This window comes from Anser brachyrhynchus, assembly GCF_964034855.1.
Source record: "Anser brachyrhynchus genome assembly, chromosome: 5".
NCBI lineage: Eukaryota > Metazoa > Chordata > Aves > Anseriformes > Anatidae > Anser > Anser brachyrhynchus.
The window spans coordinates 61,707,511-61,851,215 of NC_137699.1; the positions used below are offsets into that span (position 1 = coordinate 61,707,511).

General features: G+C 45.3%; 1 protein-coding gene and 4 long non-coding RNA genes across 14 annotated transcripts in view; 3 read left to right on the forward strand and 2 right to left on the reverse strand.

Annotated features, from left to right (window-relative positions):
- The first annotated feature begins 5,593 nt into the window (after positions 1-5,593).
- LOC308195273 lies at positions 5,594-17,582 on the forward strand. 2 transcript variants are annotated; one of them, XR_013951383.1, is made up of 4 exons: positions 5,594-7,271; positions 7,391-7,433; positions 7,588-7,730; positions 16,024-17,582. It is a non-coding gene; the product is annotated as an uncharacterized lncRNA (long non-coding RNA). The 2 variants fall into 2 exon arrangements; XR_013951384.1 differs by lacking the exon at positions 16,024-17,582 and having other exon boundaries at positions 7,588-11,406.
- A 14,980-nt stretch (positions 17,583-32,562) lies between these two features.
- LOC308195274 lies at positions 32,563-94,185 on the reverse strand. Its single transcript, XR_013951385.1, has 3 exons — positions 93,117-94,185; positions 39,434-39,677; positions 32,563-36,412 (listed from the first exon to the last, which is right to left on the reverse strand). It is a non-coding gene; the product is annotated as an uncharacterized lncRNA (long non-coding RNA).
- On the forward strand, positions 44,162-49,383 carry LOC308196555. Its single transcript, XR_013952277.1, has 3 exons — positions 44,162-44,325; positions 44,614-44,765; positions 45,621-49,383. It is a non-coding gene; the product is annotated as an uncharacterized lncRNA (long non-coding RNA).
- Positions 94,186-95,757: 1,572 nt separating the features above from the next.
- OTX2 (orthodenticle homeobox 2) lies at positions 95,758-103,361 on the forward strand. 8 transcript variants are annotated; one of them, XM_080593513.1, is made up of 5 exons: positions 95,758-96,071; positions 96,265-96,344; positions 99,485-99,702; positions 100,079-100,251; positions 101,450-103,361. In XM_080593513.1, the coding sequence occupies exons 3-5, from the start codon at positions 99,606-99,608 to the stop codon at positions 102,068-102,070; spliced, it is 891 nt and encodes a 296-aa protein (XP_080449639.1). In that variant the 5' UTR covers positions 95,758-96,071; positions 96,265-96,344; positions 99,485-99,605; the 3' UTR covers positions 102,071-103,361. The 8 variants fall into 8 exon arrangements, with proteins under 8 accessions (XP_080449639.1, XP_080449643.1, XP_080449644.1 ...); XM_080593517.1 differs by lacking the exons at positions 95,758-96,071; positions 96,265-96,344 and adding an exon at positions 96,383-97,881; XM_080593518.1 differs by lacking the exons at positions 95,758-96,071; positions 96,265-96,344 and adding an exon at positions 97,905-97,913.
- A 38,719-nt stretch (positions 103,362-142,080) lies between these two features.
- LOC308196024 overlaps positions 142,081-143,705 on the reverse strand; it is an 11,561-nt gene continuing 9,936 nt past the window's right edge. The window contains exons 5-6 of one of the 2 annotated variants that reach the window (XR_013952031.1): positions 142,826-142,994; positions 142,081-142,624 (exon numbers count right to left, since the gene is read on the reverse strand). This is a non-coding gene — a long non-coding RNA (uncharacterized lncRNA). Of the gene's footprint in view, positions 142,995-143,705 lie in introns of both variants that reach the window. The other variant, XR_013952032.1, reaches the window with a different exon arrangement.

Consider the following 143,705-nt stretch of genomic DNA (forward strand, 5'->3'; position numbering starts at 1 on the left):
GCAGAAAAAAGGATTAGCATATCACTAGGATCATCTTACACTGAACCAAATTCTTTTCAGGATGTATAATTAGTGAATACAGTCTCTCCCCCCCCCCGCCTTTTTTTTTTTTTTTTTTTGAGGGGGTGGGGGGAGCCTATGGATAGGGAAAAATAGCTCAGATCTCTGGGTAGGAAATGAGAAGAAAGGAAAAGAAAAAGTTCCCCAGTTTCAGGCAGGATTTTATGCAGGCTTTTTGCTGAAGTGAGACTCGTGTGTCAGGTTTAAGAAGCATTTTGCACAAACATGTGGGAGTTGATGTTTAAGAAAACTACTTTTTTTTTGTACATGAGTGTTCACAGTCACCTTCCCAAGGGGACCAGGAGCAGGGCAATTGTTCACGGACCTGGCCCCAAATGGGAGCAGCCGGGGGCGGGCAGGGGTTCTGTGCCCATGCTCTGTGACAAGGGCTTGGTATAAGACATGATGCCGAGGATGTATTACATTTTTCTCCCCGTGTGTGTTCACAGCTCCCTTCTGCCATCTGGGAACCGCATTTCTCCATGCACTACAACAAAAAACTGCTGCTTCTCCTAATGCTCGGACTTGGATTGCTCATAAAGCTGGGGTTGCTACTGAGCTGTAACTTATAGTGGTATGTGAATTTTTATAATAGGAGGGAGCTGGACAGTGGGATTAATAGTCATTTTTTTGAAAGGGAATAGGCCATTTTCGGTGATGGCAGAAATAGGTGTGAACCGTGCAGCAGGACCATGTGCGGTGTGCTCCTTGTCTGCACAGAAATGGAAGAGCTCCCGGGTGCTCCTGATACCAATGGAAAAGGCATGGCTTTTGGCTGTTGTCTTGACAGTTCAACCCCCAGATGCTTGGCCCCAAAACTCACCAATTCACATCACATTTGCAGCACCGTGTGCTTACAAAATGTGCCTCTGGGTTGCGCTGCCAGGGGTAGAAGTGTGGCTCTGCATGAGGGTCAGGGTGAAGAGGTTGCATTCAGCTCTCTGCACCCATATCAAAGCTCCCGTGCAAGTCCCGGTCCATGCTGCCTCCAAAGCTCAGCTACACCTTTGCAGTGAGCAATTTGGGGGTGCAGGAGGAGGCCACCTGAGGATGTTGTTTCCTGCTCCAGCCAGAGCAAAATTTGAAAGCAGCGTTGCCCTGGGGAGGGAACAGAGCTTCTCTTTCAGCTACAACGGCTGGTAATTTCACTGTGTTTAATCACGCCGCACGTTTGACATCATTGCCTTTTCAAACTGTTCAAACCAATTGTTCCACCAAAGTAGCAATTGGGCGTGAATATTCAGAAGCTGCTCTGGGGTGCTCGGTCATAATTGGTCACATCACTCACATGGTCTCCTTCTCATTCTGATTAGAAGAGGCTAGGAATTTGCTTCATGCGGATACTTAAACACCCACACATAAAAATCTCATTAAGCACCACTTTTTTTTTTCCTGGGGGTTACTACAGCCACTTGAACATTTGCAGTCGGAGGGCACCAAAGGGGAACAAATGAAAGGAGAAGTCAATTAAAATGGTGAACACAGGAAAAATGGTTTCTTTCTTCACCCGGTTCAGTCCCTGCTGTTGGCCCCGCTGAAACGGGGGATCGTGCACAGGTTTTGTGTTGGATGGAGGCAATGCAGTTCGCTGGAGCCAGGTGAAAGGGAGCAGTTTTAGGCTATAACCCCAGCTGCAGCTGTACCAATGTTTTCAGGGGTCCAGAGGTCCTCCTGGGAGATGGTCGTGGCAGCCCAGCTGGAGACGTGAAGTTCAAGAGAGGGAGCATGATGAATACCAAGTATCCCTCAGTGGCTGTGTAACTCCAGCACCGTGGAGCTAAAAAAAATGTGATTAAGATCCAAAAAATATTTAGGAGAAATCATCAGTGGGTGGGTATCATCATTTATCATTTATATAAAATAATCATCATTTTATGACTGGTGAGTAACATAAATAGTGGGCATCCATTGCTCATCTCTGTGGACCTTCTCTTGACTTCAAAGGGAGGATTTTTGGTGAGGGATGTCTGCGGAGCAGACCGTCATGTCAAGCAGCCTTGTCACGTGCTGTGGCTTATGATCTTAATTATGATCTGCTACATGTGAAATTATGAACATGAGCAACTTAAAATTAACCATTCATTTAGAGTACAAAATAAAAAGCCCAGTGTGATGTTCCTAGACCAGAAAACATTACTCCTGGTGGCCACTTCATTTAGGAAGTGGGAAATAACCCAAGATATTCAGGCGAATCCAAGAGTCTTGTTTTGAAAGACTGATGAACATTTTTGGGTAGCTCCTCACTGAAAAGTCAGGAGTGGCTCTTTGTACTGAACTCCGTGAGCTCCTTCCTGCTCCTTGCCTTCCAGCAAAACCTAACTGAAGGAGAAAAAAAAAAAGTAAAGAAAAATCAGATAAAACTAAGGACAGAAACTGCAGAAATATTGGGATGATTGTAATCTACCTCCTGTAATTTTGCAGCCCTGCTAAAAATGCAGTCAGCTGGCAAATGACCTAATTTACCAACACCCAGGCTTAGCTCCGTGGTAGCACCTAATAAAAGCCAGGCTGCAGCAGTCACCTTGGAGAGGCTTGGTTGGGGCTTGGAGCTGTGCGTCCCTAAGCTTGCCTGTGAGCTGGAGCAGCCCGCGGGGCTGCCTCTGAAGCCTGCGGGATATATTTTCTGTAAATAAATGCTGTTTAATAAGTATTCTATGTGCATTTTTTTATTAGCTTGGTGCTATAGAGCCACGCAGACCCAACCTTGATTTATAAAGCTGTTAAAATGTTTGACCTTGTTTAAATAAAAGCCTCAAGGTTAATTACAACAAGCATTCTATAGACTCCCTCCCTTTTTCAGTTGCCCTAACGATTTGTGGGAGGAAAGGGTAATAAATTCTCGTCTTTTAAAAGTGGCTGCAGTGCAAAAGTGTAAGAGTTTGCTTTTCTGCCATTTTCATGTTTTACCACACTTTGATATGTGATATATTGAGCGATGAGCTGTCTCTTCCTAGGCAGCACTAGAAATGTGATATTTTTACCTAGAGTGTAACAAGAAGCAAGTGAGAAAGGAGAAAAAAAAAAGCAATTGTTGGGAATAAAGAGTTGGAGCTTTGCTCCTGGATAGGATGTATTCATAATGAGGTAAACAAAGGGAATCTTGGTTTGTTTTTCTTTTTTTCTTTTTTTTCCTTATTGCACTGGAAACAAATTTCACAAAATAAAAACCAATTTAAGTTTCTTTTAAAAGAACTAGGAAATATTCAGGAAAGTTAATTGAAGCACATTCAAATTACAATAAACACATACAGGCACAATTATCTTCTTTTGACTAGTGTGTGGCTTAGAGATGTTTTTATCTTTTGTTTATTGCACTATTAAAAATATGGAGAGGCACCAAGAAAGGGTAGATAGCCACCATATGGAATTACATATTTCCCCTATTTATATTTAAATAACTATCCATGAGAAATTATGCACAAATCATGCAATAATTCCCAACCAAAATGACTGTTTAGAAAATAAAAATTCTGAGGCACAATATTCTTTTCATATTAAATTGCCCATTTTCTGTACATCATATACTTTTATACAATACCAAAAAAAATGCTGCCTTACAGCCCAATACAATTTGTTCTCAATGCTAATGAAGATGGATAGAGGACATTGTAATACACTGTAGTAATTCATAAGCAGTGTGGGAAAACAAGACAGGCTCAGAAAGCTGGAGCATAATTTTTTGTTCCCATTTTCAGAGTGAATAGTGGTAATTTTAATAACCTGCTGGTTTGACAGATTTAATGATGTCGATTAACTTTTATTGCTCGATTCATGCCACGCTCACATTTGGGGTGAATATTTGCACTTGCAAAGTTTGAGTGGCTGTTTTGAGGCAGCAAAAGAGAAGCTCCTAACACCCTGTGGAGAACTTGGCAAGCCTGAAAGCCTTGTGCTTGGGATGCCACCCTCTCCCCAAAGAGGCGCATTTCGAGCCCACGTCTCACTTTGCCACAGCATCGTCCCCCCTCGTTTGGGGACACAGGGGCCAGCTGCACACCAAAAGGCTCCTGGACCTCACAGGAATATTAACTGAATATTCAGTTAGTAGGCTGAAACATGACTTGATTTCTCCAGGTGCAACTTCTGATGAACTGGGCCTAAGCTGTGAATGCCCAGAGCACTTTCACTTGTGAAAAAGCCCCCCCAGAAGGAAATATTTTATCAGCAAAATATCCACCTGTAGTTTATGCCTCCTTCAAAAAGGAAAACTATGAAATCTCTGGACTTTCTATAACAGGAGTGAAAACTTGCAAGTCAGTTAATGTGTCAGGTTGCTTACGTGCTCAAGACGCGTCAAATTGTGCTTGTCTGTCTGTCTGTCTGGTAATTCTTTTAATTTTTATAATTCATTCACATCTCCTACCCAAGTCCTTAAATTAATCAGGCTTCCCCAAGACCTGAAAATCAAAGGGAGGAGGAGGACAGGGAGCACCACTCCAAGGGACTCTGGCAGCTGCTGTGCACCCTGAAAAAATAACTCAAAATACCTGCAGGGTCTGCTCCTTTCCCCATAGCCACTGCACATACCTGATGATGGCCACAAGCATGAACCCGATCTGGAGGACAGCAGTGGTCACAGTAAAAATTTCTTTTAATTTCAGAGGATTTTAGGTTTTCTCTAAAAATTAATATAGTTTCAACTGTACATTAAGGCCCAAAGGGAACCTTGCATCAGAGCTGATTTACTGCAAGCATTTTATTTGTGTATATATGTACATACAGGTGTGTTTGTGTATCTTTTTATTTTTTCCTGCTGTGGTGCTGAGGCAGTGGTTTAATTTAGAGGAAACTCTTCCAAGAAATTTTTGGGTCTGTCAGGAATAGGCAAGAAATTTCAGAGAGTTCAATATGAGTTTTACGCCTCATTTTCTTTTTAAAAATTAGTTATATCTCCTCTTTGATACTGTCTCGTAGATCAAAAGGCTCATCTGCTGGGAAAACTCTACTTGTTTTCCAAGGGGTGCTTCTGGCTGGTATATGGGGAATCATAAGGAGTCCTTAGTATATTAGCACTAAGGAAAAGAGTTGTCAGTCCAGTAAAAAGTGGCTTTCATGGCTTGCTGCTGTCTGTCTTGTTCTTCTGGCAAAATACATCACTGTGCTCTGAAAAGAATGGCTGATAAAGGCTTCTGCTCCATGTTAAACTCTTAGTTTTCATCTTTTCCTTGTGCTTTAAGCTCTCGTTCATTTAATTCATGTTCTGCCTCTCCATTCATTCCCATCAGCTCAAACGTGAAGTCAGGCAGAAGCTAGGATCATCATTAAATGCTCGTATGAGGTGCTGCAAGGAGGTCCTCCCCGGGGCACAACTGTGCTGCGTGCCACCTTTGGGAACAGGGCACAGCACGGATGTGTTACGTGGAAGGGTGCACAGAAAAATGAATTTCTGAACTCACCCCAATAGCTTGCCTTTGGCCTCACCAGAGTTGTTCTCTACGTCCATCTGTAAAAACACCACAGCCCTCTTTCCTCCCACATTTAATTAGCAATTATCAAGAGTGTCATTATGACCATGGTGGTATAAAGAGGTAAATGGAACAAGGTTGTCACAAAGGAATAACACCATTTAGAGAGCAACTGATAACAGTTTTCAGTTTTAAAAGTTGCCATGAAACACTAGGAATTATTTTAAGAGATGACACCACAAAATGCGCAAAAAAAAAAAAAAAAAAAAATTGCCACAAGCTTTTAGACTTTATTTAGGGTATTTTCTATTTTGTTTTGGTTTATTACCTGTATTATTTAATTTGTATTTCAATAAAATCCAGAATCTTGTCTGCTGCAAAACTAATTTACTAGGGAAAGCATGTTTGGGTTGAAAAATTTGAACCAGCCTATACCAAATCTTGGGAAAAGTACAGTCAGTGTATTGCAGAATAAAACTATGCTTATGTTTTCATCTGCCTTTAATATCAATGAATGTCATGGGTGGAGAATTTCAGAGCTGCACAATGACAGTCCTGCCATGCAGCTGGATTCAGGCTGCATCTCTTCTCCTTCCTTCTCTCACATTGCCCACTAATGCTGATGATCCCATTACTGGTGGATGCAACGTAGTTTGGATGCAGCCTGAGCAAGTCTGAGTTCATTGCTTCACCTCTGTGTTCTTTGGTTTCTCCTGGGACCAACCAGGAGAACAATCTTACAGCACACCAGAAGCTCAGTGTAGCATCCACGGCTCATTTGGGAATGGCCCAGTGTGATGCTTTTGGTGACCTTCGGGTCACCTTTGGGTGTGAAAAAAGCTTGGTCTGAGCAACAGTCCTGGCCTTTTGGTTCTGGTTTCTGCACTGCCTTCTGGCTAGAGAGCAGGCAAGGACAATTTGAGTGGGAGATGGTGATGGGGAACCTTCTCCTTCCCTCCACCATGGCAAGGACACAACAGCAGCATCTATAACACACTGCTCTTAACGTCTTTGCTAGGCACACCTTATAGCTCAGCTTGGGAAAACACACGGGAGACAAATGCTGTTGGCATGGCATTGGCATCGGAAGGGCATTGGCATCACTTCCAGAGTGGTAGTTTCCAAAGAACTCCATGTGAAAAGTTGTCCTCACCCTCTTTTGGACTGTGGTCCCCTGCCACACGAGAAGGGGCTACGCCTGGTGCCATTCAGGCAGCGAAGGGACCAGGGCTGTCCTTTGGCACTGCCCACCAAACCTCCAACTGGGAAATGTGGCGGGACGAGCAGCCAGCATCCCTGCCATCCCCTTTCCATCCCAGCCCTGCAGGCGAGATACAACCTTCACGGGGTTTATTTAGCAGTTTATTCTATTTAGCATTTACCTTTTTATTTTTCTTCCCCGGGTTGAATTTTCTCTGTTCATCCACAGCTCTGTTAGGGAAGGACCTGTGTGCGGTAATTTTTAATGTTTCCCTGAACAAAATTAAATCCAAGAATCTGCCCTGCAGGGCACAGAGCATCTCGTTGTCCTGTGTTTGGGCAATGCAGAGCACAGGGGGGCCCTGGCCTCCAGGCTGGTCAATACAAATAAATAATATGAAGCCCTGGAATGACTCATTTGTCGGGAGCACACCTGCATAACCCATCCCACAGCTGTGGGGCTGGAAAGGCAAATAAAACAGCTGTAACCCAAGCCTGGAGGGTGCTGGGGACTCAGGGGAGGGAAGCTGTTCTTTCAAACTGTTTGTAACCCAAGGAAGAAAATCATCAGCCTATATGCCTTTCACAGCATTTGATGACAAAATGGTTTGTGGCTTAGCCATTGTTTGAGGGCCATTCCTCAAATTCCTTGTTTACTGTCAGCAGGGTGAGTTGTGGACTCTGTGACTTTAGCTGTTAATGGGCCTAAACACTTCTGCCAACAGATTAAGCTTTGCTGAAACATTAAGAAAATTGGCCCAAACAGAGGTAGGGAGGATTCTTGTTTAGCTGTTGTTTCATTTGCATGAGAATCATTGTCTCCAAACAATAGCATTTCCATATTGCCCAAAGAGCAGGCAATTGGGTGAAACTCATTCAATTTCTGTTAAATGACATAAATTGTTTGTTTGTTTGTTTCTAGAGAGAAGGAAAAAATGCTCATTTTCAGCTGCAAGGACGAGTAGATCAGAAGTGAAATCCAACCCCCAAATACCTCCAGCTCCTGAAGGACTGGGAGCTAGCAGGCTGGGATGATGCTGAAAGAAAACATGAAAATCAACAGTCGTAAGTGTGCTTAAACCAACTGCTGGCTGTGGGAAAAAATAATAAGCAAAATTTGTTCATTTGTCTTTTTTTCACTTCTTCATTGAAGAACAAGAACAAAAAAAAAAGAGAGAGAGAGAGAGATGTGCTTTTGCTATGACTCACGCTGATGAATTTCCCAGGTGATCCATTTCCTCCTGTTGTTTCCATAAATGCTGCCCTACCAGGTACTGCCACTGCCTGAATTTCTCCTGCGTTCACTGTTCAGGAGAGGGTCAGTTTGGTGCTCAGGCAGCATGTTTTCTTTCTCTCTGTTGTTAAAAATAATAGCCTGGATTCTACAACTATTATTTGAATTATAGCAGCACCTGGAGTCATCAGCCAAGATTGCAGCCCCCTTGCAGGAGGCAACGGCCAAAAAAATAGCAAGGTGGCTCCCCAGCAAGCTCCCTGTCCCCATGGGCATGGCCAGCAGAGAAGGAGCACCGTGGGGACAGAGAGGGGTGGCTCCAGGCCTCCACCAAGCCCAGGGCAGGGGGAAGAAAGGCTGGAAGCTGCCCCAAGGCCAGGCAAATCTTTGCCCCAGGTGAATGTTTGTGGTCAAACTGCATGCTCCAGGCCAACACCTACCATGTGTTGCTGTAAGGAAGGGTAGATCAGCTCGATGCCTTGGACCCAATTTTATCACTGATTAGCACCATGAGATTTACTTAAATCACCATCTGGCATTTCCTTGCTTTGGGAGATCCTGCTGTTTTCTTTATTTTCTTTTTCTTCTAGACCTAATGCTTTTGGCCATCGCTGCTGTTATTGGCAGTTACCTGTGGCTGCTTTAAATGCCACCGGATGCGAGGGGATGTTTACATTTCCCCAATTACATTGTCTTTGAACGGTTCTAAACTTGACTTTGATTAAACATGCTAATAACAAGAGAGGTTCCTTTTTTTTTTTATGAATGTCACTTGCTTGAGTTGAAAAGACATGCTCTTAATACTTGCTTTTCATCTAAATCAAGAAAGCAACACTAAGCAAAAAAGTATTTAACTGTAGCATATAGGATTGTAAAGATGGTAATCAGGGACACTGGTAATTGAAGCTTTTGGGGGAGAACCTTTTTTCTGAATCCTTCAGTCTGTTTAATAGGATAAAATTAGCTTGAGTGGCTTGGTGTTTGAAGAGGTTATGATATAATTGGAGCTGCCTCCTGGGTTTGCTGCTGGACAAGGCGATCAGGTGGAGACATGGGAGGGCATGGGAACCTCTGAAGTACAAGACTCAGCTTCTGCCATACTAATTAGCCTAAATTAGCTATGCCAGTTTTCTGCTTGCTTTTGAATTTCCCTGATAATGCTTTTATCAGGAGTGTAAGAAAAGGAATATGAAAACGCGCACAAAGTTCACTGCGGAATGGCAAAAGCGGTGGCGACTGCCGACATAAGTCGCAGGCTTATTGCTGCAAGCTTCAAAAAAAAAAAAAACGGGGAAAAAAAAGATTGAATAGCATTAGGAAATAACAAATGGATATCAAGTACAACCCCTAGGGATTTAGAAAGTACTATGGCTTGCGCTCTTGAACACGAAAGTTTACAAAGCATCTGTAAGAAATTGATTATCTTGAGGATTATATACATATTACTTTGAGGCCAAGCCCGCCCCCCAACACCCAGCTTTGCTCTTGAGTGTCTAACCCAAGGTGAAGGAGGCAGGTCCTCCTCGAGGCAGAACCAGCTCAGGCATCCCGTTTTGTGCTCCATCATCTGCAAGGCCTGGGAGAAGCTATTTGTATTTTGTTAGCTGTTGCCATTTTTAAATTTTCACTTCTGACCCCAATTAATCAACTTTAACCATGCAAAAAGATTTGCGGCGCGTTCAGTATAGCTTGCACAAATCTATTTTAATTGAAAATGTGCGAGGGTGAAAGAAAATAAGGAGGGCTTGTTGGTTTTCTTTCTATCCTGGAAGGGGTGGTTCTGTTGCCAGTGGACAAAGCAAGTCAGGAGAGCACTTCACCTTTGAAAGGTATCTTAGGATGCACTTTTACAGGCAAAGAGATCTCTATCCCTTGGGAAATCTTGAGGTTCTCGTGAGCTACAGATTTTTCCTTCACAAAAAGCACCAGCCTTGTTTTGGAAAGTTGTATGGGGCCAGCATTGCCCACGCCTCTAATTGCACTTCTAGATATTAGACACACATAAAGCTCAATCATCAATGACTCATTGCAGGAGCAAGCCTCATATCAGCAGTCTGCTCTGCTAATAACCACTGGGGTCGATGGGCTCTCAGAAGCCTCCAGTAGCTGGATGAGAGGGTGAAGAGAGGTCCCAGAAGGTCTTCTGGACTAGCTCTGAGGGCCTTCTGGTTCAAGAGCTCTCAGGCAGGAGTTATTTTATGTTTTCTATCAGCCCTTCTTCCATCCAGTGCCATTGACTTCTCCCCATAAGGATGTCCTAGGAAAGTTTTACAAAGAGCTGTGTGAATTTAGAATTGGATTCTGACCTCATTTGAAGAACAGAATTTGCAGGGCTCACCCATCTTTGGCTTGGTCACAGCTTTCCACCAGATCTCTTGGATTATCTCAGAGACCATTAAACAGATCTGCAACAACTTCATACTTCAAGATACAATGGGTAAGCTAGCAGAGTAGTGAGCTGGTCTGAGGGACGATTTGTATAGGGGTGACTTGTGCTCTAGAGCACAATTTCTAGAAAAACTAAATTTATTTAGATACAGTTTGCATCTCGGTACTAGAAAACCAACCTGAGGGCATTGCAATGTTACTGTTCATCACTGTCTGCCTTCCATGGAAAATCAATAGGGATATCAGGGTTTTAAAAGTCTGCTAAGCCATTTTATTGTATTTTACCTTATTCTTTCTGGGGAGGGAAGTGGTTGAGCTTGCATTTCCAGCCTCTGCTTGAAAGCAAATTTGAAGGACCTAAGAAAATAAGTTTGCTTCACTGTCCCCTTCATTCCCATGTACAGGATACTTGCAAGTGGGTCCCCCTCTTAGCTGGGGGATCTGATCAGTGCAAAATACTGTTCAGATTCTGCTTTTTTTGGTGGGCAATGAATCATTCAGGGAAAGAGATTGAATCTTGTCTTCTCCTCTTCAGACTCCCGCACTCTCACAGCACTTCTCCTGGCTTTTTATCAGGTGCAAACACCTGGGTCCTGTAAGCCCTTCAGCTCTGGCACACACACTTTATATATTCATTTGAGTGCCTGCACACAGACAAGTGTTCGAACAGCTTCATCTCCATCCCTGCAGGCCCCAAGGCACAACGCTGGGTATTGCCTGTTCAGCTCCTCCACGTGCTGTACTGAGGTCTGGATCTTGCAAATGCCTCTTCACAGGAATAACATTACTCCTGTGACCAAGTCATCTCAACACAGATCTTGCAGTAGTGGATTTATATCAGTCCACTCAGTATCTTTACATTCACAGGGTTTTCTTGGCTTATTGGCTACTCCAACTGCAGAATAAATACAGTGAAATTGTTTTTAAAATCACCTCATTCCAAAATACAGGTTCTTAAGCTTGCTGCTCTAAACTCTACAAGGAAAGTATTCTGCTCTTGCAAAGTATTATGCTTAGATTAGAGCTTTGAGAGTTGAGAGGACTTGTTTTTAATTAGAGAAATCAGAACCAGGAGCTCTTCTGCCAGACTCTCCTCTTTGGAGCACTACCCTGGTCTGATAGAAATATTTAATAGGTAGGAACCATGAGGCAAACTCCCAAATGAAAGCTGAAGAAGGGACCTCAAGATGTCCTTGAAACCAGTGAAGAATTTCTCCCTGACTTCATGGGGCACAGAATCGAGCGTAGCCCGAGTCCAGACATTGTTTTTCTGCAGCTAGCCACAGTTCCTGTTCAGAAAGGACATCCTGTCCCACAGAGATGTGCAGCATGGAAAAAACATTCTACTGGTTAAAGGAATGGACCAAACACCCATCAGAGACAGCACAGAGCCTTTCAGCAGTCCCAATGGAAGAGGAGTCAGTGCCCAGACCCCTGACCACACTAATTTCTGCTGCAGATCTAGCAAAAATGTGGCTGAGCATGATGCAGAGCTGACCCAGTCTCACACCTATTTGAACACAGGGGGTTTTTGCTCTCTCCATGGCACAAAAGGGTTTGGCTCTTCAGCACTTTACTCTTGCACTTGCCCAGGAGAGACATGAGCTGCAGCACAAACCAGCTCTTCTGGTGAGCTCCCCTTCTGTGTTGGCAGTGCCTCCAGCTCCTCTGACAAGAGAAAAACATTTTTGCTGTGATTTGAGGACCTCTTCTTGCTTGTCCTTGCAATGACTTCTGCAAGGCAGATCTGCTTCTGTTCAGACAATGTGATACACAACCAAGTAATAGTCACTTCAGCAGTTTTTATCTACCTGTAACCTGAAGGCAAATCAAAATCACCCCCCAAACCTGGCAGCTGGGTCACCTGCATGAGGTCTGATCTGCAAAGAACATGCCTTTGCCTGGGATGTCCCAGGAGCATGATGATGTCAAGTAAGGATTTTTCTGGAAAACAGGAGAAAAAAAAAAAAAAAGGGAAAAAAAAGTCAACACATTTCAGGCTAATAACACCCACACTCTTTGAAACCAGTCCTGAAGACCAGACTGTAGCTGCAGAAGGGCAGGAGATAGGGCTCTGCCTGGCAGCCACAGCAGCTTCCCTTCCTCCTGGAGGAGATGTCCCAGACCTCGCCTTCTCTCAACCACCCACAAGAAACAGCCAGATGAAGCTAGTTTCCATTTTACACAAGGTGTCTGCTGGCTCATGCCCCTGGCTGCTCAATATCATTCCACCCAAGGCCTTTGAGAGACAGAGGTGATGCATCACCCTGCTGCAAAATGCTCCCTGCTCCTTCCAGGAGCAAGGGGTTTCATTCACAGTGCACCAAACCTACTGGGTTGGGGGGAGAAAAACCCCTTCTGCTTAAAGCAATTCCCCCAGGTCTCTGAGAAGTCAGCCACAGCAGTCCCAAAGTGTCTGCTGTACCCCAGAAGCTTTCAGCTGAGCATAGCAGAGGGAGGGCTGTCTCAGGGAGCGCTGGCGACGAGAGTCTCTCTTTGGCTCCATCAGGCAATCCTGCAAACAAGTCATGTCTCACAGAAGAGGAAAAATCTATTTTAGAGCTCTCTCTTTTTCTGTGTGGGTGCTTATCTCTGGTCACTGCTGTTCACCACGTAGAGAAGTCTCTGTGGCACGCATTTCTAAGAGTGCAAACTGTCTAAAATTAGCTGTTAGTTTAAAATAAGAGACTGTATAGTTCTCCAGGGAGGGGCATTCATCCTCCAAAGGAAACTGTCAAGGATTGTTCAGGATTACTCTCCAGCTGTTCAGAACTGCTGCATCCTTTTAAATTATAATGTCAACATGTCGCAAATAATATGGAATGACAATGTCTAATTTCTGTCCTATGAGAAATGAAAAGGAAGGAAAATTGCTAGCATACTAGATACATAGCAGATTTCAGAGATCATGTAACCTTTCTAGGTGGCTGTAGGAGAATAATTAGTCAAAATATTAATGGAAATGTAATTTTCTAGCTAGCCTCTGCAATCTAGAGGCTTTACATTATGAATTCCAGGCAAACACTCTCCAGAATGGATTGTGTCATCTCTGGGGCCAAGGGATGCAGGAACTTCTCCACTGACTGGACTCTTCATGTCAAGTAGCTGTGGGGTTTTTTTTTCCCAGAAATGTTTGTTCTGGTTCCACCAGCGCTGCTGGCTTTGAGGAAGGAATTTCAATGCCAAATTGCATGGGCATGTAAGGGGCCAGGCCAACGTCATAGTTATTCCTGTCTTAACACTCATGAGCAGCCTGCAGTGAACTTGTTCCAAAAAAACCGGATTGAAATAGCCAAATGATGGAAATAGCCAGCCTGACTACGTGGGTATACAACTGAAAGCCACAAGGTTATAGCAGTTCATGTGCAACTTTCACCATGCACATGCATATACGCTATCCAAATTTTAAAGTAGATCATCAAAAGGAGATAGATTTTTAACAGACACATTTTTTACCTATTTGAGGTAATTTTAGCTCTGAGGACTGTAGAAGGCACCTATTTGGGTTATATTTGGGTAGCAGTGACTTTCTAATGCGTGGTAAATCATGAAGCTGTGGTAAAGTGATTGCTTCAATCAGATGCCTACATCCAAAATTTAAATATTCTCATAAGCTTTCAGGGTGGCTGGCTATAAAATACAAACTATGCAATATAAACAAGAAGTGTCCCAAGGTATACATTTTAATGCTCAGATTCCATATGGCACTGTATATTTTTCATGTTAAGTTAAAAAAGTACATGAAACAGAAAGAATCCAACATTTTACATTCCCTTGCAACAGGAAGCTATTTTGATAAAACCTACAAATGATCTATATTGATATTATTCTTTCCTTTCTTTTTTTTTTTGTTTTGTTTTGTAAACTTAATTTGAATTTAGAAAGTCTCTAAATGATAATTGAATCACAAGTCTGGATTAGGATTCTAGCAGCAACACTTGACTTGGTCAAAATCACTGTTATGAAGAGATGCAATTTTTACACAGTACTTCACATTGATTAAGTAATGTGTGAAAATGGAAAAAAAGTGTTCGAATCTTAATCATAGTAATTTGCATGAAATAAAAGTCTCTGTCAAGGGAATGCACATTATAATAACTCCTGGGTGTTTTGGTTGCATCAGTGAGCAAAGAAGTTGTATGCTTTTTTTTTGTCCTAATACACAAGAATTTCCTCTATTTTTAGTGTACCTTTGATTATTCTAGAATTTAGCAATGTGTCATTGTAGTTAGTGAGGGACTCTGAGACAAACAGGTGTTTTAAGAAAAGCCAAAGTTCACAGATGACTGATAATGTATATACCCGAATTAATACAGAAACATAAAGCAGTATGTTGTAAACATGGGAACTCTGTTTGAAGCTAATTAAGGCTCATTTGGTTTTGACCTGCATCAAACAATAGCACTAAATCAGAAAAGCAGATGCATTTTGGAAGCTACTGAACTGAAGAACCTTATCTGGAGCCCAGTGGAGTCAGCAGAGACCTTCTCGCTGACTTCAGTCAATCAAACCTCAGAAATGTTTGAGTCTGTTTGCACAAATTGGTCTGAAGTAGAAAGGGGTTTTAGATGTGGTCCCCGGCCCATTGCATGCGCACATCAATACTGCTAAATGCCGTGATGGTGTCACTGTTATCTGTTATTGAAGCAGACCCGAGATCTCAGGAGCATTTCTCTGGGCCAGTGTGACCATTGTGCAATCTGTTCTTATTTTAAAGAGCTGCTATTTCAAAAATCAATGAGCATCAGCTACTAATTACAGAAAATCTATGTCTTGTCCCTTCAGCAGGTTTTGCATTTTTCCCATTTGTCATAGTAGCTTTGCTATGGATTGACAGCATGGTTTCATAGCAATAACCCATAGCCACCGCCACCCCCCAGGCTCCTTCTGCATTCACCCCAGGGTAGACTTTGCCATGCAGAGTTTCTGGTAATGATCTTTACCGTACCAGATCTCAGCCCCCACACTGACCTTGCAATCAAATTGGTGCTGTGTTTTCTGAGAATGTTTTTTTCTTTAAAAAACAAAAACAGAGGCAAGCTTTCATTCATTATTGAAGACACTTCTCATGTTGAAGCTCATTTTCTCCAGAAGCATGGTTTGGGGTATGGGATACATCTGTTCTGAATGAGCATTTGAGATCTGAGACTCCTTCTCCACCTACCAATGATCACAGAATGGGACAGGGACTCCTAGACATTTATGAACGCTCAGGATAACACCTTCCTTACAACTTAACAGAGAACATAACAACTGGTTCAGATGCTCCTGGTCAAGGAACTGAGTTTTCTAGGCATGAGTTTTTGCTATTCCCTCTCTTTCATTTCATCAAGTTTTGCTTACAATGGGGGACAGACTCAAAGACCCCTTGAGGGCCTTTTTTTTTTTTTTTTTTTTTTTTTGAGGCACATTGTATCCATTGAGACCCACCCACAGAAGTTGGTGTGATATCTCTGCATCATATCAAGAGGGATATTCAGTTATCCCCAGCCACAACGTCATTTGGATAATTGCTTCTTGCAGGAGATCGAGTCAGGTAAGGGGGAAGAAAGTGCTGAACAACTAAGCTTGGAGACGAAATGTAGGCAGAAGTTTATCTCTCATTGCTGAAGCTGCCAGTAAAGCTAGGCCCAGGAGGGGGGTTTGTTTAGGATTTATTCTGGGGGAGAAAGGCCCTGCTGTCTTCAGAGTGAGATGAGATCAAGTTCTGTTTTCAATACCTCTTACATGTTACAGATGCCGGCCAGGAGATTTTTTACATCAAAATAAAGGCATGGATGGGTCTGCACTTATAAGAGAGTTGGCATTCCTACAACAAGCATGTAGGTTGATAAGGATTTTCTTTATTCTTTTCAAAAATAACCTTTCCTGTGAAATGCATGCTAAATAACATTATTGGTTACACAGAGAAATCACATGAAAGGCTGTATTACAATAATGAAGAAAAAAGATTCTGAGACCAGAGCAACAGCAAAGGTACTCAGCGCCTCCTTGGCTTGAGGTGCTACTTCTCTGCACAACTGATGTTTTAAAACCTTGTGGGTTTTTTTTTTTGCAAAATCCTATTTGCAGGGAAACTTTGTGCACAAAAAAGCACACACTGGGTGCGACACTGGGATCATTTGTTGCTTTCACCAGGAACATCCAATGCTTGGGGGCCTTCTTGATGTGTGGGAGGTGTGTTGTAGTGATGGGGCCATCTCAATTTATGGGATAAGGAGAATGGTAACACACCATCCTCTATCTCTCCTCATTTGAGAACATGCCCCATATTGTATGCTATTAATGGGGAGGTGGTAGCTGTTGTCATATCCCTAGCCCTACAAGCACACCACTGGCGTTTTACCGAAGGGAAGCCAAACCTACCGCTCTCTTAAAACATCCTAAGGAAAAGAGAAGAAGGAATTCATAAGAAATAATCCTATTAATTACGGCCCATATCCTGGTCCCTGTGCACAGCCTGGAGAAACACTGTGTGTGTGAGGGAGTGGAGGCAGCAGACGGGAGGGGAACACAGCCCCTCCTTGGCTCCAACCTCCCCAGCTCCGCTCTTCCCACCATGTTCGTGGCAGCTCCCACCAAGTGTCACCCACCCTCACAGCCAGCCCTGGGTTGTCCCCGTGGAAACGTGGCCATGAGCACGTGAGGAATCACAGTGACAAAATATTGGTTCTTCTTCCCAAGGCAGTGATGAACGTGTCCTTAGGGAGACGGGCTGATACAATCTGTGCTTTCCTACTCTTATATTCTGTGTTTTGTTAACACTACTGAATTAACAGGAGCCCTGAACAGTGTCCAAGGACCTTGTGGGTGGATTTTAAGGTCAGTTTGGAGAAATATATATCAGGAACGGTTAGCTAGCACTAACCCTGCCCTAAGGCAGGGGATGAAAGAGGTGGCCTAATGAAATCCCCCTGGTCCTGCATCTTGGTCTCCCTGGTTTTGAGCATTAAGATACTTCCCCTATAAACAGAGGGAGATACCACCAAGAGCCTGTGATTATTGTTGTGATGACCTCTGGGCTGGCTGCCCTCTTGGAGTTATGGCTTTGCTTCTTCCTGTACATTGTCAGGAACTGTGGACCACAAAATGCTTGTGCACCAGAGATGCTCTTAGATAAAATAGGTGTTAAAATGTTTTAAAACTGGCTAGGACTCACTCTACAACTGCGCCCCAAAGCCTAAAGAGGGGGAAAGACTTTCTCAGCAGAGAGTCCTCTGCTGTGGAAATGAAACCTCCTAGCAGCCCATCAAAACTCATGCCGGTACAAGATGCCTCAGTTTCGCTGTGTTTGCAAAAACAATGCTGACCTGTGCCTTCTCCATCCACTATTTTTTAATCTGTGGTCCAGTTTTAACCAAATTGATGGATGTGCACTAGATCTTAGGCATACTCAGTCCTTACAAAGATTGTGTAATTTGCCAATTAGGACTGTCCATGGGGAATGCAAACGGGAGCCTCAGTGGAAAAGTGACCAAATGGGAAAGGGACCAAGGACATGGGGGACCAATCTGCAGGAATCCCAACTTCATTCCCTAGATCCCAGGCTGAGGGAAGAGCTTCTTTAAATGGCTTTCCTTTAATTGCATGGAATTTCCATGAATCCTGATTTGTTGGCAGCTGGATTTAGCTCAGAGAGTGATCTTTAACCATTTTGAACCATTTCCATGCAAGGAAATCATGGTCTTTAGATTCCCAGATCTGCAGTGCTGCCCTGCTATGGTTGCGTGTATTGCAGGAAGAGCACAAGAGCAATCTCTGTAATAAATAAATTACCCAGAGAATTTAAAGTCAGAGTGGCTATAGAAAAGGAGAAATACATCTTCCCTGTGCATAAATACAGACATGCTGTGAGAGCAGCCACACCTGCGTGGACATATATATGAGCAGCAATACATGCCCATGGCATAAAGAACAGCAGACAGAGTGCTGGTGATACTTGGCTTTTCGGTTTATATTTAGGAGAGCTGCATGTCTCATTCATAGCATCCATCTTTCTTTTCATACTCAATTTTTTCTTCTTTATACTAATCCACAGATTCCTCCCTTTGCTAAACCAGGAATCTGAGGCACATCCCTGGAGAATTGCTTGAGTCTTGGATCCTCAAGCAAATTCAAGCTGTAGTTTGCCGCAAGGGCAATGTTATCCCTACAGAGCTTTTAGCAGCATGCCTTCTAACCCTGTTTAAGCAGCTTCATTTTTAAGTGATGCAGCTAGTGGTATTAAGATATTCCGAACCATCATTAGTTCTATTTACTGAGCCTTTAGATGTGTGAATCACTGCAAACATCTGGAATGAACAGGTGGAATTCAACCGCACTTACTGTACATTTCTGTTTTAATGGTGTTTGGCTTCTCTTTTAATTGAACACCGATTCTTCCTAGAGACCCAAATGTTACTACAGGCATATATGAATTTAATTTAATTGGCAATGAGTTAAAAATGATTATTTCAGAGGAATTTTTGATGTTAACTAATGAGGCATCATATTCAATACATATTCTTGCCATTTTAGCCTGCCTCCCAGAGGAAGCAGAGGCAATGCAATTGCATTGTCTGTCTGTCAGGTTGCCCTAGAAGCTTTTGACCTTGTAGGTGAGCAAGTTGGGGCCAGGGTGCAGTGAATCCTCTTCTTGCATGTGGGCACAGGGTGCAGCTGAGCTGGGGTGCAACCCATGCCGGGTCAGCCTTCCCTCCGACCAGCCCCGCTCTCTCCCAGGCAGCTCCCCTAAAAATCTCTGCCTCCTGCCTGCCCTCCCAACTCTCCTCCTTTCAGCTGCCCACAGGGCAGTCTCAAGGCTGTTTCACAAACTGATGCTGCCATTTTGCTGCAGGCACCATGCTGCTGAGCACCACTGAGGGGGCTGAGGCACTGAGGAGGTCTGTGCCATTCTCCAGGCAGCCCATGCCCCCAGGGAACCAAGTCTGCATCTTTGCAGAGACCACAGGGGTTGGGAAAACCTGGTTCCTGAATTACAGGTCTCAAATGAGTGGCTAAAACTAGCGGGGCTGGCCCCATCCTAATCCACAACAGCATTTTCTGGTCTCAGAACATCTTTTCTTCCACAACTGTTTCAGTTGTTTGAAGCCTTTTGGCAGAGACTTGAGCCTAATGTTTCTTCCAAGGTGAAAGCCCTGATCCCGTGTCCATTGGTCCCACCAGGCTGAACTCAGAATAAATAATCCAAAACAGAGATGACCCGGTCTTCAAAATGTCATCTCAGATTCATTCATTTTTACCAGTTGTAATAATTTTGATTCCTACAGAAATAAGTTATGATATAAGTATAATAACTAGCAAATTATGAGAAGAACTTCAGGCTCAAGTCCCTGCCAAAGTCCCTCCACTGCCTCTTCCCCTGCACAACAGCAATGTTGGGCTACTCAGCACAGCCTGATAGATGTATATGATGACCAAAAGCCTACTTTTGAAGGCAGGATTTGGAGGGGAAGGGGAAGGATGAGAAATGCAGCCATTACACCAGCATTTTATAACATCCATCCTGTAAAATTATCATTAGATGGGTAGCGCATGTGATGAAGCAGCCAGGAGGGTGCTGTCTGTCCTGCTGATGGGATGTTAGACACAACCTATGGGAATCTTCCTCCCGTTTGCAGTGTGCCTATTAATATCAAGCCCTCGGAAGTGCCGTGACACCTGATTAATTCATCGTACTAAGTTACCTTCAGATCTTCAGCTGAACAGTGCATGAGATGCAAAATATGAATCGCCGATGTGATAACAAGTTCAGATGCAAGGGGAAAAACATGAATCTCTGGCCTCTTTGCTTGGCTGGATTTTCACTGTTCAGTGAAAATCACCCATATGTGCTGAAGAACATACAAGTTTTCTCCCTGAAGATCACTCGCTTGAGTCATTTTTGGCATTCAGAGGAAACAATTATTTTTTCATGAATATTTCTTATCCTTATCATTGATTTTTATTTTTATTTATTTATTTATTTTTGAATTAAATTGCCAGGTTTGCCGCTTAGAATCATTGGGAATTCTGATTCTAAAAAGGATTTTTTTTTCACCCCTGCATACATAGTTCAGTTACTACTTCATGTATTGAGTTAATAACAGCCCCAGTTCACAGCTCCCGTTTGTTCCCTCACTTTGGCCAAAGGATTAAACTGCGGTGTCTCACACTGAGCACAGAAATAACTCACCAGTGGTCTTCAGAATTGGGCCCATCTTAGTTTCTCCTTGACATCTGCAGACTCAATCGTTTATTTGAAATAAATGACACTTCTAGGCTGGGTTGGGAGACCTCTAGCTCCAAGCCAATAGTTTGGCAGTCAGCACACTCAGCAGGCTGGGGAGACCCCAGTTTGTGTCTTTCTGCTGCCTAAATCAAGCTGAGGATTTGAGCCTGCAGGTTTCATGAGAAACTTCTGAAGGTGAAATCAAGAAAATCATCACATTCCCCAAGCTGGCTGCCAGGCAGATGTGAGCAGTCCCCCAGCACCCACACCTGCTCCCACACACGTCGGTGCTCCCCCAGCAGCCTGGCCGGGGAGGTATTTTTGTGTTTGCACAAAAAAAGGCGAGCAATTACCAGGCCACACCTCCGCACACAACTTCTCATGCCTCTAAAGTTTCTAAAACTCCCGAGAGTATCAAGTATCAGGTTCCCCAAATCCTTGCTGCTCAGGAGGGAGGCATTGCATGAGCTGCAGGGATTTTGGTCCCAGGTTGACAGAGCTGGGCTGCTGTGGGCTATACACTACTTCTGTACCATCATGACATTCATGCCTCTCTTTTTGCCCTTTTGCCTTGCTTTTCAAGACCATCTATATGTTTAAGGCCATTAATTATGGTGCCTTTTTCCCGAATTTTCAGTGTAATGCCGTGTCAGGGCTCAATTCCTATATTTATATATTTATTTATTCATTTTTACCCATGTTTTAACACAAATGGTGTCCTTTCCTAGTAATAGCGATTGGCATCTGGTTTTCCATCTCCCTGAACCCAGCAGTGTTGCTGCTCCAAGACTCATCTGGTTGGAAACATATAGATGGCAAACATTTACATTCAGCACATCTAACATCATCAGGGACTTAAACCCACAACAGTGGCGATGCAGACAGATAGATATTTAGTCACATCAAAGCTTTTTGCTAATTGCAGACACTTCATTCTTGTTTAATGTTTCGTGTGCAAGATTAGTTGGTTGATTTAATTGGTTCAGCAAAACTTATGTTTTAAGGCAAAACATTAGTTAAAACATAATGTATTCCCTCATGGAAAATTCCCATAAAACTGAACACATCAGAAGTCAGTTTGTGCTTTGTAATTCTGTATTCAGTTCTGTAGTCAGTCTGTCTTCAGAATTGGATAGAAAACTCCACTTTCCTACTGAATCATTTGCCATTTAATAGTAATCCAGCAAGGTATTAGATCTTGCAGGATTTTTATACATGCAAAAAAACATAGGGTACGGTTATAATTGTCCTTTACAGTCTGTTTTAGTTGGGTTTGTAATATATGAATGGGTTTGTAATAGAAGAGGAACAAAAGGAGCAAAAAGTAATTGCAGGTTGAAATTTTTATAATTCTTATTTGTGTACAACCAGACCTCCATATCGACATGAATATATTGAATTTATGCACAATGTTCATGTGTGTCTGTGTGATGTGGCATGTGTAGCATAAACATTTACACATGTGTATATGTCTCTTCATATATTTATGCCCATGAACAAGCTAAGGCCTGTTAGTGCAGGAAGTTAAGTTAGAGTTACGCAGACACCTCTCAGTGAGTTACTATTTCACCAGAAAATACCCCAAATCCTTCCCCAGCCCTTGGGCAGCAGCCCAGCAGCGGTGCTGCCCAACTTGCCACCAATTCAAGGATCTGAATTTCAGGCCTGGCTCCCACACAAAAGGGGATGAGCAATTCAACCCCAGCACAGGAGCTAATCACAAGCACTGAAACCACGGCATAGATGCCAAAAAACATTTAAAGATCTCCGATACGATTATTTTTACTGAAAAGCTCCAAGAGGTTTAGAACTCAGTTTGCTGCTAAGGGAACATTTTTGACGCCCAAACCCTCTGTATGTTTGCATGTATATATATGAATATTAAAATGTTATGCACAAGGACCACCAAAAGTTTGTTTAGCTTGAAATTAGAGATTTGTTTTGCTGAGAATTTAGTCTCTTGATACTTGGCTGATCTCTTTGTACTGGCTTTTATCTTAATTGCTTTCTAAACTATAATTATGGTGCCACATCCACACTGCTATAACACCACTGTAGTATAAGTTGAGTGTGTTTCTATTATAACTTCCATTTCTTTTTTTTTTTCTTTTCAGTGCAGATCTAAAATTTATGTACTTCAGCCATGAAAATTAGCAAACAATCCTAAGTCGGGAAGAAAATCCTTTTTTACAGTATTTGATAAAATAAAATAGTTCGCTGAATATTAAATTAGAGGCAAAAATAATTAATGTAGTTCTCTCAAATGCTGCTGGAGTAAAAGAGGAAAAACGTACCATTTAAATATCCAGCTGAAATTTTGTATGCTATTACCCCATAAATAGAGATTCATGCATAGGAGCATTTTAATGTGTATATACCAAAGCCATATTGACACTGCAGACTATCATCACTCCTTAAGGAAATGTCATGGGCTTTCCTTTCTTATTTGAACGAGCGGTGAATTTATAATTCTTTCAACCGGTTGGTTTTAATAATGTATCGCTCTGTTATTCGCGCTTTATCCTTTCTCTAAATACCTATTTGAAGACTAAACCATATCAATCCACTAGGCCAGTAACACAGCCCAGCTTTTAAAAAGTCCACGCAGGGCTGCTAACGCGGTGTCCTATCAGCGCTAATCCCCCTCTCGGCAGAAACATTTGTTCTTTTTCTTTCATTGGAGGCTAACTTTTGAGGGAAAGAAAAACACGAGCTGCTGTTTTGTGGCATCCCTTTCTCCACGCAAACATGCACAAATAACATTAGGACTGTGACCGGCGTGGATGAAAGCGGCAGGCAGCACATTTCACCTGCCCTGCTTCATCCTCGGTTATTAATCCCGCGGGTGCGTGCACCATACGATTGCTGCCGAAGTCTCGGGGTAAACTGAGGTTTATCCAGCTATGGAGCTGGGCAGGGGGCTTCTGGCCACCGTAGCGTGGTCTGAAGAGCTGTGTGTAATGTTCTGTGCAACACTCCGTGCAGTGTGGGACCTGGTGCCGAGCAGATCCTCTACGTGCAAGCCCACTTAATATCGCATTTCCACGGTGAATGTGCTCCTGCCACAATTTTACTGAAAAAAGGAGATCTGTTGGGCTCGTGTCCACTTAGGGGCCAGATCAGTTCTGAGTGAACAAAAGCTATTATTATTTTTTTTATTATCGCACTAATTTAACGTTGTCCTAAGAGGTCCCAAGGTTATAGGCAAGCTCCCTGTTAGAGTTTTTTTTGCAAAAAACATGTTAAAAAGGAACGACAATAAATATTACAGGCCACACAAGTGAATGGGAAATCTCTTGTTGCACATGGTCTGTTCAGAGTGAAATGAGAACAAATACATCACCCCCGTGTTTTCCTTCCAGCAGAAAATTACTCTGAGCAGCTTCTAACTCTCCCAGCCATTATTTTCTGTTCCTTATAAAAACAATTTGATTTTCGGAAAAAAAGGGAAAGGTGCCTTCCCTGCAAACACGGGTCTCAGCAGAGCGAAAACAAAACCCTGGCCCCCCATGGCTGGAGCCACTTGCCCCAACTCCTCGCGGTACCGCGCTGGCAGATGACGGAGATCTGAAACCTTTACAACAACATATTTCTTGAAAGCGCCGTCGCTCCATAACTCTCCCAGCCATTTCCAGCCCCGCGATATTTCCCCCCGCCGCCACCTCCTTTGTGCTCCATTCAAGGTTTTCTGAAGTGAGACAATCTTTCCCATTTTTTTTGTCTTCTGTCTGCATCAAAGTTAGGACTTTGTTAGGGATTCTTGCTATCGGCATCTGTTACCTCTTTTTCTCAGGGGCTAAGGAGGAGGCTGCTGTATGGCTGAAAAAGGCTCTCATTCAGCCTGCAATTGCTTCTCTTTGCTTCCCTGTCACACTGTCAACCTCAATCAGAACGCAATGAAAGTGATACAGAAGCAAAGCTTTGCTGCCTCCTCCTAGAACAAAGAGCGTCCCATAGCCTAGTACAGATTTCACATCCAATTTAACTCTTTGGAAAAGGATTTCAGGAAATACATAGTCAAGAGTTGAAAAAATGGAGTTGGGTCTACTATAAAGGCTAAAAGTATTATCCTGGCTTAGATAAGCTACAAAGATAGGTTGATACTATTTTCTAGCATAAACCACATTAGCTGGCATTACACATTGAGCTTTCTTTACTCGTTAAGTTGCAAGGAGATTTGAGAGGAATTTAGCAGCTACATAAAATGACTCTTTCATGATTCTAGCTTTAACAGTCATTTTAGTTGTACAAGGTGCATGAATAGCAAGGACCTAAATCATGTTGTTTAACAAATCTGGTATTAGAGGGTTAGTCTCAGTTTACTTATTAAGAATTTAGTTGAGTAAAGGATTTTAGGACTCAGTTCTTTGTGTGGATGACAATGAAACAGGCCAGGACTTGTATTTTTGGGAACCTAAATCAGCTACACATGTTTGAACTATGCTTTCGGGCCTAGAGTTGCTGTTCTGCATCAAGAATATTTTTCTGTTTGGATTCGCACTTCTGAAAATAAGCCTCATTGGGTAGGTCATAGAGTAAAGAGGTATTTCACCAGGTTATCTCAAGGCACTATTTCTCAAATTTACAATAAGCTTGGGGTCGGTCCATCAACTCCCCTTTGCCTTCAAACACAGTCTCAAGAGCAAAGATAAACTTTTTTTTTTCTTTTTTTCCACTGGTCCTACTGGGAAAAAAAAAAAAAAAAAGGATGAATTGTTACTTCAATGCATTTTTCATCCTTAAAAATGGGCTTTCTTTACAGAGGCAAAGTCCACACTAAACATGTATTACCAATTTCTGCCAGGCAGTTCTTTCTAGCAGACAACCTTGATCAGCGTGCTTCAGCATAATAACCCAGCTGCTAATAACACAGTCCAGAGCAACTTTTAATGAACTCACAGAAAAAGAAAAAAAAAAAAAAGAAAAGAAGAAGAAAAAAAAGGAAAAAAAAACTTTCCTAGCTAATGAAACATTTTGCTGCACAAAGGTAGGAAGGGGAAGCTGCCTTTTTAGATTTCTGTATACAAACAGCCCAGTGTGTTCTCTGATTCAGCAGCTCTGCAATCAGTAAAATGTTTAAGGAATGCTGACATCTCTTCTCTGAATAACTGAGACAGGTTTCATACATTATGATTTTGATGGAAATGCCTCTCAAACAGCTTCTAAAAGTCATCTTGCTAGGAGAGAACACATCTCTTTAGAAATTCCCCATGAACAAGAGATGATTACAAGGAAGCAGTATGACAGACACCAACATTTCATCTCTGCATACAATTATGGTACAAATTAGAAATGCTATTATGTTAGTGCTCCATAATTAAGTAAGCAATTAAAAACAAAAACAGTTCATTAACAAATTGTCATAGCTGTGCAGACAAGTGCCCAGCAAGGTCATGATAGGCAATTGCCTGAGACAACTAAATGCTGGGAGTGAGCAGCAGAAATCTGAGCACAATGACATTTGTGGGGTAGAACTCGCATATTTTGCAAATTACTTTCACTTAGGCAGCATGAGATATATGAGAATATTTGTCATTATTCCTTGAGAGAGCTCAGTAAAAATCCAAATAGAGATTGTTTCAGAAAGTTACAAGAGCAACTGGTAATAAACCTTTTTCCCTACTAATTGTACACTATCTGGGGAGGAAGACCCTCAGGAAGCTGAAATGAATATGAGCCTGTTTTTCACCATACCTCATTGTTATCTTATGATTATCTGATAATTTAATAGATTTATCTGCTTTGCTCTATTAAAAAAAAATGTTCCTCTGGATATTAAATTCATTAGCTCGTTGAATAAATGTAGTCGATAGGGTTGTAGGGTCTGATTTTTTAACCTTCTGCAACATCAGCATAATATTTTCTCTCATCTACATCAGATTTATTCTCCAATTCCTTTTAAAAATATTTTTAGCTATGTCAACAAAGGGACTTAAAAAAAGCCCTATCACTGCTAAGTAGATTTGGTAAAGAAGGACAATAAAACAGCGAAACAGTTAATCGCCGTGCTAATTATTTGTCCTATTTTTCTTAATACAAATTAAATGTTTCACTTGGTTAATGACAAGTTTGATCAAACAGTTTCATAAACTGATGGATTGACTTTGAAATGAATTCAGGGGGAAAAAAATGACATGATGCAGATTTGGCAGAGGGCCGTCTCTAGTGGGAACAGATGCCCAACAAATTTGGCGACTAGTTTTGTTCTCTTCTATCTGTTGCAGTTCACAATCCTAATGAATGTTATGTTTAAATAACATGAATAAAGATAAAGTGAAAATGAATTCAACTCCAGTTTGAGCAGCAGAATAGAAATGAGCAAACTGTATTATCTTCTGCCACCTAATCTGGGTTGAATTTCCTCTGTATCTTTTTTTGTTTGTTGAAGAATCCTTTTCTTGAGTCTCCTTGGCCATTGACAAGGTCTTTTGAGATGAATATGAAAAGATAGATTTAAAGGTTAAGGCCAGGGTCAGATGGTTGCAGATGTTTTGTGAGAGATTGTTCGGTTCAGTTGTGGTACTTCTCCTGACTAAGGTATTTCAAACAGGCAGAGTCATGGCCAGCAACTGTCAGTGAATTCTGTTTGTTTCACAAATGATCCGTGCAAACACAAACACAGATGAGATGAAGTGTTTGGAGGTTTGGCGTTGTATTTTTTTTTTTTCCTGAAGGCAGGCAATGGTTTGGGTGTATTTTTTTCCCCAAAGAGTCGCCTGCGTCCAGAGCCCTTGCTGGTGTTTTGTTTCTGGGGAGAAAGGGAGGGGCGATGCCCAGCTACCCATTCGCACATCTGTGAAGATGCATTTAGAAATGTGCTGCCTGCTTCTGAAATTAGTTCAGCAGAGATGCTGGGCTGCCCCAGCCGAGGTAGGAAGAGGAGGTACAGAAAAGATGCACAGAGGCTAAACCCTCCCAAACTTCACTCAGGTGAGAAAATGCTGATTGCCCACAATTGCACCATCAGAGAAAAAATACTGCACTAAGGGATGCTGATTTGTAACTGTCACAAAGGAAAAAAATAATAATAATTAAAAGAAAAGCTCTATAATGATTTATTTTGATCAGCGGTGCTGAGCTATATTCCTGTGAGACCACGGCTCTTACTCAGCAGAGCTCCCAGTGAAGGCGGGGGGATCTGTGCTAGGATCCTGAGCCACCCATCCGACACTTGGATGCTACACAAATAGCTGGGTTTTGCCTGCTCTGAAAGTGAAGGCCTACCTGTTTGCTACAGGGTTTAAAATGAATTCTTCAAGAAAGCATAAAGGCTTCTGTAATACTCGAGGACTAAAATTCTCCCTCCATATCATCGAGTTCTCGTCGCTTCAACAGCAGCCGTGTAATAATAAAGATTATTTTGAAACAAAACCAATTGATTACCTCCTTGAATTTCTTCTGGAGGCTGATCTTTCCTGCCCTTAAAAAAAAAAAATCAGTTCTATTTCTATTTCAGCTGCCTGATGCAGAAGAGAAAGGGAAGTTAGAGTATCAAAAGGTTCTGTTTTCTCAACACCTTCTTATAATATACTGTATGTTGCAACAGGTTTTAAGCCCAGCCCTGCCAGCCCTGCTTGTCTGCACAACACAGGCAGTGGGTCCTGGGACAAACCTGTGCCACACTGGGCAGCTGCTCTCCTTTTCTCCAAGATGCTAAGATGGATTGAATATCCACGTGGTTTCAGTATATGTTCCTAGCATGTCCATGGCCAGTGCCTATTTCCAGTAAAGTAAATATACTGAGGATATGCCTCCCTTTAACAGGGTATCCCCTGGCTTGCCAGATTGGAAATTAAAATTCTGCCTGTCTTATGTAACGTTCCCCTTTTCCTTTGGGCACAAACCCACCTGGGATGTGAAATACAAATTTTTGTGCTTCTACTTGATTAAATACTGTTGCACAGCCTCTGTGTAGAAGTGGAACATCATTTGAAGTAGGGTTGATTTCTTTTTTTTCTGCTGTGCTAGATTCATAAAATGTATGTTTTTTAATCTGTAGCTCAAGTAGTCAACCGCTTGAAAAAAAACGTCACTGACAGTTGTGGGTTTTATGCAAGTGCCAGCATTAAATAGCATTATTTAAATTTGCTTCTAAATACTTGTTTGATAAGTAGGGATATGGATGATTTATTCATATCATAATTTACTAAAGCATGTTAGCTGGTGGATATTTTTTTTCCTAATTTCTACCCCACTGTCACTCTGTTTTTATATATGTTAGTTTAAAAAGATTTGCCCAACATAAATAAGAACAATTACAGAATTACAGAGCAGGATTACTTCTGAGGGGGAAAAAAAAAAAAAACACACAACTTGTATTCTCAGTGGCTATTCTATTTGACTTCATCATTAAGAAAAGTATTCAGAGTGTCTAAGGGGTGAAGAGTGGAGGAGTGTGTTTTCTTTTCGATATGATAGCTGCATTCAAGTTATTCTTTCCTTTACAATAGATTTTACCTAGCTTTATCTTCATAGGAAGCTGCTTTCAGTTGAAAAGCAGAAGTGAATAGGAGTGTCATGACATAGGATTAACAGTACAACCGGATAGTAAATCAAATGTTTGAGATGAAAAAATGTAGAATGTGACATGCATCAGGAGAATGAACCGGCAGCGTTTTCGGAGACGAGTGAAAAGATAATATATAATTATCTGTGGAGGTTCTTGAGACCTGTACTTTAATTCAACTTCCAGAAACACACAGCCCATTTTAACCAGTCAATCTCTGTAATGAATCTAATCACAATGTAAAACATTCCCAGGAACCGTGGGCCTTGCAGAGTGCTAATTACAGACGAAACTAGTCTAAGCCTTTAAAAAAAAAAAAAAAAAAAAAAGGGATATAAAGAAGGAAATCCACAGTGTTTAACTGGACCTCCAATTCCAATTCAGGGTGAGTAATGCAATTAAAAGAGATCCAACAAGTGCCAGAATTAAAAAATGAGCAAAATTAAGATTTCAAGTTTTATATATTATATTATTAGACAACTGCTTAACACCCTTGCAGAAACCAGAAATGATGACCTCTTGCTTTGATCAACAATATCTACCAGAAAATATATATTGCCAACAGATCCTTCTGCTACATGGTGCTGCTCTCTCAGTAATGAACCTCCACCAAAGATAAATACATTTGGACGTGTATTTGATCTTGCTATATGATTTGAATGCATTTGCAATTCTGTACTTATGGTTTAAATTCACTGTAGAGAGCAACTTGCAATACTTTTAACAGGCTCTAATCTCTCTGGTTTCAGTTTGAGACCAAGAGGCATTTCATATCATCAGCAGTGGATTTATATTGTATGCTTAGAAAATAGAAATGGATTTCCAGGGGGGTTTATTTATCAATATCTAGTCTTTATAGGAAACATTAGTTTGCATAGGAAAAGGGGTTAAAAGGAGGTTTAAATTATGTCTCTAATATTTCCTGAAAACTTTGTACAAAAATATTCTATGCCACAAAAGCCCATTAAATATTCAAACTTTAATATACATTCCTCAGTAACAAATGTACAGTTAGATAACACATAAAGAATTGTGAATGACTAATTATATTTTGCATATTTACAGCAAAGACAATTAGCAAATAGCTTTTATATGCAAAATAAATGAAAAAGTAATTAAGATGCACTAACTAGAGCAGCAATATCAAGTCTGTTGTCTTGTGATTCATTCCTAACAAACATAATAATTATGCATTCATTGTCATATAATTAAAACAGCTCTGTCCTTTAGAAAACTGGTTATTTACTGTATAATAACCTGAAGAGTGGCAGAAGTTCCTCATAATGGTGAGAAGGATAATTAAATATTTCTTCCCGGTGTCTGCTCACTCAGTAGAGTTTATTATCTTAAACTTGTGGGAGAAAACAGTTCCCCGGTGGTTCCAAGCCCTCTCCCAAGCTCACCTACTGACCGCTTGGGAAAGTTGTGCCTTTGCCATTCCCTGATCCCAAACCAACTGGTCCAAACCTCCACGAGTGCTGCCGAAGTGGGCACGGTATTACAACCCACCCCGGGATGAGAAAGCTCAAGGGTCCAACCCCAGGAGGATGGGGATGCTCTGGTTGGCATCTCCAGGCTGTGACCTTGGTTGAACTTCTCTGGTGTCACTGCCGGAGGTGGCCACGTGTTCCTTTTTGTGCACGTGAACATCCCCTGGCCTGATCATGCCGTGCTCTGTGCCTGGAGGCACCAGCAGACCTCCGTCCTCGCAGGGCCGGGGCCGCATTCACACCCCTCAGCTCCCAGCGTTGGGGCACCCCTGCTCTCCCTGTCTCTTCCTAACTCCTTTCATTCCCCAGCTCCTATTAGATCTGAGTAAAATATAATAAATCGTCCAGCCTCAACTGGAACCGTTAATCACTACACAACACAGCAATAATATCCAGTACTGTAAGCTGTCTTTATAATACTAAAATCATCAACCACTCTTTTTTTTTTTTTTTTTTTGTCTGAAAATTCCTTTTTTTCCTGTAAACCTCAACTGCAGAACCCGCCGAGCTGCAGTGGAGGGAGAGCAAAGTAATTGCTTGGCTGCACGTACAGCTGGCCTGGGTCAGTAATCGGATTTCAAGGGACTTGGTAGGTAAGGAGCAGGGCAAAGGGAGCCAGTCACCAACAGGAGCTGGGACGGACGGACGTGCTGCCAGACAGACTCCATCCTCCTCTCAGAGCCCTTGATGCTGGGCTCTTGCTCTTGTCCCAGCCACTTTCCCCCATTCCTCGCAATGTTTCTCTAACAGACAGCCTTTTCTCTTCTTGCTTGGGCAAATCCAGGTGTTTCGCTGGTGGAGGGGCACGGCAGGAGCAGGAGGGTCCCCACCAGCCTCCTGTGGCCCCACACAGAGGAAGCCAGGGTGGGTTTCACTGCCTGCAGTCCCCCCTCACCTCAGCCCATTGCTAGGAGTATTTGGGGAAACCTGATACTCGCCCCGAAGGGACGACTGAGATGCAAAATGCACAGAAAGAAAGGAAGAAAAGGACCACAGCTCCTGGACACACACTGGAGATAACACCGAGCTTTTCGCCTCTGCCAAGAGGGTGACTTTTGCACATAATTCCCAATACTCCAGTGGAAAAATGTTAAAGTCCTTACAGGCTTTGTTACTCAATCCATTTACTCAGACATCCCCACCTGCTCGTTTCCACGTCGGGAAGCCGTGGGACTTCACCTGTCTTGAATAGAGGGACCCCGCGCTGCACTCCTGCAGCACGAGGGATTTCTTTTAAGGGAATTACACATCCTTCTAAGCTCCAGTCCCAAGGAGGCCCCCGTTGCACCCTGTTTATAATTCAGCCCTTAGAACACAGAAGGGGGATGGGGCGTATTCTGTATTAATTCCTACAGAGCAAATCTTTGCTGGGCAGAGATTTCAGCACGTTTGGGCCATGCTTACACTCCCTAAGGCTGACCTGGTGCTTAGGTGCATTCCTCAGTGGTTCTGTCTTTCTCCTTTACCCCCTTCCTGCTGATGCTGAGCACCCAAGGTTTCCTCTCCTCTTGCACAGCCAATGCCTAGCCCACTGCCTGAGTCTGAGCAAGGATGGAGGGGAAATACATGTTAGTATGGGCAACACAGTTGAGTCCCCCTCGAGATATGACCCATTTTCCCCCCTTAACCCTTGCCATAGGCAGTGCTGTAAACCATCTCTACCATGTGTGGAGGAACAGGGACCATTAGCCACCCTCTAAGGAGCATTAGCCATCCTATAGGGAGCAACAGCCACCCTATAGGGAGTATTAGCCATCCTATAGGGAGTATTAACTATCCTACAAGGAGCGTGAGCTCCAAGAGCCTGCAAGGTGTCAGGGCAGAGCAGCTCTGTGCCCAGCTCTGTGCAGAGCTGTCAGGAAAAGAGATTTAACCTCCCTCTGTCCCTGTTTACCCAAAGTAAGAAGATTGCAAGGCTTAGCTAATGTTTGTAAGTGCCTGAGGGTTCTTATATGCTAGGCGCTATGTACATGCAAGTGTATTATAATGCATGTCATAAGTAGAATTAATAAGCCATAATGTATTAATTTATAGGTAGCACGCACTCCTGCATGATGGCCTTTCTAGCTGCTTCTTTACATCTAGCTGCTTTTGTATACAGAAAATGACTCCTGAGTTAAAATCCGGTTAAGAAAAAAGAATATAGTCCATCACTCCTGAATAGTGAGTCAGTAAATATCACTTATATAAGATGAGTCACCAGTAAGAGCTTTGATAAAAACAGGTGTTAGGGAAAGGAGAGACAGATGTGACACACGCACTCATTGCAGAAGCTGTACTTCTCTTTCTGGAAATCTGGCCTTGATTTGGGGCACTTCTATTTTCTGCATGCCCATCTGAAATTCTGGGGATCCCAGCAGCAGCTGGACACAGAACCCGAAGGGGGGACTTTTTACCTCAAAGCTTTGATGAAGAGCAACCTGAGCCCCCAGGAAAGAGCGAGGAGGTCCTCTGCGGCCTTATGTGAAGTCAGGGCACAAGCCCAAAACCTTTTAAGCATTCCTGACCATAGAGGCATCAATGTGTTTTAAATACCTGGAGAAGGGGAAATATGGGCAAAGCAGGCTTGTAATGCAGTAGTGGCTGCACCTGGACCCCTTAAGTGAGGGGTGGCACTGGAGGAAGCCTGTTGCAGCCTGTTACCTGCTGCAGGAAGCAGGCTGGATGCCCTAGGATTTGCCAGTGGCCCAGATTCAGGCAGGTGGTGACGTCCAAGCACGACTTCAAGTGCTGGAGGAGCCTGTGGAGAGCCTGGGGACCTCGCTGGTGCTGACAAAGACAAGTGCACGTGCTTGAAGACCTTCTCCAAGAGAAGCCAAGAGGCCAAGCCGCCAAGACATGAGTGCTCACCCTTGCACTGATGTGTTTTGCATGTGCAATTCACTCCCAAATGCAGAGCTCCTGAGGCTGACCTGCTACCTCTACCCCAGCAATGAGCAAAGAGGATGCAGCAAGGCCAGCTCCAGCTTTTTCTTCGATCTCGGCTTGAAGGCAGGAAAGGGGAATGGTTTCTTTTACCTTTCCAAGGTGCCGCACCTCCGGCACCTCGCCTTCTGCTGCAGAAGCCACCCCAGCCACGTCCCCCCCAGGCATGATCTCAGCAGGGCAATGGGCCAGCAGCTGGGTTTGAACAGAGCAGCCTCGCAAGGGGAGAGGAAAGGTGTGCTTACGTGGAAGGGAATGAATGTTCTCGGGCAGGGGTGGGAGGCAAAGGAATAAAACGCTCTCTTTCTCTCGCTCTGCGTCAAAGAAAGAGAGTAAATAAAATTCCAGCAGCTACAAGCTGGCTACATTATGCTGTCATAATCCAGAAATGAACATTGATTCTGAAGAAGTCGCTTCTTCAAACTTTAACGCAACAATTAAGTATTCCATTGTCATGGCTCAATTAAATGGTATGGCCTGAGAAAATTGGGGATTGTAAAGTGAGGATGGAATGTGCTTTGATCCTCTTTCCAGGGTTATTGTTTCATTAATAAATGAACATGTCATTTGTCTCACCAGAGGGAGCTCCTGCCCTCCAGGCTTTTTCCCTTTTTTGTTCAGGTTTTATAAAGATGAATTTCCAGTGCTCTGAAATACCATGGATTAGTAGTTAAGCCTGACAGCACTTCGGGGAGTAGTGGGCTTAAAGTGCCTCACACAGGTCTCCAAAGCACTTGTTTACTAATAGAGGAAATCAGCGACCGTCTGCAGCTGCTGATATCGCATTACCATTTGGAAAGACAGTAGCTGAGATAACAAATCACACAGTTTTAATAATTACTCCTGCATTCCAGTTTTTTGTTTCCTGCGTAACTGCAAAGGCTGGATTTCTTCCAAATAAACAGATAAAAACAGTATGGAACTTTTATCTTTTAATGATAATGACAACACATCATGTTTCACTAAAAGTTTCCTGCTGAATTTTTTTCTGATTTCTAGAGTTTCAATAAAATGTAATTATACTTTATAATTCCACTCTTTTAATCTTCACTTCAAAAACTATTCACGGTTAGCAAGTTTGCTAGGCATGGAGAGTGGGTGAGAAGCGGGAGTGGACGTCCCCCACATCGGGCTGCTCAGAAATTCTGTCTTGGGGTAAACCTGTCAGGAAACAGCGCAAACCAAGCTGCTTTGCATTCAGATTAATACCTAGTTTAATTTGAATAGAAAATAGCTCCATTTATGTGGTTATTAAGGAAAAGTAGCAAAACCATTTGGCAATGAATGGATGTTTAAGCTAGGATACACTTGCAACCTATGCCTTTATAATTCTTGTTTCTTTTTTCTTCTTCTTTTTTAATCCTGAAGGGGATATACTTTGGTATCAGGATGCTTTCCTATCAAGGCATTAAAACAAAGCAATACCTATAAAATCCAACTGGTTAATATGTAGGGAGTCAGAAAGTTCCCATTACCCCAACACCAAATTAGATTTCAGGGGTTTTGTTCAAGTAAATCTTCACATCTTGTCCTTTGCTCTGTTCAGAGAAATGCCAGCAATTTCATTAAGAACTTCTGCTGCTAAATGATTTCATGGAGTTGTTTAGGAGGGCAGAGAAGAGGAGGAGGAAAGGAATGCCACAATTGTACCTTCCTCTTCCAGCTCAGAAGGGCCAGACTTAAAGGTAAGGTAAACTTTTCTCACAGCTTTTAGTTTGCTTACCATCAGCCCATGTTCCACTGGGTGATTAAAGAAAGCTTTTTTAAAGCATTACTTCAGAATGATCTTAATTGGTGCAAGGTTGAGCCCTTTCTAGGAGGGGAGGGAAAAGGTTGAATAGCCTTTTCAAGTCACATGAAAGTTTCTAGGATGAATGTACGATAATTAGATTAATAAGTAGCTTAATTTATCACAGCTAAGGATTTCAACAGCCACACATTAGAGCAAGAAAAAAAAGATTAGTGTGGTTCCAGTTTGTAAAAAATTGTACTGAAACTTGATTAACCTTAAATACAAAGTGCCTTTCTTTTTGTGTGTAAATTCAGTAGTTAAGGGGGGGGAAAAAACACTAAAATAATCAGAAAAGTCTTGTTCCATTCCTTTGTGTTTGCTGGCTAATGAGAGATATTGGGGCTGTACAAAACAACTTTTCCCTGCGAGGTTATTCTTCCCAGAATGTGGATTTAAATGAAATCTGCAATCCCTGTGCCCGTTGTGGACCCTGAGGATCTGCGAGAGGTGTGAGACAGTACGTACAGGGGTGGAAAATACCTCTAGCATCAGCCTTTTTAATTTTAAAATAAAAGGAAATGAAGCAGCAAGAAAACAGGTGAAATAGATATTCTGTCTGAATGCGAAGTTATATTCACCTTGGTGCTGGCAATGAAAAGGCAACGGCACGGAGCTATGGAAAACAACTGTAGCCAAAGCTAAGGCTGAGTACGCAATTACCAACGCCAATTAGCCGTGCAGGATTCACCCACGCCTCCGAAAGAAGGCATCGCTTGGGTCATGCTCGCTGTTACCAGCCCAAAACCACACGTGGCAGAGGCAGGAGCGAGTCCACCCTGCTCTCCCTGCCACCGTCGCTGCTCCCGATGGGGCCATCTCCTGACGGGCAGCGAGCCCCGCTGTGCTTTTCGCCGTCCCCATCCGCGCCGAGGTCGCTTTTGGCGCTGTCGTTATTTAGCAGAGCTCACGTCAGGTTGCATTAACCCACCCCCCCGGCGGACAAAACTTCCCCCCTGTTTTTTTGGGAAGGCACCGGCAGCGCAGCCAGCAGCACCCGCCGACGGGCCTGGAGGTCAGGGTATGGCTCCTGTCACCGCTCACAGCCGTCGTCACTCGGAGGAGGCCCTGATGCAAGCCCAGCGGTAGCGAGCTGCCTTGCCTCTGTGCTCGTGACTCCCCGCGCTGAATCCCTCTTTGAAACAGGATGATAAGGGGAAGGTTTGTTCCTCCTCTAGGAAACCGCGAATGAAACGACTCGGAGCCTAAAAAAAATAATAAGGCTGTAATGAAACGAGAAAGGAGGACGGCTTCTTTTAATTTTATCTCGCACTTAAGAGATGCCTGTGAGTGCTAATGAAAGGGAGGGAGCGGCGAGTGTAATTACAGCCCAGATAGCGCGTATTGCACGCGCTGTAATGTCTGAAAGGTTAGCTCCAGCAAAGAGAGATCATCCAAATCAAAGTGGCTGAGGGCACTCGTGCATCAGCCTGTTTGATAAGATTGATAACTGCAACCAGTAGCTTAGGAGAATCGATTTCCACCGCCGGAGATCTCCCCGGATGCTCTCATGCTTTCTTCTGTTTATATGAAAGTGAAGCTTTAAAGATGCTTTATCATCTAATGGCAAATATGACACAGAGTTACAAACAGCATCTTTTTTTTTAATCTCAGAATGGAAAATTTAATCGGGGCAGTGATTTGCTTTAATTATGTATATTGAACAAATCTGAAGAGATGAGAAGAAACTTCTTTTGCAGCCCACTGAATCCAAGTGCTTGCCTGTAATCTAAAATGGATATCTAATTATTGTTTAACATTATTTATTTAGGAGGAGTTACGACCTCTAATTTGCCTTTAAATGATTAATTTAGTGTTTAAATAAAGCTCCTTTTATTTAATAATGTTTTCTTTAACCAATCTTCACTAATGTCAATAAACTCTTTGTTTAACCTTCTTAAAGGAAACATTTTCTCAGCTCTGAGACAATTACAAATTGCCAAAACCCATATAGAAGAAAGAGCTAAGTAATTATCTAACACTACTGCGGTGTGCTTAAGAAGAGAATATTCCACACCAGCAACATAAAGCAGGAGAGGGGAAACAAGCTCGTCTGAGCACCGAGCTCCCCACCCATGGGAGCAGAGCACCCTGCTGCTCCCTCACCGTGCAGGACCATGGTGGCGAGCTCAGACAAAGGGCAAGGGACAATCGGTCACTGCCCCGAAGCTCGGCTCCATTGCTCTCAATACAATGTGTCTGCAGAGCTGGGAAGATCACAGGTAGTGCAAATGAAGGAAAGTGGGTGTCCAGGAGGCCAGGCAGTGGCAGGAGGCAAGGAATGGGGGAGAGGAAGGAGACACGGGGCTTCTAGCAGGAGCCAGACGAAACAAAAAAGCCAAGAGTGGGAGAAAGTGGTGAGAAGCCACAAGGAGCAAGGTTACAGAGGGTGCAGAGATTGGAATAAAAGACTAAAATCCAGGGTGTGTGAGAGGTTCTTGGGACCGCAAAAGCATTGAGGTTGTTAGAGGCATCCAGGAGCAGCCTTTCCCACCTCCTGCTCGGGTAGGGAGGCTACAGCAGGCTGCCCAGGACTGCCTCCAGTCTGGTTTTGAAGATCTCCACGGATGGAAACTCCACAACCTCTCTGGGCAGCACGATCCAGTGGTCAACCACCCACATGGCAAATAACTGTTTTCTTACTGATTTTTCTGTGCTCGTGGATGGGATAAGTTCCCAGTCTTTGACTTGTTAGATTACTGACCCAAAAGCTCACTGTGGGACCAAGGAATGTCCCCTGCAAGTGAATGCATGGCAGGCTCACTGTTATAGTGGGAGCACTGCCTGAAGCTGCTCAGGAGCTGTGGGCAGCACTGGGGTGGAAAGCCCTGTCTCTTCCAGGTGTGCTCTGGAGAAATGCCCTGTGTGGGAAAAGAAAGGATGGACAGATGGGCCACAAATTGGGAAGAGGAAAAAAATGCAGAAAACTCTCAAAAGAGAGCAATAAATACTAGGAGAAGCTGTGAGTCCTAGCCAAGCATCAGGAGCAGAGCTACAGGAGGGACTGGAAGAAATGTAGGGCCTTTCCTTAACCACACTGATAATCACCTGGAGCTCAAATGAAGGAGGTCTGAACAAGAGCTATGATAATTTCTAACTTGGGAAACATTCTGCCTAGATTAAAAGGGTCTTCCCATTCAAAGCTGTACTCTTCCTACAGCAAAAGCAGCAGCAAAGCACGGATTTTTCTGTGCAATTACTCCTTCCAGGTCCTGTGAAGATCCCAGGTAGAAGAAGGGGAAGAAGTGCCCAGATCTGAATGGTGAGGGCTGAGCAACAGAGCTGAGGGCAGCATGAAAGCCCCAGCATTGCAGATGTACGTGGAAGAGGGAAAGGAAAATGGCTGTGTAATAAGCATCAGTAGGAGCTCCTGGGATAGAGAAAGGAGAAAGAAAGATTGGGAGGGGAGTCTGGTGATCAAAAGACTGTATCTAAATGGTCCAAGAAGGGAGTTGAGAACAAGATTATCTGTACAATTCTTACTTCAGGGCTCCTGCAAGGTGTACTGGGGCAGGCCCCAGGTCAGGCAGGCCCCAGGCCCCAGGGGTGAGCTCATGGCTCCATACTGGTGGTAATGTGCCCAGAGATGTGTGCTGACACTACTCTGGAGTCCAGGAGGAGCAAAGCTACCTTGGTGGGGCTTGAAGCTCAGCAAGCATTAGGTGTCCATGGCTTCTTGTCCTTTTTCTGCTTTGGGAGAGGGTGGGAGCCTGGGAGCAGTATGATGGCACTGGTTCTCTGCCTGCCAGAGACAAAGGAGTCCCCCGGGGCTGTCAGCACTGCTGCTCCCAGCACCTGAACACACCCTGCAGGTCCCTTCTCTTGCTCAGTTTCTCCCTTCTCTGCTGTAAAATATTCCCCTTTGGTTTCTTCTTTTCTTAACACTGGCAGAAATCTTCTGATTATTTTCTGAAGTTTTAAAGTAAGAGTTTCAAATTGTTTCCCAACAGTATGACCAAGACCTCATCCAAGTTGTAGATGGCTAAAACACATGAAATCTCTAACCCCTGATCCTTAGCTCGTTACAGTACAAACCTAGGTTGATTCACTGGGATTGCAAATTTGCCAGGGATTAGGTAAGAGGAATATCTGTGCTCAGCTTCTTCCTTCTCTTGTCCTGACACTTCTTGTACCCCACCCCTGGAAACTCAGAGCATCTGAGGCCACACAACAACAGAGTCCAGCTGAAGCCATCAACACAACCAGGAATCTCTTTCAACACTCACCCGCACGCTGACCTCCATGTAAGTGATGAGACTGGGGACCCCCGAGCTCCCTCCCAAAGCCAGCAGAGTTGGGTGAGCCGCTGCCTTAGCATCCCCTCGACATTGGGCCAACACATCTGGGACAAAGAAGAGTTGACTCTTGCCTTCAGCTTCGCGCCTGGTTCTCCATGTGGGCTTCTTTTCCCAGTGAATGCTGCTGCACACCAGTCCCGATGTTCAAAGAGGGACAAGGCTCCCACAGCCCCTGTGTGAAAGATGAATGAAAGGACAGTGAGAAACTATGACTCTTAAAATCTTCAGACTATGACCCACCATGAAGTGTTGGCCCTGCCACATAGCAGGAAAGAAAGCATAATCTCAGCTGGGTTAGAGGTAAATGAGCAGATGTGGTTGCCCTCAGGCAGCTTGAGGACACACCATCTCCTTCTGGACATGGTGTGTTAAAGACAGACCTTCTTTAAAATAACTATTTACCTTCAGGCCGCTAACTCTGTGAACAGCCAGCTGCTCAAGAAATGCCTGGTTGAATGGAGGTCAAGAAGTGCCTGGTTAAAAGGTCCTGCCCCAACTTCCATGCAGCACGGCCAAATCCCTTGGGACTTCCTTGGTAGCACGACATACAGAGCTGACCTGCAGTACTCATTCCTCCACTTGAGTCCTCCTGGTTTTAGAGACAGCATGGCTTGCCCCAATTGACATGGGAGGAATTTTCCCAAGAAACACCCAAAAACGTCTGCTGTGATGTAAAGAAAGCAAGTCATCTCTGCCAGCCTATGTACAGTCATCAAATAGAGATGGGATGCATCCAACCTTTTATTATTATTATTTAAAAACCAAGGCATTGTGCCTTCTTTTTTAATTTCAAAGAGTTTAGAATAAAGCAAAAGATTCCCTGCACCAACCACCTCTTTGCACAGCACTTTCAGCTGCTGGAGAGCATCACTAACCTGAACTAAGTGAAAACTTACAAATGAAAATAAATTATAAACTGCCGGTTAGCAAAGAACTTACTTTGCTTTTTCCCTGCTGCTTGCTTTTCATCAGCCCTGCAGAATTCCCCCGGTTTGCAGCGCAGGCCAGTATTACCCCCCTACAGGAATGGGTGATATTGTTTGATGAATGAATAAAATATCAGGTCAAAAGTGTCTTGTTTTTCTGTATCTTCATTATCTCCTACATCCTCCTGAACTAGTGTGTAGCTTGTGTCTGGGATGGTGTTTTTCCTTACTGGTTATTCACTGTTTGGCTTGTACGAGCAGCTACTACCTGGGAGCCCTGGCCATAGGTTAAGGTTGAAGTTGTTTGACCTTGTGCAAACATCAAATAGAAAAAAATACTCCAGCATGAGTTCAGAGTTTTGCCACATTTTGTTTTTCCCTGAGCATCTTTCCTTGCTGGACCTTTCATACAAATGTTAAATCTGAAGCAGGGAATGGTTCAGTTGAGAAAACATATTTTTTCCCTTTTTTCCTTTCATCTTACATCATTATTTAAAGTAACAACATTATGATTTTTGCTGTGGGGCTGCAAATTGATGTAGATTATGGTAGTCAACTTCTACAGTAAAACGCAGAACCTGTAGCTTTTTTTTGGGGGGGAGCCAATTCTGGCAATGGGAGAGGAAGATTTGGTAGAATATTTTTTAATAGATGGCCCTTCTAAAGATGAGCAAGATGCCTTAAGAATTGTAACCACTCTCACTAGAAGAGGTGTACAAGCATCCTTTGTTTCAAACCCCGATTTATTCTCTCCTTTTCCTGTGGAGGCAGGTAATCTCAGATTATTTACCAGCATCTCATTTCCACCTCACAAAAACAACCCTCAGAGACAGAAAAAAATACTCTCCGTGATGCTGTTTTTGTTTTGCATGTGTTTATTTTCATCTTAACATTAATTGCCCCATAACGTCTGCTTGGTTTTATCAATTAGCTTTTGCAGTGGGAAAATATTTTAGCGCCTAATACATCGTAATGATTTTTTTCCCTATTTGCCGAGGGGGTTATTAATAAATGTCCCCACTGGGGTTAGAACTCTGGTGCTCTGGTGTTTGCTTTAGGGGAAATGAGGGATTGGAGGAAAATCCTAACCAAACGGAGCTGTAATTAGAGGGAAAGCAGCTGCAATTAGAACTATATGTTAGACTACACCCACTGCACGTGGGGACAAACCTCCCCTTGACTCAGGCAGGGGTGGCAGCAGAAGCTCTGCCGTGGCAGAAAGGGGAAGGCTGTGGGTTTTCCTTCACTCCCAGATGTTTCACCGAAGACTCAAACCGTGCACTCAGCATATTCTCTCCAAGGAAGGCTTTTTCAGTGGAGGAAATCTGGCCTGGCAAAAACCAACGGCAGACTCCTCCGGGCTGGGATTTCACCCTGATCCCTCGCTCCTCGCTATTTATTTAGCCTGAACCGCTGCCACCAGCGCTGCTGGACTCTCTGGTGAGCTGCCAGCGGAGCAGGTCCTTCAAACGCCGCAGCTCGGTGCCCATCAGACACTCGCGTGATTCCCTGCCGAGCCCTCTCCTGCGGCTGCAGGTACTCCGGGGCTGGATGGGGAAGCCTGGAAGACCTCATTCTCCTCCCTGCTGCCTCAACGGGCTTTGTTCACCGAAACGAGGACCAGACGCCGCTGTCCCTTTGGCTTTTCTGGCTGTTACGAATCTACATTCATCATCGCCGGGAAATGAAGCAGCTAACAGGCTGTCCTAGCAAAATCCAATCTTGTCATAAGATACGGGTTTCTGGAAAGCCAAACTGGAAGAAGTTGTGCAGCCTGAGGGGAATTCAGGCTGAGCTAAAATATCCGCGCTTGATTTTATCAATTAGCCAAACAACACTTTTAACATTAACCACTTTCATATACCAAGGACACATACGGAATAAAAAAATGCAACAGATGTGCAATGTTGCTTAATATGGCTTTTAGCCTAATTCATCTCATTGCAGAAATCTGTAATTCTCATGGTTTGGTTTCTGAACACCAGCTACTGTTGTAACCTGTTGTCCTTCCCTGATTTTTTTTTTGTAAAAAAAAAAACCACCAAAACAATTACTATTATAGCACTATTAGCTTTAAGGATTTACAGCTTTACTTCTTTCACAGCAGAGCTCAGAAATAATATAATTTGCTCTGGGAAAACCTGGCCACGTCCTTACAAACCTCTATAGGGCACCTTGTTTTGGGGCTCTCTATAGGTGCTCCAGATAGCTATTTGTAGGAAAAGGGTTGCTGCCAGCATCAGCTGGCTGGCTATGGAGAACCATGTTTGAGTGAAGCCTCCATCCCATCACACCCTCAGAAATTAGCAGTGAGGTGCAAGGACTTGCCACTCTCCCTTCTTCCACCACCTACATGGGATAGAGGAGGATTTTAGTCCATCAGCAAGCTGCATCTACAAGAAAGAAGATCTTGCCAAGCCCCCAAAAGATGCAAGCTCATCCCTGCAGCTGTTTGAGCACCCGAAAAGTCACCTAGGAGAGGATGGGGCAGGTTGTTCCCTCTGAACAGGGACAGCAGCTCCTCCAGACCCTGAATCTCTGTGTTTTGACCAGAAGGAGAGCTCTGGTGGACCTTGGGACTACCAGTTTTCCAGCGTGGTAGAACAGAATGAGTAATCTAGAGATTCTTTGTGTTGCAAAACTCTCTGAGAACCTCAGTGTGACTCCGCAAGGGACAGCCCTTCCTGGCCAAACATCTTCTCTAGACAGTCCCTGAGACTGTGAGGGAGAAGTTGGCATCACCACCAGCATTTCTGAAGCAAGGAGAGCTGACCCTTTACAAATGTGTGTCGTTCATGCCCTACTGCTCTTCCTAGCAAAAGCATCTAGGCTTTGCACAGAGGAGGTGGGAACAAAACCACAGGAACAGCTCAGCGCCTTTTGCTATAAAGCAAAATTTTCTGTCCTCACAAAAGCAAAGACGATGTTTCTACCGATTTCACAAGGGCTCGGGCTCTGCTTGTATCTACTCTGATCCTTGGCCAGGCATTCACCACAACTAAGTATTTATTCAAAAGCAGAACCTTTCTGAATTACTGTGAAACTGCTCATTCTTAAGACATCTGACCATTTGGTTTCTTTTATTCCCTCCTTAACCTTTATGTGCATATGCAATCACATCTCCCCACGTATACCTCAATCACACACACATTATGTGCACCCTCTGTACGAGTATTACAGATCTTTAACACTCAGAAAAAAGCTTATTATTTATTTGAAATGTTGTTTTAAAGGAATATGCATTATACTAGGGAAGTAATGGCATATGTCTATGCATACACACCAACAGAAACACGTGTATTAGCAGATCTATCTATAGCATATAGACACACACACAAGACAAACTTGAGATGCTCGTTAGCTAAACACAGAGGTCAGTGCTGCACCCTTTCCTCCCTGTGCTTAGGGGTGTAAAATACAGCCCTGGCTTTTAGAGCCACTTGTATTATCCCAACAGCACCCGAAACAGCACTACCTTGTGTGCCTCTGCTTTGACACAGACGTTAATTTTCACTTGCAGCTGTGGCAATTAGAAAGTGTACTTAATAGAGTGTCATGTTAATTGTTGCAGAGTTAACCAATTTCTCCATTTAATTGTCAATTGATTAACCTATTGAAATGGTAAGTGACTCAGTTTCCTTCCAGAACAAACAGCAGCCACATATTGTAGCTTCATCCAGCTGGAGGGGGTACTCTGTGATTTGCTCAGACTCAATGTGCTGGTATTTTTCTACACCTCCCTGAGCTTTTAATTAGATGAACCAATTTTACATGTATTTGTCTGCTGGAAAGGTTATCTGTGCTGGAGCTGACCTGCAGAGACAAGGTTGAGCCTAGCGGTCTTAATAGAAAAGGTTTTCAGCTATGACTGCTGTACTTGATTGCATTGTAATGGTAATTAACTTGAGACTTTGCCTCCCTCAATGTTTTTTTGTAGCTTTAACTATGCAATGAGATGTTTCCTCTGTCATATATATGCACTTATTAAGCTCTCATTGGATTCTAATATGCATGCAAATAGTCAAGAGTTTCTTAAGGCTAACACTACGCTATGTAGATTGTAGTGCCATTAAGTCACTACAAAGATGTAGCCTGCAGCAAACTTATAAGACTTTTTTTTTTTCCTGTGAGTATATGCGAGGGCTTGATTTTTCATTTTTTTTGCTTTCCTTAAACCTAAAGGAGGAAGAATTCCCTCTACGTACTTCTGTTCCTTTTTATCTGGAGGATACTCCATGCAAGAGCACATTTTAATGCTGTTTCCTTCCAGAACGAGCCTAAAACTGTGCTCTAAAAGGAAGATTGCGACATTCTTAATTCAGTTTTTCAAGTCGGTTTGTAATCCATCCCCACCCCTACTCCTTTCTCCGCGCGGCTCGTTTGAAAGCCCTCGGTATCTCCTGTGTTTCTGCATGTTCTTTTACAGTACGGCACTGTCATTTAATTACGAGACAATCCACCACAACTGAGCAAGCATTTTCATCATTGATAATGTTGGTAGCAGGCAACTGAGACAAAATGATTACAAACCTATGTTGCGCTCAATAGTCCTTTAGAGGATTTCTCTCTTAATAGCACTGGCTCATTCATGTTTGGTTCAGTACATTTGTTCTTTAAAAAAGGCATAGATTAGAAGAGTTTCAGGGTAGGTTAATAACTCAACTGAAAATGGCTGCTTGCATTGTCAAAGTCTGTTCCTGCAGTTGCCTGGTGCTTTCTTCAGTTCTTCCACACTGCAGCTTTGGCCCAGTTGGTAAACAGCTTAAGTCCAGACATCTTTTCATTCTCTGCGCAGAGGATTGAAATAAAAATGCATATAAGTGGCGACTGACTGGCGCTGGCCTGACAATAGCCTGTAACATTATGCAAGGGTATTTACATAGGAATAAGGCCTTGGTAAAGAAGACAGGGGCAATTAATGACTAGGGCCACACATATAAGGAAAGTTTGTCCAATCCTTTCTTCAATAAAGATCTTTTGTAAAGTGCTATGGAAACTCATGGAGGCCCCCAAACAGATTAGGAGAGGGACTTTTGTGGTGTGGGTGTTTTTCCTTTTTTTTTTTTTTTTTTTAAACCTGAAGTTAAAAGGGCCAAATTTTGTAAAGGTAAAACGTAATTCTTCTGCAGTTTAGAATTTTTTCCATTGTAATCCCCTCACACTTCCCCCCCCCCTTTTTTTTTCCACAGGAATTGGTTTCGTGCGGTTACATTCATAGGAAAAAGCGTGGAAAAAAAAAGAAAGAAAGGGAACGGTGTGCCTCGGCTGGGGAGCGTGGTGGAGGCAGACGGCTCGGAAGAGACCTGTCGCAACGCTTGACTCCTTCTGCTCGTGCAGGTTTGGCACTTAAGCTAATTTGTAAGCATTTAGGGCCGGACTCTGATCTCCCTCCTGCCACAGCCGCTCCACAGAGGCTGGCGAGCGCTTCCCGGCAGACGTGAGGTGGGGAACCCTGCCGGCTGGATTTGGCCCCGTCTCCGCTGTTTTGTGCTGCTGGGTGTGGGTGTAATTCTGACAAAGCGAGGTGCCGAAGGTGGAGCATCTTCAGCAGTGGCACTGCACAGCCACAGGGATTAACCCCAAGGCCTCATCCTGCCAGACGGGATGCTCTCCCCGAGGCTGGCAGGCAGGGGAGGGCTTTCAGTACTTTCCTGTGCCTCCTGCAGGGCTCAGCTTGAGGCTTGCAGACACCAACAATGAGCCCATTTCCCTGGAGACACCAGCCCATGTCCCTCCAGGGCAAAGCTGGCACAAAAGCCGCAGCTGATGGTGCCTCGCCAGGGACATGAGTGGCTGTGTTGGCACATTGTGGAGCATTGTGGACACCCATTGTTGGGTCTGAAGCCGTCGTGGCAGGCCAGCTGATGGGGCAGAGCTCCTGGGAACCTCTTCATCGATGCTGTGCCATCCTTTGGGGTCTCCTTTCCTTCTCAAGAACTCCAAGCTGCTGCCCTCTACATCTCACCTGCCCCCCTGTAGACCTTCTTTTCCTTGGTGGTCATGGCACATCTGTTGATGGCAGTTTGAGTACGCCCACACCGGTTGAGCAGTTTCACTTCCAGGATCACACATTGGTGTTCAAAGACTTTACCCTTATTGTGATGACTGATGGAGGACCCCCTGGTTGGGCTGATGCTGAAACATTTTAAACGTGTTCTCCAGAAAGCTGTAGGTTTCTATCATGAAAGTAGAGCAGGGATCCTGCTCTTAAACCCATCGCATATGTTCAAGAAATCAAACATTTGGTGGACATCAGTGAGGAAAGCCCCAGTGATGACTCTGCCAAGTTTTAAGCTGTCTATTGATCTACTCACTGAATGCTTTTCCTCTTAGAGATTTTTTATAGCAGAATATAACTCAAAGAAGAGAAAAGTGCACTTCCTGGGAGCCCGTCATGTCGCTTTCTTAAATCAAAATGATTTATAAGATCAACTCTTCCATGGGAATTAATTCCTATAACACTTGCTGGACATTGAAGAGGGGGGAACAAATGTTAATAACACAAGTGTGTGATTCCTATGAGAGAAGTGTGCATGAAACAGAGGATGTGAATCTGCTTCAGCCCCAGAAAGCTACAGAAATCAATGCTTCATTCAAGGCTATTGATCAGTACTAAATTAATTAGACTTCAAGGCTTATGGCAGTTGATAAGACAACTTGTTAATTTAGTCAATGATAGTGTTTTCCCTAAAGCAGCAAATACCCTCTTTCTCAGAAAAGACATTTCTAGCACTTGCTACCCGACTTTCCCCCCTCCCCCTTTTATTAAAAAAAAAAAAATCACTTTACATTTAAATTAAGATAAGAATTGGACGGGGGAGATACTTCCATTTACCCCTATTTGCCTTCTTTTGCTCTAACGTAGGAGCAGGGTGTTGATAACATCTGATGTAATTTAATAGGACGGCAGCATAACATTTAGCTTCTTCGACCCCGGCCCATTGACAGCGATGTTCATTTGGGAAAGCTGCTGGGGGGAGGAGGAGGAGGAGGGAGCAGACCCACTTTTTTCTAACCGCGTTTTTAAAATGGCAAGCCCAGGGCTTCTGCTTCCCAGGCAAGAAGGATGCTTGTTGCTGCTGACAAAGGCACGGGCACTGCCGGTGCTGCAAGCCGTGAATGCGACGAAGGTATCCCAGAATACCCCGGACACCGGGCCGTACTTCCTGCTGGCTGGGAAGGACAAAAGGACAAAGCCGAAGGAGTGCCGGGGTCCCACCACCAGCTCTTGGAGGCACCAGTCTGCCACCAGCAGCACTCCAACCCTCGGAGAATGCTAATAAGCCACTGAAGAGCTCGGCTTTCCTGCCATAATTCTATAGCGCCGTCGAGGACCCCATAGTGTTCACTAAATAAAGACAACTAATTGAGAATTTTTTGCACATTTTGCTCAGTGGACTTGTTGTTCAGGCAGTTTGTTGGGGAGAATGTCCCCCTACTGACAACAGGGGCCGATTGTTTTGGCAGCCGCCGGGTTAGCGCGAGTTCCTGGCTCTGAGGCTGACTTTCCAAGTATGACAAAAATGTTTAATTTTGCATTTTTTTTTTTTTAATTATGTGGCTGGGAATTATTTTGGCTTCATGGAGAATAGGCTGTCCGGTGTTCATGTTTATAAAAAAAAATTGCTGGCAGAATTTCTCAGAATGAAACCTTTGGTCTTTCTTTCTCTTTTCCCCCCTCACTCTCTCTTTTTTCCCCCCTCTCTCTCTCCTTTTTTTTTTTTTTTAAACTGTATTTTCTGTGGTGAGGCCTACATTTTTGTGTCTGCAGGTGACACTTTGATTGAAACTAAAATTAATAAATCAGCTGAAAAGCTCACACCTACAGCTCACAGCAGGGCCTTGAAAACACGGTTATAAAGGGAGCTTTATGCCCTTGTGTAAAGAAGGAATAAATTACAGAAGCACTTGTTGCCCTTGGACTCAATTTTGCTTTGCAGCCTGGTATCTTATTTTTGGAGCTTATTGTTAATCAACAGGTTCCTTGTAGGTTTAGCAGGTGACTTTGCTATTAATCTCCTATTTGACCGCTATAGCATATTAATGAGGTAGGCTTCTGGATGTGGCTATGTCTCCAGCACGAGGAATTAGTTTAAAAGGTGCACTCTTTACTCAATTGCCCACAGTTAACGATGCTGCAGCCCAAATGCAAAGTAGCATTTTCTACAGCTTGTGTAGCATTAAGAGTGTTTTACTAACATTATGTTCCTCACTGTGCTTTTCTTCTGTTGTATACTTATTTCTTCTCCATGGAGGGCTATTATCAGGCTTACTGGTCCTTCCTTCTCTTTATGTTTTTGGGGGCTTTCTTCATTTTGTATTCCCCTAACAAAATAAAGAAATTATATATAAATGACAAAATGATATCCTTCCTTATTAATGTGCACCTTGGTTTTAATTAAACAATTTTGGAGTGCTTTGGAGGTAACGCTGGATTTAAATGAAATACTCAGCTCAACATTTCTCTTCAAAACTAGCTTAATAAATATCATTATAAAGTGCAGGAATTCAACCAGCCCCATTTCACCTTGTATTTTGGGTCTGATTTAAGCTTGGAGTGAGGATACCTATAGGGGTAGTTTAAGAACATAAAGAAAAGCCGAGGATTTAAGTCTTAAATTTGTAATTACAAGGATCTGCCGAAATACATAATATTATGAGTCGGGCTACAAAACACCCTGGTGGAAACAACAGCTTTGTTGTAATACAGTAATTTCCACATTCCAAGGAACGTGCTCTGCCACAGACGGTTATTACCGGTGTTCCCTTTCATAACTTTCAGACGTGTGGTCTACCTCCCAAACAGACACATTTTCCTATTTAAATCAGCACTGCCAGGCTTATGCATGCAGATTCCCAGCATTTTTTTTTTAACAAGGACTCTTACACGCAACTGCATATTTGTGTCAGGTTAGATGTCAGCCTGGAGTTTTAGCCTGAACCGTAAATCTGTCTTTTATAGATTAAAGTCAAAGTTATCCAGTTACTTTAGCTTGGTATTTCGGTATTCCTTTTCTTTCTTCTTTTTTAATTGGGGTGTATATGTTTAAAAATAATGGGAGGAGAAACAAAATCTGCCAGTGAGTGTATTTAAGAGCAAGCAGTGCAGGTATTGCTTACACCTTTACCACAGCAGCAGGGGCAGGGTGCTGCTCCCCTCTGCCTCTCACAAAAGCACCTGTGGAAGGAGATATGCAGCCCACACTCCAAGTCACATTAAAATTCATATTTAATTTTTCAGTAATTAATGTCAATTTACACGGAAGCCTTTGCAGTGGGGTCTATGCCTCCCTGAAATGCTGCACTGGATTGAAGCATCCCAGGGGCAGCCAGACATCACTAGAGGCTTTGGGGAAAAGTCTGGGGGGACAAATTATGGGGGGACCATGAAGTTCATCTGCAGACCTTGCCTTGGAGCAGGTAGGATGACCGATCAGGGTGCAATAGCCAGAAACATGCTCACCAGCCTGGATGTGCCCCAGAGGCACTCCCAAGGCAGGGCGCATCCAGCTCCAGCCATCCTTCCATGTGTCCCCAGGCAGAGTGACGCTGCGGGACATCCATAACCCAACCGCCTCACTCCTTAAAGCCAGCGTGGGATCTTCCCTACCTCAGGCCAACTATTTCACAAACCTCGCTTGGAAGGAAAAAAAAAAATGTTTTTCATCTCTAAAAATTTACACAAAAACAGCCACTGACTTTAGTTTTCTTCACACTTTTTTTTTTTTTTTTTAAGGGATGGATCACCATTAAAACTATTTTTTGGAGGTTTTTTAGAGATTTTGCAATGCAGTCCTGTTTACCAGGGTTCAAGGAAGAGTGATTTTTTTTTACTGCTCAGGCACAGACCCTATAAATCAGAATTTTTCATTAAAACACTGGCAAGCCCTTCACTGAAGTGGTGTGAGCAGGGGCTGCTCTAATGCCTATTTCTAAGCAGGAACAGTTAATGTAACACTGTTTGGGAGCCCTTCCCCTCCCCAGCCCCCATCTCCCCCAACTACTTACAGCACAAGGAGGTTTGAGCTTATTTTGTCTTTTCACAACTTAGCAAGATCAGACACATTTCTGCAATGCATATGCAGATTTTACCTCTTGTTACTTTCTCTAATGAGCTTTCACTTAATCAATTTGACAGTAGCCTTTCTTCCTTTTTGCTTCGCATCCACTAGGAAAGTATTCAGGAAAAAGTGTTAACAGTTTCAAGGGGTATTAGCAAAATGAAATGGTGGCACAGCCAAATTTAGGAAGATCGCAAGAGTGTTTTACGGAAGGAAAAAAAAAAAGTTAAAACCAGGGATGTGGATTTAACAAGAATGTTTGTCTAGGAAATGAGCAGGACTGCAGACATCGCTCTTATTTCCCTGCAAATAATTTTAAAAGATGGTAGTAATGAAGAGGAAAATCCTGATTTTATGTAATTGTGTGGTTATAGAAATGAGCACTTTCTCTGATAATAGGTAACCCTCATGAAAATAAAAATACCCTCTGTAATGAGCCATTGGGTGGTGGCCCTAGCTACAGCCAGCCATCAGGACAGGGATGCTGGAGGTCCCTGTGACCTGCAAAGCCCTGGAAGGGATCTGGGGAGCCCCATGCATCATACACAGACGGGTTATCAAAGCCAGTTGGGTATTTGATCCCATGTGGGCCGGGCTGGAGGGCAATTTGGGGCAGAAACCCCTCTGAGGGGTGTCGGGGTGGGATGGGAGGGAGGCAGCAGGGGTGCCTGGGGACCAGCGCTGCCTGGGATGGCAGGGGGATGCTGCACCCTGGTGTCAGCAGGGGGTGAGAAGCGAAACCAAGCTGGGGAATCGCCCCCAGGGTGGAAATGTTGGAGCTGGGTGAGTCAGTGCTTACACACTCAATGTCAGCACTAAGCTGTGTCATCGCTGAGGACATCTCTTAGGCATTAAATTCATAATAGCGGGGTGACCAAGGACTGCTGACACATCCTTACGCATCCTCGCTAACAAGGAGTGTGAAGCTTTAGCCAGGGCTTTCAGAGTCACAGCTTGCATGGGCAGAAGGAAAGGTTCATGGGCAAGTGGTTTGGAGCTCCCTGCCATTAATGAGCCCCCTGCAGCCTGCTGGCCAGGTCTGGTTGTCCAAGGAATGTCCAGAGCCCAGTTCCTGCTAACCAGTCCCTTCATGTGGCACCACCAAGTCACTGGAGAAATGCCAGCCCGAGGGATCGCAGCCCAGCTCGTGGGATCAGGCCACATGCAGGGAGTGGGACTGCACCTAAGGAAAAGGTTTTCCTTTGTTTTCATGGGAGATTGGTGTCCTATGTGATGGAAGGTGCAGCCTTCATTCATGGGCTTCCATCCCTGGGTACTGACAACACTGGTGCTCCTCGGCTGAAAAACTCACCCCAAATCATCACTGAGATGGACAAAGAAATATAAAATAGTATTGCCGTGTGGAAAATCTCATTTGAACTGAAAATAAAATCTACATTAGATTTGAATTAATCTTAGCAGGGAATTAAACCTCATGGGAAGTCCTTTGCTGAACAGAGCCACGGTTATGTGATATAACTTCCCAGGTGTGAGCTATGGTCGTGGCTGGGGGACATGTCTAAGGACATGAGGGACCTGATCCTGCTTCTCATGGTGGCACAGGTCTCCTGAACAACCTCAGATGAGTCTCTTAGCATCCCTTCCTCACCTGAAAATAAAGACAACGGGGTTTTCCTGCCCTGCTGAGATGCACAATCAAATGTGGAAACAGTGATATGGTCTGGTTCTACAAAAATGGGAGCTGCAGAGGTGCCTGAGACATTGTCTGGAAATACCAAAAGGGAGCTTGTGTTGGGTGTGATGTCTGAAACCAGTGAGATATGAAAGGACAGCGCCTACATTTGTTCTCTGCAAGCAGCCCTCTCCCTCTAGCTGATGTTCTGGTTCTGTTCTCAGATGGACTCCTCCCTGCACTCCCAAGGCACAAAAAGACCTCTTTTCCACCCAACAGCAACCAGCTCCACCATGAGACAAGTGACTACCAAATCCAGAAAAATGTGAATTTCCCACCCCGTGAGACAAAGCTGCTATCACCACTTTGAGAGGAAACCATCACAAAAATGTGGCTGCCATCAGCTGACACTGAATCTACTTTTCAACATCATTGCATGCAAACTGTTGAATTATGGCCCAATAAATGCTCCAAGTGCCTGCTTCAGTAAGCAGAGTGCTAATGGCACTGCTCTTCCATATTTTGATGTTGTTTTGCCTGGTTATAAGCTACGGGTGGTGTTCAGACGTGTCCTTATGGGAAGGAACAACACAGCCTCGTGGAGCTCAACCTTGCTCGACCACAGAGCCAAGGGAGACACACGGAGCCCAGAGAGGCTTTAGCTGGGCTTTGCTTCCCTGGCACTGCTTCCATCCTGAAACAGGGCTCCTCGCTGCTGTGGAGTCAGAGTATCTGCTCCAACATGACTTTTCCAAAATCACCTCTTTCGCATTTTTTATTATTTTCTTATTTTTAGGCCAGGGTCCAAAACCTTTAAATCAGAGGCAATTTTGTTTTCCTAGCTGTCAGCAATATTTTGGCTATTTTAAGAATGTAGGACAGGGTTAAGGATTAGTACCAGCATTTCTTTTCTGTGTATCAGAGCTGCTTAGCAGTAATTAATTAGGACATTGGGTTTTGTACTCTTGGTTCAGGTCATTTGCCTATGAGCAGCTCAAGCCTTTTACAAAGGCACGCTGCATATGTTTCTGGGTACCTTTTTGAGAGAAGATTTAAATTGGCCAGATGAATAATACTTTGCTACAAGTGTTTTGCCCTAGGCAAAAAAGGTTTTCTTCATATTATCATTGCCCGGAGCTGGAATCCTCAAGCTTGATGTGACTGGTGTTATACTGTCACATGGCAATGATGTAAGAACAGGAGCTCTCTGTGTCAGACAAATCTGGATTTAGGGGAATTATAGCAGATGTTGCAAAATGGCAACAGTTTAGCAAGTTCCTTTCATCCCACAGTTGGGAGGCAGGTCCACAAAGTACCCCCAGACAGCGAAGAATGTTATCTTTGATCCCTTTCACTCCAGGGCAAGGAGGCTCCACCCATCAAGGGATGCAGCGGGGCTGGAAATGAAAATAAATTTACAGTAGCTGTTTGTTTTGCAATATGGAAATCGGCCATTATTTATTCATGCTGTTTGCCCAGACATGTATAAAAGATTTTATCGGGGGTACCGTGTATTGTGCGCTATAAACAGATTAGGGCATTCAATATTAAGATTAATGGCACGGAAAAACACTTGGAAATTCATGCACGGTTAGATTATGAGACTTACAGATCCTCTCCGCCACATGTACATGCACAGCATCACAGTCATATCTTCGTGCCAAGGAAATGATTTTATAAAAGCAAAAGTTCTGTATTACATTATCCAACAATTAGGATTTTTTAGTATAGATTAATGGAAGAAACTGGAGATGCCTCTATTTATCTGCTCCTCCTTCGTTGTGTAAACAACTCATTTACACCTATGCACAAACCCCAACACATGATGACGGCGTGACAGACCCAGTTGATGACCCTGTTGAGTAAGCACCGCCTGAAGTGAACAAAATGTGCCAGTGGAGGATGAATGGTAATTCTTTTCAGGAGTTTAAATCTGATTGGAATTTGGTCTGAATTTGCAAGATTTTTCCTAAATCGGCCAGCTCATTAAAAAAAAAAAAAAAATCTATTTGGTGACAGGTACAAAACCACCCCAGCTTTTGATTAGGTTTTAAATAAAAAAATTAAAATAAAAAATCCTTCTTACCACTTGACAGCAGCAAAGGCTCAGCCATGTATGGCACGGACGCTGCTCATACCCCTCCGATGGAGCACAGCCTCCTGCCCAACATGCTCATGGCCACAGGATGCTACCCAAAGCCACCTCACCCCCACATCTTCAAGCAGTCCTTTCCCGTTCCTACCTCCATTCAGGAGCTGAAATGGTGGGTTTCCAGCACATGCGTGGCAGCAAGTGTTTTGTACTGAGGTTTCCCTTGCCTGAACATGTAATAATCGTTTTTAAAGAGTAGGATTCCAGGTGGACTCATTCAGGAAGGTATTTGAGGGCATGCTTTGAGTATTGGAGTTCCGTCACTGTGCATCAGGTCACATACAAGTTTAAAATGTGCCTATCCTTTCATTTCTGCATGAACTCTTGTCTAGCCCTGCTTATGGAGCACTCTGCCTCACCCACACAGGAGGAACAGTGGAGAAGACAGTGTCAGTCTTCTGATGAACCATTTCCATGAGTGCCTGCGGTTCTGTGGCTCCCCAACATGTGAGATGTGAGTAGGACCAAGCTGACAGGCAGCCGTGGTGTCCACCAACCACATTGGTGGCCTTTTGGTACCATCTTGGGGAAAGCATCCCCAGGAAGTTCTGCCCATAGGAGAACAAAAAGGTTCTTTTCCACCTTCAGCCCAGTTTGTATGCCCCAAAACAGAGACCTGCAGCAGCCATGCCAGGGTAATACCAACACCCTCTTGTCTCTTTTGCCCTGTTGGCCTGCACCCAGGGGTGTCTCCTACCCTGGTCCTCCAAGCCAAAGCAGTGTTTGCAAGGACAGGTCCTGACTTTTGTCACTCCAGGGGAATACTTGCCCATGTCTGTCCTCCAAACTGCTCACGTAGGCACATCTTCCCACAGGGAGCACTAAAGCCCATTCCTGCAGCTCCTAATCCATGCACTTAGCGAACCCCATTTGGCTGGAGGCCCTCAGGGTGACCTTGCAACAACGTATTGCCCCCCTGCCTCTTCTACATCTCCCAGACCTTCCCCCTGTAGAACCAAAACCCTACAAGAGAAAGGCTGCAGTGAACACTTGGCCAAGCACAACAGAGCTTGGATTAGCCGAAGCCTGTAATTGTTGCCGCCGTGCCAATATCACTTGCAGCAGCTCAACACCGCAGTCATGGAACAGCCAAAATTCACTCCAGCACGCCACAGTCATAGCACAAAAATGGTTGCACCACCTATGACCCCGGTCTCACATGTTGGGAAGCATGGTACATGAGGAAAGCACAGGATCAGCAGACATTCCCATTCAGGATGCCTAATCTTGTCTACACTCAAAATGGTACTGGCTAAAATTGGTTTTCAATTGATTTAAGTTCACTGGCACAAAGCCCCATGTAGACATTCTTAAATGGGTTTAAAAATGGCTTATCAATTTAGCTTAAGACACTTAGTAGCTAAACTAAGCTAAATCGGCATAAGCCAGGTTTAAATTGATTTATGATGTCCACAAAGAGTTTTGCACTGGTTTAACTAAATTGCTTTAAAAACACACCACCACTTTAGCCATCAAAAGTGAGTGCCTATGAGTGTAAGGATTTAGGGTAAATGTCTTTAAAAGTGAGGAGCTTATGCCCCTTTTCCCTAAACAGACTTAGTCTTTTAGAAATCAGAAACAGTCCTTTGTCAATGCTACTCCCAAGTGCCAAAAAAAGGGAAAGGGTCAGATCCTCCGTGGAGTAAATTAGGGAGATAGCCCATTTTGCATCAGCTGGAGGAAAGCCAAGCCGTGCCTTAAATTTTTAAAGAGAAAGCAGAATTGTCTGCAATCTAGGTTCGACCTGGGGCTTGTGCTATTTTATTCTGCCAGTTTTTTTTTTCTTTACCTCCTCAGGTATAGCAGTTACCTACGATGCAGATATATTCCCAAAATCACACCACCTTTCACAGCACCCGGCAGTGGCTCCCCCACTTATGCTGATGTGCACAGACGGAGTTTGGAAGATATTTCAGTGCTAGCAGCCACATCTGTTGTTTTCTTGCTTAATGATTTGTAGTTAGCCAAAATAATAGAAAACAGGCAGACCTTTTTAATGTTGGCTTGCTTGACATGAGCCTATCTGAGTCAAAATGTTTATTCTGCGTTGCTCCCGCTAGCTCTGGAAATTCATGTATCTATATGTATTTGCGTGTTTTGCTTGACTAGGCACAAATTATGCTCTCAACTGGAAATATCACAAGTGTAAATAATTTGGAGATGTAAGTGTCTGAGTGAAACTCATGTAAAAGCTATTTGTTTTATGGATTTTGATCTCCAAAGTTTAAAATATGAGCAAACTTTTCATTAAGGGTTTTGCCATTTGTTTGAACACTCCTGTAGTAATTGGAAATGCAACAATTGTTTAAAAGTGGCATTGTCCATGAAAAGATTTAGTGAGGGATGAAGAAATTTCTTGAACCTAAAGACATAATCTGGTGATCCAATTCTCCCCACTGTGTCCATTCCCGTGAAACTCCATTTACTTTCTCCTCTCCGTCACCAGCTCCCCGCATCCCACCTAGCCAATCCTCTAGGTTTCCCACATTGTTTCCCCTTTTGTCTTTTCAGTCCAAACAGAAGAACAACAGACAAGGTTTCGAAGGGCAGGGAGCATCAGGGGCTGGAAGAGAATGGCTAAGATGAGGGTCAGAGTCCTAGCCCTACTGCCAACAGTTACCAGGGTTTGTGCTGCCTGGCTGGGCAGTGTTCAAAGACTTTGCTGGGCTTTGTTCCACTGTGTAGGGATTAGGCCTGGCGGTCTGAGAATTTGCCTTCTAATTAAAAAGGATAAAAGATAGAAGTAGCATTAGACTAAAACATAGCAGTGATACTTCACAGGCTTTTTTTTTTTTTTCCTTTTTTTTTCTTAGTCACAAGACAACGCACGAAGTTGTCAGGTTGTTTTATTTCTTTTGTTTTCTTTGTGTATTAAAAAAAAATCATAAAAAAGACAGGGGAGGGGAGGAGGAAAAGTTTTGAAACTCTTCCCAGCTGTTCCATATGGTGAGTGAAGGCTGAATTTTGTGCACGACTTCTGTGCTCTCTGCGGCAATTTTCCTAGCTGCCTCTTGCATTTATTGACGAGGATTACCCCAGCTCCCGATCCCATTCTTTAATGCTGTACCAAAAGGTGAGGGAATTCCCCACGTCATTCTCCCTGGCCAAAGGGGTCTGTAGGAAACCTGAATTTCTTCTTACACAGCATCCCCTTTTATTCCTTTCTCTTAGCACTTTTTAGGCATACTCAAGAGCAGATACGAACCCTCCCCAAATTAACTGGGACATATTATTTTACCCGTGCAATGTGAAATATGCCAGGGGCTGCATCCAGGCAGCCATTGATTACAAAACCCATTTAATCATGCTTAAAAATCATGCGTTTTGGGAAGGAACTCAAGGCCAAATCCCCGCAAGCTGCTACTCGTGTGAGTAATCCTGTCTCCTGCAAAAGCCCTTTTCGGGGCAGCCGCCAGCATCCAGCCCCACGCAGGACGCCGAGGACGGGCGTAAATCCAGGTTCTGCCAGCGCGACAAGGGCTGCTGGAAGAAATCCCTGCCGGGTACAACTCCATCTGCCTCCAAACATCGTCCCGGGCTCTATGGATGCGCCCTCGGCACCAGCCGGTGCGCGGGGCGGCTGCGAGGACACTGCTGTCACCCTGCGAGAGGAGCCGAGGTGAGCGGTTGCGTAAGGGCCGCTGATGGGATTATATAAATTGCTTTTCAGAAGGGGAAAAAAAAAAAAGAGGCGGTAGGAGTTTCGTGGAAGACTTCAGAAGCTTTCAAAGCGGCAGAGCTCGGATTGCACACGAGGATAAAGGAATGCCCTTTTGTTCCCACACATCTCCTGTTACGTCACGAGGAGCTGAGTTTCTTCTGAATTTGGGCTGAATTTGCATGTGGTAAATAATTTGGAAGAGACAACAGACTGGGTGAAAATAATTCACGGCAGAGAGTTGTTGCACTTCATAATACAGGATCCTGATGGCAAAGCATTTCTAACAGGAAAGCATTTTCATTCATTATATTTTTGCACAAGTTTTCTTTCCTCCAAGATCATATTTACCCCATGCAATAATGTGAGAAGCAGGGAGAAGACTTGCAGCATTGCTTGGGCAAACATGTTGTTGTCTTCAACAAAAATAAGCACTGTTTGACTGCTGTGAGTTAGCCTGAAAGCAATACTAATGTGGCAAATTATCCCATTGATTTTAGGCAGGGTTCTTCATTGATTTTTGCTTAAAAAACTGGTAGTATGATACAGCCCAGTGTGGCTAACTTCTTAATACCAGTGCACTTGTAAAAGGTTACAAACAGGCTTGTGTCCCTGCAATTCTGCTCAGTTTTAGGGACATGGAAATTTAACAAAATCTGCATGCTGCCTTCCAGATACCAGCGTTTGAAACGAGACCAGATCTTCTTTGGTGGATTTGGAAGCACACAGGTTCAATGTCCCCCCAGGACGACATTCCCTGCTCCATCCAGGCCTGCGGCCGGCTCCTCACTGCCTCCTCCCCAGCGAGGAGATGCAGGATCAGGCCACGCTTCGGTGCCGCGAGACCTCTGGTATCGATTTATGCGCTGAACGCTGCTGCAGAGAGGCCAGAGTAAAGGCGAAGGTCTGCTCCTGTCTTGTGCCCCAGAAGATGGGTGACGACTGGGAGGGGGCTCCCAGCTCACCCCATTTTGGGGGTCAGTCAGGGGAGCTCAGCTGGCTTTTTCAGCTGGTTTTGCTGCGAGGAGCAGGGATGAAAACCCCTCGGAGGTTTTATGCTCCGCGCATCCCCTTAAAACAAATTCGGGAAAGGATTTTACCATTCATCTTCCATATGACAAGGGAAAAGATGCAGGGCATAAAGAGGAATTTTTTATTATTTAAACGGGGAATCAGAAAAACAATTTTTATTTCCAAAGTGTGCTAAAAGCACTGAGCACACTCTGGTTCTGCTGAAAGCCCTAAGGGACGTGTGCGCACGAGGGCTTTCCCTTTTCTCGTCCCTTATTCACCGAGGGAAGGAGATGATCCAAGGGGGCTTTATATTTGAAAGAACACTCCTAATATTTGCATTATTGTCAACGAAAATATTTTTAAAGGCCAAACGAATATTCATTTATATTTATTTGCTTAATCTAATGATCTATTGTGATTCTCCCTTTCATCTATTCTTCCCTTGATGAGTGTGTGGCGCTCCCATTAAGATTAATAGCGGTTTCACATGCACAGTCAGGGGAGATTAGACCCCTGCCCCGGCCTCCTGCCAGCCCCATGTATGTCTTTGGATTCAAGCTCCGAACCCTCACTGATGTCAGTGAAAGCACCATGTGTAGAGAAAGGCCCGATCCTGCCGGGGGCTGAGCATCCCCCCGGCCAGCTGAGGCATTCAGAAGCGGCGGGGCACGGCGTCTCCCAAAACACATTTATTATGCTGCGAGTCCCGGCTGCCTGGGGAGCATATGTTTATGTGGGGTTACTGTTTATGTGAGCACGAGGGTGATTTTAGGGCAGAACAGCCTAGAAGAGCATATGGGGACGAGGGTGGGGTGCACTGGAGCTCTTTTCCAGCAAAATAAGACCCATAAAAATTGCCCCTGAATGCACATATCAGCATCCTTCTGCGCAAAGTTGTCTCTACGCACAGAAAATAATCTGGGGGACCACTTCTCTTCTTTCTGGCCATACAATGTGAAATACCTCTGCCATCACACAGACTGGCCAAGAGATAAATGTGAGCCACCTGGTTTTAAAAATTAAGTATAATAAATTGTGCTTCTCTGCTGTGCGGGGTCTGCTCCAAAGCCCTGGCATGAGAGACCTCCTGTCGGCTTCAGTGGGATTCGGAGCAGGGCTTTTCTTCCAGCGGCATGAGAAATGCTTTTGTTGCAAGCTGGGATCCCAGTCTTGCCAGCGTTTGTGCCTGTAAGAGGCAAAAAAGCTTTTGAATAGTCCTGGTGCAAAAAGCTGCTCCCAGGTGCAGGGTTTGCAGCACCTGAGCAGACGAGGTTTGTGCTGTGCAGGGGGTCCAATTTAAGAAAACACACGTGGTTTTCTGTTGCTGCCCGCTGCATTTGCAACATCTTTCCTTTTGCAGGAGTTTACCAATATATCCTATTACGTCCTGACCTCATCAGAATAAGCATGCCGTGCTCATACTGCGGAAGACCTTCTCCTCCCATTTCTGTGGTGCATGGTAATTCCAGGAAAAGTCACTGATGTGGCCTCGTGCCTCAGTTTCCCCAGGCACAGAATGAGTGTGACAAGACCTTTGGCTTTCCAGCAGTACCATAACTCATAAGTGAAACGTGTATAAAGTTTTTTTGAGGCAAAAAGACACAAAGGGCATTTATAAAGCTGTTTGTCAGACTACTTCCAACATTTGTCTGAACTATCTAATAGTAATACTTACTAATTTTTACTAATAATAATTTTTGTAGTCTTTAACAGAAGCATCTTTATGGGGATTCTGCAAGACTAGAGCACTCTTTCTGCCCCAACTTATAAGCAGCCCCCGAGGACTGAGTAGCGCCAAGATCCAGCCTAAGCAACGTGACCGAAGTCAGACGCGCAGAGCCAAAAAGTGAGCAGAAGTCAGAGGCTAGCATGGAAACTGCTATGCCATCTGTCCTCTCTGCTTGCTCGAAAGACACTTCGCAATTAGGGTATGACTGAGTATATGACATTGTTTTCCTGCACTGCATTCAGGCTCCGTTCTCGCCTGGTGTAATGAACTCATTATTGATCTGTGGGGCTTCCCCTTCAAGCTGCTGTACCTTTCACAGCCCATAGCCTACATTCGGGCTATAAAATGGATATTCGTGTCATGCTATCTATATCACAATATCTGTCATATGTTATGATACACTGGATAACCATCTTCTGCCAATATTTACAGGTAGCTTTCAAAGTAAACATTTCAATAGCTCCTATTTAAATATGACTATAGCTGTTTACAGTATCAGACATGGCATCTATTTGATCGATTGGATAGATATGGGTAAATGATGAATATGCCCATCTACCTAATGCCTTCCAAAACATTTGTATGGCAGTATTTCTTATTTTGGATTTTCTCATAAGTAATAATAATAAAGTGCATTTAATTGCTGCAATTTATGGTCATGGCTCCTGAGATGTTTTAATAAGAGAAAATAATCCGTAGAATTTCAGTTATTTCAGTAAACACTTGGAACGGGTACTTTAATCTCTCCAAGATCATCGTCCTTGTTCTAAGTACAAGTTCCTAAAAAGCCTGTGTTGTGATTTGCTTTTATTTTCATTTTTGGCTTAAGCAGTAGGCTTGAAAGTGGCAGCTCTGAAAGCAGATTTCTTTATCCAGAAGCCAGTTTGGAGAGCGTCCACACAGGCTGCTATTCTAAGGCACCATTTCGAAGACTGCCATCTCTACGATGGCATATGAGATGTAATTTAGTCTCTGTGTTAATTTAGCCCAGGGTCTCTCCTGAACAGAGAAGACCGGCCGTGCCAGATTGTGTTAAACTGGGGATGGCGCTTTTGTGATACGGACAACTGTCTACCAGGGATTGAGCTGAGACCACCAAACTACTTTCATTTAGATTCTCAATTTAGTCTTGAACCAAGGTCAGAAGGTAAATAGCCAGGGCTTTATCTTCCCAGCCAAGCTCCTGGTAGAGGGTCTCTTTGAAGTGGAGTGTGATCACTGGCGGTTTCAGAACTAATGTCCAAGACAGTGATGTATAATACATTTGCTTCCATTTCACATCTGCTGGTATGATGGCAGGTTAATTTAAGTACGGTTTCCCAACAAAGGAGTGTTTCTGCCCAGTTGTAGTCTTGAAAAAAACAATCTGAAATTAACTCAAAATGCCCTTTTGACACCCCCAAACACATACGTGGCTTTTTTCTTTGTTTAGTGGTGGGTTTTGTTTTTTTATTATTTATTTTTTATTTTCATTTTTTCTACTACTTTGAATGTCCATTGCTTTGGGTCTGATCCTGCTCTTATTGGAGTCAATGGCACCATTCACATTTGCTTCAATAAGTAAGGCGCTTTGACGATGCTCCTCATGTACTTGTGGCTGCACACCACCAGGTGGTCAGAGGGAAGGAGATTTCTATTTGCAGGGGGCAAATTTTCTGCCATGATACAACGATAGTGGAGTTGGATGGACCCACTCCTCATGCAGATCCTGCACTCTCTACTTAAGCCAGTCAAGCCACAAACCTTGTGCAAAGGGATGCATTTATGTGTACCTGGTGATGCTAATTTCAGACATCCATGATATTTCTGTGTTGGCCCATTCACTTGTACCAATGTATTTTTATTTCTTTAAGGATCTGGGTTCAAAACACTGAATATTCCAGCAAGATTTATTCCCAGATCAGCTCCCTAATCCAAGTCACATCATTGCCACCCAAAAATTATTGCCAGCACAGGTACATGTCTGTGTGGGAAGCAGTGAAGAGCTGAACGGAAGGGAGGAAGGCCACCAAATACCCTTCCTCTTCCAACTATGCTGCAAAACTCCTACAGACTGATTCCCCTCCCCAGTCGTATGCCACAAGAACCACACTTCATGTAGCTCCCCATCACAGCAATGAATCTGTCCTCCTGCTTGATGCCACTTGCACCAGATGTTGCTGCATCTGGTCCGGGAGGTCCCCAAGCAGGAGCAGACCATGTCACTGGGCTGCGTCTCAAGCTGGGGCAGCGGGGAGGCTTTGTACACTTCCCTGGCACCGAAAATACCTGTAGGGTTATTTCCCACACTCACAAAAAGCATCTTGGAAATGTCTACCCTGTGGTGGGGTGCCATACCAAGGAGAAGAGCCCATGTCCAGCCAAGCAATGGCTCCAGGAACATGGAAAAGGGAGCAAAGGAAAGGTGAACAGGAGGTACCTTCAGAAAAGGTCATCACCCATGTGCAGGGAGGACACCAGGTGGCTGCAACCCATGTTTTTCCTGCAAAGGGCTGTGGCAGAGCGTAGCTGCTCAGTGCCACTGTCTCAGAGCAAGCTGCTGCTAATCAGCCATGTGCTTGCCCAGCTCCCACCTCAGGCTGGTTCTCTGCACCAGCACCCCAAGGTGGACGATCAGGGTTTGTGTGAAAGGGAACGGGAACCACTACCATTTCTACCTTTCATATTAGTGTTTTGAGCCAGGAAGGGCTGCTGCAGAAGTGGACTTTTATCAAAATATCCCTTTTTCATCAAAGCTTTTCACTGAATACACCTGAAGTGTTTGTTTCATGCCACAATTTCTTGATTAAAATAGAGCCAGATTTTACCTCACTGGGTCTGAAGTTTTATGGCTAGCCAAGATGTGGACTGGAAAGGAAACAAAGCCCTGCAAACTCCAGCTAGTGTGCCCAGGAGCAGATGTATGCCAGTCAGCACCCACGCTCCCCAGCACCCAGATACTGACAAGCAATTCCTGACACCACGTGGCAGGACGTTTCACCACATTTAAGCACAGTAGGCTGAAGTTTTACTTTCCCTTATTAATAACGGTGAATGCATTGTAAGGGATGGATAAAACGTGTTTCTGTCCAGATGCATCCAAAAAATTGGCAATTCTGCAATAGACAGCAAAACCACAGAAAAACAAGGCTGAGAAGCACATTAAGAAGCCATCTTGTCCATTCCTCTGCCCCAGGGCAGGGTCACCTGTATTTTTCAGGCTGATGTTTGTCTAACACGCGGTAAAAAGCCCTCACAACCCCTGCAGGCAGTCTGTCCCAGCACTGAACTATCTCTATGCATGGAAAGTGCTTCTTAATGTCTAAGCTCCACCTCAGGGCTGCACCTGATGCCCTTTCCTCCTTGCCCTAACCCCTCGGACATGGAGAGCAGACTCAGCAGCCTCGCAACAGCTCTGGACACGTTTGACAACTGCTGTCATCTCATCTCTTCTTTCGTGACTCTGCTCCAAGCTAAACTTGCCAAGATTTTTCCCATTCTGATCCTCTGCTCCAGTGTGGCTGTGGTTCTTCACCCATAACCTCACTCTCTTCCATCCGCACCCAGCAGAGCAAAGGCTGATCCCTGATGTCTCCATGTGGGACAATCTCTTCTTTTGACAGTAGTTATTGATAACCTGTTTCTGGTGAGATAATCTGATATTGGTTTCTGGTGAGATAATCTGGCCAAATCATACCCAAATTACAGAATTTTCCTTTAAAGATTATTCTACAGTTTTGCACCTCTTCCTTCTCGACAAATCTGCTTTGGCTATCAGGATTGTGCACGATCTGTGTTGCTTATTATTTATATCATAGTATGATCAGTTCCACCCCGTGACTTAGACATGTAAGAAAAGACATCCCTGCTAAAAAAAAATGCACGATCCCCATCTTAGGAAAACTCCTGACAGTAGCAGAAAATAAATGCAGAGGAAGGACTGATCCATGATTATAAAAGGCCTACATTTCAGTCTCATCAGCGCTAGGACTTGCCAGAGTGGTCTTAGAAAAATCATCTCCTTCTGGGGAAGATTTGCACCCCTTCTTTTGGGGTCACCAGGACAGGCACGTATGATGCTGCTTGGGAAAACGGAAAAGTTCTCTCTCCCTCAGGTGCTCTGAACGTCCCTGCTTCTACCCAGAAACTATACGGGGGACTTAAGCTAGGTGCCTACAACAGGCAGTGTGCGTACAGCCTGCGACATCCCTGGTGGGAATTCCCCATCTGTAACAAAGAAGGCAATTTCTGCCTAACAGTTGGCTGCGAGGGAAGAATTAATAAGCTGAAGAAGACGAGGCACTCCGATAAACAACCGGACACCGTGAAGGGCTGTGCCGGGTCACCGCTCTCCAGCTGGGGGTAGCAATCCCGCAGACCCCCCGGCGCACTGGGAGCACGTGTTTGACCAGACCCCTGACCACCCAGCCGCCCCCTTCCTTGGGGTGCCAAGGCTTGTCACATCTCGTGGCTGTCATCCCCAAAAAGACGGATGTTGAAGTCACGGCATGTCTACGCTGTGGTGCAGAGCCACCCAAGCTGGCTTCATGCCTGCTAGCTGCAGCAGGGGAAGGAGAAGGCTGTCAAACAGCTTATTAATGAAGCAAAGCCACTTCCACAGTCCAATTAATATGCCCGCATAAATTTGGCATAAATAGCTTTTTCACCACCCATCATTAGAAGGTCCTTGCCTAGGTGGTACTGGAGATGACAGGGAGAAGCAGGCCCAGATGGCCCTTGACTGGAAGATAGATAATGGGATCCAGTACCTAAAAACTGAAGTTAGACTGACTGAGCCTTATTTTGTCTGTCAGAATTTCCTCCTGGATGGCTCTTGGCTCTCAGAAGCACCAGGCCAGCAAACACTTCCAGGCTCTGGATCTGGGGTGGGAATGGCCCATTAAGATAAAGAAGAAATTGGGAAGTAATTACTGACCAGAAGAAATGGCCAAGCATTGCAGTGGAGTCTCCACTGACGGAGATTTTCAGCTCAAGAACGGGTACTCATCCAAGTGAGATTCTCCAATCCAAACATGCATTAATCCACAGACATCCCCTGAAGTGCATGAAACAGCAAGGCAGATTAGACCAGCACCGTTTGTCCCTCTGGCTTTTAAATCTGTGACTCCCCATCTACCCAGGCCCCACACAGCTTCCTTCTCCACAACACGTAGCACCAGCCTAGCACACGCACGTACCAATCCTCTTCCACAAGAACCATAAAAAGATGCAGACCACCCAAAAATGCATGTTTGTGCCTACCATTTCAAAACGCAGCCATCTGATGGCATCCGCAGACCAGATTAGGCATTTTGGCTGCCCATAGCAAAAGAAAAGTGAAATGGGATCCAAAATAGCCATGTTGTTCCATGGAGAGTGGTCAGCACCAGCCAGGAGGGAATATCTGCCAGTAAGAAGATGCTCAGGACCCTCCTCTGGGCTCCAGGAGACATCAGCTCACAAGCCATATCTCTCTCCTCTGGGCTCAGAGAACCAGGTGCCCTTTTTACAGCCAAGAAAAAGAAGATACGGGTTCAAAAATCTGGGTTCAAAAGATAGCAGCGTGGTGCTTATATAAACTGCACAGCTTGGTTTTTAAGGAGCCCAAGGACGTGGCTTTGCTCTCCTCAGCCTGAACCTCTCCTGTGCCCTCCCAGTGTCCCAGAGGTTTCAGCAAGGCTGTGCTGGGGACTCTCACCATCCGCCCATGGAAACTGGGACACTGTGTGTGGACGGGACTGCAGAAACCCCCCAGTAAGAGGCAAAGCCACCCTCTGATCACAGCTGAGCACAGGCACTTGAGAAGAAAGCTCTAAAAACCTGGTGGTGGACCCTTCCAGTGCTCTCACACGGCCCATGAAACACCATGCCACCTCTTTACTTTGGACCCTGTCAGTTTTGAATGCAGCAGTGCCTGGTGGTGGTGGGCACTGGTGGTGATGGCAGTGGACTGAGTGAGGATGCCGTGGCTTCCCACTGAGACACATGAACCCACCCCACCTTGTGGTGCAAGCACAGCTGATAGGAGAGCAGATGGATATTGGTTTAACTGTTCTGTGTCAAGAAGGAATGCCGGTCCACACCAGATGAAGAGCTGTCCTTAAATTTTGGTACAGATGAACATGGACCAAGTCAGAGCCAAACAAACTTGACTCTTCCAATCCGGATCCCACACAAACCAAACCAGTGGTATGGCTCTTACTGAGGATCAGACTGACCCAAACCCCTGCGAGTTGCACGACTCTCAAAAAGGCTGCTGCTAAATCCAAACTGTGAAATTGGGACTTGGCCCTAGACCAAGCCAACGGCTTGGTTGGACTGGGAAAAATAAAAAATTAAAAAAAAAAATTAGACATTGAGAAATGAGTAGCCTGCTCCCTTTCTACAGAAATCTTTTCCAAGGTCTCAGTCTCAGTCAAGTGTCCCAAGCTTTTCAAATCTTTATCACTTGGTATAAAATAATAATATATACAAAAAAAAAAAAAAAAGGAAGAAGAAGAAATGGAAGAGTAGTGCCCTAAAATATATAAAGGACTTTTACAAATCGTACACAGAAAGCTTTCTTTGGTGGAAAGGGCAGATTTATAGTGAAGCACTTGGAACCAATCTTGTGCACCATCTCTCTCTCTAAAATTCAGTCCTCATGTATTTCTTCTCCTCCCTGCCTGCCTCTGTGTTCCTCCCACCCGTCAAGAAAAACTTGGAAATCCCATGAAAGTGAACTCTCTGAAGTTGCAGTATGAGTCCTGTTATGCAGCCAGTTCAACAGACACACACACACACACATACACAAAGGAAGCCATGGGAATTTCTTCAGAAATTCAGCAGCGCTGGTGCCACACAGTCACTGGGATGCAAAGATACAGCAGAACTACGGTACATCATCCAGGCACTTTTTTAAACGTGCCTGGAAGAGATGGCAGGGATTTCTCTAAACAGTGTTGAATTTAAATCTGAGACACAAGGTTTGGTGAAAAGGATTGCTATTTTTAATACCCACAGTTTTCTTGTGCGATTCCAGCTCTCTAAGACCCTAAGACCTTTAAATTCCATCTAGTGTCTATCACATGCCATTGAATTGGCATGTTTGCAAATTGCATGCAGTGAGATCCTTCCATACCAGCAGCTCTGTCTCAGATTCCCCACCATCCCTGCCAAACTAGTATTGCCTGCACATTTTTTTCATCTTTTCATTGAGTTCTGTGTGTCAGCCAACACATTCTTTAGAATAGGCTTCAGTAGGCATGGTAACTGGTTCCTGGTTGCAAGCTGCCTTATGCATTTGCTCCCGTTTCTTTCTGGATAATTTCCCCCCCTCCTTCTTAGGTGAGGACTTAAAACGTGTTTAGCGTTATCCGTTCCATCTGTTGTGTTTGCGATAAATAACCTAGATATAATAAAAAGTCCTAATTGAGGTAGTGATGCGGTGAATAAGCAAAGCTTGTTCATCGGGACTGGGAATCTGGACTGTTGATAGCTGCAGGTACCTCGGGGCTGCTCAGCCTGACTGCTATGTTGACTTTGTCTAATTGCAGGGGAGGAGCTAGAAAAGCAGTGAAGGGCAGTGGCACACACAGCAGGATAGCTGAAAAATACTGGCATAGCCACGCAGAGCTAAACAAACTGACTGACAAAGCTCTTGGCGTATTATTAAAAAATCTGGCAAAATGCTCATCTCTTGACAAAAATGTAGAAAGACTAGTAATGCATAACTTTATCCCATGTTGGATTTTAAAGTGGCTAATGCCAAGTTGTCTGTCAAAATTAATAGGGCATTGCTTCTTCTTATAGAATAGGAAAAAGAGAGAGATTGCACATACATTTTATTCATTTATTCATCTCTAACAAAAATGATGTATCTGCTAAAAATTTATTTAGGGAGGGCTTTGGTAGATGCTAATGTTAATTCTGAAGAAGCAATACTTGAGCAGCGACACTAGCTTATACTTACTGGAGTTAACGGATAAAACCTCCCAGTAATATCAGAAAAAGCCTGCTATCATCTCAAGCTGCAGTGCGAGGAACTTTCAGCCCACTCTGAAAAGCCCACACTGTTACCGATATACATCTCTGCCCAGATGCATATTTTTTGCTTTTCTGGTGATTTTCATTAAATCCAACAATTTCATTTTAAAATGTGCTGCTTTGGTAGAACCGCATTGACGCGCAGGGTCTTCACAGACACTAATCCACAAACAGATTTGTTTACTCTCCACCTTAGTTAAACTTGCACTGCTTTACTGATTGCATGAGATTTTGCCTCTGTTGCTTAAACCATTGAGAGCTGACACCTGGGCTTTGGGACTGCATCTCCTGGAATCTTCTGTGCTGTTTTTTTTTTTTTTTTTTTTAAGAAGAAATTGCACGGACCTTCTCTGAGCATCAGCTCCATTGTACAAACATTCTCACCCAGCTAAAAAATATAAAGAATTATTTTCTAAGTTGCTTTGCTATCTTTCACCTGGTGGATTACATGTCCTGCAAATTTCTGAAGGCTCCCCCTTTCCATACAAAATGCATGAGTGCCAATACTGTCCTTCCTGCTCTGCATAAATGGCCACAGCAGCCTGTGCTTCTGCTCGTGGTTCAGGGCACCAGAGCTCCATCCAGAGCACAAACCACCATGAAACCAAAAAAAACCAACAGGGTCCTTGCAATTTAAAATGAAGACACAGCTGGCTTCCCTTCTGATTCAAGGGATTTCTGCATAGCCTGAGCACAATATTATAAGATGCTACTGAAAATAGCCTGCTGCATTTGGGTAATTTCAGGAGAGACAAAAGTCAGCAAGCTATTTTATTAGCACAGACAAATAAAGAAAAGGCATTCCCTGGCTTAAGAAGATGATAGGGGTTGGAACTAGGTAGTCTTAAATGTCCCTTCCAAAACGAGTCAGTCTATGATAGTCCAAATGATGCTGAATTTTATTTTAATTTTTTTTTTTATAGTAGGCTGGGACCGTCATGCACATCTATTGCAAAACTACAGGGGACTCGCTGGTCAGCACTGATGGGCTACTGCACCTATGGGGTGCAGCCACTTTGTACCCACTACCCATATACAGGCAAATACGGCACATTTTGTTGTGTTAGCGAGGTCTGGGCTTCGTCCTTTCCCAAGGAGTTCAGTAAATGTTTTTGGACTGTCCTCACAGCAGGGCTGAAGAATACATTTGAAAGCACAAGTATTTTCAACAGGTAAGGAAAAACATCCTGCACCCACAGCACCTCCGGGAGCCAGCAGCAATGCAACCCCCGGTGCATGACAAAGCATTCGTGGGGCTCACACCTTGCAGATGCTTGGAGGCACCGTAAGCAATTCAGCATTTTAAACATCCCCCCCAGCACAGGCACACTAATGCTGGGTGTTTGTAGGAGAGCTGCTGCCTCTCCTTGCTGGCGAGTCACCCCCGGAGGAGTGTGAGTAAACGTTGACACTCGTTGGAAAAAAAAAAAAAAAGGGGGATCGTGCAAATGTTCTTCAAAGGCTGATGGAATAAACATGTAAATACAAGATGGGCTGATTTCCTACTGTTCATGTTTGCTCACTGTGAACATTTGGTTCACTTGGCTTTCCTCATTATTTCAGCTGGGGAAAGTCACTATATGAATTAATAGCAGATTTCCCTGCTGAAAATAAATGTTTACCAGTTATTTTTTTTTCCTTTTGGCAGAGACCAGGCTTTTTTGTCTGACTGCCTCCTTTTTGGCCTGCACATCCCTGAGGTGTGTAATTAAAGTGAGGGAATTTGCACATAGTGCTTTAGGGGCTTAATGAATAGAAAACACAGGATATTTCATTGATTTGGTGCACACGATATTGTCAGAATGTACAATTCCCTTGTAAATGGCAAAAAGAGAGCCACAATAATATATGTGCACTCAACCCTGTGTGCAAAAAAAATAAAAGAATAAAAATTTTAAAAATATATTAAACAAAAATAGAAGAACTGTATCTGTTTCCAAATCCTAATATAAAATACATTCAAAAGAGCAATTCAGATTAAAACAGAATAGGCAGGAACTTCAACATGGTTCAGAATTAACAATCAAGCTATACTTTCCCAAGATATAATTTCACTTAGAGTAGGTGTGAAAATCTTTGAAAAATTCATTATACAGAGCCACATGTGAAAATAAGATTTGTGTTCATAAAAGATTCTTCAGCTGCTCTTAAAAACATAAAAAGTATGTTAAATAGCATGTGTGTATAATGTATAAACAGCATGCAATGTGTGCAGGGAGTAGGCATCTGTGGTATGTCTCACCTGTTCTGTGGATTGTGGGTTGAAATAATGCCCTGTGAGTTGGGACAGGAGGCAACATGGGAAAATAAACTCCTAGTTTCTGGAGAGGACCTCTAACAAATTCACGGTGTAGAACTGTCATGACGGTCACATCAATATAAATACTTTTTCCCCCTACAAAAAGAAAAAGGTATGGACCCTTTGGACCAGGTGGAGAGGTACAGAGAGCAAGAAGCACACACCATAGCTACAGCTTTCCATTTGGCCCAACTCAACCCAACCCAGCTAGCTTCTGCCCCAGCAGATGATGAAGCACAAGGAATACATTTCCAGCAGTCCCTGCCATGTCTCCAAGTACAGTACCAGCTCCGACATCAAGGCAGAAAACAACTGAAGAAGACCATCTGCATCTCCTGAGCACCAACGAGAACATCCCATACTTCCTATACACTATTTCTGTAGGTTGTGAATACCAGAAGTCTGGCCAAGAATCTGCACAAGTGCCAAAACAGAAATAACCCGAGTGCAAGGAGCAAAAGAGGTTCACCAGTCCCCAGTTCAGCAGAGCGCAGTGCTAGCCTGCCTAGGACTGAAGGCCCAAGGCAAAAGCTGATGCTGTGATCCTCTGCTTAACAGATGGATGGTGACATGCTGGAACAGATTATCTGGTGAGACAGTGCAATTTCCAGCACTGGAGGTCTCTGAGGTATCTTGCAGCCCTATTGCTCAATGAATCTATAATTCATCATTTCATGAGTGAGTCAAGACACTCCCTCAACTCTCAAAACAGCATGCAAAGGACAAATTGCTCTTTTTGCATCTCTTCCCACTAAGCAGAAGGGAAAATAAGACATGGGGTGAGAATGCAGAGAGGAAGGAGAGAGTTCAGCATCTCCCCACACCCCTATTCTGTCCATGCTATAAAGCTTTGTACGTGCTTATTCACATCCAAAAATGCATGTGAGAAAATAATTTTTCTCTTCTTTCCTTTGACCCTTCTGATATCTTCTTCACAGCAGAAGATTAAGTTCAATTTCAAGAATCCATTGGAGAAGAAATGCATGTAGAATTGAAAAAGAAGTATTTTATCATTAAAAGAAGACATCCCAGGGCGTGTTGGGGGATACCAGCAGAGAGAGGCTGTTTTCTTGGGACCTCAGACCTCATCTTCCCTGAATTTCCAGCTCTGTCTGGCACACTTGAAAAAAAAGCAGCTAATTCAAACAGTTTATTTCAGGCTAGTATGATTATTACACTGCTTTCCTATAACTGGCAGGATTGTGCAACGGGGATTGTGAATTATCTGAACTTCAGGCTATTTATTCTAACTGTAAAGGACCTTCCCAACCTTCTCTCATTCTCAGCCCACCAGTATGATGGCTTCATCAGCACAAAGCTATCAAAATGGCTTCATCATTTAAACCAGATCTAACATTACTTAGAGCCCAAAGCAACAGCAGGATCTACTTGTGACAATGCTGTTTGGAAACTGTTAAATAAATTAATAATTAATTCATTGGCATCTCATCCTATTATTTCTCTGATCTGGGAGGACAGAAGCAAAACTCAAGTGCATCATCCTAGCTTTCTGTGGACATCCATCTCTGTCTCACAGCTGCCTGCTCAGCAGATCCACAAAGGCCAGCCAAAGTCGAGGCAAGGTCAGTCACGTTGGGTCCTCAGTACTGCCACATTCACTGTCAGCCACTTGCTAAAGAGCAGGGCATTTCCAAAACAAGCCTTTGTGTTATGAGGTCAGTATATCTGATACCAGTTTTGGGGCTGCCTTTTTAATTTAAAAAGAATAAGAAGAGAAAACAGCGCAAGAACACTCAAAGAACATCAGCAAGCACAATATCGCACGTGTAGAGCTGGGAGGGAGAAGTCTATTCAGCTACATTAACTCTCTCCAGCTGCAAGTGTTTCTTTGCCTGGTGGCCATGCAGCAATGTTTGTAGGACGTGAGGACTGCTTAAGGAAGGTGGATTCAGCTGGCACCCCAAGGACGGAGTTAGCAATGCTCTTCAACAGTCAGTGCACACAGAAACTTTGCCATTTATATATAATGGTTATGTGACATTCCCTGATCTTAAAATAACAAAGCATTTTAATCACAGAGACTTTGACCTTTTGGTCAAGTGGAACACTTGCTATTTAATTTCTTTACTTTTCATACAACACATTAGATCCTCCCTGTAAAGTAGCTCGGGAGACTGCTCAGCAGAGAAAGGCTGATTTTGTGGTAAAGCAACCACACACAGTACGGTTCATTTCACATCCGTGTACAGCCCTGCTGGCTGAATTCAGACTACTGGGCACCCACACTCCGAAGTTTGCCTAAAGATTAATTTATGTATTTTTTCATCTTGCTTCTTCCAGCCAGTGGCACCAAGTGGCACCAAGCAGTCAGATTTTGAGGACCAAAAGTAGGAATAAGACCAAGAAAGCGCATCCCATGATCGCACATGAGAGGTAGTTTGCACAGATATATGATCTCAGTTGATTCAGGAAGGCAGGGCAGACGTGCTAACAGCCCTAATTGCACCCCCCTCTAATCCTAGGCTACGTTTGGGACCTGCTGAGGTTCACGCACCTTTATAAGTCCCACACACAAACAGCGGAAGAAATCTGTCAGATCGGCTGAGCCTCTCCAGATAGCACATTCCTACATTTGCCTACCCGCCAGGAAAGAATATGATTTATATTTCTTCACACGTGGTCGTTGAATGTTGTCAAGCACCATTAGAGTGACAGTAATGAAATGGGGTTTTGCAGAAAATCCCCATGACACCAGCAGCAGACACAAAGACTGGAGGAACTACCTCCCACTCTGCCTGCAGGAGAACGACACCACAGCCTGCTGCATCCCAAATCAGAGCTGTGGTCCTCGGGCTAGAGGAATTCCTCTAAATGGGCATTGCTATCAGGTTGCTCATCCTTCCAGGAGATGGTCTCCAGGAGCTGACCATCATAGCTACATGGACTCATCTGCGTGCAAATGGCCACGGCAGCTCTGGTGACAGCATCGTGGCAGCTCTGATGGCCATGCAGCTCTGCTGACAGTGGGGGAAAGAGATGTGGGGTGGTGTGTTGGAGGCAAGGTGTCCCCTTCAAAGTCCTCCTATCTCCCACCCAAAGTGCTCACATTTATCCACACCACACTTAAAGCTTTCCTGCAAATCTACCTCACCCCATCCCCATATGATCACCAGGAAAAAATTGCTCACCCATTGGAAGCAGTACTGAAATTCTCATTCAGGGCTCAGTCTTTTCCAAATGAACCTCTCCAGCTGCTGGGTCATGATGGAATTAGTCTTTTTTACTCTACAGCCAGGACATCTGACCAGGGGGGAGAAGAGAAAAGGGACATTCATTCTGGTGGTCACTAAAAATCATACTAGGAATCAATAAATAGTACCTCTTCTCTAACCAAAATCATGCAGTGTTGTATTAATGTCATCACATACAGCTTAGAAATAAGTTATTTCTGGCCTGCCCTGGTGCCCTCAAAGAAATGCCGACACCAGATATCTTCAGAAGGCTGTCAAGGAAAAGGCCTTTGTGCCAGTCACGTACCCCTGGCTGCCACCATGCTAATCAGGCAGCAGGGTGACCAGACACAGCCTCACCTCCCTTCCAGCCTCGTCTTTCATGGTCTCATAAGAACACCTGAGCAGAATTAAGGGAGGCCATGCTCCCCAGCGTGTAGATGTGAACAGCCAGGGGAGCCTGAATGCTTCTGTGGAAGGGGCTGACTCTCTTCATCTCAAACCAGCACAGGTCCGGTCCCTAGAGATACTCTAAAAATCCTAGTGAACATAAATGGGCGGAAGACATAGGTTTGTAACTCCCCTCCTCTCTCATTTTATGCTGTTTAACTCGCTACAAACTTCGCTCCCCTCCCTGCTCCAGCACAGCGCCCAGCAGCACGAGGCCCTCCGGGTAGGAAGCCTTCCCACCTCGCTCGCAGCCAAGAAGCGGGAATTTAAAGGCAGTGTGCCTCGGGACTTACACAAACCACTGCCTGCTCCTCAACTTTCAGCCTTCCCCTCTTCCCCCCACCCCCCCTTTTCCCGGGGCTCTCATTGCAAGCTGATCATGTTCCTGGATACCGCAGGTCATGGTCTTCCCACAGCCCCAGGAGCTGCAACCTGCTGCGGCCTGCAGTGCCAGGAGGCAGCCAGCTCCCTCCCTCCCTCCCTCCCTCCCGAGTGACAACTCTTTGTGCTTTGCAGTTTTGTTTTTCAGCATTTTCCTCAAGGGTCCAGGCCCTGCAGGTTTTTCCTGTGAGGGCAGAAGCTGCCGGTCATGTAAGCACCAAACTTAAATTCACCGAGCTTCAGCTTTTCCCCTTCTGCTCATTTCGGGATGGCTCATGAGGAACTGGGAAGCATTTGAGGCTAGGTTTTAAAACCGAGCTACTGAGCAGAGACTGCCAAATTTCAGCCCACAGCAAATTCTTAGAACCGAGCTGTAACCCTTCAAAACGGAGACTGCTAACATATGGTTGTGTCAGTGGGAGCTTCTGTAATGCAATTTATTGTTGTGTAGGCTCTTTCAAGCTACTAAACATGAAAGGTAAAAGGAACATTTACTCTTCGATGGGAGTTTAATCTTAGATTTACCTCATTTGAAACAAAACAATCATTTGCATCTCTAATACATAAGCAAGCACCTGTAAAGAGTGCTTGCAAATAGAGACATTTTGTTTCTGTCATCACGTCCTTTGTTCCTGACCGGGGGTTTTGCCTAAGAAAGGGCAGCAGAATTCAGTCCTCCAGAAGACAGCATGCACAAACCCCACTGATATCACTAGAAAACAGTGATAAATAAAGGAAAGGGCTCTCATGAAGTGGAACAGATATTCACAGCTAACATGAGGCTTGTGCGAGGTTCATTCTGTTGCATGCATATATAATATACAATTTAATTCCTGCATGCTTTGCCTTCCATGCCCTTTTTATATCTAAGCATTACAGCATATGGTTAAGGCTTCAAACAGAAGTAATCTCCTGTTGAAGTGAAAGTGCTTGATCCTGCACAAGCAATAAAAGATAAAGCTATTCCACACGATGGTGAAGTGTGCTCACAACTCAGCCTCCTCTCCACAGCTTAAGCAAAGGGATGCCCAGTGGTGCATGATCCTTTTGTGCGGCCCACTCCAGCCCAATCAAATCGGCATGATGAGCTCCCTGACACCACAAAGCACCTCTTCTAAAGAAGGATGCCTACAGATTTTCGGAGTTGAGGGTGTTTCAAGACAAGTCCCTTTACTTGTTTTAGGCTGGGTCTAGCAAGATGAGAAGTGCTGTGTCCTAGGCCCAGTCAGATACCTGTGCAAGGCCCACCTTCAAGCCTGGCCACAGAGCTAGGAGTTTCCTTGTAGGAAAAGATATAGGGGGAGCTCAACACTTTTTTTTTTTTTTTTCCCCTCTCATGTAATTTCCAGCTACAGAGTTTGGAATCCCTGTAATCACTCATCAGACCATAATTCAAGAACATGATCTCAGGCTCTGACCTAGCGGTGTCCCCAGCTCAATTTCTTGGTCTGAACCCAGGATGCAAGTACCTACAAGACTTCATCTTGCCATAAAGTCTTTTGCTCCTCTTGAGGGGTTCTGAGTTAAGACCCAGATTGCAGAAAGCATTATGGGTATGTCTTTTTTTGCACCAGGGCAATTAATTCAACTTGAAATTTCACTCAGGCTAAAACACTGAAATATAGCTCAGGTATTCATCTATATGAATGAACAAGACACTTCTATGGCTCTGAAGTGGGTCATACAGAAGCACATATGCCACAGATTAAAGACTAAAAATTAGGAAAAAGTAGATGTATTTTAATAACTTTAGGAAATGGAAATGGTCCTATTTTCTTTCTATTATGTGATGAGTCTGAAACCTATCAATTGACTTCACATAACATCAATGTTAATTTTCAGAGCTGAATCTTTTAGCAGAAATTCCTATCCAATATGCATACTGAGGATCTTCACATGGCTCCTCAATATCACGCAGGTGCACCAGCTCCAGCTTCCATCTACAGAGGACCACCAACTCTATTGCTTCTATAATACACATGATCATCTCCAGCTAACATCATGAGATATTAAAAATTGCCTTTTTTTTTTTCTGATAGTTTGCTTTGCTGTCCCCTAACTATGAAGCAATGAGTGCCCTGGTTACTATAAAAGTCATGCACACATGTCTTCTGCCAGCATGGTGTCATGTCTTCTGTCAGTCTGTTATTTAGTACTCAGTGTTCCTATTATCTTCAAACTGGCTCTGGATCTGTTCCAAAGATTGCAATGTTATTCATGGAAACTTTGGTGGAGGGTACACAGCCTGCTTGAGCAATAGGTTGAAACAATGCAGTTTCGGGGTGGGGGGAGATATGGGGATTGGTCTTTTGGAGGGCAAAGACACAGGGGGTTCATATCTATATGTGCCAATTCTCAATCTGAGAGTCCATGTTAATCTGTCTGGATAAAAAGAATTCTACATGGTGAGGAAAATGTGAAGCACTGATATAGGGAAAGAGGGAATTTGCTTTCCTATACAGGAATCTCCAGGAGAACTCCCAGTCAGATTAAGTCCCTTCTCTGCTTTGGTTATTTGCCAATTTATTACCATCTCTGCTCTTCCAAACAAACAAATAAACAGAGCAGAAACCTGAGACGTATCCGTATCCAGCTTTGAGATGAGACATTAGCAAAACTTTCATAAATGATCATTTTCCAGAGCTAATTTGGCTACTTCTTTGTCTCCCCAAATCCTGTCACTCTAAATCAATGTAAGAACTACCCTCTCTGGACTGCTCAGTTTTACTACTACCAGAATTATTCAAGCATATTAGCAGAGTTCTAGCCAAGAATACCTTGTGGTCTGATGTAAAGTCTTGTTTTCCTTGATTAAACCTCCATTTCCTATATTTGTTAGAACAAGCAATTGAATACTTTATTAGAAAGAGTATGATTTATTTTTGTTAGTTAATATATTTGCTTCATGGCAGAGCCTCAGGGGATGAATATTTTATTTCACTGACAGCCCTAAAGGGACTGCACTTATAAAGTCTGATCTCAGCCTATTCTAGAAGTCTGCAAGCAGCATTTTGCAGTGCAGAGGCAAATTTTCAGATGCTAAGAAAACTTCTGTTCATGAAAAACAACAACAACACATAATTTTCACCCTTATACTTTAGTATTGCAGTTTTGATATCTGACTTTGTGTCTGAATCCGTCCTTTTCTGTGGATAATCAGTGTTGTCAATGCAATAACAAATCCAGAGAGCACATATGCTTGCCTTGGGGAATCAGGATGATAGTTTTTGCATCAGCCAGGAAAACTTTGCATGGATTTATCTGCATAGTGTGAAGACAGGTAGGAGCACTTGGCCCAGGCACATGCAGGCTGCAGGACCCGTATTGCAGAAAAGGCAGCGTGCAGGCAGTGAGCACAGATTCGGGCTGGGGTGGGAACCTGCTGAAAGCATCTGTCCTCTACCTGAGTCCTGTTTCTTTTTTCCCAGACCCATAGCTGTAATGAAGGGAGACTGTGAGGCTTTTTTTCTGACCAGCACCCACTACACGCAGATGACCTTATCCTGCCACTCTGCACAGCCTGCATTCACTCTCAGTCCCTCGCTACCAACAGAGGCCCAACATTTTCTTTGAAACAGATCATCTGGATGCCTGTTTCAATAGGACTATTCGTTTACCTCAGCCTGAGCAGTTTGGGCCTTGACTCATTCAGTATTGGGGCTATTAGCAATAAAAGAGTAAACTGAATTGGTGTGTAATGTAGTGATATTGATGCCACATTAAATTTCCAACGAGATCAGGACCCTGCTGAGCTGGGTGTGACATAAACACAGTGTAGGAGTCACTCCATACTATGGAAAGCTTAAAGAGTAGGAAATCAAAGCACACAAAGGGTAGGATGGAAATGCATCCAGGGCCACACAAAGGTTCAATAACAAAATCAGAAGAAAATCCACAATTTTGTGCCTTCCCTGCTGAAGGACCTAGAATCACTCTATGAACAAAGAACATGTAGGAAAAAAAAATAATAAAGTTAAAATGGATATAAAAATTGATCCTATTTAGATTGAACCAGCATGTTCATCGTTGCACTGTCTGAGCCATGGATCCAACCATGGAGCAGATGGGCAATACAGTATCTCCCATGACCCACTGCATGGAGAAGTAGTGTAGTCCCAAACCTCTCTAAACTGTGTGCACAAACTTCTGCTGCCTGCTATCTCTGAAATCAGACCTGGATTCAAAATGCACAGCTTCTGCTTGTCTTTTCTTCCCAGGAACTTACTGTAAGGATAGAGGCAGTGTATTTAACAAAGCTGTTATGCAGTTTACTGATTGTGATTATTCAAGGCAAATGCTTTGAAGTAACAGCTTAGTGCAGAGTGACAGTAAACAAGATGTAGAGATATACCTAGATGAGAAGAAGAATAAATGGCAATTAGAATTGATATTCTAGATGTAGGAAATGCCAGTGAGACCTCAATCTCCAGCAATGACACTCTGCATTCATATTGCTATGTACCTTCAAGATCTCCGGGATGCATTATAAATGTCAATTAGACATCACTGAACCCCCAAATGGCACGTGAATATTAGCCTAATTATTGCATGGCTGCAGCAACAGAAGAACAAAGAGATGGAGGGCCCCATGTAGACCTCCAGTTCTAGTGCTTAGGGTTCACCTACAGCCTCATCTAAGTTCCAATTGATGAAGAGCAATTCAGACCAGCTCCTGTCTTCCAACACAGTGAATGTGGAGGAGTTGGAGGCAGTGTCCACACAGGCCACTATAAGATTATGTTTGATAGTGTTACCTCCCCTTCTATTCATTGCACTGGGAACTAAGGACTAGCAATCCTGGACAATGTGGGGCTGAACTGTTCCTCGCAGTCCTGAATAACATGCAGCTGTGTCCACCTTAGGTATGGGTACCCATGGGGGTACCTGAGTCCAGGTCCGAAGGATTTGCTCAGAAACAGAGCCCAGATGGACCCAGGAACAGCTGCTTTGTGTCTGAAGGAGAAGGTAAATGTGCAAGTTACACACCCAGTACTTCTCTCAAAGCCCATGTGGGATGCAAATCCTCACCAGAAGCACAGAGATCCCTGAAAGGTGTCCTAGGAGATGTGCCACTTTGTAAACTCATCACCTGAGCACAAACTGAGGAATAGTCAGCAGAATTGTAATGCTCTCTGCTACTTTCTTGTAGCTCCTCTTACTCACATCAGTTGAACCTCATTGCTGTTAGTTTTCAATAGTCACGACAATGACTATACTGACTTTAATTTTCTGACTTCCATAAATCTGCCTTCTTGGCCCCAAGACACATAGGCTGTAATAGGGGAAACCCTTAGGGGAAGCTAGTGCAACTCCACTGATTTTGGTGGTGGAGGTTGCATAGAGACCGTGAAATGTCTCCAAGCAAACTCTAAGGGTTAAACACAAACATAAGCAGACAGTGCTATGGCTTGTCCAGGCAGCTGCCACTCACTGTCATAGAACTGCCAGCTTTTGCTGCAAATACCGCAGCCTACTTAACCCGTGTAAATTATATGATTTCATCCAGAAATTTCCTCTGTAAACAGCCAGAGATGAACAAGGAGGTGGTCAGTATGGCAAAACAACAGCCTGCCTTCAGGGTGCCAGAGGCTCCTTCCTAGCACTGCAGTGAGTGACAGCCTGTAAAATATTGTAGAGTTAAGACTCACCCCAATATTAACTTTCTCACTTATATTTCCTCTTGAGCATTCCTGCATCTGAAGTCTGTGAAATGCCACTGTTCCAAGGGGCAAACCAAAGAATTATGACTTATCATGAATACTATACACAGAACATTACTCTCTTTTTTTTCCTTTTGTTCTTTCCAAAATCTATTTTTTAGAAAAATTATTAAAACTAATTGCGTTATTTAATCCCATCACATAAAATCCTCCAGTGTTTCATTAATCAATGTAATCAAGCCAATCAAAATAGATAAAGGAGATCTTTTAGCAGGCTTTGATGAGATTTTATCAAAATCTCACTGCGTATTGTAAAGCCTTAGCATCCTCAGAAGCAAACTAACTGTGGAATGTGGAAGCTTTGTCAAGCAGGCACTAATAAAGCAGATGATGCTTGGACCATTTTAAGAGGCTCTCCATATTAAACTAATAACAGCGATGGTTTTGTATTATATTAAAAAAATATAAAAGCAAATGGAAGTTGCATTCATTTTATCTACAGGAAGAGATTGCTATGTAAGCAATCACATTTTTAAGTAATGAAGAAGATACATGTCTGTGAGTCAGCAGACCATAAAGCCAGAATACTACAAGGAAAATGCAATGGGTAATGCAAAGGTTATATCAGAACAGCTGTGAGTGAAGAGCCTTATTAAAAGCACAAACCATTTCCTTTTAAATGCGGTACTCTTACTCCACATCTGAATCATAAATAAATATCAATCAACAAGCTGTGCCTTGTGCAATATTTCTGCTGTGTCTTTCCTTCCCTCTTCAGGTCATAGCTCCCATTCTTCATGCTTTTGCATTGATGAGTCAGGAATATGAGCTATTAAATCACTACCTCAAGAATGGAAATAAAAAGGGTGCTGATTTAATGCAGCACCACACAAGCAGGACATGTGTATAGTAGGTAGATACTACAGTAGAAACACAGACTGCGTTACCAGATTGAGTAAATGCCTTCCCATATACCTTGGCTAGAAGAGATACAGTCAGAATCCCACCTAATGGACTTCAGTGAACAAAGTATAAAATGCCATCTTTATTAGCTTCCCAGACACAGCAATTACAGAAGCAGATACTACTCCACAAATGTAAAGTCTAGCCAACACATAAAATCCTAAATTCTTGGATTAAATGATCCCTATCTGATCTAGATCTATAAACTGATGCAAGGCTGCTGCCCCTGACAGGAAGTCCTCTCCTACCACTGGATTTCTAGTAGTAGTAGTAGCAGAGATGGTGTTGACAGACTCTCGGGCACCTTGTTGACAGAAATAGTGTTTACTTGCTCAGAGACCTCCAGTTCACAAAGTACAGGTCATCCCTGAAATTCAGCGGGTGTGGTGGTTCACCACAAATACTGTGCTGCCCCCCAGGCCTCATCCTGCCTGGCCCATTTCTTGTGTGCCTGAACCAGCTGTGGGGTAAGGAGACACCAATTGATACCCAGGAGTTAGGTGCAACGCTCCTTAGGATCTGATGTCCCAGGAAACCTCAGGCACTTCCTCGCTTGGCTCGGTCCAACCTGGCACAAGAGACCCCAAAAACCTGACAATCCAAGGAATTTGAGGAGCCAAAGTAACCAGCCCGACAATTAGCACCCACATCACCTGTGAAGCAGAGAGTTGATAAATGGGCACTGACATCTCTTACAGCTACATCTACTCTTGCTCCCACTGGATATTTTGCTGCTTTTTTCCATTTTGAAGACTCTTTGGGACTGAGCTGCAGCTTTCCCACCTCCCCTTTGTGCTCTGAGGCTACAACATGGAGACAGGCAACAGGTAGAGGCCAACCCTGGCCATTTTCACAATGACCTCAGCATTTTGGAAGGCACTGTTAGAACTTAACAATGTCAGGAGTAACAGTATTATTATTTCCAGTAGAAATAATGAAGGAGGATGATCTTGGTTTTCATTTGAAATCAGGCAGCCTGGCACCACTTGATTGCTTAGGAAGCCACTGGATGGAGATCGTAGGTAGCAACCCAACAGCAGCAAGGTCTAATGAATGCTGTAATTTAACCTTCTGTTGTGATTTCATTTCAATTCCATCACAAATAATTTTGAATGGAATTAAGCTCATCTCCCTCACAAGTAGACTGGGTTTTTTTCCTTCTTGCTTTTCTTCCCTGTGTTTATCCAAGCACCCAACCAAGAGCTCAATTCCAAAATGAAGCCAGGACCGAGAGAAGGAAAACGTGTTAGTGGCAGAAGTAACTGAGCTCACCGTAGTCTGTAAAAACCAAAATTGGAGGCCATGGTGGAGCATCTGTATACACCTGCAGCCTGGTCTACCTGTCTTTGGTAGCAACGGGATCGCTGTGTACTCAGAGGAGTGTCTGCTGCTAGCTGGACATGATATGCCTGATGTGCTCACTTTAAAATAAAGCCGGAGTTTTGCTTTGAGAGAGTGTTATATTTTCTCTTGAACTCAACCTTGTGTTACCAGACCTCATCCGTAATCCCCCTGGTACCAAAAAGTCACTTCACATTAGCTGAAAGCGGAGCTTTCTAGTTACGGATGCGCAAGGTCAAACTATTCTCAAAATCTTTTCTGGCAAGTTAAGACACAAAAATATTCACTGGAAAAATCACTATAGTTCTACTGAAGTGAATGGCATGCCATCAGCAGAGGATGTGGCTTATTCATTACAGACATTATAACCTGCAGATGAATTTATTATCTTAACTATTTAATTAACCAATAGAACTAGCCGTGTTCTTCTTACTGCCATCAGAAGGAAAAGATTCATTTAATCACAGCATTCAGTGATTGGAATAATAAACCTGGAAATCTAGGGGCTGTGGGTGGGGGCTTCCCAATGTCCCAACTTCATCTTACTTTGTTCATTCCATCAGAATGGTTGAATGTCGTTAAGGTTGCTGAAGGACAGTCTGGGTTACTCTGCCCTCACCTTAGCTGTGTTTCTGTGATATACATGCTTTTGAGGGCAAATAAATCCATAGGCTACACCCCACAACTGGAAGTCTTCACTTGCTCATGCTTCCCCATGGTCTGTGCTATGGTTGAGCAAGTTTATTGTTATTCACCCCACAAACCATCACTCACTCCTGTGCAGAATGATGGCCAAAAAAGGATGTTTCTGAGAATTTAAGGCTGTCTCTCGGGATGCTCTGTTAGCAAAACCATGCCTGGCATTTTTATGTAGTAGTCTTTTTATGAACAGCTGATCAATCAAAAGATCTTCTAATTTACTCTTTTTGCAAAAAGCTTTGCCTGTTAACACTGGGGAAGGCAAAATTTCTCCCTTGTTGCACTGTCAGCAAGGCAACTGCGGGTGGTAGTGATTTCTAGAGCATCGGGATAGATGCTTCCAGATGCTGGCACCTGAGGCTTGCTCTGAGCAGGGGAGATCCTGTTCTGCACACACCTTTTCCCTCCACAATTCACAATTCCACCAGTGAAACAAAGATAGCAGAACCCGTGGAAGTCAGAGAGAATAAAAGTGTATAAACATGATGCAAAGCTGCTCATATTAAAGCAATTAAGGAATTAAGGTTTGTCAAAGCATGTGAGGAGTACTAAGCAATTATTTTATTTCTTGACAGACAGAAAATCTGAGTATCATGCTATCCAAAACTATGTATGGGTGTGGACAAAATCTGGAAAATAAAACATTCTTAATTCATTTGGATGTCTTTAAGGAAGATTTTATTTTGAAAATGCCATGTGCTTTCTTTCACCACTTCTAAATTAAAGTTTTATTTTTCATTTTGAAATGGAATTTTCCTATCAAAAATAGAGTAAAAAAAAAAAAAGGTGCTTAAAAGAATAGCATAACCTGATAATAAAAAGTCCAGCTCCAGAGTAGATGACTGGGTTGGAACTGGATGAGTTCTCTAAGAAATACCCTAAAATGAGTGCATTTGGGGAGAAGATTGGGCTAAAAACTTCTCAGTGGTTCTGCAGAGAGCAGGTTATGCCAGTTATGAGCCAGGCGAGCACTCAGGGAAGAATTTTGCATGCAGAGACATTCCCAGGTGGGCCAAGCAATTTATGAGGAGCCAACCTGCAGGTTTGGCTGCCTTACATGGGGAGGGGGGAGGAAGGAAGAGAGAGGGAGAGCAATGGGTTTAAAGGCTGGAAATTACAGAAAGGAAAGGCAAGTGTAAAAATTTCTTTTGCCATACTCAAAGGAAACAGAGAGTAATTAATGTGCAAACTGACATTTGATGGATTTATAAATGTTCCTTCGGGACAAACACTTTAAAGTATTTGATCCGCACTGTGATATTTTTATTGGTTTTAGTAAGTTTGGAATCCAGCCTCTCCTTCCCTCTCCCAAACCACACACACACAAAAATTGGACCTCAGACGAGGACAAAACTGGTGCCACTTCCACAGCCACAGCCGCCGGGGTCACTGAGACACCAACTGCATGGCTCTTTTTTGCTTTCACCAGCAGGAAACTGGCAATGTTAGAGCACAATGGGATTTCAGAGAAAGGCGAAAACTGCCAAAGTCTTTAATTCATATAGGCCAAATTATCCTATGTGCTGGGGCTGGTGTTAATGAATTAAGATACCCCTGCTCTTGCTCAGGATGCCGCTGCTTTTTAGAGACCTGGGGATGCAAGTCTCTAAGGGGGTTGTGCCACCTCTAGCAAATCTAGGCACATCTGACAATATTCTCCATCTTTTTAAAAGTGAGAACTTTCTGAGGTATAAGTCTGTGATTTCTTGGTTCCCAGCAAGGGAACCAGCTCGCCTAAACAAAACTGGTTCTAATTAAGGCAAGCAGTCAAATTAGGCCCCTGAAATTGTATGGTCTTATACTTGCAGCAGAGCTCCGTCAAAGTCAGGGAGCTTTTGGTGCACTGAGGGCAAAAGCAACCCTTTGGGAATGTTTCTGGTGCTTGCTATCGGAATGTGCACTTTGCACTCTTGATCTGCCTCAGATGTGTAGCCACATGAGATTTTACACGTCCCTCAGTTAAACCTGAGCAAAATTTAACACTCTGGGACATCCTGCAGATCTGTCCATTTGCCCATTTCTCCATGGGTCTCAAAACCACAGAAATGTTGCTTCACCAAGCACAGCACAAGTGTCTTCTGAAATTCCTTCCCTGGGAGATGCTGTGAGTGTTACTTGGATTTTCAAGATGTAAAAAAGATGTTTTGGCACTAGACTGCTCTTCCCACAACCTCTTTGCTTGGCCTTAACTTATAGGACAATTCCTCCCTTGCAAAAAAGTCATAATGCAGCCCTATAGCATCCAGGTATGGTGTGAATTCATTTGTTAGCACTGGCAAGGTATTCAAATGATAGATTAATTTTGTAACAAAACATAGCTATATTATTTGATAATGTATAGAGTAACATTTGATAATGTATAGAGTTTCATTCAGCATGAAGGTCTCTTACCAGCTCACTCATAAACACCCAATTACTGAACATCCTTTTTTTTTTTTTTTAACATTTATAATATCCTTGTCTACATTTCTCCAAGTTTCCCAGCTGCACTTCTCAAAACCATGCATCACATTTTGACTTTTCCACTTGAGCTTGGTCATTCCTTCAAGTTTTTGAGTCGTGCAATTTTGACAAAATGGCCACCTTTGAAGCCAAAATCCGCACATGTCCAAGGCAGGGTGCTACAATGTGAAAGCCATCCTTGTGGGAGCATAGAGACTCATTTCTCTCAGAAATATTTGTCCACAAAATGAAGCCCACTTGGGCTGCAGATTTAGCTCTAATTTAGTGTGTTAAAAGTTCCCTCTTCCATCGGTAAGAATTGTACGTCTCACACTGGAGAGCTTTTCTGAATGACGAGCATGTGGCCTTTATATTTTTTTTTCCTAATAGGCTTTATATAATAACTCCTTTAACAATCCAAGCACAGAAGTAGAAACTAGCTACAGTGCAACAGGATGTCCCGAAAATAAAATATTTTGTCAAAAAAATGTCCTCCAGTTGAAAAATTCTTATCTATGTGAAAGGAATTCACCTTCTTCCTTTTGTTTTACTTTTTTAGTTAAAAAAAAAAAAAACAAAGCTGTAAGTTAAGGGGAGATGGGCAATTATACAGCATGGTCTGCATTTCTTAGCAATGCATTTGTAAAAAATGTTGGAATGTCGCATTTCAATAAAATATTTAAATTGCTTACATAGCCTGCAAATGTCTGTTCTAGGCAGACTAGAGAAAGAGCTGCAACTCATTCTGAATTTCTCATCAGATATCAAATGTGGATTTTTGGCCTGAATAGATTAACTGGCAGCAATTGCCCTAAATATGGAGCTGTGGAAACCTGCTCACCACTGCTCCAGAGCCGGGCTCTGCCCCTTCTCCCCAGCTCCTCTCCAGCAGGATGAGCCCTGCGAGATGGAGCAGAGAGCATCAGCATGGCTCTGCCCCTCGCACGGCATGGACCCCTCTCAAGAACCCATCCCTGTCCCAATCCTAGCAGTAGCTTCTAGGAAATTACCTGCCTGCTGCATCTGCTCTCCCGCCTGCACCTCATCCTGATGGTGCTGGGTTTTCACGTAGGAGGAGAACTTGAGGACTTGGAGGGTTTTTTCCAGGTCACACCCAGAGCACAAAATGCCCCACAGGCAGACACTGGCACGGTTTAGGGTGGCCAAGGTGAGAGCCCTCAGAAAGGGCTCTGCTCTCAGGGGATAGGTTGTCAGCACCCCCCAAACTCAGGGCCCGCCGGGTGTTTGAGGTCACCGCATTAATTCAAGATGCCCTGGAGACCGAGGCAGCCACATCACCAGTGCTAAAACCAGGCACCAAAAAATGATCACAAGGAGTCTGGGAAAAAAAACACAGGCCAGGTTGTGATATTTACAGGTGCCTACATTTCAGCTGTGGACATAAAAAGCTTTAAAGGAAGCTTCACCGTGCACCAGGAGGCAGCTGAAGAGCTGAGCATCACAGGGTAGAGCAGCTCAAGCTGCGCACATGGCTTTGTTGCCTAAATACAGGTGTCCCATGCCACCTGAGATGTCCCTGGTGTCCCAGCTGGCCTCCGCAAGCCCTATGCCATAGCGGTGCTGTGTGGGTCTTGGGGACCCCCCTCAGGTGGCAGCCACGTCCAGGGAAAGGAACCAGAGCTGGGGGTACACGGGGCAGGGCTCAGGAGTGATGTAAAATATACCTGAAAGGCATTTCTGCTCCCAAGGGAAGAACCTCATCGCAGCGCTTATCAGTGAGCACGCACAAAAGGATGGTTTTTTCTCAGTGACCTGTCGGTATCGAATGTACCTGCACCATTGATATGAAAATAAACACGTCCAGGGCAAAACTGGGTGCATCTGGTACAAGTTCCTGCTTCTCAGAGAGAATGTAAAGACAGAGACACGCACCAGCCTGCCACCAACCTCCCCATTACAGGGACAGCCTTCCTTCGGAGAGAAATTATCGGACAACCAGCCCCTAGCACTGCCATCCCCGGACAGTAAAGCAAAATCTCCAGAACCTCCTGATGCCAGAAATCCCTTCACTAGCTGCCGGCCGAGTAGGCGAGGGGGAGATGCAGTGCGTGGGGGAGCGGAGATGAGAAGGAGGAGGTGGGCACAGGGCCGTCCCCGGGGACTCGCGTCCTCCCGTCCCATTAAGCCCGCGGGCAGATCAGCTGGGGCTGCGGGAGCAGGCAGCGGGGGGAGATGAAAGGCTCCTGGAAGGAATCAGGTGCAGAGGGTGGGCAGATGCTGCTAAAGAGCAAAGGGACGCGGCCAGGCTCATTTGTCTGGAAGGGAACCAGCAGGAACTTTCTTTTTATCTCCAATTGCGGATGTTAGGGCAGTTCCTAAAGGCCACAGCCACTTTGGACCCCACCGCTCCCGCGCGGGGAGGGAAGCTGCGTTGTGTTTCATTCTGCAGGTAGAAAACCCCCTGTCTGGGGGGCTGTGGACCCCCTATCTCCCACGGGAACCCATCGGGCTCTGCCTCTTCCAGCCAAAACCCAACCGGGCACCGTCGTGTCCGTTTGTCCAGCCGGTGGCTGAACACAGCCCCGTGCTTCTGGCCCTCTCCGCCTGCCTGAGCCATGGCCGGATCCGGCCCTGCCCCAGCCCGAGGTTTGGCCACGCTCCACCTCGCCCGCGTGGGGCTTAGCGGGGCACCCCTCGGCCAGGCAGGGTGAGCGGGGCACGGCCCCCGTCTGTCTGTCTGTCTGTCTGTCTGCCCGGGGATTAGCCTGGTCCCACCTGGGCTGCCCCCAGCTCTGCTCACCGGGATGCGTGGGCAGCTGTCCGTCCGTCTGTCCGTCTGGCTGGCTGGGGGAGACGGATGGGCACTGCTCTGCCCTTCCTACCGCTATGTCTGTCCGTCTGTCTGTCTGTCTGGGGGAGACAGATGCCCTTCCTACCTTTATGTCTGTCTGTCTGGGACAGATGGATGGGCACAGCAGTGCCATCCTATGCCCTATGCCCATCCCGTGTCCACATCCGTCTGTCTGTCTGGGAGGACAGCCACCCACAGCCACTCCTGTCCACGAGGGGATGCTGGCCACGGTCCTGTCCGTCTGCCTGGTGGGGGGGCCTGGCACAGGCCCCCACACCCCCCGGCGGTGATGCAAAGCCACCGGAGGCCGAATGGGCAGGATGAGGCCCGGGGGCCTCCCGCATTGTGCTCCCAGCATCCCGGGAGGGACAGCAGGCAGGGCACACACACACAAAAAAATAGTAATAAAATAATAATACACCTTCAGGTCCCCACAGCCAGGCTGCAACGCACCCCCCTCCAAAAAAAAAAAAAAAAAAGTGAAAAAAAAGTGAAACAAATCTGCAACAAGGGGGGATTGATCATTGTTTCTTTCCTTTTTTTTTTTTTTCCTTTTTCTTTTTTTTGATGGGGAAACTGCGCTGCTGTGATTTAATTCTTGTATTTGCGGTTACCGAATGAACTTTCCTTCCGAGGGAGGGGACTTTGTGTAAGCGGGGAGCGGCGCGCACCGCCCCGCGCCCCCAGCCCCAGCCGCGAGCACGGAGCCGGGCTCCGGGTACCGGGCGGCCCCGGGCAGCCTCCGGCCCACTCCTAGGGCGGGAAAAAGGAAAATATAAAATAAAAATAAATAAATAAAAAGAATAAATAGAAAGGAAAAACAAAGACAAAAAACTTAACAGCCAGCGCTCGGCGTAAATACACTTCAGGGGCACACCGAGCAAATGAAAGTTTAATTTTTTTAATTTTTTTTCCGCCCCAAATTGGTGCCTGAAGGGCAGGTGTCGCTCCGGCGACCGGCCGGGTTTGGCAGCTTTGGGATCGTGCCGGGGGCCCCGAGCTGTCCCCGGGCTGGGGGGCACGGATTCGTTTGCAGACCTCGGTTTTAGCGCTGCCCCCGCTCCGCACCGCCGCGCTCCCGCCCGTCCTGCGCTCGGCTGCTCCCAAAGTCCCCTCCGAGAGCAACTTCTTGGGGCCGTGCATCCCCCAAAAAGCACCGGGGAGGGGGGCAGAGGCCCGGCGGAGCGGGGGGGACGAGCCTCGCACCCCTCAGGTACGGGCGCTGGCGCTGACATTGATGTAACTACATTAGAGTTAATGGCAGCAGCCTGCTCCTCATTATTAATTGTCTTTGTGTTTGGATAAAGTATGTAATCTTCTCCTCAACCACACCATTAAAATAGGTTGCCTTTTCAATTAAGAACTGTCTTGAGCGCAGCAGTCAATTTTCCTAATGAAGATGCATTATATTTTCACTTTTTTTTTTTTTTTTTAATAATGGGAAAATCCCACGTTTTCATTAGGCGTGATTACGGAGAAAGTACAAGAGGGGGGTTTGTCTAAACTAAATGTGGCCCGTGTAGTGTATTAAATACCAGGCTTTTAAATAAATTGAAATTTCATACAGATAAGACGCGAGGTTGGGGTACAAATACGGTCAGATTCGCTTCCTTCAGATTAAAAAAATGCGGGGTCCATTCTTTCAAACGCACTTATCAGATAGAAAATCATGATTAAAACTACTACAGTCGACTCTTAGCCGCAATTACTCGGGTAAACTTTTCGCTCAGCCTAGTTTGCCTACATTAAACCTGAGGATGATGCTTTAAAATAGACTTGCGCTTTCTGCTAATGTGCAGCTTTGGGGAACAAATAGCACAGTTTAATCATGCAGAAACACACGGGAGCCAGAATCGTCTCACAATTAATTTACCAAAATAAACCCGAAGCTGCCTGCATTGTTTAATATTTAGCTTCCACTCCCCTCCTACCCCTGGAGAAAAAACAGCCCTAGTTCTTTAGAAAGGAGGAAGGTTTGGGGAGCTTTTAGGGACTTGGGGTTTTTCTTCCTTTCTCTTTGCATTGGAAAATAAATATTCCATAGCGTGAAGGCAAAGGGTTAAGTTTTACATAATGGAAAACACTTTAAAAAAAAAAAAAGAAAAGAAAGTAAAGAGGGAAAAAAAAAAGCCGAGGGAAAAAAAAAAAAAAAAGAAAGTGTGCTATTTGTGAGGCTGACAGGCTGCAAGGGGACGGGGTCTGGATTTCCCCGCAGTGTTGTACTTGTGGGATCTTTGTTACCGGACACACAGCCACTCGCGGGCACACAAACCAGAGGAAAATACCATCACCGACACGCAGTCCGGGAAGGGGGGAAATTAGCTGTAGGCTGCGGAGCTGTTTTTTTTAAAGTTTGCGATATAGAAACCCGCCCAGCAATGACTGCCTGCAAAGGAAAATGAAGTTAAGCACAGGAGTAATTTCTTATTCACATGGTAACAACAACAGTTGGTTTCTGATCTTTTGCGAGCTTTCTGCATTGGGGCTTTGTTTGGTTGGGGGGGCTGCTCTGGGGGTTTGGGGGGCATTTTCCTAATGAACATTTGTTTCTCCACCAGCCAGCGGCTAAAGAAGATCTGCAAAGAATGGCAAAGAAGATTTTCGATTAAAACCTTAGCCCATCTCCACGGATTACTTTATATCGATTCTTATATATATGGCTGCAATTGATGGGCTCTAATTAAAAATCCAAAGGGGGGAAAAAAGTTCTTTCTGGGGCTCAATAAAAGGAGCTTTTCATATACGGGAAATAAAGGTTGTAAAAGGTTACAAACGAAAGACTAGTTTAAAGCTTCTCTGCGGTTTTCTTTTCTTCTTTCTTACAAAACCCTTTTTCTGGCTCTTTCTCTCCCTGCCCCCCTCCCCCCGACCCCTTCATTTCTCCCAAGTTTGCCAACACGCGAGATACTGGACGGGAACCGTTATTTTAATATCTGGCTCGGGGAGCTATAATCTGATTGCTGTAGGAAGCTGCTCATCAAGGTAACTTCGTGGCCTGGAGAGGGGAAGAAAAAAAAAAAAAAAAAAAAGATGCAAACTGGCAGAATTAGAGCCAGTTTGGTGGGCACACGGACACACAGCCGCACGGACAGATCCACGGCCCCGTTCCCACGCGCGTACCCCACGCACCCCCCGGCGCAGCCACCCCAAAGACTTTTTTTAATTGTTATTTTGCATTAGTGCTGGTGGTTTATTTCTCTCTATAATTTTTTTTGGGGGGGTGGGGGGTCCTTTCCGCCCCCCCCACACACAAGACCTTCCTCCAGGTGCAGGCGCTGACCTCCCTTTCCCCGCTCTCGGGCATCATTTTTGGGAGCTGCCTGGCCCCGAGAGGAGCTGCGCGAATCGCGGATCGCCCCCGATCGCCTCCGCCATCCCCTCCTCTCCTCCCCCCGGCCCTCCCCACTCAAATTATGAAACTTGGTTTCATCTAGGCGAAGATGCTGCCTTATTTCTTTTTTTTCTTTTTATTTTTTTCCCCAGGAAAACAAACCCAAACACCCCCCTCCCCAAAGGAGGTGCCGGCTCTGCCATGCCTCTCCCAGGCGCTTGGAAGAAGGGGGGGGGGATTTTTTTTTCCTTTTTTTTTTTTTTTTTTAGCATTCCGGCATTTTTAAACGAATCCGACCCTTTTTCGAAGTGGCACGGCTTTGCCGAGGGCTCTGGGATTGCACCCCGAAAAGGGAAATTTGGGAGGGGGGGAGTGTCGAAAGAGAGAGAGAAAAAAAAATCCCGCAATTGAATTGCAGATAAACTTCCAGGAAAGTACGGAATGTTTTAACGAGACACAAATCCGATGAGGGGAAAAGCTTAAAAGTGCGTAGCATGCATCGCTTTGCGGAGCCGATCGGAGATGCAAAGATGACAAATAATAAATCGGCTCGGTCTGGGGGGGGGGGGGGGGGGGGTCGCTTTCCTTCCTCAACTTTTCGCCCAACCTGCACAAACGCCTCGGTTCCCTGTCAGCACACCCAGCCGCAGCGCGATCAGCCTGGTGGGCAACACACACGGCAACCAAAAAAAAAAAAAAAAACCTCGCAAAACGCTCGCGTTAGTAAAGAGGAGTTGGAAATTACACCGGAGGAAGGAGAAGGAGAGAGAGAGAGAGAGAAGGAGACCAGAGAGACACAGCTATGCAGAGAGAGAAAAAGGAATGGATCCGTAACCCGGTTGGCATCGGAAGTTGGAGAACTTACTGAGAAGCAGAAGTTAGAGTTTCTTTTCATCCCAGAAGCAGATTTTGGTTCTCTGAGCACAAAGTTCTGAGAGTGCAAATCACACAGATCCACTCACTCCCCGTTAGCCCGGGCTAGTCTGGCTCTCTGGGACCGTACCTGCTCTGAAACGCTTTCCAAATGGACCAGAAGAGATTGGAAAGTTTTGGTTTTTCTTTAAAAAGAAAGAAAAAAAAAAGAAAAAATATCAAAATAATAATAAAAAAATAAAAACCCCTAGATCCTACAGCTGCAACATTTTTTTTTTTTTTGGTGCAACTTTTCCACGAGCTGCAGAAGGCTGGAGGCAGAGGCAGCTGCAAAGTGTGTGCAGGATTGCTCCAGGAAGAAGGTTCCCCCTTTTTCCCCCTCTCAGATCCAATCTTTGCGAGAGCCATTCCGACACATTGCTAAGCTAAAGGGAAATTCTCTTTGATAAAGCGGTGTTCCCAGCTTCTGGGTTTTAAAACCTAAATCTATATTCAAATCTGGCTGAAGGTGTGTTCTGGGATTTATGAAAGCCTCTTAAAGGGGTAAATTTACCAAACCGTGACAAAATCATCACAATCTTACTTTAGACATCTGAAGTGGATGAGAATTTTAAAGAGACCCTTGTTTATTTAAGTAACGCTGTCCGGCTCTGCCACTTGTTTTCTTGGCAGAGGGAATTAGCCCGGGCTGCTGGGGCCGGGGGGAGCCGGGGAAGGCCGGGGCTGTGCCGGTGCCCCCCGGCAGCAGCGGGTGGCGATGCCCGCTGCCCTCCCTGCGCTCCCGGCCACCTTCCCAGGCACCGGCAGCGATGCTTCTGCCTTGCTCAGCCCTCCTGGCGGCCTCAGCCCGGCTTCTTCCAGCCCCCGAGCACCCCCTTTTCTTTTTTTTCCTTTTTCTTTTTTTTTTTTTTCTCCTCGTCTGTTCCCTCCTCCCCCCCCCCTTCCCTTTTATTTTTAATCGATTTCGAAAATACCCTCCTGGTCAGGATACACGGCAACGAATTATCTCCCTCATTCTTCCAAGGTGGATTAAGGTTATTAAATAATATGTGGGGGCGGGAGGCGATGGCAAAAGGGGGGGGGGGCGGTGGGGAGGGTTGAATCGGGATATTTATTACTGTTGCTCTGCTACAGGAGAGGCTGAGGGGCCGTGCCGACATGCGGGGAGGTGAGAGGGAAGGATTTTCCCGGCGCGGATTTCTGCGCAAGTGTGGCAAGGGGGGGAGCAAGGGAGGGGGGGATTGCAATGGGGCAGGGGGCTGCAGCCGCCCCTCGCCACCCTCCCCCACCCTAAAATTAAAAAAAAAAAAAAATAGAAAAACAAACCCAAAAGAAAGCCAACAAACGAAAAGCCCCTAAAAAGTCTCACGGCTCTGAGAAAAAGGGGGAAAAAAAAGACCCCAAGGACTGCAGGCGCAGCGCAGCGGAGGGCAGGGGGAGCGGCGCCGGGGGGTGTCGGGGGGGTCGGGGGGCCGGGGTCTTGCAGCCCCCAGCCGGGCCTCCCCCGGGCACCAACTTTCCGCGAAGTCTGGCAAAAAAAGGAAAAAAAAAAAAAAAAAGCTTCCAAAGTGTGGGAGCGGCTCCGCCGGGCTGCGGCTGCTTTTGTGCGAGGGGTTATTTTTGTTTGTTGGTTTGTTTGTTTGTTTTAATTTCCCCTCCTCTCTCCTCCCTCCTTCCCTTCGCCCCCCTCCTTCCTCCTCCTCCTCCTCTCTGGGAGGAAAAAAATAAATAAATACAGAAACAAAACCCCAAAACCCAACAACCCAACCCCGAGCATCCCAAACCTGCTCCTGCAAAGCGCCAGCTCGGGCTGCACCGGCAGCGGTCGGTGGTTGCGGTAAGTCCAAGGACAACCACATTTGATTGCACACAGCCAGCCAGGCTCGGAGAGAGCCACAAAGAGGCGAATTAATTGCTATAACTTCATTAACATAGGTCACCCCGTTAAAACGAGGGAGCCGCTGCGTTGTCCCCTTATTGTCACAAGTGAGGAAAGTGCGCACAGAGCCGGGCTGACCGCTCCTTCCCCGAGCTTCCCCTGATCCTGCCTTGTCCCCAAGCTTCATTTTCGGGTTTCTTTTACCCGGGAGAAGTTGGGCAGGGACGGATGCTTGCGAGAGGCTCGGCTGGGCTCGGCTCGGCAGGGGGGAGCCCCCCAGCCCCCCTCCGCTGCACCGAGTTTATTCCTACGAAAATATTTCCACGTCCATATTTGCAAAAGGCAACGCAGCGCTGCTGCAGAAGTCTCGTCCTGCACCACCAGCCATCTCTATATATCTTAAATGTAGGCTTATAGACATGTGGGTGCGGTAGGGCCCGGGGGGGCCGGAGCTGGGGCACCCCCTTACCCCACTCCCCCTACCCCTGGGCAGGTTTCCCCTACAGCTTTCCCCTCTCCCAGCTCCGCTCTGCTCAGCCGAGGCTCCACGCCGCCCCCCCGCAATGTTTACTTATATATTTTAATATCTTTTGTTGTTATTATTACTCCCCCAACCCTCTGCTTTTTATCGTGTCCCCCCCCACCCCCTTCTTCTCCATCCCCGGGCAATAGGCTAACGTGAGCCGTGCTTAACGTCCATCACCTTAATTTGGACAATGACTTCACGCGCTGCGCTCCATAATGTATATTTTTAAACCGAGCAGGTTCTTTTAATGTATATTCTCGTGTCATTTTGGTGGCTGTTATTTCTCGCTTGATTGTCCCCCCGGTACAGCAGCGGCCTGTTTTTTCCTCCCCCTGTTGTGTGTTTTTATTATTTTCCCCCTGGCTTAGATGTGTCAATCACTCTCTCCCTGCCATTGGTTGGAGAGTTTGCGTCAAAAAGTTGCCAGAGAGGCGCTTTCTCAGCAAAGCTCCCCGAGAGAGGTAGAGACCTCAGCTCCAACGCACCCCGCCACTATTATAAAAAATAAAATCACTTGACCAGCTCCGGCACCGGCCAGCTCTGTATGTACCGAGCCCAGACCCCGAGCATCCCCGCATTCCTCTCCCGCACCGTCCCCTCCCCTTTCTCCCCCATTTATTCTTCTTTTTCAAACATTTTTTTTTTTTCCTCCCCCCCCACCCCCCCCCTTCCGATGTCGTGGGCATGTGCATGCGGCGAGCTCTCTAACCTCCCGCTTTGTGCTTCCTCTCCCAGCTCAGCCCGAGCCCTGAATTTGGCGAGGACCCGGCCGGCACCGCTCGCCCCTCGCCCCCCACCCTGCCCGAGGCTCGCAGGTAAGTCGGACCCGCTCGCCTCTTCCCCCCGGGAGCGGGGGGGCAAGGCTCGGGGGGGCATTTTGCCGAAATACAGCGTGAGGATGGGGAAAATTATTACTGCTGTTATTTTAATTATTTTTTTTAAGAGCGTGTGTGGAGGGGGCAGCGGCGTTGGGAGAGGGAGGCTGCCCGGGAGAGCTGCGGGGATGCTCCGGGGAGGCCGGGCCGGGCCGGGCCGGGTGGAGGGAGGCTGCTCCGGAGACAGGGAATGATGCAAAATGCAAAAGGGGCCGAATCCGGGAGCGGAGGAGACGGTCCGGAGCTTCCCACGGCTCCCGTCTCTCGTGGGCAGGCGGAGGTCGGGCTCGCTGCTCTGCGGGCAGCGTTACCTCGCCGCGGTTTCCTCGGGTGTTTTATTTTCCCCGGCCTGATCCTTTGGCCTTTCGTTATTCCCCGGCACCGAGGTGAACTTGGAAAATTAGAAATAACCGGGGGGAAATTTCCCCCCCTCCCGGCTGCCGCCCCGGACCCCCCCATCCTTGCGCCCAAGCACCCGCGGCAGCCGGGGAGAGAAACGGGCAGCGCGTTTTGGGCCGGAGCTTCGGGCGGGGGAAAAGGATGGCGAGAATTGCACCCAGCTCGGAGAAGGGCTGGAGGTGTTTCCCACCTCCCCGATTTTATTATTTTGATTATTATTTTTATCATCGGCCGTGGGAACGCGCTTCCCCAAGGCAGCGCCGGGGCGCAAGGCGCCCTTGCTCCGTGCCCCGGGCTCCATCCCCCGGCTCGCACCGCACCGACAAAGAGTCGGGAAAGTCCTTGTGCACCGGCACAAGTTTCGTTAGAGCACAAAACCTCCTCCGCCTGCCGAGATTGATTTGGATTTCGGATCCCCCGAGAAGTTGAGAGTTATTATTTATTCCTTTAAAAAGGGGAAGAAAAAAAAAAAAGATGCAAATCCAGTAAAAGGATAAATAAAAATAAGAAATCAAAGGCGGTTAGGAAGGCGATCGGGTGGCGGTGGGGAGGCAGAGATGGGTCAAAAGGCTCGGCGGCCCCCGGCAGACCCTTTCGTTTGGCCGCTCCGGAGCGGGGCCGGGGCCGCGGAGCTGCGCGCAGGAACCGGGGGCGAAGCGCGGAGCCGGGGGGGCCCTTCCCCGGCACCCCCTCAGCGGGGGGAAAAAAAAAAAAAAAATCCCGTGCTGGGAAACGCCAACCCCAAATCCTCCCTTTGGGGGAAAAAAATTTACAAATAGGATAAAATAAATGTAAGAAACGCGGTGGAAGCGAGCTCTTGGGAGGGGGAAAGGCAAAGCAAAAGAAATTCCCCGTCCTGTCTCAGCACCGCGCCCCCCTCTCCTCCCTGCCCGGGGATGGAGCCGTGGCTGCCCGGGCCTCATCCTGCCCTCCCGGCCGCGGCTCGCTGCCTTGCATTAATCAGCCCGGGCCATCAGCGGGGCTGGGGCCGGTGGCCCGTAATTAGGGAGCGTGTGCCGCCCGGATTATCTCGTTAGTTTATCAAGAAAACATTTATTATAATTAATTCTCGGACGGGGTAATTATTATTGAGCGAGGGCAGAGCAACTGGTAGCCGGGATCTTTTGCGGAGCGAGGGGGGAGGAGGGGGAAAGGTGACAGATTGCGGAGCGGAGCCGTTGCTCCCCGCTTGCGCGGCCGCGGACGAGCGGCTCCGCGGGTGGCTGCGCCGGGCAGGCTCCTGGCCGCGCTGCGCCGCCTTTACGCGGATGGAGAATTGGGGAGGGAGAAGGGGGACGCTCGTTTTTTAATTTTTTTTTAGCGTTTTAAATTTTACGGGGTTCGTTTGCTCGTTTTCAAACGCGCCCCGAAACCACTTTTGCTCGCCCGCGCAACCGGTGGCCACCAAACTGGCGGCTCCGGGGAGGGTGCGGAGCGGGAAACCCCCCCCGGCAAAGCGGATCCTCTTCGTGCCCCCCCTCCCCGGGCACGGTGTTAAAAGCGGGGCCCGGCTCCTTGCCCCCGTTGAGCGAGGCCGAGCCGCGCAAGATGCGCGCCCGCGGAGCCGCTCGGCACAGCCGGGGACGGCGATGGGGAAGGCGGGGGGGGGTGCGGGGGGGGGGGGGTGCCGGAGCCCCCCGGCATCTCTCAGCCCTCCCGGAGCTGCGGCTCCGCTCCCCTGGCCGCTCTTTACCAAAACACCGAGTTTTGGGGGGTTTGGGGCAAAAAGTTGCGCTCGACTCCCTTTTTTTCCGACGGCCCCCGCGCGTGGAGGGAAAGGCGAGATTCGGCGAAAAAAAAAATTTTAAATCCACTTTTTCCACGGGGACCAACCTTAACCCTTTCAGGAGCCGGGGGGTGGCCCCCGTCGGGTATTTTTTTGTGCTGGGGGCCCCCCAGTCCCGCTTCGGAGCCCCCCCGGGGTGACCGCAGCCGGGGGGGGAGCCGCTGGCCGCCCCCGGGCCGCTCGGCGAGGTGTTTGTTTAGCTCCAGCCCCGTCATCAAGAGTTTCTTGAAAGCCTAATAAATCTGTTACTTGCCTCCAAATCTAATTACCCGGAGTACTAATTAGGTGCAAATGGCCGGTGGAAATTACTGCAGGCGTGGACTGATGGCGGTAGAGCAGAAAAGTTTGGCTCTGCCCGAGCGGGCATTTGAGCTCTGAAATGCAGCATCGTCGGGGGGAAGGGCAGGGGGGGAGGCTTGAATGTTGCCCAAACCTGGGATAATTAAAGTCCTTGCAAGAGACTAGGGGAGAGATAGGTTTCTTGAATTGTTTCTTTGTTTCTCACCCTTGGGCTTTGTTATCTGCATTATTTATTTAGCCGAGGGGTTCTTTGTGTCTGCGAATGGCCCCAATCAAGTTTTGCTTGAGACAATTAGCTGGTGCCCGGCCGGGAATCCTATGCAAATGCCCCGGGCAGCCGTACAATGCGGGCAGTTGAAGGCATGGGGGGTTTTGTTCGGGCAGTAATTACTGGATGGGACTTGCTCCCCCCCCTCCCCTCCCTGCCTGCCTTTTTGGGGAGGGATGCGTTTATCTGCTCAGTCTCTCCCGGCTCCCAAATCCGGCTGGGGGCCGGTTTAAGAGCTGGAGGATCGGCGGGGGAAGGCAGCGGGGATAAAAGCCGGGGGGCAGCCACCTCCCTGACCCCCCCCCCCCCCCCTTCTCCCCTCCGCAGGCACCTGGCGGCCCCCCCCGGCCGACGGCACCCCCAGGCACCGCCCGGGGCAGGCAGGGCGCTCGGGCGGCTCCCCCTCGCCCGGATTTCGGCCAACTCTCCTCCCCGCTACAACTTTAGCATGATGTCTTATCTTAAGCAACCACCTTATGCAGTCAATGGCCTGAGTCTCACAACCTCGGGCATGGATTTGCTGCACCCGTCCGTCGGTTATCCCGGTAAGCCACGTTTTTTCTCCCCTCTCCCCCCGGTTCCCCTTTTTCCCTTTGCCCCGCGGATTTCCCCCAGCAGAAGCCGCCGGGGACCGCGGTGCCGTGGGGTCCCCCTTTCTCCCTTCCCTTTTCACTTTTTTTATTTTTTATTTTTTTTTTTACCCTTTATAACCTTTCCATGGGGTTGCAAAAAGGGGCCACCCCGCTGCTGGAGGTGGGGGGCAGCCTCTTGCAGGGAGGGTTGGGGAGGAGGCACCGGGATCGCCGCAAGGATGCGGCTGGGGGCTGGCTGCGGGTCACCAGGGAGAGCGGGCGGGGATGGGGCAGGGGGGGTGCCCCTGGGGGGGTCCCCCGGGAGCTGAGCACACTGAGTGACAGCCAGGGCTCCCGGCTCCTTTCGCAGCCACCCCCCGAAAGCAGCGGCGGGAGCGCACCACCTTCACCCGGGCGCAGCTGGACGTGCTGGAGGCCCTTTTTGCCAAGACCCGCTACCCCGACATCTTCATGCGGGAGGAGGTGGCGTTGAAAATCAACCTGCCCGAGTCCAGAGTGCAGGTAGGAACTGGGGGGCCCTGTCTGCTTCCCCCCCCCCCCCCTTCGGTCTCCCTGAGACCCCAGCCCTTTGGGGTTGCTTTAGGGGATGGGGCCAGCCCCATCGAGCCCACTGAGGGATGCTCACATATGGGTGAGGGTGTCTGGGGGGGGGGGGGGTCAGAGCGGTGATTTGCCCCTTCTGGGTTGCAGCCTGGCCTCCCCTTCCTCGCTGAGCTCTGGGGGTTGGTGCAGAGCCTTCGGCCTTCCTGGGCTGGGGTGGTCTCCCCAAAATCCCCATGCTCTGCACCTTGCTTTGGCCACATACCAGCTGGTCTCGCAGGCCCATGTAGAGGCCACAAAGCATCCCCAGGCACCCCCGCATCCTTGGTGCAGGGCTGGGGTTCCCTTTCACGCCAGTGAAAGACCGGGAAGCTTCCTTTGCTTTTGGAGGGGTTTTGGAGAGGGGAGGTCTTGGGACCCCTCTGCTGAGGCTGGGCTGTGCTAATCCAGACACCATCCTGGTGGTGCTGCTGTGGGGCAGGAGGGGGGCCCGAGGACCCGTGCTGCCCCTGTCATGGATCCAGGGCACCCTTCAGTCGGGGTAGGGCAGCTGCTATGTTGCCCGTGCCCCCCACCTCCCTGCAAGGATGGCTCTGGTCACAGAGCCGCCTGGGGCTGTCCCCCTGCAGAGCATGGCCATGGGGACCAGGACCCCCCTCCCCATGCTCAACCCCAGCCTTTTCGCCACAGCTCCCTGCTAGGAGAGGTTGAGGTGGGTTGGGGGCCACCCCTGTTTGGGGTTGGAGAGCAGAGAGCCTATTTAGGGGTAAATGAGACATCTGCAACTGCGCCCCCAAACCCCTGCCTCAGTTCCCCTAATTGTTCCCCCCCCCTTTGCTCTATTGTTTTGAATCTCAGGCTTCAACAGGCCTTAAATGGTGATTTCTGGGGGTCCCCAGCTGGCAAACTGCAAAAAGGGAGTGTCCTCCTCTGCTTCCCCCAAAAGTGACCACATTAAGCAGTTTGGTTTGCCTGTTTCCCCTCATTATTACTGCTAATGATCTCAGGGAGGGGGAGCCTTGCATAGCCCCGCTGGCCGGGGAGCGCTCCCCGTGCCCTGTCTCCAGCGCCGGCTCTCAGCCCTGGGGTACCTGCGTGTCCCTAAGGTGAGGCTTTTCTCCATCCCTCCATCCTCCCCTCCCTCTCTCCCGGTCTCCAGGTGTGGTTCAAAAACCGCCGGGCCAAGTGCCGGCAGCAGCAGCAGCAGCAGCAGAACGGGGGCCAGAACAAGGTGCGGCCAGCCAAAAAGAAGAACTCGCCGGCCCGGGAAGTGAGCTCGGAGAGTGGGACCAGTGGGCAGTTCACACCCCCCTCCAGCACCTCGGTCCCCACCATTTCCAGCAGCAGCGCCCCCGTGTCCATCTGGAGCCCGGCGTCCATCTCCCCGCTCTCCGACCCCCTGTCCACCTCTTCCTCCTGCATGCAGAGGTCCTACCCCATGACCTACACCCAGGCCTCAGGTTACAGCCAAGGATACGCTGGCTCGACCTCCTATTTCGGAGGGATGGACTGTGGATCTTATTTGACCCCTATGCACCACCAGCTGCCCGGACCTGGGGCCACCCTGAGTCCCATGGGTGCCAACGCGGTCACCAGCCACCTCAACCAGTCTCCGGCCTCCCTCTCCACCCAGGGCTACGGAGCCTCCAGTTTGGGCTTTAACTCGACCACCGATTGCTTGGATTATAAAGACCAAACCGCCTCCTGGAAGTTAAACTTCAATGCTGACTGCTTGGATTATAAAGACCAGACATCCTCATGGAAGTTCCAGGTTTTGTGAAGGCCCGCGGGGAACCTTTGTGATCATACGAGAAACCGCGACGAGAACGAACACGCTGGGCCGAATGCTCCAGTTTTAGTCAGGTCTTGGTTAAATTAAAGAGAAAATAACTAAAACGGACAAATGGACAAACAAACGAACAAAAAACCGACGACGACAACAGCAACAAAAGAGGGACAGTGCTGGTGTGACCACGTTCAGACTCATCTCCTGCTCAGACGCTCTGGAAAAGGAATAACAAAGAGGAAAACGGAGGAGGAAGGCCTTAAACGGACAGATCATCTAGTGAGCAGAAAACAGACAGACCAATCTGTGTTCTTTATAGTTTTAGGCAAATTGTTGGGTTTCTTTGTTTGGAAGAGGTGGGAGATCGTTCCACCTATGGGCCAGTTTAAAAAAAAAAAAAGTCTAGGTTTTTATTTCTTTTTTGTGTGTGCGTGGAAATATCCTTCACCCAGAGGTTTCCAATGTGTTAGCCAACCCTTGGTTAAAATATTCGGAATGGACAGCATCTCTCTCTTTCTCTTTTTCTCCCTCTTTCTCTCCCTCCCTCCCTCTTTCTCTCTTGAGCTCATTCAACTGTTTCATGCCCAACTTGCTCAAGTTGGCACCGAGAGAACTTGGTTCAGGGCTGTGTGGGTTGTGTGACTGATTGTCCTAGCTGCACTACTTTATTTAAAGAAAAAAAAAATAATGTTCATAAGGAGTCAATATGTAGTTTTTAAGAGACAATCAGTGTGTGTCTTATATAAATGGTACATCTGTGGTTTTTAATCTGTGCTAGACTTCAAAACTGTGATCTCCTGTATTGTATGCAACTACGAACTCCGCACCAGCGGGAGTTCTGCTGTGATTTAAATAGGTTATAATTATAAGTGAAATTCAGAGCAACTGAGTTACCTATTATCATCTTTTTAAAAATACAAAAAAATATATATTAGAAAAAAAAAACACACAAAAAAAAAACATGATCGCCTTTCACCAGAGGTGAACTGCACTGAAACTTTTTACAACAAACTGTCTTTGAATGAAAGAGAAAAGACCGAAAAAAAACACCCAAGGACATTAAGCTCCTCTGGAGTTCACTTGCTGCTGGCCACGCTGGCGGTAGCCTTCAAATCAAACAGGACTTCGGGCAGTTGCTCTGACCTGGACGAATTTATACCGATAAATTCATTGTCGTTTATGCTTGCAGATGTTAACTGAGAAAAAAAAAAAGATATATATGCATAAACCTTTTTTTCCTGGATTTGGCAGATATGTATAATTATATTAAAATGGCTCTAGCACACTCGATGGTTGTCTTCCATTTCCATCACGCCCGCGAGGGCTGAGCAGGGCGATGCCGCGGGCTCCGCCTGGTTCTGTGGGCAGGGGGAAGAAATCCGCCTGGGGATTTCTTTGTGGGCAGTGAAAGAAGCAAAATGAAAAGTGATATTTATTTATTTATTGATTTTGAAAGGGGGGAAAAAAAACACAACAGGCATTTCTAACCTATACCTTTTCCCAAATCTCATCTTTTGGCGGAGGGATGGCATTTGTCAGTCGTGTTTAGGGAGAGCCCTGAATTTCTCAGTAATATGGGGGAAGAAGGGGACTGGGAGCATCGTGCAGGACTTGTGTCTGAGCTGAGGTCCTGGGGAAGGAGGGGGACTGCTTTTTAAGCTACAATTTCATGAGCTGAATCTGGAACAGACCCCAGCTGTCCCCGCTCTTGGTGGCTCTGTTTCTGTCCCTCCTTTACGCGTGCACATGGGACCGCATGAGCCCTGAAGCTGGTTTGGATTTAACGCAGCAAACAAATGAACCGGTGGAAAGAGAGAGGCAGGTGGAGGCAGCAGCCTGCTCCGTGCTCCTCTCCCCAGCATGTTCCTGCCCATGAAGCTGCTTGGAGGCACCAGCATGCGGCACCGGTGGCCACCGTCACCTCACCGTGGTGCTCACGCAGTGCCGGGAGCCGGGAGCACGGTATCTCCTCATGGCCCTGAGCATCCCTTGGATTCACTTGCCCCTTGTGAGGTCCATGAAACACCCAAGGAGCCTCCTTCCTTTGGCTGCCTCTGTTTACATGCTGCTGGGCCCCAAAACTGCCAGCAGTGGTTATCCCTTATGCCGAGCACCCTCCGGCGCTCAGCGAAGCAGCCAGCTATGGATGAAGGCGAGATGTCGTGCTGCTCGGCGCCTGGTTTTGTGCATTTTTATGGCTTTCATCTGGTTGAAGACATACAGGGGAGGCTCGGGAGGTGCCTCGGGATGGCTCCGGGTCCCCGCCACCGGCAGCTCCCAGGCAGTGAGGCATGAGGTTCCCATGCTCTGCTGACGTGGTGCGAGCCGATGGAGTTGAACCCCCCCCCCAAAAAAAAATATTCAAGCAAAATACACTCCATAAAACCAAATCCTTGTTGAACTGGGGTGCTGCACCGCACCTGCCTGGAAAAGCTCTTTGTTTTGTGGGCTTTTGATTATTTTTTTTAAGCCTCTTTAGAAGCACTTTTACCATTTTCCTTTTCCCATCTTATCTTTTGCTGTTCTTTCCTGAGTGGTTTCCTGTCTTTTAGGGATGAGCTCCTTCAGCTGGAGCTCACTTTTATCAGAAAAGCTAATTCGCACTAGGAATTTCTCTGGATTTTGCCCAGCGTTTTGCACTTTCCACATTGTCTCTACCTGTTTTCTGATTTTAATTTAAACGGGCGCTCACGTGAGCAAAGGGCAAAATCCCAAGGTGAGCCGGCAAATGCAATATATTATTTAAAGAATGTTTTTAACTCCTTTTTCATTTTTAACGTTTTAGGTCTTCCTTCCAGCTAAATTTCTTTCCTCTGAACTGAGGATGCAGAAGGGGACTCTGGATCGAATACAATCACTAGGAAAGCCAGGGCACCTTGTCGGTTTAGTGTTGGGAAGCCAGATTTAGGGGCAAAGAGCTGATTAGCAGTGTGTTAGATTTGAGGTGCCCCCAACCCCCCGAAACTACATATTTAGGCAAATCATCTCCCTGTCTGCAAGGTGAAGTTTCCCACTGGAGGAAAAAAAAGACAGAAATTGAAATAAAAAATAAAAATAAAAAATAAAACAGTCAGGAATTATTGACTGCCCAGCCCTCAGCCAGGCAGCACTGACCCTGCCCCAGGCTCAGCTGGGGCAGAGCCCCAAAATAGGGACAGGTTTTGGGGTGATCACATTTTTGGAGGAGCCCGACATGCCCAGGGCTGCCAGTTTCCAAGGAGATGGGGGATAAATATGGCTAAATCTGGATTTAGGGACTCACAGCAGAGCTTCCCTGATGGGAACAGAGGGACACCCCCCCCCCCCCCAGAGCCCCCCCACAGCCTTGGGTCTGGGCGGGGAGAGCTGGAGGGAGGGTGAGGTTTGGGAGGTTTGGGATGGGCTTGGGGTTGGTCTGACTTTGGAAGGATTGGGTCTGGCTTCGGGTTTGGCCTTGGTCTGGGTCCTGGACCCCATCCAGTTTTGGGGACTGAGAAGAGAGACGAGACACCAGAAGGACCCCCCACCTTTGCTGCCTTCCTCCTCTCCCTTTCTCAAGGAAAGGGGATGGATGAAGAGCCCCCGTGCCTACCCCCCATGCTGTCTGCATAGATATGCATGGAGCAAAACAGTGCATGTCTATAAATGCACATAGCACAAACACTGACATCAATGTGCACAGATACATGCATATAGCACAAACATGCACATAGAAATGCAACTCTAAGAAAGCAGATAGCACAAACACACACAGCAATGAGTATTTACAAACCCATGTGGCACCAACCCCTAGTATAAATGCAGCTATTGATGGGTATCTATAAATGTCTATTGCCTAAATGCACCTAGCACTGTGGATATATACTGACAGGTATACAAGGGCACATAGCACAGATGGCTACAGCAATGCCCACAGCACCAGTGCCTGCAGGTTCAAACAGCTCTGCCTGTGCCAGGGGCTGTGCAGGGGCTGGGGGCTGGGGTCAGGGCACCGTGGGGGGCTGGGCTGGTGAGGGGACGTGCTGGGGGCTGGGGGAGAGAAAGGGAAGGGAATGAAGGGGAAATAGAGAATGAGAGAGAATGAGGGAAAGAGGAAAAAGGAAAAGGAAAAGGAAAAGGAAAATGGAAAACGGAAATGGAAAACGGAAATGGAAAACGGAAATGGAAAACGGAAATGGAAAACGGAAAGGAATAAGATGGTAAAGAGGAAAGGAAAGGAAAGGAAAGGAAAGGAAAGGAAAGGAAAGGAAAGGAAAGGAAAGGAAAGGAAAGGAAAGGAAAGGAAAGGAAAGGAAAGGAAAGGAAAGGAAAGGAAAGGAAAGGAAAGGAAAGGAAAGGAAAGGAAAGGAAAGGAAAGGAAAGGAAAGGAAAAAGGAAAGGAAAGGAAAAGGAAAGGAAAGGAAAGGAAAGGAAAGGAAAAGGAAAGGAAAGGAAAGGAAAGGAAAAGGAAAAGGAAAGGAAAGGAAAGGAAAGGAAAGGAAAGGAAGGAAAGGAAAGGAAAGGAAAGGAAAGGAAAGGAAAAGGAAAGGAAAGGAAGGAAAGGAAAGGAAAGGTATCAGAGCTGGCTGTCTCTCTGCTTCTACTAATGCTGTTGCACCTCTGCTCTGTGGCACAGAGGAGGGAGGTGATGGTGGGGGGAAAAGAGGTGGCAAACAGACAGATAGACATATAAACGCTGCACAAACTGTAAAAATCTGCTCTGAGAGTCAATTTTGACTTTTAGGCTCATGAACCATTAATAAAAATCTCCTTACACTGAAATGGCTCTCAAATGCCGTGATAGCGGATTACAAACTCCTAATGGAGATGCTGTATGACCAAATATTCTCTAAGCAGCAAGGTCTAACGTACCGGGGGTGGCTGGGCCACCTGATTATCAGCTTATCGGCAAATACTTCTTAGTGCGGGATGTGCCAAAAAGAAAGCATCTTCCTCGGCACAGTCCCTTCCCCGTTCTTCATTTAAACAGATTTGGGATAAGCATCATGTGGCCCGGGGACCATACGATGACCTGTGGCAACAAGAACCTGTGGCTCTAGCCTTGTCAACCCTCACAAACAGGGGTAAGGAGCCTGGTATTTATTCTGCTGTGGGTGCCGGTAAGAAGAGATGTTATATTTCTGCCAGAGCTGCTGTCATCTAGAAAATGCATGGCCTGAGCCTCCATGGGTACCCCTTGTCCTACGTGGGTCTGGGGCAAGGCGGGCCCAGTGGGGCCAGGCCCTCCTGCACCCTCATTTCCTTTAAAAGCAACAAATTGCAAACACTTTTGGGTCCAGATAAAAGTGGACTTTTAGCTGATCTATCTCCTGACACAGCTGTTAAAAGCAAAGTGTCCCTCCGTCCACCGTGCCACAGCTGTGGAAAGGCATGTAACCAGACTCTCGCTGATTTTTGGGGACCCTGTGGACCACGACAGCTCTTTCACGAGACGTTGGGCTGTAGGTTTGGCCCCTCGGGATAATCAGGCTCCTCTGCAGCAGGGAAATACCTGGAGCCAGCTCCCAGGGAAGCCCGTCTGGGTGAGGGCATCGCCCCGGGGGCTGCAGAGCTGCTGAGGGGCTGCAAACGAGGAGGAAGGAGATTAAAGTGCAAGGAGCTGCCAGGGTGTTTGCTCAGCGTCCCGAGGAGGAGGCACCGTGGGGTTGGCTTTATTTAACATTTTTATTAGCGACATGGAAGAGCATGCAGGCAGAATTGTTAAGCGCCGGAGCTGGCGAATGGAGAGAAGTGATAGAAAGAGGCAGCCAGAGGATGGAAAATAGCAGGGCGGGATGGCAAAGGCTGAGCAAATGCATCTGGAGAGAGAGAAGCAGAGCCATTCAACATCCCTGCCAGAGGAAGGTGTTTGGAAAGCCAAGCCATGAATGGCCTGTGAGTGCTCTGCCTTCCTGATGGGCACGAGGTTGCAGGAGCTGGGTACTGGTGAAGGACGGTGAGAAGGGTGATGGAGTCCAAAGGGCTTCAGCCCTGGATCAGTGGGGGATGAGGGCAGCAAAATTGCCACTGGAACCCTGGAAATCCTGAAATCAGATGGGAGAGGAGACCATTACTGAAATGACGTTGTCTGGTCCCAGGGCCAGGCTTTGAAACTGAATTTGGAGAATTAGGATGGGATCGGAAGAACCACGAAAGCAACTCAAGGAGTGGGGAACCTCCCTGGGAGGGGGGTGTCTGGGAAAATCTGTCAGTGCTTGGAGCTACCCAGGAGAAGCTTGAGATGATGTGAGTAAATTTGGTGAGTACATCTGGCAAAGGCACCCAGGCTGACAAGTTAAAATTAGATTAATCCACACTGGACATCAGAGACAAATAAAAATTAACCACTGACACAAACTGCCTTAGGATATGGAAGATATGAAAGTTTTTTTTTCAAGTATTACGGTCAAATAACTGGGCACTTTTCTGAAAGATAAGCGGGAGGTGTTTGCTCCTGTCCGTAATTACTTAAAATAGAGCATGGCACAACCCTTGCTGAAACCAGCCATGTTACTCTTGCTCTTTCAGGGCTATATGCAGGACTTCTGGGAGGGTGGAGTACCCATCAGACAATTCCTCGGAAAATTTGCTTCTGAACCATCTCTGGACACGGCAAATCAAACACGGATGGTGCAGCAGAGGGCTGTGAGATGGGCACCAGACACCAGGGGCCAGTGGTGTGGGTGTCCTGTCCTGCTGTGATTTGCGTTACAGCAGGACCTGGCGGCTTACCCAGGACACATCTGGCAGAAGGACAGCGTGCCACCAGCATCCAGCCCTTCCCATGTGCATGGAAGAAGCCCTCTGCAGCTCAGTTTTTGGGAAATGCCTTGCAAGAATCTCCCGGAGCAGTTTGGGTCAGCCCTCCTTTGCTTCTGCTCTCGCTTTTTTCCTTGGCCACCCTCTCCCCTGCTGCAGGGAGCGGGGATGTGGTGCCAGCCTTTCCAGGTGTGCAAACTTCCCACCCCTTCTGGCAGAGAGCTCAGGGCACCGAGCAGGTACTGCCAGGGCTGAACTAAACTGCAAGAGGCTGCCAAAGCTCACTTCTGGCTCCTGGCCTCCCACATCAGCGGGGAGAGAGGTGACTGCAGAAGGGGTTGCAGAGGGAGGGCTGTTACTTTCCCTGTGTTTTGGGGGGGGTGCATTTCACTATTTTGGGTGTTTCCTATGCTCTAATGGGTCATCCAGGTCTGCTGCGAGTCTGCAACATTGCAAGGGCTGGTGGGCTGCTGCAAAATCAGTAATAAAGAGAGCGCTGGAGCAATTGGGGGTTGCTGGGAACAGCTATGCAGGTGCTGAGGTCTCTCCGTGGTATTACTCTGGCCCCTATATAACTGAGAGCAAAATTAGAGCTTCACTACATCTATTTAATTACTTGCATTGACACAACCCTATTAAAATAGTCCCCATATTACCGATTTCCCTGGTAAAATCCCAGTCTCTGCCATTGCATTTTCTACCTGGATGGCATCACTGGCTAGTGAGGGCCTACCAAGGCTCCCTCGCTGCCTTACTGTCGGGTCACACCGCAATAACCAAAGGCAAAAATCGCATCAGCAATACCAAAGGCAGAAACAGCAATGCCCTGCGGTCTGCCTTGGCCTGAGTGCTGGCTCTGTCTGTGCTGTGGCTGTGGTTGGGGTGTCGGGCTGATAAGCTGCCCCATTGGGCTGCAGGCGTCATGCTTGCTGGGCTGGCGACGCAGCGTCACGGCCCGATAAGGGACCTTCCCCCAAATTGCTCTGCACAATGCCACACGTGGCCTCGTGTAGGTGGGCAGCATGCGATGAGCCCCACATCGATGGGCACGGGGCGAATCCACCCGCCGTGTCTGGCGCTCGGGCAGCGAGGAGCCGAGGTGCTGCAAATGCACGAGGTGGGCTGAGCCGAGCGGGAGAGACAGAAATCATCTGCACGACCCCCCAGCAGCACCAAAAACGTGTAGGTGTCCTGATAACCAAGAGAATTCAGTGGTGCTCGTGGGCTCACACTGGGGATCTGGGAATCTATGACCGTAACTGTCCCCATTATTATTAGCACACTCTTTACTCACTCCACCGTTTATTAGAGAGTGATTAGATATTATACAGAGTCATATTACTTGTGGAGACCAGGCACGATGTGCTTATTTTTTATTTGCCTTCAAATCAGGGAAATCCACAAGCGGCTTTACTTCTAGACCCCGCCACGCTAGCCTGTTCTCGGCGCTTTAAAATTAAAGCAATCACAAGGCTGCCCTTAGGTTTCCAGTGACTTATGCGAGAAACCAAACACACGAGAACAAAAGGACAAATGAAAAACTGGGGTTTCAGGCTGGAATTTGTACCGCGAGCAACGTGATCGAGTCAACTTACTGTTCATGTGTCAGGAGAGGAGAGGGAAGGGGCTGTCCTGATTAGATCTCATTTCCTACCTGTTTACTGTAGGCATTTGCATAATGATCACCCTGCAGAGTTGTTAGCATATTATAACACCGGTTCCTGAACCCGTTAAAACACAAAAACCACGCAGACTGCTGCTGTTTACAGCAAATCTCCTCCTGATTGCGTCCGAGCGGATGTGGCCAGCGCGTGGCCCCGACTACTCGAGATGGCTGCGAGCCTCTTCCAGATGTCGTCAGAGAGATAAACACAAAGTGCTTTATTTTCTGGAAAAAAAAAAAAAAAGAAAAAAAAAGAAAAAAAAAGAAAAAAAAAAGAAAAAATGAAAAAAAAAGAAAAAAAGAAAAAAAAAAGAAAAATCGGGGGTTGGGAAGGGATCTAAAGGTCCTCCAGGGGTCATTTTCCATTTTAGTTCCTTGTTGGAGGAAAAGGACGTCTCCGACACCCCATATTCCTGGTCCAAGTGCTAAGATGGTGATAGCAGCCAATAGGTTTTGAAGTAGAAAAATAAGATGATAGACACGGCAGCTCAGCCCTCCCCAGACACTCATGTTCCTGCAGGATACGTGCTTCACCACAACTTTCACCCAAGCAGATCTTCATGTAGAGAATGACGATTTACAGACTGCAAACGTGGTGGGAAGCTGAGCTTATTTGTAAATCGTTTGCTTTCAGTGAGGAGAGATGAGCGTGCCATTGTTTTGGAAGAGTTCCTTGTCAGCCGAATTACAAAAAGGCAGATAAAAGGGGAGGGACAAGGGGCAGACATGACCGTGCTGTTGCCAAAGGGTGGCAGAGGACTGCGAGGCCTGAGTACCCAAGCAGCCAGGTGTCAGCAAACAAACCCCGACGGGTTCGCCTTTCAGCAGACCCGCTCATCTTTTTGCTCTGACAAACAGGGCCACAACGTGGATCCTTACAGATCCCTCAGTTGCTCACAAAACTTACTCGATTTCTAATCCTACAAAGTGAAGCCAAGGTGCTCACAGACCACCTGAACCAGCTTGCTTCCACCTGTCCACATTAAAGCACATTTTCCATTTCCTCATCCAACCGTTCATAGCAACATGGGGTAAAAGTGGGCTTCAGATGAAATAATATAGCAAAGAATCACTGGATATCCGTTGTCAGCTAAGTCTGGTTCAATCTTTTAATGATTTCTGGTACCCCATACTTCTCTAGATCACTTACAAGAATACCACAGGGATTGGTGCCAGAGCATGCCGGACTCGTGGTGTGCTACACATGTGGTGCTTGTCCCGCGTCTGCTCTGCTGGTTGTTTGCAGAAGGTTGTGAGGCTGGTTTAATGAGATTTCCTCTTCACAAATTCGCGTTGGTTGGTTCCTGTTAGACAACTTTCTGTGTAAATAGAATTTTAAGTCTTCCAACAATTCGGGTTTGAAGGGACCTTTGCAGGGTTTTGTGTCCCTTAGCGAGGATGCCCTGGAACCTCAGCTTCCAGCCAGCTGCTGCAGCCTGGCATTGTCTCCTTGCACAGCCTGCTTCTAGCCTACCCTTATTCCACACCAAACATGTCCCCAGCGATCCTTCGCGTTGTCTGGAAGTCCTCTGGGAAAACTGTGGGGTGGCCTGGGGATTCCCACCACACAGCATCAGCCCAGGGACAGCAGAGGTGGTGTCAGTGCCTGTTGTACATGGGGTGGCCGTGCCTCATGGACGTCTGCCTCTTTGTTTCTACGTGGAGTCCTCAGTTCACGTTCCCCAGTAGTGTCGGCATTAAGTGACTGATCCCCAGAGCTCCTGTGGAGCGTTATTGCTGCTTGCCCTCGGTATCGCTCCCCGTGCTGTGGGCTTGGTTCTGCTGCTCAGCACCCTTGGACACGTCTCACAGGTCAGCCTGACCCTGATGAGGGACTCTGCAGCGTCTGCAAGGCAGCACCACGGTGCCAGAGTCCCCACCTCTGTAAAAAACACACCACTTCCAGCAGCCTGGGACCCACCTGCCCGCTTCCTTCTCTAATGATGAATGCTCTCCTCTCTGTCTCCTTCTCTCTACCCCTGGGATCAGCCAGGCATCTCAGGCACATCTCATGTCCCCAGAGGCCAGCCGCTGCTGACACCACAACACCGTGCTTTCTCCCTGGCACCCGTCAGCAGGTGGCTCAATCCCAAAAAAAAGGGGGCAGCCCCTGGAAGCCGCTGCCTTTCTGCCACGAGGCCGTAGCTGCAGCGAGTGGCACAAGAGCCTGGCTCTCCTGCTGGAACCGCACTTCGCTCTCTCATTATGCAACTGCTGTATTTTAATAGAAACCCCTTTTTAGGCAGTTTCAAAAACAGTTGGTCTTTTTCTTTTCCTCCTTCTGTCAAATGACCAACCTAATAATTCACTAGTTGTGCTGGGATTAGCCACTTTGGGCCACACTCTGGATTTCTTATCTTTAATGTAGTTCTCGACGACATCTTCTGCACTTAATCCCCTGACAAAACTCCCTTTGATTCCCATGACAGTCGCTCACGGAGATCAAACGCAGAACGCTGCTCTGTCAGGTAGAGCTGGGCGAATAATTTGCGACAAATAATTTACCCACAGACTTTCTTCCTCATTTTCTCTGCGCAAATTGTCCATTTGGCTGAGGCTCGGGACTGCTGGTGGATTTGTTTCTGGCCGCACGAGTCTGAATTCAGTGCCTGGCTCACGAGGAAGAGCCTGCGAGTGCATTTCAAGAGCCTTGGTTGTGCTTTGACCTCGCTTGGCTCCAGCTTTGGTTTTTGGCAGTGCCAAGCCCATCCTGCCCCACGAATAAAATCAACACACGCCCCAATGTGCTCAGCGCTCCTGAGTCACCGTGCTGTGTTTCTGTGCAGGATCAGAGGAGCGTGACTTTGAGCTGAGCGCCACAGTGCAAATAATCTCTAATATCACCTTAAATCTCCTGTTCGGGGGATGTGCTCTAATGTATGCACCTGATACGAGTTTTATCACTTCCCCTCGCCAGAACAGTCTCCAAAAGCCAAGCGGAGGCTAGACGGGGATGTGCAGAGATAACGAGACCTGGTTTTCACATGGGATCTGCTCTAGCAGGGACGAGGAGCTACCCACACTCCCAGCATCACTGCCCAGCACCATCTGCGCCCTACATCGCACAGCTGGGGACCGAACACACATCCCCTCTCTTTTCAGCTTTGCATCGCCACAGCCTCCATCCCAGTTTAACCATTTGACCGAACATTAATGGCATCTCCGGGTGTGTCACTTCAAGTATTTTAGGTAGAGAAAAGGTTAGGAATTAGAATTAATTAGGAATTAGCCATGAGAAAGTGCTGGTATAGACCAATTCGCACAATATTTGTAACTGTGATTTTATAAACGAGAATGTTTGAACTTGCAGTTTGTGTCAACTTTACCTTTTTCCTTCCCCTTTTTTAATTAAATGCCTGTGACTCTCAAAAAGCACAAAGGTGGTAACTTTAAGGTCTCCATCTATTTTCCAAACAGCCCTGGTAACGCCTGCAGGGAGCAGAGAGCAGTGCTGCCTTACCAGGGCCCACAGAGACGCTTCATTAACCCAATTAAGCAGGTGGATGGAGAGGGTCTCTCTGATAATTTACACCTTACTAATGAAGTGTGTGACTCTTAATCTCCTCCAAACAAGATACACTCATGAAACACTGGTGCAAGGAAAGGGGAAATTAATTAGGTGAAAAAACTATGAGATTATAGTAGAGGGATTCCAATGAGGCAACAGTAACATGGCTGGTGATTCATTTGTGCCTGTCTTAAATTAATGGCTGAGCTGACAAGCAAATAAGACCCAGCATTGTTTTGGCTTAAAAGACATCCTCATCAGACCTAGCACGAGGCACCTGATTTTATGGCATGACACACCATTTTCTGAGCCCCAGCTGCCTGGACAGCCCTGGGAGAAACAAACCCAGTATGAGCAGAGCCTGGCCTCTTTTCTAAGACATCTAGAGGAGCTACTTATTCTATGCAAATATTTCCCATACAGTAATAACTTTGTGCCATAGAAATATCTGCCTGGCTGCCAAGCCTGTGTTTGGGCTGCAGTGGGGTGCTGGGGATGTGGTGGCTGGTCGCTAAGCAGGCATCCCACCAAGCTGAATGCTTAACATTTTCTTCAGCCCAGGGTAAAATAAAAGGATGATGTGAGCTGTTGCTTTGCCTGGTGCTACTTGAAAGGCCGGAGTCAAGCCCTTTATGACCCAGCTGCGGGTTGATTTCCTTTATCTGTGTGCGGTGCCATCGAGTGATGCTGTGCATCAGCCTTCATGGTAGAGATGAACTGGCTCGACCCATGGCCAGCGGACACCTTTGGCAGCCTGAGAGCTGGCTGCTCAAAGCAGCATGACTTCTCCTGGCCTCCAGTGGTGCTGGGAGACCCTTGCAGAGGTTCCTCTCCTACTTGGGTGCTGGTGGGTGCTGACCGAAAAATTGTGTGTAAACATGACTGAGAATTTTTGTTCTTTTTGTCCTGAAAAGTGGCTTGGAAAGGCGCTGTTCATTCTGTGGTCATGCATGGTAACTGCCTCCAGGGAATGGGGTCTTCAATGTTTCGGAGTGAGAATGCTGCAGAAATGCATTTTATCAGTCAAATTCAAAGTGTGGGTACTGAAAGGTTCCCAGAGTAGCAGATCTGAGCAGCTTTAACATTGGAAACTGTATTTTGTCCTAAAAAGAACTCGATGCGCCCAAGGATTTCAAAGCTTTTGGCAAACATGAATTAAAGCAGTAATTAATTAAGCTCTGCGGCACTCCTTTTTGATAAACAAGAGATACATTATGATCAGTTAGTATTGCCAACTGCAAACATTCACTAACTGTGAGTCCAGCTCCCCAAAATTATGAGATTGGCTTAAAAAATCATGAGATTAAAAACCAAAATTGTTGCATTTTCTTTATCCACCATCTGGCTTCTCAGCCTCTAGGGTAAACATGCCTCGTGTTTTCAACTACAAGGGCTAGCCACTTACTTAAAAACATGAAAACTGAGATTCTTGTGCTTCATAATGACTCCAACAGCTGAGGCTTTAGGAGAAAAAACTAAGAATCCTAAGACTCGTCACGAAATCAGAAGAATTTGCAATAATGATCACTTACAATGGAAAGGGTTTTGGCTCAGTAGCTATTTCTGAATTCAGCAACCCAGCACAGGAGCTGCTAGGCAAGGAACAACGAAGACTGACCCTCCTGGTCGAAATAGCAGGAGCATTTAGGTGGATGAAATACAATTACAGAGGCACGATGTCATGTAGCCCTTGCTGGAATTTAGCCAGGGCGTGACAGATAAACACATCAGTTCTTGTGAAAACTCTTCTGGGATTGTTAATTATTACAAATGATCGTTCCTGTCTCTCTGGAAGATGATTGCAGGCAATGCTTCAATGTCAGGCGCTGTCTGGGGGCAATAGCTTCGTACCAAGCCACGGATGTGAATGTCACCCCTGAAGCCCTGCTCCCCTGGATTCGCAGCCCTGACAGACCACAGTGTGTGTGTCGGGAAAATCCTGGCTCAGGCTGATCCGACTTAGCCCGTGAGATGGGGCTGTTTTGGTGGCAGGGCTGGCAGCCACCGCATTACTGTCTGGAGAACTTATGTGGCAGTGGGAACGGCAAATTATCCAGAGGGAAAGTAGCTGCAGAAGGGCCGTGGCTGGCTGGAACCAGGAAAACAGATTTCAAACTAATGTAAACAGCTTGGATTTATCACCAGGCTTGCAGGTTCAAAAATAAATATCACCGTTTCTGTGGTTCAAAAGTTGGTTATTTTCTACCGACACTTCAAAAAATGTAGTTTTCCAGTGACCTTGGAAACCACTTTAAATACATTTTTCAGTAAGTTAAAAACCTGAAGTTAATAAAAGGGAATCAGGGAAAGAAAGAAAGTTTCAATTCTTTAAGCAGGTCTATTTGTCACAGAAGAGAAAATGAACTTGAGGCCACCTGAGCATCCAAGCACATGTATTTTAGAGAAAACTAGCTCTAATGTCTTCGCCGCAGCAGGATCCCCATACACGTCAAGAAGCCATTTTCTCCAAGGAGGAACATTACGCTGTGCTCAGGATAGACTCTGATCTTTGCACCTAAACCTATTTAAGCGATACTAGGGGCTTTTGTACTGCTATGAAATTACTCTGGGCCAGTGAGGGCACTCGCTGGCTGTGTACTCCCCTCTCTTCTGTGGAAATCGAAGTACAAACAGGTTGAAAAAAGCTACAGACAAATTCATGCAGCGAGCACCAGCTAGGGCTACTTAGAGAAAAGATACTGCCTCTGGCTTGGGAAGCTCAGTGCTGCAGGGAATAGAGGAGATAAGGAGGAGGGCTTGCCCTGGCTTTACATTTTTTCTCTAAGCATCTCTTGCTGACGACCTCTGGTGGCCTAGATGGACCTTCGGGCCAACTTGTGCGTGGTCACTTGTGTTCTCCAGGTGTATTTCCACCCTGCCCAGCCCAGAGGAGCATTTCCAGGAGAAGCTCCCAAACACAGGGGCTGAGGACAGGAGCAATGCTAGTGCAGAAGAGTATTGGTTAACACTGGAGCCACGGACCTCATGCTGCCGCCCTCTGTTTGGATCCAACTCCCTGCTTTTCAAGCAGTGTTTGTGTATTGAATAAAGCATTTCAAAGGGTTATGCTAAATAGGTGTCTGGGGCTCGCTAATTAATGTCAACATCCATAAATGCTGTGTGTCTCACTCTTGGATTGCCAATGCCCTGACTACAGACTGAGTATCTTATCAAGTTACTTGCTTTCTCCAAAAAGATGTACCGGCAGGTCATGTGTAGGTTAAATATGGCAGCTCTCTAACTACTCAGGAGCTACTTTATCCTGTGTGCAAACCTGGTTTATAAAGCTTATCAAGAAGAGAGGCTTGGTATCACAGTCTAGTACTCATAATTAATCCTGGAGACAGTGCGGATTTAGGTTCATTGGGGCTGACTTCAAATTAAAAAGTCACTATTAGCATGTGAAACAGACACCATATGTTACATATTAACACTGTAGATGTTACAGAATGTTGTGTATTTCTTTTTTTTTTCAAGTCAGATAGCTATAGACATGCCCTTTCCAATGGAAGTTGGGTTATCTACCTATATTAGTCTTACCTTCTAGTGGTCTCCATTATGGGTGGCAGCAGATGTCTTTACAGAGATCTCTACTGCCAGGTCTACTCATATGCACACATCCATACAGAGAAGTTCCTTATTTTTATAGGTTTTTACATTTTGATATATAAAATTATATTTGTAAGTGTATTTACATGCATATTATTGCATCTAAATTACAGTACTGCTCAGTACACACATACACACTGATTAAAGAGAAATGGCAAGCATACAGAAAAACATGATACATTTACACCAACAAATAGAGAAATCTCTAAGTATCTGGTTTATATCTTTACAGCAGTATTTTTCTCTTGCTTTCTGTCAACATCTGTAGCTACCTTGATCTATGTACAAGTTGAAAATATAGAGGGAAATATTGCCTAAGAACATATTTGGCAGCAGCCTGTAAAAGCTCATTGTACTAGGAGTTAATACAATGTTCTCAGTGTCTTCAGTCGTCTGAAATTTGAGTTTAAAGTTCTTGCACAATCACAGCCAACATAAAATGCAGCAGGAAATCGCCATTAGTCAAATGTGTTCGTCTAATCCTGCTGCAAAATGGAGCTTTTTCATTTCTATCCCGCCACGGGTTAGTTTGTGATTTCATATGTCAGATACATCAATTCTGCCAAGGAGAGGAGATGGGCAAGAACAAATTAAAAATATAGACTCCTTTGCTGCAGGGGAAGTTGAGAGGGCAGGTCTTTGTGGAGAACAGTAATAATGATCTCATTTAAGAGAGTTTCTGGGTCTGATTCTTTGCTGCCCTTCTTCATACTTAATTAGTCACTGGCAAATTGAGGGGCTAACCAGCAAATCCAAAGGAATATTCACTCTTCTCTGCTGAAATTGCATAGGGAGAGTGCAAGGAGGGAGACAGCCCACGTACTCCGACGTTTTAATGCCAAGAAAGAGCACCAGCTGGTTGCCAATGGGAAAACCTGCCATTTCTTTCACTCTTTCTGTCCTTGTCTTGTTTTGTTCCTGTCTCTCACTCTCTCCCACTTTCTTCTTTCTAATTCTCTCCCTTCATTTGCGCGACCACTGGGATAAATACAGCAACAGTCCCTCTCTTCCCAGAGACTCATTCTTGGGAGGATATTAGCGTGTGCCACACTCTGCTGCCGATTTGTCTTAAGGTAATTATTATTAATGGCTGTTGTTGTTTTTCCTGCAGAAACTGTAATATAGACCCTTTTGTATCATTGGCTGAAGCCTGTTGTTTCTGTAGGAAAAACAATAGGCCCGCAGATTAGGACTGCATATTATGGCTCTAGTAGCACAGCAGGCTTTTGGTATTGGTACCAATCCTATCAGTTCCTGGCATCCTTCCCCCTTTACTCCTGGTAATTAATCTTTTCATGAATGCTGTCACATTTAGAGCCATTTCATTAAGTTTCTGGTTCCTGCACTTAGGCAACTCACTGCATCCCTCACCTGCACCAGCGGCTGGAGGGCCATGGAGAGGGGCGATGCCGGCGGTGGGTTCGCTCTCCCCGACCATGCCTTCCTCGCTCTGGTAAACGTTCTCCCATAAATGAAGCCACGCAAGGATGACAGACAGGCAGCCGTGTGGTTCAGACAGCCCGAAAGGGCAAAATTGAGCCATCAAAAATTAGGAAAAGCCCCTATGAATGAAGGCAGGGGAATGTGATGCCTCTTTCCTTAACAGCCTGATAGGAAAGGGGTATGCACATTCTGCTGTGATGGTTTCACATAAAATAGCACAGATTTCTTCAAGCAAGGGCAGCATTTTGCGACAATCACCTCCTCCAACCATATACCAACACTTTTCCTTCCTCCCGCTCAACAAATCTCCGACCCGCCTCCCCCAAATGCACCAACTTCAGACCTTTCTGTGAAGCAGGAGGCTTTCTAGAGGGAAACGAGGTTTAAAACCGCTTTTGCTGGTATTGCCCCAGACTGCCATTCCTGGTTTTGAAAGGGGAGCTGGGCCCGATGGCTGCAGACAGCGTGAAGCTGCTGCATGCATATTCGTAGGGTGCAGCAGCGGGGTGAGAGACAAAAGCTTGTATTCCCAGCCCAGCCTCAAGTGACCTTGTGCAACCCCTTAATTACTGCAATTACTTGCCTCCTGAGATGACATTATTAGGCCTTGCTCGGTATTAAGGGCTGTGAAGTTCACAGAATTATTCGTGCCGGTTGGTGAAAGAGCAGCGAGTAAAACACGGGGCCATCTTGTGGCTTCCAAACCAGCTCAGGGTCAAAAGGGGATGGCCGCTGGCAATCCCTGGAAACTCAAAGTTGGAGGTGTCTGGCCGTTTTGCATTTGGGGATGGGATTTTTGCAGTGTGGCATCTGCACCGCTTCACCGGTGACGTGCAAAGAGCAGTGCTGCAACGCGGCTGCACCCAAGGATGTGTTAGCAGCGACAGAAAACAGCAGTTCCTCCCCCGGTAGTGTCCATCTGCTAAATTCTGTGCTTCTCTCCCAAATCAAACACGATCACTCCTAAATGGTAAAATACTAATAAAAAAAAATAAATGCATTAGAACTGACAGCTGCAGGAGCCAATTTTTAGCGTTAGCAACACTAATTCAAAAAGCTGAAAAAAAAAAAAAAAAAGAAAGCTGGGGCATTTTGCTGGTCCTTGAGAAAAAAAATAAAAAAGTAATAAATAATAATAATAAAAAAAAACACCAGAAAGAACTGCAAAATTCACCCTGAGGCACAGAATAAGCATCAAGGATCTTAAATGAAGTATTTAGCTATTGAGGAAACGACAGCAAGTGTAAACAGGAGACTAAATGGAAAAAACTAAACTGGCTTAACTGCAGTCTTTGCTACAATGAGAGCTGTAACTGCCTCTGCTGGGGGATGCTGGGATGGAGCGACAGCTCTCCTGTCTTGGTGTTCATACCCGGTGTGAAAACACGGCTGTCAATGAGCACCTTCTGCTTTTGTGGTCAGGTTTGACCCTGAGGATCCCATTTGGCTGCAGCAACACACAAGGATGCCAGCACTCGGCCCCAGCTGATCTGCGGAGGGCAGGAGGGTTGTTCCTGCTCCTGAGGATCTGCTCTCTGCCCGCAGCCCTGCACTGAGGTCTGCAGACATGGGGAGCCCCCAGGCAGCTCCTCCGCTCGGGATGTTGCTGCTGAACATGGATTTGCCCTCCAGTCCCAAATGGTGTGGCCAGGGAAGTGGTGGGAGGGAGGGAGCGTCAAGGGAGCTACGTGGAGGAGAGGGGTAGATTTGGCTTATCCACTGGGGCAGGCACATCGATCTGCCCGCAGCAGTTTTGGATACGAAAGGACAACAGAAAACCTCGTCTCCTTGATTTTCAAGTGGAAAGAGATGCCGTGACCAGGCAGACAAATAGGAGGGGAAAAGATGATGTCCGCTTTCAGCACAGGAGATTCAACACAGGCTGCATGGTGTGGGTTTTGGTGACCTTTACTCCTTTGTGAGTAATTGAACTACTGTATATGTGCAATATTGTGTTGAGCTCTTCGCCGCCACTGTAGTCCAAGGGGAAAACCTTGCCCTCCCTCCAAAATCTGCCTCGTAATTGCATTATGCTATATTGTTTTTTTTTTTGCTTGATTGGCTGTTCTTTTTTTTTTTTTTTTATTTTCTTCTGTTTTATTGGTCCACTGACCTCTCTGTAACCAACCAGGTAAAATATTTCCATTATCTTCTCCTCAGAACATGGAAATCTTCAAAGAAGAGGTAGGAGAGGAGGTGAGCTCTCCTTGCCTCCTTTCCCTGCCCCTGCCTTTCCTTGGCTGTTCATCACAAAATGAGTCCACACGCCCATTGCATCATGGCATTGAGCCTGTTTTATGTTTTGCCTTCTCTTTTAAATTATTTCATGTTGCAAACCTGGCGATTATTTCATGCTGTTTAAACTATATTTGCAGTCTTTGATCAAATATAAGTAGACCGGAGCAAACTGCTGATAGAGTGAAGATATTGTTCTCCGTGTTTCTCCTTTTGCTTTGTTCATTACATTATGCGTGTAAGCTTGCATAAAATGTTCATTGTGGCAACGCGCCTTTGTTATTAATTCTTGTGGTGCCACATATTTTCAGGAAACCTAATTCATTCACAAATAGGGTGATTAGGTAATCTATGCCAGAGTGTTTGGGTGCATTTTACACACAACACGGACACGTACAACACACAATTACATGTACACCAAACACATACTTATCCATATAAATAGAAGGACCAAACAATCATGTCCTGTTTAAGCCTAGTTCAGCAAAACGTATGTAGTTTAGCTTCCAGGGCCCAGTCTCAAACTAAAATTTTGTTGACTGTGCTACCTGGAGACCTGGACACAACAGCAGAGAGATGCAACAACAGGTAGCAATAACCAGCCCAGGATTTTAAGGCAAGACACGTCTAACAGCCCAGGATACCCCACACAACAAGTGTGTGATTCCTATTTCAGGAGTTAAATACTTGTGTCATGCAGCAAGGAGACAGGAGGTGAGAACTGATTTGTGGTGCCTGATCCCTAGTCTGGCTCCCACTTGCTCCATTTATAAACCACATGCATCTGGACATGACCATGCTATATGGTTGTGCTTCTTTTCAGAAAGAACAGGTACCCAGTCCTACCAGTTGCCCATCTAGCCCAGATGGCCCCAGCCTTTTGGATCCATTTCCAGGATCCGCACAGCCAACATCTTCTCTACCAGGAACCCCAAGGGATATCCCTTTGTTAGCTTCCATAGCTGCTTCTATGCCTCTTACGAGGGGCTTTTTCACCCCTAAATAATTTTATTTCGATGTGTGGGGCAGCCAACACTCCATGATGGGTTCCAGTAACCCGGTTTGTACCTTGCAAGTTGTGTTCTGATATTTAAAAGCCCCAAACTCTTCCTTGGAAGGCATCTTCTCTTTCTAGCCTTGGTAAATAGAGTGTCCAATTGCAAAATGCTGATATTGTGCAGCATGGAAAAGGCTTTTTTCCCCCTGAGTTTTATTGTATACAATTGATTATACACCATTTTTCTCTCCTTCTGAAACCTGCACAATTGGACTCATGTTGCCAGAAGAACCTGCTGTTACCCAGCCCCGGGGAGAAGAAACAGAAAACAGGAAGAAAGCCATGTTTTAAAGCTCTTAAAAGTTTAAAAAAAAAAACCACATTCCTCTATAAAATGTATTGCAGATGTATGTACCGGGGGCCTCCTGATTGTCACACAGCACTGGGGCCACCCCAGCAGTCTCTGTGAGCTTAGGTGTAACCACTTCCAGGCAGAGATAAGCTTGCTGCCCTCCCTCTCCCAGGACACCACTGCCTTTCAGACTCAGGATTGCAGCGTCTTTTTGCACAGCACAGCCTGCCAAGCTGAGGGCCACAATGTCCTTGAGTGAACCAGAAATACCTGGGAATTAAATGAAACTCAAGAAAGGGTTTCCTGAACCCCACCTTCCTGGAGGGTTTGACTCCTGGTCCGGAGGGTGGGGACGAACAGAGGAGTTCCAGCAGCAGAAGCGTGGCAGGAGGGAGAAAAGCAAGCTGGAGACGTGCCCCAAAGATGACATTTTTGGCTGTTGTGGTCCAAGGCTTGGGCTTTTTTCCCTGGATGTGGCAGGCCTTGGGATGCCCTGGCTCTGCACAGGGAGCACACACAACATAAAATGCACACACACAGATACCTGCTTGTGGCTCTGCTCCTGGCTGGGCAGAGCTGGAGCCACCTCACCATCATGACCCTTGTCTGCATCCTGCTGACACAAAGCTGCCAGGTGAATGATCCTCGCTGAGCATCGGGTGAGCCGAGTTTAACTGCAGAGCATTACGACTGGGGGGAATGGTTGGAGCCTCCACATTCTTCTTGGAGGAAAGGGGATAATGCTAAAGATACTATAAAAAAAATATATATATATATAAAAAATACAACCTTCCTCTCACTGATTTTATCAACACAAAAATAAGAGTATGTAGAAGAGGACCCATCATTTTTACTACAGGGGTTCAAAGACTGGATCAACATTTGGGTGGCTGTTATTGATTATTCCCCCTGAAAAAGGAGCTCAGCACAGGCAGTTTGCAGGACCCAAAGCAGCCTTCCAAACCCTGAGCGTTTTCAGGGTCAGAAGCCTCCCAGGTATCCTCTGCTCACAATTATTTATAAATACACACGCACACATGTGCCCTAGCCGTGAGAATTTCCATGGCTAGGAGACCCCAGATCATCCTCCAGTCAAGATTACGCTTAAACACATACACACAGATTTTGCTGAAGGGAAAAAAATGGCGAAGATTTTCTCCATTTTTCCCACCAGACTATTATAGCTGATAAATCATTATGATTTCCTGAATTACCGGCATGTAGGATGGCATTACAACAGTCTTTGCCCATCTCAGTCTCACTCCCCGAGAACGTGAAAACACTTTATGTGACTTAGTTATTTTTCCAGTGACTGACAAATGCTTAGCGATTGAGAAGGAGCAATAAATACACGCTGCTGGTATATAGAGTAGCCTTCCGAAAAGGATTTCAGGGCCGAATCCTGTCTCTGTTTACACTGTGTAAATCAGGTGTAACTCCAGTAAAGCTAATAGATGTAGTCTGGTGTCAAACCCGCACGGATAAAAGGATCAGGCCCTCTAAGCTTTAAAGTTATGAGTCTTTTCAAACTGCAGATCTACTGTCAACATTTCAGTGATTACTTCCCTTTTTTTCCAACACACAAACATAAAATAGTAACAAGATTATCAGATTAAAGAGCCAAAGAACAGCCAGTTTATTATACTCTTGCGTCTAAAACGCTCCAATCTCATAGGTTTCCTTCCCACTCCACAGCTTGAGGGGGGAGATTGGTTTGTTTTTATTTGGTTTTAATTTTTTTTTTAATCACAGTCTAGTATAGCTATGTAAGAAAACAAACCAGCCATAATATTAAGAACTGCACCATGTAGTCAGCAAGAAAAAAATATTCCCAACCCCCAAAGCAAGCATTCTGAGCATTTTAACTTAAAAAAAATAAATAAAATGTTTCATTCTTTCTGTCAGTCCGCATGAAGAAGCAATGACAGGACAAACAGAAAGAAAAGGACAGAGCTGTTTAAAGCTACAAATGTGCAAATGCTGCATTCCTTCTAGGAGAGGCAAGAAACCCACAGCACCCCACCTTCGGTATAAATTATTTAAATCGGAGATGGTCTGCGCTAAGGGTCCTGAACAGATTGCATAACTGTTGCACAACTAATGTGTACAAGTGTGTCACTAATTTAATTTTAATTTTACTGTATGAGTTCGTATAAGATCCCCCAGCTGTCATGTGCTCATCATCTGTCACAGAACTATCACTAAGCCATGCTGGGCTAAGACAGGATTATAAACGATGAACTGCCATGTGCTCTAAATCTTCTTATTTGCCTAGCCTGGAAGGTATGCCCTGTAAAATTTGATTGGCAGGGCGCTCTGTTCTGTCGATTGACTTTGCAGGCCGCTCCCGTCGGCGCCTCGAGCAGCTCTCCGTGCCTCTGCCGCCCGTCACCCGCCGGCTGCGGCACGTGCCTGACCCCAGCCCCTCGCCGAGGCTCCTGCCCGCTCGCCCCGGTGGCACGTGCGGCTCCCGGGGGCATATGGCCGGCTAGTTGTGTGCAGAATAGGGTAACCGAAGCCAAGCAGCCCCGCGCTGTTATTACGGCAGATGGGGGAAGCGTGGCATTCAATATTAAGACAGATGCCACCTCCTTATTCCACCTGTCTGGAACTTGGACATGGGACAGAATGAACTGTCTGCCTAATAATTAAGGAGACAAAGGCTGCATTTATGAAGCTCAGCAGAGCACCGTAGCTGCGAAGCATGCACAGATATAACTGTCGGCTGTAACAATAAGGAAATGTAGACTACTGCTCATCAGATGTTTGGATACGTACGCGCAATTACAGTAGGAAACTGTACTGTTCCCAGCTGCTTTCGTAGCCTTTTATTTAGGCTGGTTGTGTATTAAATTAAACGGGAGGAACAAGTTGGCTGGCATTATTACTATTATAAATAACGCTGCAAAATTACAGTGAAGTTCCTTAAATAACAAAGCGCCTACCGTTCCCCCTAACAGTCGTTGCTGCTATTGTGCTGTGCCCTTTCTTGCAAATTTGCTCTTTGCTTCTCAGTAGTCAACTGTTTTTGTAACAGCCAGGGAGAAGAAAAACATTCTTTCCAGGACGGCTATTATTTTCACGTATTTTTACACAACAATTTGCCTCCTTTCTTTGGCGTTGTTAAAAAAATGATAACTGTGTAAAAAAGAAGGCCTGGCTTCTTGGCATTTATGCTATGTTACGTTTCTGTTATTTAATCCTACTTAATTTGGGACCAATTACTGTCGAACCCGCCGTGCTTTGTGACGGGAACGATTGTGCTGGAGAGGGCCTGATCCTCCCTGGGTGTGAGCCTGGGCTCGCCCTGGCCATGCTGGGTGCTTGCAGCAGGTCCCTGGCCCTCGCGTGTCCCCGTGTCCCCGGGGGGACACCGCAGGGACTGGGGCTGGGGTCTGACACCAGCGGAGGCTCAGAGACACGGGCTGGGTTTGGGTCTTGGCCCTCCTGAATGAGGTGAAATTAGGTGCTTGGATATAAACCGAGCAGGTGAGGGGGTGTTGGCTGGGCAACAACACTTCTCTGTAGCAGCAATATGCAATTAATGCCCGTGATCGAGAACCAAACGTGATCCGGGAGGTACGTTTAGTGTCTACTTAGCTACCTCTAGCCCTCTTTTAAATGGCCCGTACTGATGTGATCACGCCCATCCTTAAATCTTTCGAATTAATTTTACTCTCTTTTGAATCAATGAATTCAAAGGCAGCTTAAAAATCATCTGTGTGTCTGTTCTGGGATTTATTTGTAAATGGCAATCGGAAAAAAGTTGAGTAAGTAGCAGAGAACGAAAATGTAGAAGCAAGTATGAGGGGAATGTATACTGTGTATACATTATATACAAGATTAAGAACACGCAGAGTGCCCATTGTCTCAGCATGCCATGAAAGTGGGCTTTTATGTTTTTCTACACTTATTTGTGCATTCGCAATGGCACGTATAGATTATCTTTATAAATAAAAACAAATAACTGAATTTTCAATGATAGATCACATGCAACACAATAAGCAGTTTGATCTTCACATTTATGTGCGTATATAGATACATACTCATTTCTAAACATATACATGTATATATTTACAGTATAATATGGTTATCTACACATCATAGATATATACAATATATACAATATATATATTCAATTATATACACATATATGTATACACATATATTGTGCATACACATATTATATATGTATATATACAGGCATGATGAACCTATTGAAATTCTGTAATAATACTCATAGATCGTTCTGCAACAATTTATCACAAACACATTTAAACCAAACAGCTCGTCCTCAGTAAAAAACAACGACCAGATGTATTCGATTCCCCAAAGCACAGGAATCACATGCAACAAATTGAAAAAAGTAATCAAAGCCCAAACTTTCTTTCTTTTTTTTTTCTTTTTTTTTCTTTTTTTTGGGGTAGAAAAGACAGCATTTAAAAAGACACAGATACATATTACAAGATGAGGATCAGTTTGAAAAGATCCCACAATATCTGTTACCAAGAGCTTTGTTAATCTTTAAAAACCTAGAATGATTATTTATATGGAGGCTGTGAATTAACTAGGTTTTAATAAATAGCTCACGGGCATGTGTGTTAAGATTGTGGTTTTTGTTTTTATATGTGTCTGGTTTTGGAAAAAAAAAAAAAGAAAGAAAGAAAAAAGGAAGCTATTATTTGTTAATTTTTTCTGTAACAATTATTTCAAATTAAAAGCCCATCTGACGAAAGGCATATGGATGGAGAGGGGGTTCAGTCCTAATTGAACAGCCCAGGACTCGTGAGGTTAATTACAGATATTAACGCTGTTGTTCTTCAGCTTCTTGCCCTCATGAAGGCTCCAGCTTCCAAATGACCTGGCTCCAACAATAAGACTCTCTTTAGCCCATTAACTAATTGATAAAAATGTGAGTGTTTAGAATGAGTCTAATTAAATCACCGAGCCTTACAATTACGAGTCCATTTGGTAGCTGTCGGGAGATGGGTAACCTCAGCTGGCATTGTAGGCGAATAAAAGATAAAAATAAAAGGGAGCTTAACCAAAGATCATTTTGAAAGCTGTTCATTTGAAGACAAAGTACACATTTGCCTGAAATGTATACATACACCACTTCAGACTAGCACAGTGTCTTGAAAAGAAAATGGAGCGTTTAGCAATCATGATTTTTTTTTCCAGCGCATGCATGAAATTCTCTCTAGCCTGTGTGATGGAATGAGCTTCTTTTATAATCATTTCTGAGTTATGGGGAATAACTAGATGCTCTGGGAGCACCCAAATGGCTGATACCAGGTTCACCACTATTATTAACATTTTTTTCCCCACTCTTTCATTACAGCAAGCTCTCGGCAGATGACATCCCTAAGTCCCCATTCGGGTTGTGGCTGCTGCTCTAGGGACAGCCAACGGCTCTCAAAGGACTTCACAGGTGGAAAGGTTGGACAGAACAGGAGTCTGCAATATCAAGAGAGATGGAAGATGTGAACAGGAGTGATATGCACTGTCTCACGGGAGTATCAACCAGAATTGTCATTTGATAAATTCAAAATGAATGAAAGGATGGCTTTTTCAGTGTTAAGCTACTGAACTCATTGTCAAAGGAAGCTGAGGATGCTAAAAGTTTAAAATCACAAAGCTTCTTAACACATTGATGGAAGAAAAATCCACTCCTAAAGAGTGAGAAGACAAAGCTCATTAGGTCAGTGAGCTATGGAGACTGTGCTGTGGCCTCTGAAATACGGCCTGGGTGTGAACTGCACTTACAGCTTTCCTCGGCTTCCTGCACCTCTCTGGGGTGGGCGGCTGGGTCCACCAAAATGTATCTCTGCCCAGTGCTGAAACAGCCAGCTTAATGATTTACAAGTGCTTGTGCATCAAATGGGACTCCCTTCCCTTAGAGTTTGTTTTCCCATTATTTCCCAGCACATACATCTAAAAAACCAAAACTCAGTAGGACAAACAAACCTCAAACACCTTTGTATGTCACTATGAATAAATCACACTGCTCGATGCCTGGCATGCCTCTTTGCTGACCATTAAAACGTTACTTACTGGGTGATACTGGGGGAGCTTGGAGGATGAACTGGTTAATGTGTGTGGTTTGATCAGAGAGAGCTACTCACAGCATTAAAACCAAATGCAGCGTGTAATTCACAGCTCTCAGATGTCCTCTACTGCAACTGCTTTCTGCACAAGCAGGGAAAATATCTGACCTCTGTTAGCAAGCAGGAGAAGCCACCTCCTCATCTTCCATTTTCATAGCCTTTCAAGTCTTTCTCCTTTTTCCTTTTACGAGGAAACCTGGCTGTCCCCATCCAAGACAGGCATTCATCCTTCTCTTCGCTTTTCTGTTTCTGCTTCCATCTTTCTCACCATAATGTTCTTATTGTTAATGCTCTTGGGAAAATTCCGCTTGATTTCCTGGGCTTTGGGTTCAGGCCCCGCAGAGCAAGGGGTTGTCAGTGGAAATCCTGCACCAAGCAAGGCATCGGTCATCAGGATCTGGGTCTGGGCTCAGATGGCATTTCAGGTGTTGCGACCAGGCAAGGCAGAAAGGCAGATTTGGATCTAGTCGGAGCTTAGTTCATTTCCGGCTTTATCGATATTTAACCAGCCTTGGATGCCGCCCAGGAGGGACTTGGCAGCCAGTTCAGAGCGCGGAGCACAGGTGTGATGTGCTCCTGCCAGTTTGCCTTGCTCAGAAGATGGGCAGCTGTGCTCGGCACTACACCACGCTTCCAAGCAGCCTTCCGGGGTAGCCCAAGGTAGGGCCTGCATCCTCAGATTAGCCTGGAAATGGCAGAGACGAAGATAACCATGCGAGGGTCCTGGAGAAAAGAGGGGATCTCTTGGGTAGCCCAAGATGAAAGAGAGCATTTCCAGACATTGCAGCTATTGGGATATTCGGGGCCAGGGGTACAGCACTTTACAAAAGACTTGGAGAAAAAAAAAAGGGACAGGGGTCTTTTAATAGACGGAGCAGGCACCGTTGTACAATTCTTCAAGACTGTCTCCATCTGCCAAGCAGCATAGCTTCTGCCTTGTCTGGATTGACCTCCAGCCAAATGGCTTTGATCCACAGCTCTGTCTCGGCCAGACCTGGAAAGAGGAGGGAAATGGCACAGACAGACAGGGGTAAGCGGGGCACGGAGCTGGGCACTGCCAGCGGGTGAGTCTATGGCCCAGAGAGCTTCTCCGCCCCTTTCCAAGGAATTCACATGTCTTCTGAGGAAGATAAATTGAAAGAGCAAGTCTGATGGGATGGGACAAGCTGGAAGTGGAGGAGGTTCTGGTCTAGCTTCTAACAGAATGGAGAGGCTGAGTCGAGGCCCCTTGAGCTCTGCTCCAGATGTCTGTGTATGCACTGACACCATGATATAAATCTCTGTGAAACTCAAGTAATTAGCAAGGAGGTTCTGGTAGTTAAAACCAAAAACACAGGGAATGGAGGTGGTTGAAAAATTCTGTATGTTCCATATTTTTCATCTGCTCCAAATTTCCACAGATTATTTTAGAGCAGGAATTCATCTTCCGATACAAATTCAAAAACATCATTTTTTGGAATGAGGTTTTGTGCATGGATTGTGAGGGCCAGCAGAGGGAGGAAAGGACCATTCAGCCCATTGTGCACAGGCTGACATTTTCAGTCATTCCCCTTTTCCTCTGATGGTGAAGGCTATTTTAAAATGGAAAGAGAATCCTTGAAAGATACAAGATGTTGTAAACACACTTTTGTGAAAAAGCCTTGCACAAAAGTGGAAAACAGGTGCACATGCATTAAAAAACAACAACCTACTCTAAGAGCTTATCGGAGCTAGGTAGTGAACTGCTGCAAGAATTGATGCCTTGGCTACCCCTCCTCTCTTCCTTTCCTTACCTCGGTGATGCCCTTCCCGTAAAGCTCTCGTGCCTCCCCCTGCAGCCCCTTCGTGCACCTCTCCCTCCTCCATACAGCTCCCGTGTAACAGCTGCTACCTGTTCTGCCAAATCACTCCTGCTCCAAAGAGCCACAGCTCCTGTGGCTGAAATAACAGCACTGCCGGGCAGAGGGCTGAGTAAAAGCCAAACACTTTGCAATATGCTTTGTCCTAGGGTACCTGAAGGGTGGCAGCTTGACTGGATTCAACTGCTGAGGATCATATGCAGTACTAAAGCACAGGTATGAATGGCAAGGTATTAAAACAGAAAGAAACATAATTCAGCTCAGCCACAGATTCAGATTTGCTAAGAAGACACCTTCTGCATAGTTAAAATCTCAATGTTTTTCGTGCTAGTCAACCGAGCAAAAGGGACATAATACAGAAGATTGAAGAATGTGAATGTGCACAGAGGGGAGCAAAATCATTTAGAAAAGCCTGGAGTAATATCTGAAATGAAGTGTTATCATGCCAGTCACTTTTCTAAAGACAAAGAAACAAATATAAAGTTCCAGTCCTGGGCACATATGGCATAACTGCAGGGTAATAAAGAAATGGCCCATTAAGGAATGAAATGCTTGTTTAGCATCTACCACGCCTGCTCTGTCTCAGGACTTATCATAATAATTGTTTGGTAACACACTAAAAATACTTGTATGCATTCCACCATAGGCCAAGGAGAATAAAGAGAATAGGTTTCAGTTTTAGACATAACAACACAGCCCTAAGAGTTAGGCAACAATGGGTGCGAGCCAATAACATGTTAGGTCTTTGATGGTTTTGAACTTCGAGATGTAAGGGCACAGATCAGACAGTGATATATTCTAGGGATTCTTGTACCTATTGTCTGACAGAACTGATCAGGATGAGAAAATACCGAATGCAATGTTTACATACATTTAAAACCATGGTCCCACTAACTTTGAACTTGACAAAGTCAAGAAAATATTGAGAAAATCCTGTTCATGTACAGATGCAGCTTGATATAGCTATGGGAAGCAGATGAGCATATTCTGCATGCACAAACACACTTGCTTTAATGTACGTAGATTTTGAAAGTATGAAATCTTTTCCCAACAAGTCTGACACACTTTCTCCTGCTCTGTGCAAAAGATGAGAAGATCCAGTCAGACATTTGTACCCCAAAGAACCCCTGCAGGCATCTGCCCGTGCTTTAAGAAACACGGTCCCCTAGTTTTATCTTCTCCCCCCTACGACAAAACCTCATCCCAACGCACTGTTACAGTGGTTTGCTGCAGAATCTCTTTGTTCCCCTGCAGGCCAGCCCATCTGCCTCCGAGAATCTAGACTCGATCACAAATGTATTTTTAATGCACTGGTGAAATCATTCACTTAAAATTATCTCGTTTTCCCTTAGGAAATTTTCAATTAAATAAACACATAATAATTATTTCCTTTAATTACTCATCTCTGCTTACCTGGAGCTAGGGCACCTTTACCCTTTTACACATCAGAGAGCTGTCAGATTGATTAATGAGTATTTATTTGTTTCTTATTTTCAAAACATACCTATGTACTAGGGGCATTTCATGGAATACTGCTGGTGTCAAAGGGAAATTTTTCCCTAGAAGTTGACAGCACGGGCTCAGTTCCTCTGCAGTGCTGGGGAGCCTTTTCTAATGCAAACAAGCTAGCTGCAGCAGTTATGGTGAGCGTCTAGATGTGTTGTGCAATATCCAAGGCTTTCCCTCATTGTACCACACTTAACGAGTATCAGTATGGTTTGTCAGCAAGGCATATCCCCTGACTGGAGGATATAGAAGATGGGGTAAGGTTACTTCTTACAGCCATATTACCCCAAACAACCCACTAGCAATTCCCACGCACACCTATCCTACTTGCTGTCTCTGCTGAGACCACCTCGAGCAATGGGATGGGAGAATACGTTTCCTGAGAACCTCCAGCACTAGGGAGGTCTAATTCAGTTCTCAAGCTCTACAGCCAGCTGTTCCCAAGCCCCTGCTAACCTGTAAAGTTAGTGCTGGAGTGCAAGAGCTTTTATAAATATCTCCATGCCTGAATGGTCTAATGGCAGAACCTCTGGGCAGCCTCGTCTCAAAATACTAAAGGCAGAGATGAGCACAGCAAGCATTATATGAGAGAGAAAAGGTCATGTGCACCTTCTTAGCCATGAAGGATGTGGTCCTGAACCCACTACCCCAAGCATCTGTCAGCCCAGATCCTTGCAAGGGACAGCCAGCCCCAGCCCTGCCCAAACATCAATGAAGTTCTGCTGTTTCTGTCCCTCCTCACATCCCCACAGATCTTCCCACAGCTCCTCAAACCTGCTGATTTTGCCTTGGAGAGCAGCATGCAGCCAGCCAGCTGGGATGGAAACAAGAAAGGCGATGGACAGTACCTCTTAAGTTAGCATCAATATGACCAATAAACTAAATTATTTTAAATGAAACCATGAATTTCAAACTGAAACTCCCACTCCCAGCCCTTCAAGCCTTGCCTGGTCTCACCTGCCTCCTTCCAAGCTCCCACCCAGACCCTGTTAAGCTGCACTTGTAAAATTGAATATTGATGCCCTAAGGAGGAGGGCAAATAAAATCGATCTCTGTTACACTGCTGAGCAGCCTCAAGCACTGGTGAAGCAGGGAAAGACTCTGTGACTTTTACCTCCCACAGAATCCCCTCAGGCAGGAAGGAAACCAGGTTGGGCTGTTTGTTCTTTAAATCTCAGTTCCATGTGGTGCAGCCATGTAGAGAGCTTTCTTGTACCAAAGGAAATAGATAATATTTTAAATCTCCTAAATATCACGAGACCTTCAACTGTATCCTAAAATACTCCATATTTGCTTCCTTGGAAATGCAGCCCTGATGCAAATTTTCTGAGGCACTGAACTGGGGGACTGTACCTATACCATGGGGCTAAATACACCTTCCTATATCGGTCTTGTAGTTGAGCACTTTCTTGAGATGTCTTGTTAGAATTGAGTCCCAACATTTTTTTTTTTTTTTTTTTGCAGAAGAGTAGGTTTCTTTTCCAATGATCACAAATAACCAACCTCTTAAAAACAACCCTCCCACCAAAAAGGTCAAAATGCGTATCTGCAGTCAGTTTATTCTTTTTTTCGCCAAGTTATTTGACTGTGCTCTTTCCACAATAGCCTCAGCCTTCACTAAAATAAGGTTCCTTAAACTGTTCTTCCAGTGGAAGACGTCGTGCAAATCTACATGTGAACAGAAAGTTCTGGCAGAGGACAAAAAAGATCAGCATCCTCTGCAACAACCAGCAATCAGGTTACAGGTATTCTATGAAAAATGAAACATGGCATAAACAAATGATTTTACAAATAACCCTTCAATAAACATGACTAAACTGCTCACATGTGTGAAGCTAGTCATGTACATATACATTTGCAGGATCAGGGCTTACAGAACCAGGACACAGGGGGAGTTAGAAGATAATTATCCAAAGAGACCTACAATAAATATCTGTGGGCCAAACAGCACCATATGTACTGTATATTGATTTGGTAGTAAAGGGATTACTTGAGTGATAGTGATAGTGTCTATTCTGTATATTATTAAAATACAACAGATGGGAAATTGGCATGCCATGTAAAATACAAAATTCAATATTCACCCAAGTGGGCTGATAAATTACCATAAACCATTTATGAATATCCCTCAACCATGAAGCCTAATAATAAAATAAAATTAAAAAATAGAACTCTCAGCCCAGCTCTATCAAATGGCAGAGACAGAGGCATCCTCTGGAATAAGGACCCTGGTCTGCCTTCCAAACTGATCCTAGGCTGTGTCTTCTTCTGCAGATGGTCCCATCAGACCCAATACAAGGTACATTACTACTAACGATAAAAGAGGGAGTCTTTGATTCCATCCTGAAGAGGAATATTAATCATGAGAGAGGTTGGCATGAACTGGGGGGTTTAAAGAAATAAATCGGAAGATACATGGTAGTAATACATATTTTATTACATTGTTTTTCATGACCAGTGAGTAAAAAAGGAAAACTGAAACCGTTTGATTGGGCAAGAATGGGAAGAAGATTTGATCGTGCTAGACAAAGACATCAGCATATTGAAAGCACCATGACTACAGGATTCATGCAGAACATTTCACCTAAGGCAGCCAATACAGCACAGTCCTCTCTGATCACCCCTCAATTTGCTGAAAAGACTACTAAACAGAGACTTCAAAAAATAACCTCTAGCAGGGCATAGCATCATTCTCAGCCTTCTTTCTAAGCAGACTGCTGTTTTACGTTGGCCGTGATGTGGACAGCAGCAGTCACGTATGTGTTTGGACATCGGGCATATTAGGAATATCAGAAAGAAAAATCAGATTAGAAACAAGCCTCCAGTCCCCAGTGCCCCATGGGTCTGAAGTGCCTCTTCACATTCCTCCAGACAAGGGGATCTCCATGCACACAGAAACAAACCATGGCCTGCTTTGAATCCCACGTGCATGGATCATATGAGAAGTAAGAATTAGAACAACTAAAGTGTCTGGAAGCCCCAAAGGAGGTTGTTTTCTGATCAAAGAAAACTTTTAGCTTGGTCCATGTGGGGAGTTTTTTTTTCTCCAGTGAGAACAGATTTGGTACTGGGGACTCAGGGAGAGAAGGGGAGCTTGAGCGTTGCAGTTTCATTTCTGCAAGAATCAACCTCAGTAATTCTGGCTAGGAAGTAGATGGAAACATATCTCTACCCAGATGATAGCATTCAGCATGGTCCAGTCAGTAAAAAGGAATTTGTCTCACAGAGAAGAGCTCATACAAGACCTTAAGCGGGCAGCCAAAATGATGCATGAAAATTAGGAAGGGATGGATATCCTCTGTCTTCCTTCTGTTAGTTTAGATGACTGATAGACTCTTTCGTCTAGACTGATTTATTGCACGTTCCTGATAAACCTGTCTGTAAGCTGTTAAGAGTATTGACAGGAAGTTAGCCAACATGGCACCATCTGGACCAGGTCTAGCCACTCTCCTTGACCACAGCTAGTGATGACCATGCCTGTCATTTTCAGAGTTATTAATCAGAAAAGGAAAAATGACCCCACCTCACACTTCTACCAGTGAATTGTTCTAGAAGTAATAATATAGCGGCAGAGTAAGTGAAAAGCTGAAGATCTCACAAGATCTCACTCTCCAGAAAAGAGAGAAATTCTTTTTTGAAATTTGGAAATTCTGCATGTTTTTTCTCCAGTATAACTCTGATGAATTCTTCCTTTTGTGCATGTGCATGTGTGTGTGTGTGAGAAATATAGTTGCATCCAAAAAAAAGGCATCTAGACAAAAGAATGCTTATTTTAAGTGTCTCAGCTGAGAAAAAAAATAAAAATTAAAGGCTTGCTTTCAGCCATAGCAACATTTTCGGAATGAAGCAGAAATAAATCAAAAGGAATTTATAGTTAGGGGATTAATCCTTAAATGAGGCACAAAAATAAATTACCTGATTTTTAATATTTCTTAGCATCCATCAGCTTCTTTCAGCTTTCTCCTTGAAAGAAAGGCCACCTGTTAGAACACCAAGATATGGATTTATCTATCAGTCTTTGGAAAAAATGCGCTCATTTCTGCTCTTCAGAGATGAATTCAGTATTGTACATCTCTGCACTTTACTCTGCTCTACCTGTAAACTGGCACAGCTAGAATAAGTCCCACATATATGAATACGATTCCTCTGCTAAACTCACTGCATCCCTAGGATACAAACCTCTCTGTTATTAAATTCCAAGAATTTAGAGGATGGCTAGACTGGAAGGCTAGAATTGCCTTCCTGGTTTTATCACTGACTTCATCTGTTAACCAGAATATTTTCTCTCTTTAGCTTTCTATTTAGTTTCCTATGCTTTTTCTTGCCTATGGAGACCACAGTCCTTGAGGATTTCTTATTTACAGACTTTGACACCTCTATGCCCCAGGCTCCACTGAGGCCATAAGTCATGTCATATGACAAATAATAACTGTACAGCTCACTATATCAGTATGTGTCCTAGCTTCTACATAGGAGATATGGGAAAGAATCGTGGAATCACAGAGTCGCAGGATGGTTTGGGTTGGCAGGGACCTCACAGCCCATCTAACTCCAGCCCCTGCCATGGGCAGGGCCCCCTGCCCCAGCCCCGGCTGCCCCCAGCCCCATCCAGCCTGGCCTTGGGCACTGCCAGGGATGGGGCAGCCACAGCTCCTCGGGGCGGCCTGCGCCAGGGCCTCACGGCCCTCATAGTGAAGAATTTCTTCCTTATATCTAAGCTAAACCTACAGTCTTTCAGTTTAAAGCCATCAACCCTTGTCCTATCACTGCACCCCCTGACACGGAGCCCCTCCCCAGCTGTCCTGCAGCCCCCTTTAGGCCCTGTCAGGCCACTGTGAGGTCTCCCTGGGGCCTTCCCTTCTCCAGGCCAAACACCCCCAGCTCCCTCAGCCTGTCCCCACAGCAGAGGTGCTGCAGCCCTCTGAGAGTCCTTGTGGCCTCCTCTGGACCCACTTGAATGCAGGGCTCCAGGTGGGGTCTCACAAGAGCAGAGCAGAGGGGGACAATCCCCTCCCTCGCCCTGCTGGCCACTCTTCTTTTGATGCAGCCCAGGGTACATGTGGCTTCCTGGGCTGCAAGCACACGTTGCCAGCTCATGGTCAGCTTCTCATCCACCTGTACCCTGGGTCCTTCTCCTCAGGGCTGCTCTCAGTCCATTCTCTGCCCAGCCTGTGCTTGGGACTGCCCCGGCCCAGCAGCAGGACCTTGCACTTGGCCTTGTTGAAGCTCATGAGGTTTGCACAGGCCCACCCCTCAGGCCTGCCTAGGTCCCTCTGGATGGCATCCATTCCCTCCAGCATGTCAACCGCACCACACAGCTTGGTGGCATTGGCAAATGTGCTGAGGGTGCACTCAATTTCACTGTCCACATCACCAACAAAGTTGTTAAACAGTACCAGCCCCAATACTAACCCCTGAGAAATGGAAAAGGAGGGGAAAGGTGCATATGTCCTTCCATGGTTGTGCATGAAGGTTTCTTGGAAGCAGAGGAAACAGCTGAAGACATCCAAAGTCATCTCTTGAATCCAGCCCTTGTGATACCAGTGCTGAGCAGAGCTGTGATTCAGAGCATTTCATTTGAACTCGAATACCTTACAAATGTGAACTAGACTTCACAGCAGCTTCTCAGGTGTATCCTGACATTTTTTCCTTCTTTTCTTCTTTGCCTAGCGTACAAAATCACTGGATTATCAACACACAACACCTCAAGACACCCTCCTAAATCCATAGTAGATGAGTGTCCTGAATTTCAAGATCTTGCAGCTGTCCCTGTTGATCCTGCTTAGTCTAAGGTAAAAAGCTCCATGAAGCTCCTCTGTTTCCATTTTATACATTGACTTGAACTTTGAGACTGCTGGGACATAAGCTGAAGATATGTCTTTTTTCTTGGCAGTGGGCATGTATAGACAAGAGTAGCCGCTCGCACACCGCTGATCTCAGTTTTGCTTCTATGGTTGTGAGAATGGGAATCTGGCCCATTCTCCATCCTTTCTGAGGGAATGTCATCCATGCTCTGGTCACTACATTATCCTGCCAAGACTATGCCATCTTTCTTTACAAATAAAGGCTGCGATATTCCATACTCTTACCTGCCATGCAATCTGGGTCTTTTTCCTCCTTCCAAGAACAGTAACTTCTACCTGAAACATTCAATTTGCATGCAGAAGTCTGATCACACAAATACAGGTTTGTCTTTGTTACTTTGCTATTTGCTTTACAAATGACACAAGCAATGTTGCTTTTGTAGTTGCATAGGTTTTTGAACCCCAAAGTGGCAGTGCACTAATGTGTCATTTCTATAATTAAGAAATACAGAGTGATTCAGTAGCAAAGAGAAAAGAAGACAGAAAGAAAGAGAAGCCCCCTGCAACATAATTGGTCACTGCTATGAATCTGTACTCAGGGGACAGATAGCACGACCAGAGGTAATAGCTTACACACGTATTCTTGAGCTGTGCAATAGATGGAAAAGTGTCCCAGATGGATTGGGCAGGGGCTTAGTTCCGGGATTATGATGAGACAGTGGGTAATTATTGAGTGGCATTGCCTCAGCGCTGATTATATCTGCAAGCTTGTTCCTTTCCTTCAGAGGAAAGCATTGATAAAGATAAACCATGCTGCTCTATGTCCTTCATGTAGCACAAAACAACACATTTCAATCTAACAGGATCAGGTCTCCACTTTGATCACAATCTGTTACCTAGATGTCTTTGCAAATTAATCAGCCCTGCTTGTTTAGCTCCAGTCAGTTTGTACTGCTAAATTAATAAATGTACTAGGAGCAACAGAATACATAATTAAATTCTACAGTTTAATCTCCACATAACAATTTTGACCTTAGTCTGGGGCCTCTGTTATAGCCAGCAACACATTGAATAGACACAGACCTTGCAATGCAGCTTACACTAACAATCTACCTTGAACGATTACTCAGGGGCATCACAATCAAGAGCTACTAAAATCAGAGAAAGCAGGATGCACAATTAAGAAAACAAAATTGTAGCCAAAGCTTCTGGCTATATAAAATAAAAGGGAGCTAATGCAGCATAGGCATATGTCTACCTCAAAAAATATAGGAAGATACTCTGCCTTGGTTCAGTTAACCAGGAAAAGTCAGTCTGTACTTCCAGCATTTGTGTCAAATGCAAAGCAAAGCAGCTTGAATTTCTGCGATTTCCAGAAGAGCAGAGGACAGCTAATGTTCTTCCCAAGAACACTTGCAAACTTTTGAGAAGAACAGACCATGCCACGAAGAGGATTTCTGCAGCAGCCTTGTCGAAAGCAACATCACTGAATTATTAATGCTGTTTGGAGTATTTATATACAGCAGACACCCTTCTCCCACATTACATGCAACTTACGTTAAAATCTGTCATCTTGCCCACTAGTAGATACATGCCTTCCCATGTGGAAACTCAGTGCTTTCTGGCAGGAGCTGTCAAGGGCTTTGTTCTACATATCTACACATCCGCATCAGCTGCAGATTACCCAGAAAAGATCAAAGACGCCTAATGTAAAGGGAAGAGAGAGGTAACTGTTGAAGACAAACAGACAAAACTCCCAGCTTGTTGGGTAAATGCTCTTTTAGGTCTTGGCTTTACATTGCCATGTTCTGTTGTCAGTGTTGTTTACTTGCAGCGGCATGGGTTTAACTCCAGGCTCTTCAGGGCACGAGTGGTATTTTCTGCCTTTGCCAAGTCTCCACACAGCTCCATGGACTCCAGCTAGAGACTCCCAACACCGGTTTAGTAAACCAGCCCCAGATGTTTTCTTCCAGAACACAGGAAACACCTTGATGGTCACTAAACAAGAAACAGAGCCGGTAAGGCACACTTTCAAAGTTTACTTAGCTTGACGCATCTCCCAGGACACTTGATTAGCACTAAGAGCTTGCTGTAGGCAGTCTCTGAAGCTTCTTCTACAGAGGAACGTACAATGGGAGCATATATAAAGTTACTGCGTGTCCTGAAAACCCTGATCTCGATTCCCACTCAATGGACATCACAACAGCTAGATTTTCCTATATCCACACCAAAACCTAGCTGATTACTTTGAATGAGATTAATTACCATTGAGTCCCTTCTTTCCAGGGACTTTCCTTGCATCTTTCTGAGGTTTCTTAGCTAAATAATCAAATAAGTCACAGACTATGCTGCAATGTGTTGATCATGTCAGGTATTTCCTTGTTGACTTTTTGTTTTGAGCAGTAACATGCTGCATAATTACTAGGAGGTATGCACACACAATAGCGAGACACACTGGATTAAGCTCCATCATGGACCCCCAGTACCCGTGCTTAACTTGCCTGCCTTGAGGAAAAAGATCTAGAGTCCCCCAGACAAAGAGGGGTTCCTGACTGCCAGACGTTCAACACACTGGGCTCTAACACAAAGACACTGGTGAAGAATTAGAAAATCTCATAGCCTGATTCAAAATCAGCCTAATTCATCTGAACCAGTCGGTTTTCACCGTTCATTTTGGGTACAGCAGACTGCAGACACCAATGATGTGATCCTACCGCAGTTGGGCCAGATCCTCAGTCACTATATAATGGATTACTAGAAAATGCTCCTGTTATACAGAGCTGTGATGCAAATAATAAACTAAAACATTTGCTTTAAAAGTCAACACATTTGAAGAAATAAAAGCAGAACACCAATGAAAATATCTGTCAATAATTGTATTTGTGTATTTCCTTTAAAATACTTGGATTTAAAACCAGCTAGCTGCCTTAATGCTCTGTGATTGGACATAGTATCAGAAGCTTAAAAAACAGTTTGGCAGCCAATGTTTAGTGGACCACATGAGTGGTAAAACATACTGACTGAGCTTGCTCTCTAATACCTTGACTGTGGTAGCTGGCACTAGAAACCTCTAAAGAATGGAAGGTAAATAGCAATATTATTCACATATCTGTAAACGAATTCAATGTGATTGATCCAAGTGTGAGGAACACTCAAAGAATTCAAAATAATTTCACCTTGGTGGTCAAACTCTCAAACTATATGGAATAATGGCATGGGATGGCGTAGAATTATAGCTGGCAGTGCATGTTCCTCTTAACCTTGCAAATTCTTCCCCCTCACCTCTGCTGGCAAGATGTAGAGTCTCTGCGCATTCACAGTAAAAAGCCTCTGGCCAAAGACCATGCATACATTTTTTCACAGTTTATGGCACAAGCTCATTTACTATTTACCTCTTTGTGCTTCTCCAGTACTCACCAAGGATTTGATGTAACTCACTCAAATGGTGAAATGGGTGAACTAGAAACTTGCTGAGTCAGGTACATTTATTTCTGGAAGAAGAAGTTCCCAGCCCATTACAGGATCACATCAGTCTTGATCTGATGGAAACACAAGAGATGTAGTAGCACGTGTAGAGGGCAGACTCAAAATTAATCATCTACAGAAGCACAGGAAGCACAATGCATGAGAGATTGGCAACACACCAAGCTGAAAGGTAACTGAGAACCAGGGTAAACCACTACCATTAGGCTTACCATAAAGCTTGTCTTTGTCTGGGTGGGACAGAGGGAACAATCCTCCAGCCCTGCAGATCTTGAGAGGTGTTTTGGATGGATGGATCCATCACACAGACTAACTTCCACACATCTCAAACCTCCCCCCCTGCAGTCAGTGTCTCTCCTATATCCATCGAGGCTGTATATTGGTATGATAAGTGAGGCACAGAGTGGTACCATATCACACTAACACGCTTACAGCCCTTACTACAGAGAAGTATAGACAAGCACTATATCCAAGACTCAGGTCTCTTGGCAGATGCTTCTATCATTATCAAACCCAGTACTTAATATACTTATGTCATTTTTAATGTGTGCTCGCTGTAAAGCAACACAAACTATGCTCCTCTTTACACTTCATATATATATGCAATATCTATTTTATTTATTAAAACAACATTATACATTATAGGAGAGCAACCATATATATTTTGTTTTAAACATCTATTAAAATGACATTCTTATAACTAATTTATTAATTATTTATTTTATTAGTGATGTATGTTAGATGTTATTGCTACTGACTGGTAACAAGACAATCATTTAAATTTTCACATTTATTAAGAAGGAAGAAATGCAAAAAAGGCAGCAGCACAAAAATTTACATTCATAAAGAACAATAAATGGACAGACTTTTTGCACTGAAACGACAATATAGGCAATCAGCCTGGTTCACCATTTATATCAATTATAAATTTAAAGATTGACTGGAATATGGAAATCTCTGGTGGCCAAGGGTATTAAAAATATTATGCAGAACTGTCATGCACTGCTTTTAAAAAATAAACTCCAAACCTGTGCGTAATGTTGGAGCAGATAAGCATTTGCAGTCAGGTTGTTGATCCAAAGAGTGTAATTAAAGAAGGTGAGGTCTAAACTTGTCAAAGTCATTTTGCCCTACTTTCCTATTTATAGGTTTCAAAATGGAAAAAGCCTTCAAAAGGATTTGCATCCTAGCTTCCCTCTGTAAAATCCTTCTGCAAGAGATTTGAGAATTAGCTGCTGTGCCTGCAGTATATTAAAATCTTTGACAGCCATCCACTTGGGGAATCCCTAGGAAAAAAAAAAAAAAAGAAAGGAAACAACTAAAAAATAACCACCTCACTTTGCTTCAAAAGGTTCACAGTATCACTTGAAAGCGGAGAATAAATCACGGTCCTTCCTAGTTGTCCCTAAGGCTCGCCCACGCTGCGGGGTCCTGCGGGGGGAAGAGGTGCAGGACGTGCCCACCCCGCGCTCCGTCCAGCTGCTCACCTGCTGCCCAAGGTGTTCCCTGCCCTTCGGCCACCGGTCACAGCAGGGAGGAGAGAGGAGAGGCACTTCTTTCTCTCTCGGCATGGTTTAGTTAAATGAGGGGTAAGAGTAGTTGCCTTTTCACTCTCCGGAGTGCAGCCAATGAACCTGAGCAGGCACCAGGGAAATGCTGTGGGAAAGGTAAAGGGGAGCAGCTCTAAACACCTCTCGTAGAAACTTGCTTGAAAAGACAAATCAAGACAGATACCTGTTTTTTTTTTTTTTTTTTACTTCTAAAGAAACACATTTGGGGGGTGGGCTGGTGGTGGTGTTTTCTCTACTTTTTCCTGCACTGGTAATTTTTAACCTTCTTTAAATTCAGTAGGAATATGTTGATAGAAGTATTTTACATGAAGAAGGAAACAAGCTTTAATCTTAAAAGCTGAAACACTCTACATTTTTGTTGTTACAGACTTTTAACAAAACCCAGAAGAAATAATATTGGAAAGACAAACAAATAAAGAACAACTGCAATTCTGATGGAAAAAAAAAGGATAAAAAAGAAAGATACAGTGTTAGTGCAAATTGTTCAACTGCTACATACTCAGCTACAAACAAATCTTTTGCACAGACATTTTATACCTGAAATTTTCCACCTACCACAAAAAATAAAGGATTTTCTTTGAGAAGTTCTCCAATATACCAGACCTGTGCTTCTTAAAATTGACAGTTGAGCCCTGCTTTGCCCGGCAACAGTGTGGTTTAATGCCTCCTCTGGCTTAAAGTACATTCTTATATCCCATAGGCAAATGAGGAAACCTTTGGTGGGTAGACGGGTATGTGCTGTCAGGGACACTACATTATCTGACAATATACCATTCCACTTCCACTTATCTTAACT

Coding starts and splice junctions, on each gene's coding strand:
- OTX2 (XM_080593513.1), top strand. CDS start 99,606: ATGATGTCTTATCTTAAGCAACCACCTTATGCAGTCAATGGCCTGAGT. Junction 99,703..100,078: donor CCCGTCCGTCGGTTATCCCG/GTAAGCCACGTT, acceptor AGTGACAGCCAG/GGCTCCCGGCTCCTTTCGCA. Junction 100,252..101,449: donor TGCCCGAGTCCAGAGTGCAG/GTAGGAACTGGG, acceptor CCCGGTCTCCAG/GTGTGGTTCAAAAACCGCCG.